The sequence below is a fragment of the Hirundo rustica genome, chromosome 7, assembly GCF_015227805.2.
Source record: "Hirundo rustica isolate bHirRus1 chromosome 7, bHirRus1.pri.v3, whole genome shotgun sequence".
NCBI classification, from domain to species: Eukaryota; Metazoa; Chordata; class Aves; order Passeriformes; family Hirundinidae; genus Hirundo; species Hirundo rustica.
This window is the reverse complement of record NC_053456.1, coordinates 13,904,653-14,038,670: the sequence shown is the minus strand read 5'-3', so window position 1 is coordinate 14,038,670 and position 134,018 is coordinate 13,904,653. Positions and strand designations below refer to the sequence as shown.

General features: G+C 44.1%; 1 protein-coding gene across 12 annotated transcripts; it reads left to right on the top strand.

Moving 5' to 3' along the window:
- The first annotated feature begins 15,454 nt into the window (after positions 1-15,454).
- On the top strand, positions 15,455-103,811 carry BIN1 (bridging integrator 1). Of its 12 annotated transcripts, none has more exons than XM_040068893.2 (20): positions 15,455-15,706; positions 54,271-54,351; positions 59,480-59,534; positions 59,965-60,059; positions 61,873-61,968; positions 64,815-64,922; positions 67,336-67,428; positions 72,493-72,578; positions 73,868-73,943; positions 76,019-76,101; positions 78,818-78,868; positions 83,474-83,624; positions 87,684-87,812; positions 90,621-90,728; positions 92,354-92,377; positions 96,349-96,441; positions 97,218-97,328; positions 98,159-98,260; positions 99,483-99,533; positions 101,257-103,811. In XM_040068893.2, exons 1-20 carry the CDS (start codon positions 15,623-15,625, stop codon positions 101,362-101,364), a joined length of 1,785 nt encoding a protein of 594 aa, XP_039924827.1. In that variant the 5' UTR covers positions 15,455-15,622; the 3' UTR covers positions 101,365-103,811. The 12 variants fall into 12 exon arrangements, with proteins under 12 accessions (XP_039924827.1, XP_039924828.1, XP_039924829.1 ...); XM_040068894.2 differs by having other exon boundaries at positions 15,457-15,706; positions 78,818-78,862; positions 101,257-103,810; XM_040068895.2 differs by lacking the exon at positions 78,818-78,868 and having other exon boundaries at positions 15,460-15,706; positions 101,257-103,810.
- Positions 103,812-134,018: the final 30,207 nt, after the last annotated feature.

The following is a 134,018-nucleotide window of genomic DNA, read 5'->3' as shown; positions in this document are numbered from 1 at the left end:
ATAAGTTTGTGTTTTCCTGTTTCTTGTCCTCCAGTGTTTTTTAAAAGCTTCCATGTAACAATGAGATTATGGGAACATTTTTTTAATATGTAAAAACATTTATTCTGCATGTATTAAAAAAAAAATCCAGTAATATGAAAAGTAAGGATATAAAAAATACAATTTATGTCACATTGTTTAGACTTGAAATACAGAACATATACAAAATTATCTAAACTTAATCCACACAAAATGTTTCTAAATAGTTTTTAAAATTAAAAATCTTAAAAATGAAAGTTTAAATGTCACATTGGAGAGTTTGAAGCCAGGCATTATTCTCATCACCAAAGCACAAGCCACTTTCATTGTTCTAGCTAATATGCCAAACCCAAAAATGTAAATATTAAAAAGAAGTAGTTGTTACATTTTTATCATTTAATTAAAATACTACTTTTAACTTTATTCACAGTTCTTCAACAGTAAGAACTGGAAACTTCCCATTTTAACTTGCTGAACCCATAAAAAAATACAGAGTTCTGTAGGATGGAAATGTGACTACTGAAGAATTCAGAGACCTTTTTTTACTATCTGGTGCCTAACAGAATGAGTGGACACCTAGAAGTTCGGGTTTGATCTTTTGGGAGTAGTTTTTTTTGTTTGTTTGGTGTTTTATTATTATTACTTTTCCTATGACAGTCAACAGAAGACTCTCTCTTGCAGGATACTTTGGATAACTTTAGTATCACTGCACCAACCTTACATTCTCATTTTTGAGAGAAACCTTGTACCCTGTATCCACCTCATACCTTGAACAATGTTCAAACTCACATATCCTAATATGATAAGTATGTAATTATATATTACTTAACTGTTTACATGTCAGGCTCTGACCGTTTTTTTGGGAGGTAGTTTACATACTGACAATAATAAATATTCCAGCTAAATAAACTTAGCAAAAGTTTTGCGACTTGGATTTTAAAATGACAAAATTTTTCTTTGATTGTCTAGCCTTTAGAAGTCAAAGACAGGTTAGAAATTAAATAACACTGTAGTTTTACTGATGTACATGAAATTTCACATTGCTAGCTAGCTATTACAGTCCCATTGTTAGAGTATTTTGATTCCTTTTTGTGGTGTCTTTTCAACATTTAGACAAATGAAAAGCAAAATCTCCTTTGTACGGATCTCATACACAAAATAATAATGCTAAACAAAATTGATCTGATCTATGAGAGGATTAAATGCTTACATAAGGACTTTCAAATATTGTTCTTGTATTGAGCATATATGTTTACTGTAAGAAAACTAGGTATTCTGTTGGGAGTATTTTCCTTGAACAAGATTGCCTTCTGATTTTTCCAGGGCTTCCAATTCCATCTTTCTTATTTTTTCTTTCTTTCCCATTGTTATTTCCAATTGTCTCCATCTTAAATCAAATTAAGAGATTTGTATTTGCCAGAACCAGCTGACATCCCAAAGGAGATATTTTGCAAAATCTGTTTAAAAGTCTATGGACTGAGTATTTGACTCCATAACTCTGCCTGGTTTTGTTGACTTGGAGACAAAGAACTCCTGCCTTGAATCCAAATTTGGACGCCATATGGTGCCTTCCTTTTGCTTTGTCACAGCATCATTAGAAACATCAGCCACTGCTATGTGGCAGTATATTTGCTGCTTGGTACGAGTCCCTAAGTAATACATCATTGCAGAAGATGGAAAAGACATTCTAAAATGCTTTTTATAGCATTTGAATCTTTTAATGAAAACAGCCAGTATATTTTGTTCTAATAGAGCACCTATCCATGTAAGTTGTCTTTTCTACATAATAAAATATTTATACAGAATTTACAAGTCTTGGTTCTTATTTTAATTACTATTTATATTTGCATTTCTCTTTAGCAGCTTAAAGTCTTTAACTTGTGGTATAGAACTGAAAGATTCACTATTCTACGGGAAATTAATAGTTCGGCTAGAAAAGATGGGGATTCTTACAAGAATTTAAGGTGTGTAATGACTTGGCAAAAGGGGAGATAACATTATATAAGAGGAGGAAAGGTACTGGAAAAGTTATCCAGGAAATACGTGAGGACTGACTCTAATGTTAATATTTTGGTTAATTGCTTAATACACAGAAGAGTATGAAAAATATAAAGAAAAAAGGCATAAAGTGTGAAAATCAAAGCAAAGCAACACAAACAAAACCCAGATTGTAATAGAAATGGGCTGGAATTTAACAAATTCCATAGCAAAAGATATGCATGTAGCAAATAAAAAGAATTTATTTGAGGAATTCACCACTTGAAAATGTAATATGTAGAGGAAGGCCTACATAATCACAGGTGACTAGAAAGTGCAAGTATGTGGGAATAATGAGAAATACAGTCTACGATGTATGAAATGCAATCTGACCTATTCTTCCAAATTCTATCAGAGATACTACTTTTTAAGTGCTATGTACAGTGTGCTTAAGTGTTCAAGAAAGGTGGAGTTTGATTTGGACAAATGAAGATACACCATGGTTATCTGGTTAATAGTTTCTGTGAGTGGAGAAAGGGTTATGCCACCATGGGTTTTGCTCTGATTCCCTGCTGGCAGATCAAGCCCTGGCACATCTGGAAGCTATGTAACCATGGGCTTGGGAGAACTTGGTTTGTTGCACACAAAACTGCTGAGTTGATTTTGCTCCTTCCAGTTGGATTAGATAACAGATAGTGGAAACATGGATATCTGCAAGAGACTAAATTTTTCCTCAAAAAGTTTATGTAATGAGTCTAGAAAAAATAATATTGCAAGAGGACATAAATCATCTCTTCAAATACTTTCAGGTTAAGCTCTTTACTCCTTAAAATAAAGCATAATGCCTGTTCAAAACAAGTATCACCAGTAACAATGAATAAATAAATTGGTGTGGAAAGTTTCAAACTATTAGGAGAATTAGAGTTTAGAATAAAGTCACTGTGAGACATAGTGAAGACTAGAAAGATTAGATATAGATATAGATATAGATATAGATATAGATATAGATATAGATATAGATATAGATATAGATATCCCCAACCATGAAATGATACTGCAGGGAAAAAGAATTCCATAAATTGTTTAACTAGAATTACTCTATTCAATCTGTCTGTTCTCTTGTTTTTTCCATACTCTTGTAGGCAAGGAAGGAATCTCTGAGCTCAGTGGTGAAATAGTCATAATGCCAGCGACATTGTATGCCAGTGGTGAATGAAACTTAGGAGCATCTTAAATACCCCAGCAGCAATGTGGCTGTGGAGATGGAGAGTGGGATGCCTGGCATCCGTGAGCACGAGAGAGTAAGGGACTGGGGGTGTGCTTGGAATTAGGAACAGAAGAGCTGTGCTGGTACTCAGGACTGGTAAGTGAGGAAAGGGAAAGCCACACTGAGTGGAGGCTTTGCGGCTGCACCAAATATCACACGGGGTGCAAGTTCAGGAAGTGGAGAGGTGAGCTGTGGTCTGCATGGAGGATGGGGCAGGCTGAGAGAAAAGGGGTCAGGCAGGAGTAGTTTGGGTGCCTGATGTGTACTATTTGCATTGTATTAAAGAAAAAAGGTCACTACTGGTTTTGATCACTGAGGTTTCTCCTTCCTATGTTATGTTGTCACATAATGTTTATAACTTTAAAACATGCTGTCATATAATTTCATGTAATTACTAGAGATTTATGTCTTTGGTAATGCCAAACTTTGCCAGTGCATGCCCAGAGAATGACTGGCAAGGGCTGTAACAAACCACTGATTCTCAATGTGCAGAACAATGTTAGCTTGCACTGGCAGGCTCCCAGATGCTTCGGAGGGTTTTTCACCTCCTGAAGTGTCACAGAAGTGTCAATAGAGGATTTACAGGGGCAAGTGAAAAGCGGATGGTAGGATGATTTAAAATGCTAGCAAGTGATGGTCTCATCACTGTGCAGCTACTGGGCACAGATCTAAGTACATGTGCCAGTACCATCACTGGGGAGGACAACTGCTCTTACACATTGGACCCTTCTGATTTTTGCAGTGAGCCCCTGTGTCATGGACTGTATTTATTGAAGCAACATAAATTACAATTCCCTGGAATGTGTGTTGGAAAGTATTTCAGAAATGGTCCAAAGCTGCTTGGTATTTCTTATTCCTGTGTAGGTTTTCAACTAAACCTTACACATGCAGTAGTAAATAATGAAGTTGGATGGAAAGGTGTGAGTGGTAATTATTTTGGTACCTGATCTTTTAAAAGTATTTTATATATATATGTACAATAAAAAAGAGAAATATTTTATCCACTGTGATTAATGCACACATTCACTTCTCTTTTTCCCTCTCAAAGGGTACTTACAATAGAAAGTAACTGTATGTGTATGTGTGTGTGTGTGTGTGTATATGTTCTTGATGGAGAAAAAGAAAACAAACAAAAAACAAAGCATGTAAATGTCATGTGCGTATTTCAAAAATAATTTCAGCTGAATTTCCCCTGTATTTCCAAGAGGATTTTCTCCAGGAAACCACTGAAAATACTACACTGTGGTTCTGGTACCACTAGGTGGTGCTGCCTTTATAGTATTCCTTAGTGAAAGTCTGATTATGTATCTATGGGAAAAAATATATATATAGAGAGAGAGCAATGTACTTATTATGGCTTCTTAAAGATAGAGGAGTTTGGTTACACTTGTTTGACAAGGACTCTTAGCCCCGCTACATGTAAACATTCTCAATTTCTGTTCAACTTTTGCATATCCTTGCTGAAAATGGGAATTTGCACATGGGAAAAAGTACAGTATGTTCAAAGTTTCATATGGGAAAAGTTTTGTTAGAGAAAATCCAGCATTTGTATGGCTCCTGCTGAGATTTGTCTTTAACAGTTTGTTAATCTTTGAGCTTTGACACTCTACCTGTTATCATGCAAAATTCAAAATAAAGACAGTTTTTACTCTGAAGAGATCACAGTCTAGGTGAGATAAGAGTAAAGGAGACAGGAAATAATTAAGGGGGATATTTATGTGTTTCAGACACTATTGCAGTAAACACTGCAGTAAACAGGAGATCATCTGACACCATTTAGAGGGTGTTGTACCAATCTTGGCAATGTTTGAAACACAGTGTTTGCCTTCAAATGTTTATCTAGTTGGGAAACAATTACACTGAAGTGTAAACTCACTGAAGCAGCCCACTTTACTCAGACAAAAGGAAGGCAGGAGTCAGGGATTTTGGACAGAAACTTCCAAGGGATAAACGACTGCAAGAGAATGTTTGCCACCACAGTTAAGAATGGAAAAGAAACATTTAGACAAGCCTTTCTTACTTTCAGCAGCTTAACTTGTGAAGCTCCTTGTCTCCCGTATGCAGACAGGGATCAACACTTGAATTTGCTTGAAGATTCCCATATAATGCAGAGACAGTCTCATCCCAGATGCAAAAAAGGAGCATTAAATCTAGTTGATTAGAGAATCAGAAAGGAATGCAGGGAATCAGTTACACATATCTATGACTTGGATAAAAACCTTCATCTAAGAAGATACCACTGATAAGGCAATCAGTATTTCACTATCACCTTTATAGATGCTTCTTTTATGGTCACAAATTCATAAATAATAAATGCATAGTAATCATGGTAACTCTATCAAACACCCCTTATTTTCAGACGAAGTTGCATGAAATAACATGCATTTCTTTTCACAAAGAATGAAGGCACCAAATTCATCCAAGAAATAATCATTCACTGGTTGCTAGTCAGCCTAGTTTAGCAATATAAATAGATATCAGCTCCAGGAAGTGTGGGCAGCCATTTGTCTCACCTCTATCCTATGTTGTATTTTAAAAAGGGTTACAAAACAACATTTGCAGACTTCTGAGACATAAATCTTAGCTGGCAAAGCTTTCTAACTCATCCTGTGATGCAGAGATCAATCATCACCTCTGCAGGAAATGGCTACACTTATCCATCCACTGGCTCTTTCAGATTAAATTGACGCAGGAAAGACCTAATACAGCCATGCTGCTCTATCAAAGCAGGTGTCTATAATGTTTGTATGTTTTCAAGGCTGTAAATTTTAGGCCCAAACTGAACAGTTTCATTGTGTCAAATTCCTCTTTCTGCATCTTCTGGGACTGGGTCATCTTGATCGACAAAGCTTCATTGGCAAATGCATAAGGAGAGATTAATGTTTTGATCTGTCACTATTCTGGGTCACATTGGAATGCAAGAGTACTACTTGTAATTACTGCAATTGTGCTGATGTATAATTTTGTATTAAGTACTTTCATCATTATTTTTTGCTGTTGGCATTTCACCACACAATACTATAAGCAAGACCAAATGAAATTTATGCTATTATTTGGCTAGCAAATAATTACAAATAGCACATTGTCCTTTTTCTACTGGAACAGAAAATAGTGGGCTACTGATGAGTTTCTGCCATGAGGAGTGATGAAATATCAATTGTGCGATTCATGTGAAATTAAAATTAATTAAATTACAGAAAAACATACAGTGGATTTGGAATAGCCTTACATTTACCAGATGCTGGGTTAGGTCTGGGTCCTCAGGCTTTTCCACTGAATTGCTACTTCTCAGAGGAGAAAATCTTCCTAGGCCTTCGCTTTGCTTCTATGACTATTATGTAAGAGAGGAGAAAAAAGTTCATTATTTTTAGATGCCTTGAGGCAACAACTCTATTGGTTATCATCATGTACTTGACATCTAAAGTTTGGAAATTTAATGTTGAACAATTTGACTGGAAAGAGAGATGTTTAGTGTTAGTACAAGGGAGCAATAAGAATGCAATATTTATTTCTCCATTATCTGTAAAGAAGGGCTAAAACAAGGAAGGCTTGTCATGATTTAAATTTTTTTTTAAGTATTCTTTAAGGGGATGGCAACTCATAAGAGGTTAAGAACTGCTAGCTAGAAGATACTTTCTTTGGTTGGTTTTTGTGATTGTGATTGGTGTTTTCAGTGACTACTGGTTGTAACCAAGGGGCCAAGAGAAATGCATCAAAGACAGCAGTGAGTCAATAAAGTCTTTGTGATCAGCTTGACATTCCTGTGAGATGAATAACGACCTCTAATTGCAAGACAATGTGGGACTAGTATCTAAAGAACTGCCTCTAATATTACATATACACAAACCATAAAATATCTGATTAGCTTAATCAAAATACATCTAGGACACTGTACCATCCTATACTGTATAAAACACAAATTGTGTGCATTTCCATTTATATATTCTCACATTTATATAAGAAGATGAAGACTTGTTTGCTGTGATAATGGATAGGATAGGATAGGACAGGACAGGATAGGACAGGATAATTAATTAAATATCTCCAGGAAATATTTCATTAATGGCAAGGTCAAACCTTCTTGTTCTCCCCCATAAAGAAAAGTTTCCTAAATAGAATGGAAATGTATAATTTCAGCAGGAAAGAATTGTGAGTTTTCTAGGACTACCACACCCTTATGAGGCTGTGAGTTGGTGTAGTGTTGGTAGGATTTGCAAGTAGATTGTACCTATTTGTTGCTCTGTCTAGCAAATGTAGGGTTTCTTGCCTTTCTAAATGTTTACTGTGTAAGTCTTGGTAAATCTGGATCATGCTGGCATGCTAGGAAGGGATATTTTTGCTTGGTTGGTTGTTTTAAATCTAGGATCTCAGAAGATCTGACAGCACACATACAGCCAGAGGATAATGCTGTGCAAGACTATTCTTATCCAGGCATTTGCTTTGTTTTGCTGTGTCGTAGCTCACTGCTGCTATGTAGACCAAAAATACTGTTCTCTTTCAATAGCTGCCTTTTGGGTTTGTATTTGCTACCAGTTTCTGGAAGTTTGTTTCACAAGTAGCACATTTCTGCAATATATATAATGAATTTATCTTTACCTCCATGTCCAAGAGAGAAGTGCCACATTTTGTTTTTCCTTAGTTTGTGACTAAAGGCTGTGAATTCCTTAAAATAAATGAAAATGTTGAAGTGATGGCTTAATTCTCCCTGCCCTTCTTTGGTCTTCAGTTTTTGTGATTCAGATTTTGACCTTTTTTCTTGTCTGGACACCTATTCACGTGATTCCAAAAGGCAGGGTTTTGAGGGAACATCTTGTATTGAAAAATTCCTAGTAAAGATGCTCAGATGCTGCAACATTTCCAGACTTGTGCTTTGGCTTTCAGAGTACTGTAGTAGGAATAAAATGTATTTCCATCACTCATGCAGTGACACGTTAAGAAAAATTTTCACAATTTATTACGTTTGGTTCATTTATCTGGTAGCGTTGACTTGTGTCAAAATATGGTTTGGAAACAGAGCAGAAATTTAGCTTGAAATTTATGTATATTCTTCTACCACGCTGATGACCATGACATTTGTATACACAAGGCTTTGATTCATTAAACTCTAGAGGATGCTTGCTTTAGGACTGTGAATGTTCTCTGCTAAATTTGGCAGGGAGACTTGAAGATGTCACAGCATTGAATGATTCATTAAAATGTCACATAATTTGGGAAAAGAAATATAGAAATTCGAACTAATTCTAACTATTTGAGGCCTTCACTGTTTTTTGCTGAATCTTTATGAAAGCCTTTTTACAGAGTTGATAGAGTTGTTATAGGTAAGAATAATTTTTCTGCAGTTTTCTGTGTTGTGTTTTCTTCAGTTTAGTCCTGATCCAGGTCTAGGAAAACATTATTTCAAATGTCAGTAATTATTAAATAGAATAGATTGTATGAATAAATTGTATCCAATCTTTTATTAGACATGTGCAGAAAAAGAAGATTTGCCCAGACTAGAAAGTTAGCATCCTTATTTTCTGAAAAATCAAATCCCAAACTTCAAAAGTAAAGAGTCAGATAATTTTGAAAACTGCAAATATTTGAATTGATAGTAAGCTTTCAGTAATTGGAGGAGAGATGGCTCTTGTAAGTAATGTGCAGTGAATAAGTCACTCTATTTTGTTGCCAAGGAAATAGAATGGGGCTCTTGGTAAAGGGAAGCAAGGAGGAAGACATTGCAACTGAGACAACTGTTACCATCACATAATCCACCTGGCATGGTTATCACAAGTGTGGAACCTTGTGGATGTGTGTTTGATAGAAAATGTCAAATACCTCCTGCATTTCAGTGACAGTTTGTGCTGTTGATATGGTATCCTTGTGATATGATATCCCTTGTGTGGCTCCACAAGTTGGGCTATGTGTTCTGCTGTAGATATAGGTGGGAATAAATGGCTTGTCCATTTGAATATATAATTATTTCTGATTCTTTAGATACTTTAATAGATAGTTGAAGGCTTCCAGAACTTTCAGAATATTTTCCAAAGAAGAACATGATTCACTTGCCTGTTCCTTGCTGATTGATGATAATGAAAAAGTAAAAACAAAATGATTTCATATTTGCCAAATCCCTTATTTTCCTGCATAATAAGGTACACAGAAATTTTGATAAGCTTATTGGAAATATATTTGTGCAAAGCTTACAGACCATCTCCATTCTTTACTCACTTCACTTAATAGCTAAGTATTGCTAATCTGTCACGAATTCAGGGCCAAAGATCACTTTGTGATGGCTAAATCCACACAGGCAGAGTTAAAAATAGTTACATGCGTGTGTAGCAAGCACACCAATCAGGCATGTGGATGGAAAAGAAATATGATCTGAATTTTGAAGTTGTGAAAAATCTGCCAAACTTTGGAGGGCTCAGTAAGACACATCATGAACAGCACATAATTCCTTCGAATTCAAGCAAGCTTGCAACCATGGGACAGTTTTCAGTGAGACATGTGACAAAGTTTTAATGCCTGTTTTCTGAACAGATGAGTCTAGACTAGACAGGCAAAGCTCTCAGTTTTGGAGCCTTCCCAGCCTATAATACTATAGTATTAGGGTTTTTTGGGTTGGTGTTGGTTTTTTTTGTTGTTGTTTTTTGCTTGTTTGTTTGTTTTGGGGGGGGTGTGTGTTTAGAGCATGAGAAGAGTAACTTGGGCATCATCTTCAGTTTCTCATAAAATGTAACGGAGAGATTCAAGAGGGACTGAGTGTTTGAGATGTGTGGGAGAGAACACCTTCGGACACTATTTTTAAATCAAGGCTCTTTCAAGTTTCTCTTGTTTTAAAGGACACAGCATGTAATTAGCAAGTTCTTATATATTATTTTTAAGGCAGAAACTTCCTGATTTCTTCCCTGCACCTTTCTGTGGGAGAACAAAGGGACAGTTTGCAAGAGAATATAGTCAGTAAGAAAGGAATTCTAAGGCAAACTAGATAATGATAACCAAATTATCCCTGACAATGTTATCAGGTTAAAAGAAAAGACAGAAGTCACCTTGCAAGCTCTTCTGGAATGCTGTCCTAGAAGAATGCATGATATGCAATGGAAAGAAAAAGGCAGACAAGGTTGGAGTTAGAGCTGGATTAGATTTTCCTACATAATATATTTAGTGGAACTTGTTGCTTTCAAGATGTTTGATTTACTGTCTTAAGTTAGTCCTTCCACTGATTTCACTAAAGCAAGGGAGTGGTGCTGGCAGAGAGATGACCTGAAGTGTTAGAGCCAGAGTTAGTCAGAACAGAACTACAGATCCAAACAACCAGGTTGTTTAATATCTGAACTTCAGCTTTGAATACTACGAGAAATTGTGATTGAAATACACCCAGTCTTGCATTATATGAGTACTTGGGGTGAAGGGCTTTAGAGTTCATCAAACAGCTTACTGCAAATATTATTTAGTAAATATAACCATTTAAAGAATTCAATAATGACATATTTATAGTTTCCATTAACATTTAATTAACTGAACTCTACTAAATATTTTCTAAAAACTGTAATTATACACTTAAAATCAGAACTCCTTGCTGAAAAGAAACAAAAATCAATTTAACTGTCTTTTAATCATCTTCATAACTGGAATAGAGAATATATACTTCTAGTTCCATGAATGGTAGAAACCAATACTAGTGTTATTTTAGAATTATTATTTTTTTAATTAATTGGATTATACATCAAAGATTTTGCCATCAGTAGCAGGGAAGATTTTTATTATCACAGCTTGCAGTTCTAAACATATGAACTACAATTAAAAGTTTCAAGTCAGGGAAAAAAAAAAAAGTTAATGGATACATTGCTGAACTCACTCTTTGAGAAATAATTTTTTATACAATTTAAATAACTAATCATGAAGAAAACATCCTGCTCCCAGATGGACAAAACAGGCAGAACAGGAGTACTAAAAATAATGAAAAAAAGAGCTGGAACAACAATTAGTGCAATGAAGGGAACAAATTGTACCTAAGCTACAAAATAATAGACTCCAAGCCAGTGAGCATTTAAGCATATGTTTAATTGTAAACAGGTGAACAGTTCATCTCCTTTTAATGAGACAGCTGAGAAGTGAAATGCACTTATGGGGCTGAGGCCTAACATAGCTATTATTGACTAGAGTATTAATCAATTAAGAAAGCCATAAAAAAGCAGTGGTGGGTATGTACATGTTAACTATGCCTGTTTGTGCTAGAGTCTTTGACAGATTTGCTTCTTCCCTCTGAACTGTGGAAATGAGTCATCCTGTCACCAAGGAGATGGACTACAGGTGGGTTTCATAACCCATCTGGCTTTCTTAACTTTAGCTATTTAAACTATTCAGCTAATCTCCTTCTGTAGCTGAGGGGGAAGGGAGACGTCTCTGCTTTATCATTTACCAGCTTTAGAGATATGGATTTCTCTCTTTTGACTATGAAAGGAGCCCAGGTGACTCAGCTTTCATTAAATATGTTTAGCTGGTTATAGTCAGGTGAAATGAAGTGTTCAGGGGTCCAGTGTTAGAACAGATTAGACAACTATGCACATATTGAATTTAAATGAATCTCATTGCAGGAGATACTCATAAGCATTAAGTTTGATTTCTTTTAACTCCAATTGTGCAGAATCTGTCACTAGTGGCTTCCAAAAGGTTTGACATCTCTGTCTCACGATGCCACAGAGCATAAACAAATATAAGCACTATGTTGCTAGCCTGCATGTTTATTACTACATCATTGCACTGCAGACCAGTTGAAATAATTTACACTTATAAGCTTGTAAAACACAGTAAATTTGAGGTAGAACAATGATGGATAGATATGAGACTGAAGCCACTCTTGTTCACAAAGCAACAACCTCCTGCATACATTACCTGGCTGAAAAGGCTTATATGGTCATTCAGATGCATGGCCACTCATAATACGTGGGTCATGCCAGGGGAGTCCCTTTTGCAATGCACCTGGAGCCCAGCAAATGCTTTGCAGCTTTGGTGCTGATCCAATCAAGCACAGAAATAACTGGGAAGTGACTCATGCTGAGAGGTGGATACTTGCTGTTAATCCCAGCTTTCAAAGCGTACACAGTTCATCATCATTTTTCATTGTTGTGAACATGTGTGTCTGGCTGCTTTTGTTTCATGATTGTCTGATGTTTGCTGTGGAGTCGCTTTTCAGCTCATGTGCTGCAATCATTTGCTTTTTACTTGAAGGGACGTAATCAGACAAAAATCCTTCAAAACCAGTTCCACTGAAGAAAAGACTTAAGCAGGAGAAGCAAATATATGAGGTAGGTTGGAGAGGAATGTGTTCTGACCCGAAACATCTGCTCTTTTAAACGTGATGTTACAAATGTTTAACCACATGTGCATCTTTCAACCCCACAAGCTCAGCTGAGGTGGGGGGTGAGAGAAAAATTATAGATTATACCCAAGAAGAAAGATAATATGAAAATAACTAGTAAGGCTGAAATTATGGAAAAAATCAGATGCACTTGGGACAAATACTACAGAAAATGTATACTAAACGAATAGTAAATACTAATCATACAGATGGGTGAACCCTAAATGTAAAACCAGGAAGGAATTGAATAAATTTGCAGTTTGCAGTACAGGTTGGCTTCATGGGAGCTCACACACTGAGTATGTCTTGTATCACCGTACTTTTCTCATACACCACTAAAACACATGCCCTAGTTTTTAATTAAATGGGCACAGTATGTCTGCTAGCATAATTGAAGTATACCATGGGTTTAAACTGGATTCTGAATGAAGGTTTTGTCATTTAACAAAAAAAAAAAAAAAAAAGCCATTGTCAAAACAGGCAAGAAATGCAGAGGCACTGTCTCATGAAGCCTTACAAAGAGGGGTTGTGAGGTTCTCTGCCCACAGTTTCTAAGGGCTCTGGCAAGAGGATTGTTTTTATATTAATTGTTTTTACTTTTATTTTCTGTTCAAAATGAACAGAAACAGTACTGAAGCACAAACGGGAAACAATAAATGACATAAATTGGAAGACCTGGCCTACCTCTCTTAAATTATCACCTTCATTATCTGTTGCTTTACATTGCAGTAGTGTGTGCTACACGATTCACACACATAAAGGGTGTGTGAAACTGGACACAACAGTCTTCACCTGGAAAAGTAATGACTGTGTGAAATGGTCCAGGGACACAGGGAGGTTTTAGTCCCATTGGTTAATTAAAATAGGTGTTTCCACATTAAACAAAGGTAAATGCGAGTTTGTTATATATCTCAGTTTTCGGCAGAGCAAGAAATATATTCTGCCATTTTCTGTTATATATCTCAGTTTCTGGATCGGTTGGTACTGCACTGGGTACTGAGTGCACGTAGTCCCAAGCTCCCACAAAGAGCTGGGATGAGTGTGCAGAAGCAGGATAGGAAGGAAGGAAGCTTCCCCACCGCCCTCCCAAGCCCTGGTGTGTGGCACTGACAGAAGCTTGGGGGCCGAGTATTAGGATGTGAATAACAACGCTGAGGTGGCTTCCTGTATTCCAGGAAGCAGAACTTCGTCCTGACGTGTAAAGGAATAAAGTTTCACAAAAGGTATTTTCCCAGTAGATCTAGCAGAGCAGAACCAAGGCCATGTGGCCAGGAAGGCCAATGGCATCGTGGCTAATGGCATCAGAAATGGAACCAGGGTGGCCAGCAGGACCAGGGCAGTGATCAGTTCTCTGTACCTGGCACTGTTGACACCACACCACCCCAAATCTTGTGTTCAGTTTTGTAGACACTCAATTCAGCAGAGACATTGAGGTGCTGGAGTGTGTCCACAGAAGGGTAACAAGGCTGGTGAAAGGTCTGGAGCACAAGTCCCATGGGGAACAGCTGAGGGAACTGGGAGGATTCAGCCTGGAGGAAAGGAGTCTCAGGGGAGACCTCATCGCTCTCTGTCTTCACCTGAAAGGAGATTGTATCAAGGTGGAGTTTGTTCTCTTTTTCCAGGTAACAATTGACAGAGGTAGAAGAAATGGCTTCAGGATGTGCTGTGGGAGGTTTAGATTGGATATTGGGAAAAAAATCACCACTGAAAGTGTTCTGGAAAAAAAAGAGAGAGAGTCAGAGACTTGCTCTTTTTGTATGTTGCTTTATTATCAAGCTTGGCCTTGGGGGAGAGCTTGCTTGCTCTCTTGGCAACGCGGAGGAGGAGGTACACACAGCTTTGCTTCACAGCAAAGCTGGGGACTCCCACCCCCCTCACGGGCTTTTTCCCTTGCCGGGGAGTCCGTTTCGCTTCTCTGATCAGGGGTCATCCAGCGATGGGGGACTCCTTCTCAGGTCACGAGCTGCTTCGGCGGACCCCCGTACCTTTTGCACTAGTCTAAAGTGCGACTTCAGTCCTGGATTTTACTTTGGTTCTCTGCTTTTTAGAGTCTCTTGTTGTTAAGTTGTTCCCAGAATTCCAGTGTTCTTTTTATTTGCATATTCAGACGCTATCCGGCGAATGGGAGCAGAGATACAGGTAATAAGGTGAATTCTTAATTAACAAACAAGTAAATAAGGTGATAAATCAATATTAAAACAGGAATAAGGCAAATTCTTTATACAGAACTAGCATTAACAATCTTAATGAAATTACTTAACAATTAAGTAACTAAAACATAGATTATTCAAATAGAACTTATTTATAACAAAAGGGTGGTCAGGCATGGGAACACGCTGCCCAGGGAAATGGTGAAATCACCATCCCTGGAATTGTTTGAAGGGTGCGGGGAACGTGGCCCTCGGGGATCTGGTTTAGTGGTGAACACCGTGATGCTGGGGTAACGGTTGGACTTAATTACCCCAGAGATCTTTCCCAACCTTAATAATTCTAGGATTAACGGATGGAATCCTCTGAAATTTCATGTCACCTTTTAAAATCAGGGATTTGATTCCCTTCCAGGTACCCTTCCTCAAGGAATTAAATTTCCCCTTTGTGCTTGTGAAGATCCAGGAGTAATTTGAGAAGCACCTTTCTCCTATGAATTTGGACCATCAGAGACGACAATTAGCGATGCGGATTTCTTAAACCCGGGGTGTCGCTTTGCTGCGGGACGAAAGACGACGGCCAACTCACTCCGCCGCCTAAGACGAACCCCTCGCGGTGCTTCCCAGACTTTCCCACCCCGTCGGCTTCCTCTGGGACAGGCGGCGGCGCGGGGCCCGGCGGAGGCAGGCAGGGCGTCGGAAACCCGTCCAAAACCTGCCCCCATCGCCGTCCCTTTACGGCAGCACTATCCCTTTAAAAGGCGGCCGGCGGGCGGCGGCGGCGGTGACGGCCGGGGCCATCGCCTGCCCGCCGGGTTTTCCCCCCCTTCCTGCCGGTCCGTCGCTCGCAGCCCGTTAAAAAGAGGAGGCAAGATGGCCGAGCTGGGCAGCAAGGGGGTCACGGCCGGGAAAATCGCCAGCAACGTCCAGAAGAAGCTGACCCGTGCGCAGGAGAAGGTAGGGAGAAGGGGGGCACGGCCGGGATGCGGGGCCGGGCGGGGGGGACGCGGGTACCGGGGATGACAGCCCGCCCCGGAGCGGGGATGCGTCTGCAGGGGGTGCTTGCGGCAGCCGCTTCCCTGCCGCCGGAATCGGGGCCCCTTCGCCCGCCGAGAGCGCACGCCGAGTGTCCCTGTTGGAGCGGTGAGGGCTCACCCTCCGCCTGCGGAAACATGGCATCGGCAGCGGCCGGGAGCGGCGGGGAGCGCGGAGCGCCGCACGCTCGCCTCGGATCCGCAGATGCTTATTGTTTCAACAGGAGGAGACCTTCCCCTCGTGGCATTTAAAAGGTTGTGCTTTATGCAGCGTTTTCGAGAGCAGTTCTGCGTTTTGCCGTAGCGCTAAATGCGTAGCCTCGCAGATGGTGAGGGAAAGGAGATGGACACTTGCCCCTCATCTTCCTACAGCATCGCGTGATAGTCGCCGCTTGCTGTACTGACCTTGAGCTCCTCATTTTGGAATGGTGGTTAAGCCGGAGACGTACGGCCTTTAAGGATTGTGCCGATCTGCTGAGAGAGGGGGGGATTTTTGAATCCCGGGAGCCCTTTCGCTGCTCTCCGCCCACCGCTGTGCCGGCAGAAGGTGCCAGGAATATGCAATGGATACTTTTCCTGTTCATCTCTCTGGCATGCTGCATCTGATGCCAGACGCCTGCTCTGTGTAGGGATTATCGGGCGTTTTACGCAGGGACATTGATCAGCTGCTTTTATTGGTCTTGGTTTTCAGTGGTTTGCTGTGAGATGACATTGACTGAATAAGGACTGGTGCATCTTTGAGGGAGGGCGGGCAAGCAGATCTGCCCACTGCTGCTCGTATTGCCTGAGAGTTATCTTTAGCAGCTAGATTTAATCTAGGAGGGTTGGGATTAAATGCAGTGCAATCTCTGACGCTGCTCAAAAGCGCTGCTGGGTCAGAATGGCAGCGCAGACCACTTGGATTTAATGTTGCACATGCTGCATCCACTACTTTTATCTCACTTACTGAGACTAGGAGCTTCCCTTGAACTTGTCTGACTGCTTGGACAAATCCCCAGTGACTACCAGATCCAGCGTGGAACAGCAGCAGCAAGGTCCTGGCTTCACTCTGTACACAAGAGTGAGCATGGCCACATCTGTGGTTTTCTCTACCCTACTGTTGTTCCACAGGGGACAGGACAGGGAATCTGGTCCACCTTGAACTCCTCACAGATGCTAACTTCATTCAGAGTTAGCCACCAGATGGCAACCATATTTGTAGTTAATATTGGGGTAGGTGGTAGAGGCTGGGCTCCTGGGCCTGCTGATGAAGTTATACTGTATTTAGTGTTTAGTGGTGCAGCCTGGAACCAAGTGTGTCCTGCCAAGCCCTGCCCTGTCTCTTATCAGACATACCCAGGTTCTTTTCCTAGGAGGGATTTTCCACCAATTTCTGTCAACTGTTGATCTAGCTCACTTCCTTGCTCACGCCCTGGTGGTGTTTGGGGATGTGGGAATGACAATAAGAATGGAGAGTTAGCTGTGTATTGCAGGCGATTTACACGGTCTGAAAACACTTGTTTGTCGCTTTGGGAAGAGAAAAGCACAGCTTGTTTTCCTCTAAGGAGAAAAGGAAAACAACCCCAAAGCACTTGATAACACAAATTCTAGACCCTTCAGCTGTTGTTATCCTGATACAAAGAGTACAACTTTAATCTCTGGGCTCTCAGAAAAGAAAAAATAAGGCATTGCTTGCTTTATCATCTGACTTGCCTCTACATACTGCTCCAGGGTTGTCTGTAACAATTCCTCTTTTGTGAAGCATTCAGTATATTACCCATAAGGGACAGACTTTCACTAAGGAATATACATCAGTGTTAACTTTCAGGTCGTGAGGAGAGATACAGCTGAATATGAGGTGATGTGGAAGCATCAATGGTTGTGTCACTGTACACTTGTGGTATTTAGTTATAAACTGAGATACTGTGTTTAGCAGGAAGGGTCAGCTGTGTGTCAGGAGAGAAGGACCAGGTGTTAAATAATTAAAAAAAAAAAGGTAAGCAGAAGTTTGCAGAGGTGGATCTGGTAACAACGTAAAAATGTGGTAGATTTTTGTGGATATATTTTAGCTAGGGTTGAACTTTTCCTTTTTGAGGCTTAAGCAAGCTGACTGTTCCTTTTCTATGTCGTATTTTGATTTGAATCAAGGATAAAAAAGTTCTTCCCTTGAGAATATCTCCCTCTCAACTTGAGCCCTGGGGCTTTGACCTCAGCAGTTTTCTTCATGGTGAATTTCAGCCTTGTGTTAAGCAAAGAATGATGTCTTTTTGTTCAGTGCAGAATTCATAGTGAGACACTGTGCACATCCTTTTTTCCCTTCTGAGATGCCTATTATGTAAACTATGTAAGATATTCCTTCAGAAGTGCTATTTGTTTTGAGCCTTTCAGCAAAACTGTCGGCTATTTTTGGAAGACACTTGAGCAATTCCAAGGAAATATACGATGGAATGATTGTGCTTTTTACGAATGTGATGGACCCTTTTAACCTCCATCTCTACTCAGAAGTAGCCTCAAGTACAGTACTTGGCAATAATTTGCCAATTGTCCATTGAAATGTATCAAATAAGCTGATGCTGCTATCCAGAGGAACACACCTTGCAGAAGGAGCTCATGCAGGTGTTTCTAACTCATATCACTTTTTTCAACTAATTAGGATAAATTAGGATATTTAGGCTGGAAATCGTGATCTATTCATCCTAAATTTAGCTGGAGGATTTTCAGACTGAGGTGTTGGGCTCTGGACTTTTCATAATTCTAAACTTCCTAAATATGAGTAAAAACGTAATGCCCCCAATATCATGGTGTCTTAGAGGGACCCTTAGTGTTTGCAGCTCTTTTAAACTTTTCCAGTGGGGCTATGAAGTTTTTTATCCTTTATGTCTGCAGTCCATCATCTTGGTTAAAGTTTGTGCTTGTGCTTTGTGACCAATTTTTATCTTCACGCTTTTGAAAATTTTAAAAATCTCCCCAGTTTCCACAATTCCCATTTTCCACTCATAATGTCCTGTTTCTGGATGTGTCTATCTGCACATGCACGTTTCTGCTTTGAACAAATTCAAACAGCATCTTGGTGACTCGATGCAATCCTGGTGTGAGGGGAACTCCTCTGTGAGCTTCCAGCAGGGAGCTGAGCTCGGGGAGCAAGTGAGTTGGGGTTTAGTAGCTTGGCTGGCAGTGAGGGTCCTTGTCACAGGATCAGACTCTTTGCTGTCCTTCAGCGTGTTAGGTAGAGGTTCAGTGTGGAAAGATGTTTTTGGTTGTATGGGCACCAACTGTTGATTTAAGTTCCATACAGGTAAAATAGCTTTGTCTGGGGAGATGAACTGTGAAGTTGACATCAAAAAGAAAGATTTTTTTTTTTTTTTTTTTCCATTGGGAGCTTTTGTGTGGAGAGGAGTAGAAAGGAATGAACTTATTTTTGCTTAGACAGAGTGTGAGAAGTTGTTATCCCTTAGTAGCGGTGGTCTCACTCTCATTTTCTTACAAAGCTGGGCAGAATGAGGAGTCTGTGTTTTGTGACATGAACAGACTTGTATTTTGTCATGGCTTTCTTCTGATGTACCAACAAACCAAGGCATCACCTTTTATCCTTCTCCATCCCTAACCAAAGGGGAAGACTTTGTTTTCCACGCAGGACCTGGCAAAGTTTGGTTTGGACATCCAAACTCCCTTGTGTTTGGGGGTAACATTTAGGTCATAGACTGCCGTTTGTAGTCATAGGCTCTGACTTGCTGTGTTGCCATGAGATGTCACTTGTGCTTTCTGTTCTTGGCTTTGTTCATTTCACTGATGTTTACCCACATCTCTTTGAAGTTTTCCTGGTTAAGCCATCTGTCAAAGCAAAGTTCTGCTCTCCTTTGGCTGCACAGCCCAAGGAGGCTGGGCTGTAGTGTTGGTCCCACAGATTGTGGTTTGGGTGGAACAGGGTTTGCAGAAGGCATGGTTTGCATTTTGAGTTTGCCCTGATAAGACGTTTTTCCTCCTTCTAAGTCAAGCTCCAGTAGGTGGAGCATCGCAGGAGCAAACACCTGGAATGAAATTTCAGCCCTATTGAAGCAAGGGAGAGTCCATACTAATGAGCAGTACCCAAGAACCTTAAAGCAAAATTAAATACAGCTGTTATCAGGATTCACCTGTCAGAGGCTCCCTGCTCTGCAGAAATTCTTCAGATGGGGAGGGAGCCTTTCTACAAAAATGGCAGATGCAGAAAGCTCTCTTACTGAGAAGTATTCTGTCTACTTACTTGAGAGAAGTTCCTTATTGATTTTCCTTTGGGATCCTTCTGTCTCTTCATAGCTTCTATGTTTTTTTCCTTGCCTTTGCTTAGGGTAGGATGGTTTGCTGGCAGTCTGCCTCGTTGTGCCACTGAAGAACAAATAGCCTGAAGACCTTTATGTATTGTTCGCTTACCGATCTGGAAGGAAAATTGACATTTTGTTTCTTTTTCTAGGGGTTCCCCAGATGACAAAGACAGGGCTTTTTACTTTATGTCTGTTAGTTTGCTTTCTCAAGAATGCAGGGCTTAGGGGATGGTCAGAGTCCTGAAGGTACTTTGTGCCTAAAGGTTGCTGGAAAACAGGCATGGGATACAAGAGCAAGATCTGAATTAATGCCCCTAACGTTCAGATGATTCCCGTATGAGCTCAGACTGTATTACTGGCATCAGATAATCTACATGGTACAGGGAGGAGGTGAAATAGGAAACCAGGCTCCACATGTCTCCTTGCCCATGGAATGGTTTGATTGGCAGGGTACTTACAGTGCCTTGTTGAAGGTGCCCTTCCGTCTGGCTATTGGCAGCAGAGTTCTTATATGAAGCAGAATCTCGTGGATGGATGGATGAATTTTCTGATTGGAAAAGGCCCAACCCTATTCCTTGTCAGTTTATCTTTCCTGTAAGTTCTAGTCTTGCAAACAGTCCTGTGCAGTTCTTGTGAGATCAGATGTGGATGAGGAAGAAAGCAGGATGTGGAGGATCTCTTTTCACTGCACACTTTTAAGGAGGCTCTGGGCCATACAGCGTTAGTGTTACAGCCCTCAGCTCTCAGGGGTTGACATCAAAGCTTGTCTGGCCTCTCCCTCCATCCTGCATGCTCTTAGGTGAGGTTTGTATTTCCAGGCACAGATGTTTGTATTCTTTCCACCATCATGATTGCTGTTTGCACGTGACTGGCAGATGACATGGCTCTAGCCAAGCCCGTGGGGAAAGCTGGGTGCAGCCTGAGATGTTCTGCATCTAACTGGACTAGGGTCTTTGGGAATAACCCAAGTTGTCCTTTGTTCATGACTCTTTAGACAGAGACACAAGACCCTATTGCTTAGGATCAAATGTCTCCTAAAGCTCTGGATCTAGAGACGTTTGGGATGACGAGAGGGTCCCTTAGGTTAACAGCTATCAGAGTGGCTGGTTTTTTCTGCTGTTGCGGTGCTGGCCAGACACCTGAGCTGCCTGTTGTGCGAGTTCTGCAGCTTTGGAAGGATCATCTTACAATCCTGGCTGTCTACCTGTACACAGAGGGATCAGCCTGTCTTCCCAGAAGTTCTGTGCTGGCAACCTGACATGATCACAAAGCCAGGCTCCGTTTGCCGAGCAGAACAGGCAGGACTGTCACCCTGAACTGGCCACAGCTCAGCCCCCGGAGTGAGCTGGCCCATGCGGGGTGTGCAGACCAGCAGCTTCTAATGGGGGATAAGACTGCATTAATGTTGACTGGGAGACTGCATTCTCTACCCCAGAGCAATGAGATGGGAATACTGTTAAAATGTGAATATTAAAATACAAATATTAAAATACGAATAAAGCCTCCTTGGAGCACTGCTGGCAGGTAGAATAGTGCAGCAAGGTCCATTCTGACTTCAGGCTGTGTTTTAGCCTTCTCTTGAGGGACTGTATATTTGGGTTTCTCCAGCAACAGCAATATTGAATGCATGAGTGCCAGCAAACCTGTGCCATTCTGCCATTCATACTGCTGAGCTAAAAGGAGACGTCTCTCACAGGAAGGGAGAGACAGAAGAAAGTAATTTCCATTGTCTCACTAGTCAAAATCAATTTTAAATATGGTATTAGTTGGGTACTTAATACTGTCAGAACAGGAGAGGGGAGAGGGGAACCTCTGCAGATTTGCCTGAACTGTTGGCAGTAGCACAAGGGATGCATAAATCTTGTCAGGTTTCGTTTCAGCAGGTGCATCCAAGTGGCTGGTGGATCTCAGTTCAGGTTTCCCTGGGCACTTTCCTAGCCTCTGAAGCTGTTTGATCGTCACAAAGCTGGCAAGTACTGCAGGGTGGGTCCTGTGCCTCATTCCTGGAGAAAAACTTGAAATTTATTAGAAGGTTTTTTTGTTTGTTTGTTTGTTTTGGGTTATATTTTCATCATGCCAACTTGCTTGCATAGCTTTGTTTTAGCTGCTACTCAGGAAGTACCTCTTTTTAGATTTGTAGATTAGTGATCTGAAGGAACAGAAGGGATAGAAATTCTTCAACCTGCTAAAGTTGTATCGTTGTTTATTTTTTCTCCCTTTTTCTCACCTTTTTTCCCCCCTGGGTTTCTCCTTTATTATGTTAAGAGCTTACATTCAGGAAGGGTTTGCCAGAGCAGGGAGTTGCATTTTGTGAAAAACTTGGAACCCAGAGCTTGGGGCATTCACAGTCCTAGGCAGGGGTCTCACAGAATCACTATGAAGTGGCTTTATGAAATGACAAATAGGTACTGTGTTTGGTCAGATCTCGGCTAGTACACATGCGAAACATGGAATTTTCTGCTGTTTAGGCTGGATTGGAGTGAACTTTATTCAGACCTGTGGCTGGGAGGTTGAAGTTTCTGAAAGCTGGCGTTTCCACAGAGGTGCTGTTGGGAGAGTCGTGAAAGCCAGACAGTGTTGCCTTTCTTTTTTGTCCAGTTCTTTACAAGAAAGGAGAAGTCTGGGTGGCAGTGTGTTCTTAATATAGGCTGCCAGGCAGGATGGAGAGTGCAAACTTCACCAATAAGGAGGAAAGCAGCACTTAACAGCAACTAATCCCTCTGTGAAAACCATGGACTGTATTTAATCTCTTGATATGCAGAAGTGCTGCCTTCTCTGCAAGGATTTGACAGGCAGTTTCAGAAACCTGGTAACCTGTTCTGAAATTCTTTATTTTGTTACAATTCTGCATCGATTGTGTTTGGTTTGTTTATTTTAAATAGGTTTAGAACTTTTTGTTAAACTTGTTTTAAGAGCCACGTTAGTTTCTCAGTTGTTTTCGAAGTTAGCCCTTCAGGAGGGAGATTAGAGGTTGATACGGCCGAAGAACAAACATCACTGGGCAATTGCTAATACTCTGCTTTGAACTGTATTAGACAGGGCTGAATGCTTGTTTGCCAGCAGGGATGGAAAGGGAACTTCAATGGTGCAGAAACTACAGTGTTTGAAAACACAGCTAACAAGTGTTTACGCTTTTTGGTGTGGTGGTGTGTGTGTTTTTTTTTTTTTTTTTTGGTGTTTTTTTTTTTTTTTTTTTTTTTTTTTTTTCCTCTCCTTTGTACTACTTGGCTTGATTGCACATTTTATCAGGCCAGAAACAGTAATGTGGAACTTAACCAAGTCAGAACTGAGTTGGGTGGTATTTGCAGAGTGAAATAGCAGTTTCTTCCCATTGGATTTCCTTGGAATGGTGCCAGCAACAGATGTAAACTTACACTGAGGAGGTATAAAGATTGACATTTGAAGAAAATGTAGATCTCTGCATCTTTTTATTTAACAGATATGCTGGTCTTGTAGCTCTCCAGTACCCTTGTAGGTGAGGTTAACCATTCCTGTAAATTGTTTTAACTTCTTAATTCTTGATCCGGCCAGCTCCCTGAGTCCTGAGTGTGGAAGGACCAACCTTACTTCCATTCCTGCTTCTTCAGTCATTGGGGAAAAAATGGGCAAAACCTTGAGGGGGAAAAAAATAATATGTTTTAAAAAATTCAGGAAATTCCTTTCCTGGAATTTGAACGTTCAGCTCATTAATTTTGAATTTTCAGGCAGTGAAGTGTTGTCTTGGAGAGCTACTCTCTTTCCCCACTGTGGGTGCAACATGACCCTTTGGTCCAAGTGTTGAGTCTGACACACGAGGCACAAATGGGGGTTTGAGTTGTTGTACTGAGGGACAGCTTATTTCAAAGGTTGCTTGAAAATGTTTTGGAAAAATTCTGTTGAGGGAGATGGCAGCTTCCATTAGAGGAACAGTGCTCAAGGAGAGTGTAAAATCATTCAGACAGAGAAATACACTTGGGTTCTGTACTGAAACACTCCTTAAGGTACAGTTTCTTCAGCAGAGGAGTGAAATGGCTGTTCTTCAGTGTATTGAACCGACCTCTGCAGTGGAATACTAGGGATTTTTCTTTTTTTGTCTGTTTAGACTGGACAGCTGTTGTGAAAGGCCAAGCTTAACTGTGTGTTAATAAACTTGAGCTATTACAGGGATGTACTCACTCCGATAATGTCTCCTACATCCTTTGTTCAGTCAGTGTGATTATTTGTTAGTATCTGCAGTGTGATTGCATTATGTATTGCCAAAAAAGGCCATTCCCGATTCTGAAACAATTCCAATATAAATATTGGGCAGTCTCAGTTAATAAAGATAATTCTGGTTTATTTCAGAAAAAGTGTATTCCAAAAGACATTAAAAGGTTTTCAGATATTTTTGCAGAAGTTCGATATGGATTGTTTTGTAGGCAAAGGTGCAGAAGTGTTTTTGAACAGTAAATTTTTTTGTAAAAATAGCTGAAGAAAATAGAAAAAGAGATTGTCTTTCTTTTGAGAGGAGGAACAGTTTATGTACGGGGCTGGGAGGGGAGGGTTTGGAGACCTGACTGTGGTGGGGGTCAGAAGGTCACAGAGGTGACGTGATCCATCAATCGTGGAGCTCTGGAATGATGTGCTGCACCCAATTGCTCATGGTCTGGGACTTCTCTGAATGGATTTTAGAGTCAGTTGCCAGACAAGAGCTTTTTGCCAAGCTGGAGGCTTTTGCTCTCCCTATTCCATGACCCTTGGTGGCCATAAATAATTCAGGGAGGAAGTGTGCATTTTCAGGGCTGGATGCCCTTACCGTGAGGCTGTGGATATAGTAGGTTAAAAGAGCTGCTTTGTCATGCTGGATGAAGGTGACTTAGACCTGGCATGTTTTAGCTGGAATGTCTTCTGAGCTGGCGGTCCCAAGTCTCCAGCTGGGGGATTTTTGAGGAGGCTCTTTGGGGAGCACTTTGTGGTGATTTTCCTCTCCAAAACCAGTGTGGCCCAGATTCTTAACAAGTGCTCTGGCAAAGGAGCTGATGGACTTAACACTCATTCACTGTCAGAGGACTCGCCTATCAAGCCTGGTTCTCTAATTTGCTGTTCCTCTCCCTTCAGCTCTGCTGAAGGAAAAGCATTCCTCTTGGGTGAAGAGGAGAAGAGCTGCTCAAAAGCTGCTAGGAAAGAGCCAAGAGCTGATCATCTGTTGATCCTTATGTTCACACTCTGGGACAAACCACGTTCTGTAACTCAACCTGGCCCTGGAGGGCACCGTTCCTGAATCCCCCGTGGCTGATCCCTTGCAGCCACTGCCTTCCAGCTCAGGGAATTCCAATAGCTGATCCAAATGCCTGTGTCTTTCCTTTGCCCCACTGCGCGTGCCACGTGTTCCAAATCTGTCCTGCGTTTGAGAAGCTCTCATCCTTGTTCAGCAAGGTGGTTGTGAACCTGTGAAGGAGCTTTACTGGCCTCTTAAGGGCTCTGCATCCAGCCTGTCCCTGCTGGAGTCCCCCTCTAGCATTGTTTTGCCTTGTAAGAGCTCTTTGGCCCCTCTCCCTCCCAGCACGCACCTGCTCCTTCATCTCTTTCTGCAGTTTGCTCATGGCCTCAAATGCCTTTTATGTTTTTTCCTGAATTGGTGGCTTCATTTTGCATCAGGGCCTGTGTAAAAATAAAACTACTTCTTGCAAAAGTATCAGCATTTAAGATGAGTGTTGCAGAGGAGGAGGCAGAGGAATTGAGAAGGGGAATTTGTGCAAACAACACTATTTATACTATCTATTCCTCTTGCTGCTGTTACTGTTGGCTATAGATAGGGTTTAATTAAGCTGTGTTAAATGCCTGCTCAAGTAATAGACATTGATGTTGCTGAAGTCCTGTTGCCTGGAATGTCACATTGATGCCAACTATTAAATGATGCCATTTGGCTTTATTAACAACAGAGCTATGATGCAGTGACTATCTAGCTTCTCAGTTGTGCCACTTTTTTGACCTCTGTGTGGTGCCTGCTAAAGGCTGGGGCAGACAGGAGGGAGGGTGGAAATTTACCTGCTTTATGGAGACTGAAATTTCCTCCTCCTTTATTTTCAGGGTATTGATATTCTCTCCAGTTTCTGCTTTTTTAAATAGCATGAACTTGGGAATGCAGTGTTTTTAGCCACCTGCTTTGAATAAGAGCAAACCAAGTAGGAAAAAATTGCCCCCAAAGTTATGAATTAGGCATACAACTGGATATGGTTAAGGTGGCCAGGTGTCACCAGCACACCTGAGAGCTGGGAGGTCACTGGTCTGTCCCTGGGGCATTTTTGTGGCGGAGTGATGGTAGAGTGGTACCTGTGTGCAGTTTGTGCAGCCCAGAGCTCCCCCTAACAGAGCCTGTGTCTCCTGGTGAAGCTGTGTTTTCAGCACCTCAGGAATTGGGCCATCTGCTTAAGGTGTCAAGATTAAAGCATTCAAAGTCTGAAAACTCTGGCTTAAGCTCTTAAGATTCTTAATCTCCCACAATTCTTGAGGCAGGTGCCTGCTTCTGGCATCGGGTTAGTTCTGGTGGGAGAAGTCACCACTTCTGAATGGTTATCTTGCTGCCCTGTCTTCTGCTCTATGCAGCTGCTGCTGGAGCACTTTCTTTGTGTCTCCATTGGCTTGTTTTAGACAAAGTCTTGTCTTTACAGACTGGTGATTAAACTGACCCAGCTACTCCTGCTGGGGCAGCTGTTTCACACTTAAACCACCACCACTACCACTGAGGTGTGTCATCTCTAGCTGCACCCTTTTCCTCCTCTGTTCTGCATTCTGCTGCTCCATTATCAGCCCTCTGGTTGTGCTGCTTTACCTGCTTTTCTTTCAAGTCTCTCCTCTCTTAGGTAGATTTGATGGTGAATTCTGGATGGGGGACTAGAGGGCAGCAAGAAGTATGGGAACAGGGAAAAGACTAGCGATCCACAGGAACACAGGGAAGTGGGGTGGTGCTTGAGCTGCCACACTGGCCTCTGTCCCAGCTCAGCTCAACTAGACTCGTACCTAGCACCCAGCTTCTTAATTTTATCTTCTCGTTAGCTTATATTTTGATTCTCTGAAACCGCTGACTGGAGGCTCTAAAATAGATGAGGAAAAAATTGCGAGTCAAGTTTAAATCACGTTTGCCAGGATTTGTTTTTATTCTCAAAAGCTTGGGTGGTAAAAAAGCAAGACATTTTCATGTCCTGAAAGATAAACAGGGGAGAGGGGGTGTGAAGAGTAAAGGAGAGGGAAACATCTGTGCTTTCTTTTTAACTGCTAAAATCTGTAAAGAAAAAAAAAAAAAAAGATAAATCAGACCCAGTATTTTTTCCTACTACGCTTTCTATTTAGCAAGGCAAGCTTGTGCATTTTTAGAAGGGAGAAAAAAAGTCCACTAAATAACACTGAGTTAGACCTGGAGGGAAGGTGGCATATTAGTCAAATATTTGGGGATGGGTGGGGGGGATGGGAACATAGATATATTTAAGAAAGAAAAGAAAGCAACAAAAAATCTTGTTTCAGTTTGTTTTATAATGTTGGTTATAACTGAGAACCAACCCTTGAATTCGTGCTAGGGTACAAGCACAGTGCTTGGGCTGTACCTACAGGGCAGGCATAATGCAGAATGACCTAAAGAAATGAGAGAGGAGGAGTAACGTTACAAGACAAATCAACTAACGTAGGAGGAGCCTTTCAAAGGAACCTGCTTTTGAGGGTGCTTGGGGGGCCTCGGGGTAGGCAGAGACTGAACTGCACTGCAAGTGTGTGAGTGTAGCACAGTGTGATGCGGACCAAGCATCCTGCCAGGGAGAAGGGAATTGCTTTTCCATGCTGTCTGACACAGCGCCACTCCTGCTGCAGCATCGCTTAATTTAGACTTGCCTGACGATAGGAGCTGAACTGCAAAAACTGTGGGTGAACAGGGAGGGAGAAACAACCTAAAGTGTTGAACATAGTGAAGGGACTAAATTCTTCATATAAAAGAATCCCGGAATGTCAGGATTTGTGTCGGTTCTAGATGCATGCCAGGGTCCCCAGCCAGTTCACCATCTCGAGGCTGGTCTTGTTTCTAAATGCCCTCCGTGGGAGACGAGATGCTTAACTCATCTTAACTCATTGGCCACGTGCTTGCAAAACATCCGGAGAACCGGGGATTTGTTTGTATCTTTCTGTAAACATGCTGTAAATTGCTTTGAGGGAAATAGCTCTTGGATCCTGGAGATCTGTTCTTGTGTTTTCCTAAGCTGCTGGAATGGCTGTTTTCTAGAGAAAAGTGATCCTTACAGAGGCTGATACATATAGAAGGTGCATTAATTTTCTCTTAAAACAGTGAATACAGACTTTTAAGATGGATCTTTGCTTCTACTCAGATTTCAGTTTAGGTCAAACAACTACTCTTCACCTGTTTCCAAGGCTGGCTTTTTGTTGCAGTGCTGTTGAGCCAGTCTCCCACTTGTACTGGCCTTTTTGTTGTTGCTAGAGCAGTTTCAGATGTTAGTGCTACATCTCAGTCATTTCTGAAAGCCGCTTGAGAGATTTTTAGGTAAGAAGCCACATCCTTAATGTTAGTGTTCTAACCTAATTCATTTTGGTTTGTTTTTAATGTTAAGTGGCAGCAAGAATCAATTTTTACTGTTGGATGAAAATCTTTGTCCTTGATTGTTGAATTCACTGAGCCTGAGCTCCTCAGGCTGGCAGGAATGGGTGAAAAACCTGCCCCCCTTGCTGCCTGTTCCTGCACGTGGTGAGCTGACTGTGACTTACTGCGCAGAAGGGGGAATGAGGGATGAAGGTACAGCTGCACCGATCAATGAAATCTGGCTCTTTTCCTGGGACAAAAGAGAGAATTAAATGATGTTACAGTTCCTTGCCGCCTTAATTCCGAGGTATTTGATAGGTGCTAACATCAGCTTTCCATTTCTGCTGGTTCATGGTGCACCAGTTTGGCTTCTCCTGCAATGGGTGCCAAAGCCTCCTTTTCAGTTCCTGCTCCAAGGTCAGTGCTACCAGGCAGTCAGAAAAGCAGATTGTTGTGGTGGTGAAGAGTCCCAGTGTCTTCTCTTTCGGTGTTCCAATGCACTGACTTTCTGACAGCTGCTGTGTTGCATGGATGCTAATGACCTGGACAGTTTACCAGGGAAGGAGGGGAAAATCGTGCTGCTAGCTCTTCTCAAGATGATTTTCTTTCACACAGTCAGATATGATTCATCCAATGTCACTGTTATATTAGTGAGATGTTGTCCAGGGTGGTTGGAGGAGGGGAGGGAGCTTTGATTTGGGACTGCAGTAGGTTGCTGTCTAGCCAGGTGTATTTGAGTATGCCAGGAGACTCAGCAAAAGTGCCTTTTTTGCAGTACTCATGTCCTGTTCTGGGGACTCCTCTCCATAAATGGATTATTTGGAGGCTCTGGAGCAGAATATTCCCAATCACATTACCTGCAGGGTCACCATGCCCTCTAACACGACTTGCAGACAGAGAGTGGCTTTGCCCTGTATTATGGGTTTAAAGAACATTACTCTGATTATCCAGGAGGGTGGATTAATGGGACTGAATGGATACTTGAGGGAGGAAGGAAGGGAGAGGTGCTTAGGAGGTGAATTTGAGCTGGCAGGCTTTATAGCAAAACAGTGCAGTCTGCTTGGGGAAAAAGTCAGCCAAAGAATCAGCTCTGGGGAACTGCTCTGCCCTGAAGAACTTGAAGAGACAGATAGTAAGGATCTTGAATGGGAAGCTGGGTCATTAAAACTGTCACTAGTGAGCTGTGGTTTGAGGCACCCAGTAAAGTTTTCTGGAATAAAGCAGGAGAAAAATAAAAGATCCTTCTGTCCTGCCAAATCTTGGAAGCTAAACTGGAATTGTCCTTAAACTTCTGTGTTTTCCTAGCTCCAGCCCTCTCCCATGGAGTAAGGAGCAGAGTTCTGCCTGGTGGGACACTAGGCTCTCAGGTGGGAGGCAGCTGGATGCTGCACAGCAGCCAGATCTCTGCCATCCATGAGTGGACAGGCTTGGTGAGGAGCTGCCCGTGTCTGTGGGGGACAGAGGATGTCCTGTGGCAGAAGGGTGAGGAGTGACCTGGCCATCAGAAACCTTCTGATGTTCGTGTCCGAGAGCAGCACGCCGTGTTGGGAGCTGCACAGGCTCCTTCAGGAAGGGAATGGAATTGTTCTCCTTGTCACACAAGGTCTGATTGTGTAAAAGGAACAAATGTGTTTTGGGGAGCTGAATAGAAAAACAGGGTCCAACTGCACCAGGGGTAATGAAGAACAGGAGAGAGTGAGGGCTAGAGAGAGGCTTCCAGGGGAGGAAATGAGGCTTTTTCCTTTAGGAGAAATAGCACTAGTGCCAGCCCTTATCTAAAAAAGTGCTACTTTAGAAGGACAGGAAAGGAAGGGATTGCCAAAGAAATCCCTAGAGTGTGACGGTCTGCCTTGTGTTTCTGCAGCAGGTGTTGGTGGGGGCTGAGTCCTGCTCTGCACAGGTTGTTAGCACCACTGCTGCCCGTGGCAGAGGCTGGCTGGGCAGTGTCCCTGTGCCTGTCCTCGCAGCCCTGCAGACACAGGTGCTGGGCCCCGCAGTCAGCAAGGGACAGAAACACAGTTTGGTTGCCTGGGTGAGTTCAGGTTTCCCCATCATGAATGGAGCTATGAATGAAAACCAGGATGGGACAGTGGAGTGGCAGGCCTTGGAAACAGAGCCCTCCTTGGGAGCCTGCAGTGTCTGCCTGCCAGCCTGCAGTGATGGGCAGTGGGAAGGAAAGGGACAGCTGCCCTCTCTTGAGGGAGGATCCCTGCAGCACATTCTTCGAGCCCAGGCATGGTGTGGACCCAGAGCCAGTCATGCTGTAGGTATGGAGGGGTATCAAAAGCCTTGATGGATATTTTTAGCCAGAATGAGTAGGGGCAAGGGTTGAAGGGGCCAGAAAAAAATGACCTATTCCTGCATTTTCAGTCTCCTGATGCTGAGGAACCAGGTGTCCTTTTTAAGGGATGACTAATTCTTTGTTTCATGGATTGGAGAACAGAAAGAATTTTTTATTTTTTTTTTTTTCCTCATCAGATGAAACAAGTACTTGTTTCTGGAGGTGAATTTGTCATGTTTGGAAGCTGCTGCCTTCAGAGCTTCCTGCTCTGTTCTTCCTTGAGCTGTTGGTGGGTCTGTGGCACTAAGACTTGTTTTTATAATATAAACAGCTCCCTCCCACATGGAAAATCAAAAGACTTGAGTGATGTCTCTTTCTTTTCAAAAAAACCTAGTGTTGGAGTTGGGGGGAAGGCTGTTCAAGCAGAGAGCATTGTTCATTTGCTCTGGTCTGTTACTGTAGGGTTGGGCTGTGCATAAGTCCTAAGTCCTTCTTGTCCTGTCCCTGACCTGTCCCCTCCATTCCTTCCTCCCATAAGGTTTTTTTCTGTGGTGAAGCTGTTGGGGAAGATGCAAAAAAAAGACACCAAACTCTTTTTCTTCCTCCTGGTGCTGCCTCCCTTAGTTTTCTGACTATAGTAACCTTCTGATGATATTTTTATTCGCAGGATATTGTCTCCAGTCATCATGGTAGGCTTGCTACTCTAACCCCATGTGCATGTACAAACCCAGACGGATTTTTACTGTGTTGTCCTGAAACTGTGGCCAGGATAAGCAGGGATGTTAACAAGTGGTTGAAAACATGATGGAAATGTATGAAAACAGAATCTGTTTTCGTGGTGGCAGGCTGAGAGATGAAAATCCATGTATAGTGCTTTCTGCTGCCTTTGCTGTCTGGCTCTGTGGCTTCCTTACCAAAGTCCATTGATCTGCTTTCTGTTTGTTTCTTGTCGTTCTCTCTAGTGTTCATTCTAGTTGTCAGTCATGCTTGGATTGGTTTTACCATTTTTGTAAAGAAGAAAAAGGTACAAGTCAGGATATCCTCTGTTCAGTTGACTGTGACTGCCCTGGGAGGGTTTTGCCAGGGTGAGAAGAGGAGGAGGAGGAGATGATGTGAAGTCAGTCAATTCCCCCGTCCTTGTGCTTTGTCCGTGGGGCATGTTGCACTGGTGCAATTAATTTCTTTGGGCTTCAGAACTAGTTCTTGCTAGTAACATGTGGATGCAGGAAAAAAAGAGAAAGGTTGGAGTAGCTGTGTTTATTTACCTGTGTTATATATATATCTTGGGACCAATATCTATGCATCCTGGATGCTTCAATGCTGTCTTGCCCAAGCAGTGTATCTCACTTTGAGAATGACCATTTGGGAATGCTCTTTTGAACTCTTTAGACTGGTTATCACTTTTTTTTTTTTCCCCCCCTTGATGTCCTTGCTTTTTAGAAGTTAAAAACCCTGTGTGGCTGAGATGTAACCTATGCAAAGCTCACTCAAGGTTGCAGTAGTAAATAGTTTTTTGTCCTGTCCTCACCATTACCCAGTGTTTAAAACCCAGGAGGCTGAAAGAGAGCCAGGAACATAATCAACATCTTTATCTCCTTCAGCAGTAGCTGAAGAACCCAGCTGGACTTGCCTACCTGTCAGAAATCTTACCTTGCAAGAGCATAGTGCTACCACACAATGGCCCCAGCAGTGGTAAGGGAAAATGCTCAGAGTTGTTAAATTAAGCACCTGATTTTTTTATATTGTGCTTCCTCAGAGGCTATTGAGAATACTCACCCCACTGCGATAGAAAGGAAAGGTAATGATACAGAAGGACATCATGGTTTGTACAAAACTAAACTGTGCATCTGTGACAGAGGCAGTTTTTCAGTGCCGGTTTTGCTGGGTTTGAAGGGAACTGTGACAGTTTCTCCATTCCTTCTGTAATAAACATTACTGTTTATTATTGACCAACATGTAATTTAGAGTTGTTTTGTAACACTGGTGCATACTCCTTGTACAGCTATGGCCACGTTGCTTGTTCTCCAGAGGTCTCATTCTGACATCTTCAAATAATGAAGAGGAAGTGATTCTGTGTTGGGGTGGAAAAAGTCCTTGAACACACGTGTGTGCCAAGCCTTTGCACGTAGGCTGCTCTCCTTCTGGCAGTGCTGCTGTGCTGTGGGGGAGACTGCCGTGCTCTCTGTAGCAGACATGCCCTGGGTTTGTGCTGTCTGTGCTGCTGAAGATTGGCAGAGGCAGACTGCCTGCTTTCAGCGAGCGTCTTTGGTTTATTTGTGTCCCTGCTCTGAAGTCAGAGATGAGAAAGAAAGTATTTTGTGCTTGCACTGGGGCAGTACCAGTGCTGTTGTGTGATGTGCTTGTTTCTTTTGATACAGAAGAAGGTCCTGTGTTTGTTTCAGAGGAAGATGTCCAAGCATTTTATGCTGCCGGCAGGTGCATGTGGAAAAAATAGCTGCAGCTGGATCCTCCCCTTCACAAGAAACTGGTGATCAGCTCTGGTTCTGCATCTATTTCTTCCTTTCATGAGCTTAGCCAAGCACCTAAGGCCTAGATAGCATCAGCTGTGCATCGTGAAAGTTCCTGCTTCCAATGCCACCTTCCCTCCAATCCCTCATGGTAATCCCCAGCCATCTCCACACTTGGCAGATGGCCAGGTGCTTAAGGCCCGGATACCCTCCTCAGCTACTGAGAAGGGCTTTCCCCAGAGAGATCCAGGGGAAGCCCTGGGAGCCTGGTCCTGTCTGTGCTCCCAGCTCCTTTTCAGTGTCAGAAAGAGTGCCTCTGCTTTAACTAAGTTTTCCTGCTCTTGGAAAACCTGAAGTGGTCGCATCAAACAACTCTTCAGAGCTTTCTGTCCTCTAATCATAGACTGGCCAAAACACAGGCCACCCTTCCTCTTCCAAGTCAAGACTTCTTTCTCAGGGTCTGTGGTGTTCCACAGTAATATCTATTTAGGTGTTCTTCTAGATACTCCTTGTTCTATTTTTCTTTCTCTTCCCATCATCTTCAGTCTTTGCCTATGGCAACTGTGCAATCAGACCAGAATCCAGAGGAAGCTGCCTTTTTGATTCTAGCCTGCATTTAATAATATGGCTCTGGTTCTTACTGAGGAAATAACATTACAAGGTGCATTGGCTCTTCTTTCATTAAAAAGTTTAATTAGTGATTTGGGAAATACAAGGTGCTTTTAAGCTCTTAACTGCTTTCCGAAGTTCATCCTGAGAGTGGCTGCCCCAATTGCAGAATGGTCTCATCAGCCTGAGAAACTGTCTCAAAAGGCTACATAATTTTAAAGCCAGTTTAGATATAAAAATAATTTTGTAATAGTTTAGGTGGTATCTCTCTAAGAATCTGATAGCAATGAAGTCTCAGAAACCCACTGCTCAGTTTCTTGGAAGTTTTATCCTGAGTAGACAGCAAAACCTACCCAGAAGTTACATGGACTGTGAAGATATGTGGTAAAGTTGGTTTGGAGCTTTGCCATTGCAGTTTTATCTCCATAATACTAGGCCATACTCTGTGTGGCTTAGAACAGCAAATTCACACTTTTTTTTAAAAAACACTTGGATCTCGGTGAGAACTTCAAGTGTTATAGAAGGTGTGTAAATACTGAGGTTTGGAAATTACTCTTGGTGAGCAAAGCCAAAGTTTTCAGTCAATCAACTGGTTCCTAAACCACTGAATTTGAATGGGTTTGTCTCAAATCGTGGCTGACTTATCTGCATTTCTCTTGCATAATTAAGAGTTTGCAAAAATTTGAAATGCTGAGACTGGAATTCCACGTCTTATCTTGAAAAAGAAAAAGGCTCGGCAGTGATTCTCCTACTTTAGGAATGGGTGGGAAATGTTTAGTGTTGAAATACAAGTTTATACAAGTTTAGCAAGTCTAGAGCTTGGTGTTTTCCAGATTGATAGAAACAGGAGACATTCTGCTGAAATAGCCCAGCCTTTCTAGTCTTTTAACCCAAAATCTACCCTCACTGGTGTCACTTAGTGAAAACAATGGCCCAACAATTTACAAGAGGGCCTAAGTGCAGCAGTGCTACTTGGAAAATCAGTTCCACCCCTTGTGAGCCAGGCTGGGACGTCAGAAACCCTTGGTTACTTTCAACTCAACCCGTATTGCTGTTTTTAATTGAGGTTTGTTTCTCTATCCCGTTTCCGCGTTTAGCCCTTGCATTCTTGGGTTGGCACAAGGAGGGACGGTGATACAGAGGCAGGAGAGAAACTGGGAAATGAGTGGCATTCTTGGGAAAGCTTTTAAGTGTTCATGGAACTGTGGCCTCTTCAAAGACTCCTGTGCTTCTGGCAATTTCTCCAGTCCAAAGCAGATTTTCTCCCCATCCCCTGAGCAGGATAGTTCCATTCTGGAAATGAGGGTGGAGGGGATGCTGTATCCATCTGTGCTGGAGAATGTACTCCAAAGGAAGATCCTATTGTTTCTTGCAGGAGATGCATTGAAGCAAAACTTCTCTGGAAGCTGCTACCATCAGGTCTCCTGGAAGTCATTAGGTGGCAGTACTTTTGAATGATTTGTGTATTTAAGCTGTCTGCAGAAGATGGATCCCATGTCTCATATCCAGTGCCTGAAGGTTTCTAGGATGGTACTTTTCAAAGCCAGGCCCCTTTGATATGCAGCCCCCGCAGTGCAAGTCAGAGGTGCAGAAGGTAGGAATAGCCCAGCCTATTCTTTCCTGCCCCATCCTGTTTCCTAGCGCTGCTGGAATCAATCCCTGTTGATTCTGGCACAGTTGTGTGAAAGTCACCAGGGGACAAAGGCTCCTTTTGTTGGGAGCTGCAGCCTGGGGCATGGACGTGCTTCTCAGCACTTGCCTTTTGCTGGGGCATCACGAAGCAATTCCAGTGTGGTTTCAGAGCCTCCTGGGAGAGATTCCAGTGTGATTTCAGAGCCTCCTGGGATACGTGTGTGTCTTGGCTTACCGTCGCCACACTGACCAGAGAGTGTTTCCTATTGTTGTATTCTGGGAGAGGAAGAGGAGAAAAGGCATGAGTGAGGTCAAGGTTTGCACAGGAGGAAGCTAAATATTGGGTGAATGTGACCCTTTGTGGCCAGGTGCAAGTTAAGAGTGACTTGGCAGCGACCTACAGACATTGTTCCCTGTTCTCTTCTACTTTCACTCTTAAAGATACTCTGTGCAGCTAATCTCTGTTGTGTGTTTGTTTTGGGGTTTCGTTTTGTTTTTCCTAAACCCTGTCTTTGTTCGGTACTGGCATTTAACACCATTGAAACTCTGCAGGCTGCACATCACTGAAACTAAAGTATGGTGCTTGGTGGAGAGAGGTATTGGAGGAGCAGATTGGGACTCGTGAATGAGCTGGGGAACACCCACCTGTGAGAAGTACTCTTCCCTTCTCAGGTTTCTGTTCCCCTCCATGGGAGCATTCCAGTTCCTGTCCTTGCTTGGCTGTCATCACACAGAACTGTTTAAGGAGTGGGAAGTGAAACCTGTGGCAGGATAGGATCTGGAACGGAGGTTTTGTTCTGTGCCTATGGCTGATGAGGAAGAGAGTCAGCAGAGCACATCTCTTGGCAGTGAGACCTCAAAAGCTCATGTTTAATCTTTGAAACACTGTTTCAGGCCCGTGAGGTGTCTGCAGCATTGTCCAGTGTGGTGGGGAGTGGAGCAGCTGCTGACAACAGCCTCAATGCCTACCCTCAATCTTGCGGGTGATGGCAGAAGTATTTAGGGGGTGGCACTTGCCTCACGGGCGCGAAGGCGCAGAGATGTGCGCACATGCCGGTTTTGTTTTCCTGAGCTACCAGCGTGGAGAGCCGCAGCCACGGAACACTTGCTGGTTGCTGTCGTGGCTCATTTTTATTAAAACCATGCTGAGCCAAAATTAGTGTGCAGGAGCTGCTGAGGAGGCTGGTGTGACTGTGCTGGAAGGAGACGCGTGCGAGCCAGCACACGGCTCACGCTGACGCTGCGGCACCCAGGGCTGAGGTGCAGTGACCACAGCAACCATGACACTGCTGTAGCTGAACGTGGCTGAGGTAGGAGCCTTCCTGGAGATAGAACTTTGGACAGCTGTACTGGCAGGCCTGGCATGGCTCCGTGTTTAAAGACCAAGAAAGAGATATTACTTAGTTCCCCTTACTTCTGCTTGGGAATTACAGACAAAAGAGAAGCCTTTATAAGGTTTTTAGCAAGAAACCTTACCGCTATTGTTCTTTTGTTTCATACCCCACGGACTCCAGGTTTAAGTCTTTATTCACAATCGGAGTAGATTGTGAATAAAGTGTTGTGTTAGTTTTATCGAGGTGCTTGTTCTTTTGTCAGACACACCAGTTATTGGCCCCTGTTGGAGTGGTTAGACCTGGAAGACTGTGAGTTGTGTCTGAGGTGAAGGTGGTGTTTCATTCCCACAGCTGAGTTGTATGTGAATGTGTCAGTGGTATTGAAGGATGTTCCCTTTAAACCATGGAGAGGTATGTACCTCATGAAAAAAGTCTCATCCATGTTCTAGATGAACTAGAGCAGGGCTTTAAACCTTTTCTTGGGTCATGGGGCCTTAATTTTCTTTTCCAGGGATTTGGCCTTCTCTGTAAATGCCAGATATACAGCTCGCTTTCCATAGTTGCTCTTCATTGGCCTTGAAGTCTGCAGACCACATGCTGAAAATCACGCGACATTCTTTTGTGTTTATTGCCAGATCTGTAATTTCAACCCAGTATTGGCCTTGCTGTCTAACTCCCTGTGCTGTTTACAGTTGGGAAAAAAAAGTTGAACCACCATCCCACAATCTAGCATGACTGTTGCAGTGTGAGCTCAGACATTTATTTCTTTCCTAACGTGGTCTCCTGTATCTGGGATCCTGTGCTGATGTAACAGATTTGTATGTGGCAAAGGCCTGAATATTCAGTGGGGTTTTTTTCCCCATTCTGAAGAAGTTGAATGAATGAATGACAGTGTATCTTTCATGTGTCCTTTGTACTCTTGGGGTACTTTTTAAGTAAACCCTGGCAACCCCCCTTCGTGCTGTGTTGAACCACTAGAAGCACAGTGTGTTGGTGGGAGCTGGACAGTCCCCAAACTGCCTGCTCAGATCTGGCTCCTGGAGTGGTAAGATGGCTTTGCACTGAGTGCCTCCCTCGTTGATCCCTTGTCTCTTCTGAGGAGGATGATTTTTGGTAATTTATGGTGGAGGTTGTTTGGCTGATGCCTGTGTTTGCCTGGCTGTCACTGTTCATCTCACCTCCTGACTGACAATTGCTTTCATGGATAATCAGAGAAGTAGTAACTTCTATGGCAGCTTTTATTTCATATATTGAACCCTTGCCCTTCCTGTTCCCCTTGAGCATAGATCTAGACTCTCCTCTGCAGGGTTCGTTCTCTGGGAATTTAGTTTTCTGAGTAGGTGAATAAAAGCTTCAGTCACTCTAGTCACTAAAATCTTAGTTCCCTTCTTTTGCTGGTTCTTGCTCTTCCCTGACTTCAGCAGTAGCAAGAACAGAAGCAGGCTTGGCAACTACCTGGATAAGAGGGTCTATGTCAAAACAAAAGTTGGTCTTAGGTTACCTATGGAAAAAAATCCACTGCAAGGAACTGGGCAAATGGAAAAAGCCTCTGTTGTACTTCATGTGTGGGATTAAGAAGGGCAAAATTGCTTGCATGTAATTATCTGGAATAAAAATGCCTTAGATGTTGACTTTATAGTAAAGATCCAAACATGGCTCTGTTCCAGAGACAAGCTTTTCAAAAAGCTGTTTGAGAGACTGATCATTACACAAAATTGTACACGACTGTCTGGAGACAGTTAATGTTTAAATGAGGCAGGTTTTAGAACAGGTGACTTGCCCTGTTTGTTGTAACAAAGCATTTAAATGTATCCTGTGGGACTGAAGTACAAAAGCTTGTTTGGTCCCTTCTTTTTATTTGGCTTTCATGGTAAATTTTGTACAGCAGAATGAGTTGAGTGGAGTGCTGGCATTTAAGTGCTCCTACAGTGCTGAATCTACCTGAAGGTCAGAGCTTGGTGCTTTTGTCACTGTGGTGGTGACCTGTACTGGCAGTAGAACTCAGAACACAGCCTGACTGGTTACTGGACAGGGTTGTAATGCATCAAAGTGTGAGGTAGGAGGTATACTATGTTCGCTCTTATTCCAGTGTGTGCAGTCAGCTCTGTGTCTTTTTTACAGTGCTGTTGAGTCTTGCAGCAGCATTGCACAGCCAGCACTGAACAGAAAAGGAGTCTGGCCACTTGGCTCCGGGGGCAGAGTTGCTGCAAGGCTGGGACATACTTGTCCATACTGCTGCAGAGGGAGTCCAGGACTAGACATGTATTAGGAGGTTCTTCAATCCAACTTCTTGAGTAGATTGTGCACTTGAATCGTTGCTGGTCATCCAGAGTAGTGCAGGCGTGTCTGTTGCATGTCAGTTCAACATGTCGAATGTGCAATGTAATGTAGGAGGATGTCCATGCCCTTAGATACCGGCAGGGGCTTCTCTGGTCTGTGTGTGTGACTTAAAGTGTGTGATGTGGGGTTTCAAGGGACTGGCTCTTGGTGCTGCAAAGGGAATCCAGAAAAAGTTAGTGAAATACAGAAATCTTGGCATAGAAGATTTAGTGACTTTAGATATCAAGATGTGCTGATGGTGTTCTTGCAGCCCATGTTGAGTATTAGAGAGGACTTTACAAAGTTGGTGGTGGCGTAACCAAAGGTGGGCAGCAGTGAATGTGCATGAGGTCTGAACAGGAGTGGTGTGGTTAAAGAGGCTTGCTGTGTTCCAGAGACAGCTTGAGTTGTATCTGGACCTGCTGGCTCCTGGTAACCCTTTACAAATAAACTCTTGGGCAAGAGGAGATAAAAGCAATAGATGCATTTCCAGCCTTCCTTTTGTGAGTGCTGCTAGCAATGGGATAAGTGTGCTTTAACCACAGAAGGTCAGTGAGGCCTTCGGGCTGCAGACAGATATGATTTTATTGTTAGCCTGTATAACAAGATTAGCACCAAATGACTCGCAGAACAAGCCAGGTGGTCTTTAATCTTCTGTATCTGGGTTGGTATGAAGACATTTTCATTATCATGACAAATGTTGTGGCTGAAAACTTTGACAAAACCAGGTCTTCAATGACAAATGTTTTCTGTGGGAACTCTCAACTTTAATAAACACAAAACATTGAAAGAGTAGTGGATTTTTTTTTTTTTTTTTCTATTTGGTTGGTTGGGGTTTTGTTGTTGTGTGGTTTTTTTTTGGTTTTTTTTTTTCAAAAGATGAAAATTCCCACAGGGAACCCATGAGGTTTTTGAAATATTTGGTGGGAGAGAAATCTCTATGGTGAATCTAGAGGTGGTGCTGAACTTCCTGACTGAGGGGGCAGTGGATATCACAGCTGAAGGTACAAGTTATATGAGATTTCCTTCTGGAGTGCAGGTTCCTTTCTGATTCCTGGGATATTTTCACTTGTGTACCTACAGATTGCAAGCTCCTAGTGATTGCTCCAGCATGAAGATGTAAAGTTCATACTATTAAAAAGTAGGCGATTCTTCATACTAAATGAAGTCTATGATAAATAAAGTTTGTGGTTTTACAACCCAGATATTCCCGTTCCTGTGGTCGTGGCTGAGCTTTATGCTGCAAGACCACAGGGCACAGCAGTTTGCTCCCATGCAGGACTGAATATCTTTATTTTGTCTCCATTTTAAGCCTCCTGTCAAAGGAATAAATCAGAACCACCCTGAAAATAAGTTTCCATGTCATGTTGAAACTGTTCTGGAGTTTTCTTTACACTGAAGTAAAGCTAATCCTATCTTTTTAAAATGAGAAACATTAACCTATGTAAATACTGGGTGGCTTTTGCTTATCAACTACTGTGATGGGATGGGGAAAGGAATTGTATTATAAAAGCTGAGATCCTGGGTTGATAATGAAAATGCAATTTGAGTTAATAATTTCTGACAAGATGACTTGTCCTCCTTGTTACTTTACATCTTTCCCCTTTTGCTTATTATCTGGGCACGGTAACTTTATGGTTGTTCATTGTAACAGATCAAGAGGTTTGCAAAGGGATTTGATTTGCGCAAGTTTTGTGGGAGTGAACAGAGAAACCCAGACTCTGACCCCTGAATTTCCAAGAGGCCTCTTAAACACCTTTTGGAAGTGTGCTGAGAGCGAAGCCAGCTGTGCAGGGAGGGTGAGAACTGTGTGCTTGACTCTTCTTGCAGGAGCTGGTGCCATTTGTACCAGATGTACCCAAAAAGCGTGTGAAGATGGTGAGCAGAAGAACACAAGCAAGAGGAGGGCCAGGACAGAGTAGCAGGGGGGTATCACTGGGCACGTGGGTGTCTTAGCAGCCGTTATGATTCTGACTGATATTTGTATCCTTTTAGTTAGGACAGGGGGTTGAAGGAATGGTGATGATGTCTGTAGACATTTTTAGTGGATGAACAGGAAGATAAGTGATATGGGAGTGCTCAGGCACTGGTGGCTGTAGTTCCAGTGATACACATGCCTAGGGACCAAGGGGAGGGAGGTAACTCCCTTCCTTTAAGTACAGCCCAGCTTTGTTCCATGCAGAAAGCCGCAAATCATATCTTCTTTCTGCTTACTCTGCTTTTTCTATAGGTACTGTCTCTGCTTTAAAAAGTCTGTATTGGAAATCTAAAGTCTCTAGTGTGTAACAGACATCCCCTAAACAAAATGAGTGGGCCTGGTTCTGTGCACAAGCACTGCCACAAAGCTGGAATCAGATAAAAGCAAAGGGTTTTGTTCCTGGTTACTGAGTTTCCACCTGTTTCCCAGAGAACCTTACATTCTCAGTGAGCCCTTTTTGAGAGACTGCAGGTGCCAGGCTGCCTGTGTGTCACTCTGTAATAGGATGTGACTGGGTTGGTGCAAACAGATGCTGGTTCTTTGTGACACCCCCTGAGTGATGATGCAGGTGAACTGAGCCCGTGCTTGGCTCATTCTGCTCGTGTGCTGCTCTGCAAACTTGGGGTGGCTGCATTGATTCATATATAAAACATTCTTGTTTTTTCTATGAATCCACTTGAAATTTCAGCCTTTCCAAGTGAGGCTCTAACATCAAGTGGTGGCATGTGGAGCTGGGCTTTGGGAGAGCTGCAGGTTGTTGACAGTTCCCCTGGTAATTAATGGCCACAACAAGGGCTCGCAGATTCTGAGAATAGACCCTGTGTTTGCTTTGGGGGAGACAGCTGACAATGGTGTTTGATACAGCCATGTGTCTCTGCCTGGCTTTTGATTGACAGTAACACAAACTTGTTCTCCTCACAGCCATGGCTTAAACCTGGTGACATTTACAGCAGAGATCTAAGTTTAGATGGTGATTTTGTGTTTGTCTGCTTAATAAGATAGAAAAACAGGGGAGGCCTTCTGCAAATGAAAATGTAACAGGAATTTCAAACCATGGCTGAATGTGAAGGAGGGAGGTGTTAAACCTTCATGGATTTTCATGGACTAATTGCCGTAGATTCTCATTTAAGATACTGGAGTATTGAAAGGTTATTACCTATTTTGGTACTTTGGGTTTGCTCTCATTAGATGTGTGGTAAATATTCATAACTGTGGGACTGTCAGTATGACTGAGTGGTTTTGGGTTTTCTGGGCAAGCTGAACTTAGAATTGGCTGGTAGCCTTAGCCCCACCTGTGCACAGCTAATGACACGTTTCGTGGGTGTATGTCCGTAAGCCATCTGGAAATAGCATGTGGTCTTAGCTGACTGCTGAGATTTCATTTCTTGCCTTGCATCCCTGTTACTCTTTCAGAAGAGTCTCCTGTTAATGAACCTTGTTGCAAGACAGAAATTCTCCTGCCTCCCACAGCAGGCTAGACCAAAAGAACAGGGCTGGCCTTGAAGGATGAGGAAGCCTGTTCTGTTTGAATCTCCTAACAAATGGTGCTGAAGCACAGTGAGAGAAGAGCAGATCATTGTCCAGTGATGGCTGAGGCAGAAGTGTCCTGAGCTTATACATAACTTGACACTGTTAAATGTCACTATCACTTAGAAGGCTGTTTCAGATGGATGACTCAAAGAGGAATGGTTTTGCCTTCCTTTAGAGACCTTTGGTAAGCTTTCATTCTTTGAGGAATGACTTTCTTCTAATGCTGTCTTCTCCAAGGCCTGGTCTGGCAGCAAGTGTTTAACCCAAACAGAAATCTGTCTCTTTGACAAAGCCCTGATGCTCCATATCCTCCACTAGACGCATGAAGGAGTCGCACCAATGTTCCCCTGACGTTATGGTGAAAAATGTATTATAAAAGCTGGTGGAACTCCTCAACCCCTTGTGAGCATCATGAACAATTTACTGGCCTCATGTTTCTTGGGAGCTGACCTGTGACTTCAGGCAGTGCTAACAGTTACTTGGGCAGAAAGATGTGGTTTCCAGTGGTGTCCAGAGAAGCTATGTGCATAAACCACATATAAGGAAATATATGCCAGCTGCTTCATTTTCTGAACTGAGAACAACACCAACATTTAGAGAAGTGATTTCATCCATTCTTTATAAGACAGGAAAGCTCCTGGGTTTGGCTCCTTTTTTGTCTAAAATGAAGGTGCAAGTGTACAGTCAGGGTAGAGGGACTGGGTTGCATCAATCCCCTCAGAACTGCCCTGTCATGTTACAGCAGTCCACATGTCTTTGTATCCACCTTGCCTTGCTTCTGTCAGAAACAATTGAATGCTTATAACAGCTGGGAAAAAATTGCTGGAAAGGGTTTCTTATGATTCCTTTTCCCCTCTGTTTCCACTTCTTTCAGTCCTTGCTCTTCAAGTCTGCAAAACTACACTTATGTAAGCAGTGTTCTCCATTGTCACTTGATATTTATGGAGTGAACTGCATCTTTTGTCTGTAGGAGACTTGAGGATTTTCAGCTACGTGTGCTTTGCAGCCCTTCTGCCCTTTGCTAAGCTGGACACATGGTCCAGTTTCATTCTTGTTAGTGTGATAGTGCATTAGTACTGCAGCAATTCTGAAGGGTGAAACTCCAGCGTCGGGGATCCCACTGTAAACAAGTCTGGAACAGGAAAGACCTTTTGCCTTGAGGTCACATATGATGAACAATGATAGAAACAGACCAAGATTTTGCAGCTGCACTGATGCTGTAATCAGCAATCCTGTTTGCCTGGATTTGGCATTTTCTGGGGCATGGAGTACCAGGATGAGAGAGAAGAGTTGGTCCATCAGCATTCCTGTGAGTGAAAAGTACTGAGTTCTGCTGATTGATGAATCTTGTTACTTTAGTAACTATCTATGGGATAGTGTCAAAATTCCTAGGCATTCCATATGATATCTCTAAAGATATGAGTGAAAAGGTATCTATATCTGTAGATATATCTATCTGTCTATCTATCTATATCTGTCTGTCTGTCTGTAAAGATGTCTACAATTGGTACTGCCTTTCTTGGACAAAAAAAGAAGAGGAAATACCTTTTCTTTCCACCACACTTCATCAAATAAAGAGATGTTTTGAGCCATATCTAGCTGTATAATGCTCTCCTTGAAATACTTTGCAACAATTTTAACTTGTCGTTCCTGTGTTGTTTCATGGAGCTCTTTTAATGTTGATGAATGTATGGTGCACAGCAAGAATAGAAACAATCTGAGGATCTTTTAACAGACCCCCCTCCAATTGATTTATAGTGACCAAATTTCCTCCATGTGCCTTTTTCTTCTTCTTAGGGAGTGCCAGCTCATGTCCACTTGTTTGTAATATATTCAGCATCTGTCGACACCCTTCCAGCATGAAGCTGAGCAGAGCCATTTTGTCCAAGGCTGGTAACTGAGCTCTGAGACTGCTGTCAAAAATAAAAGTTGCTGAGCTTGAACCAGGTCTGGATATCTGAGAACTGGAAACTGTGAAGAACAGCAGTGACTGAGTTGATAACTCGGAGCACTGCATGCTTTGCCATGTACCATGTTTAAGGATTTAGCAGACAATTGCTGCTGCTTTAGCATATGAAGGAGCCTCCCGCTTTAAAAAACAGCAAAACAAAAAAGCAAAAGCACCCTGAGGTGCCTCTCCCACTCTGGCTTCATCTGCCAAACTCCTAAGATGCAGATGCTCAGCAGTCCCTGGTGTCTGGTGCAGGTGTGACAGAACCTCAGCACAGCACTCTTGCTGCCCTGTTCTAATGTCAGTTGAGCTGGGCTCTCTCAGCAGCTCTTGGCATCTTCTTCCACGAAGGAGAAAGACACTTGAGAAGTCTGTGCAGCTCTGTGTTGAGGACATAGTTGTGATCCTTTGGGAAGAGGGGGCTGCTGAGCTCCTCATGTCATTGCCTGCTCTGGGAACATACGTGACTGGTAGCATGGAGACAGCATCTCCTTTCACATTGCTGGGAAATCCATACCTGATATAGGCCATGAAATGTGGAAGGGCCCTCTTCGCCCCAAATGGTGCAGTCAAGAAATGTCATTTGTACTGTGCCTGATACCGGTGTGGTGAGTGTCCTTCACCTTGATTTGTGCTTTTAGGAGAGTGAAACGTTCTGGATCTGACCTTTGCAGAGATGAAAGCATTTGCCGCCAAGCCAGCCAGGTGGTCTTGACTTAGTCTCTTCATTCTGTCTTCCTTCTAAAGATCTCCAAGTTCAGGATCCGTCCTGCTGGTATCTAACAGAGCAAATCTGCTTGATGCAGATGTGTTCACTGGAGTTGTTGTTGGAAGGAGAGACCTTGTGCTTGGCAACCTGTCCTTAGATGGAAGAAAATCTGGGGACTGGTGATATGACTTCAAAAACTGCTGATTTGTTCAGAAATATCTTTTCACTCTTGATCACTGAGATGGTGTTACTTTAGGGTCTTGAATAAAAGAATTACGCTACGCTGCCAGTTTTAAAATACTTGCTTTTCCTAGCACATCTTAAGCTTTTCCTAGGACAGCTAATAAAAAATACTGGAGGTACTTTTAAGGAGGCAATTATATTTGTGACTTTTTTTTTTTTTTTTTTTTTTTTTAAATTACTTTGAGTAGCATTTTAGATGGAACAATGAGCTTGGTGTTTAGCTTTTAAATATATCCCAGTAATATTGGGGAGTTCTTGAGTCTGAGGTTTTGATTTTAAGTTTGTACTTTTTTTTTTTTTTCCCCCCTCCCTTTTTTTTTCTTTAGAACTCAACTGGAGCCATTCAAGAGTAATATGAACAATTTTTTTTCCGACTGAAAATTATTATCTGAAGTAAAAGCAAGGGAGTGCATATGGAGCTTTCCCATTTCTTCAAAGAGCTTGTTATTTATAGGCTTTTTGCCAAAGCTGATGCCACAAAAAAATTGACTGAGCCCCTGAGCTTTGTGTACGCTTGAATATCATCTTTATCTTTGTCCTTAATGAGTCTGTATGAGACCGGAATCAGCACAGATTAGCTCCACAGTACTTACTGTGCCTTTTGGTTTAGAGTTCTGACCTGCACAACAAGTCCCACTGCTGTGTTCTGGGAAGCCAAGAATTAACTCATCCCACTTAGATACTGTAGCCCGGTTCTGTGGGAAGTAACAGTGAGCCTTGCTGTAATGAAAGGACTGAACATTTTTTTAAAGCATTACTTGGTGACAGTATACTACAGTTAAAGACAGTATTACACATACTGAAGACTTCCCAGAGTGGGAGTGGCATTAAGGCATGGAAATGTCAAAGCCCATTTTAGATAAGTGATTTGATCACAGCATGGAAGTTGAAGGCAAAGTGTTCGGTACCTTCTTTGGGAAGAATTGAGTATTGTCAGTAGGGTGGGAATGGCCTGGGGATAAACTGTCATAGGTTCTACTCCAAAAACAAAGATGCTTTTAGTGTGGATCTTCAGGAACGTTGGTCTTGCTGAGACAGAGAGCATGGTCAGCAGGTGACACTGCAGATTCTGAGAGCAATAGAAAGAGGAGAGATAAGCAGGGAAATTAAAATCATCCTCACCTTTTTCCTAGTGCAAAAGATGCACTGGGCTTCTGGCCTGATGTCCAAGAGGGCTTTTTATCTTGGGCACAGGGTTCTACCTATGGGTATAGCAATTTTCACCAGCCAGGCAGGACAGGAGTTCTCCAACAATAGCATTGAGGACAATGTCTTGAGCTGCAGGTGCAGGAACAGCCTGGGATTCACTAAACCCATGGAGGTAGTTGTGGGAGAAATGTCCAGAAACTGGGGATAGACCTTCTGAATTGTGGTCACCTATGGTCTTGGAACATTCAATGTCCTGTGTATTTTACGATGCTGACTTCAGCCTGGTGAAACTTGTTGCCATGAACTCTCTGTTGAGCCCATTATGGGGAAGCAGGTTTTCCAGGAAATAATTCTGAGTGAGAAAACTGGAACTTTGTTTTTTTCTATATTGACTACAGAATGAGAGAGAAGGATGAAGCATGAAAGGCATCACAATATGACCACAGTGAATCATGTTAAACTTGAGAGGTCTGTCCTGAAGCTGCAGGTCATGGTGAGACTGCTGTTTAACATCTGTCAGAGGCAAATTCTTGAAATGAGCCTTCAAGGCAGTGCAGCATGACTGGCTCCTACAGAAACTTTTTAATATAGTGCTATTTAGGGAAGTTGATGGTTCTTTGATGCATGCATGCTGTTTCTTTGGCTGTGCATGCTGTTAATATCTAGTCACACTTGGGTTTATGTTACACTTCGTGTTGTATGGAGAAAGGAATGAGATCTTTTTGAGCAGGATATTTGTCTGGAGATGAAGTGATTGACCTTCATTGAAGCTGTCACCTTCTGGATTTCAGAAAAAATAGCTTTGGAAGGGCCTTTATGAGGTCTGACACTTTTTATAGAGTGGGATCAATCTGGTTTAAGTCACATTTTAGTTGCTTGTCTTAAAGTCTTTTATTAGCAAAGGACTTCCATGCAATCTCTCCTAATTATTTAAATTCCTCCCTGTTGATATGTTTCTGGGGGATGTGTACAGCAAGTTGTCTTTTTAGTTGCTTGTATTTTAGAATATGGCTTCTAAGCATGCAAATTCTCACATAGTTTAACTATAGGGACACTTGTGAAAATCAAACTCAGTGTGCCTTTAGCTGAGCACTGAAAACTGGTCATCTCATCTCTCTGCTCCTCTCTTTACCATTTGCCAGCTGGAAATGCCAGGGATAAATTTGGTGACTCTGTGACCAAACACACCTCCTTCCAGCTGGATGGATGTGACATTAGATGTGGCTTTTCCAGGTCATTCAGGAAGTCTCTAACAAGATGCAGTATTGGACCCTCATTTCCCAACACTTAGTTCTGTAGCAGGGGCAATGTCCTGTCTTTGTGGGATCTGTTGAACCTTGTTAGCAAGTAAGAAGCAAACAAGAACTGCTCTGTCTGTGCCAAGTTTGACATTGCCCTTTCCCATCTTCCGGTGATCCAGGGGTCTTGGTGATTGCTCAGCTATGGGAATAATTTCCTCAATTTAAAATGAAGCTTTCATATGTTTGGAGTTTCTTCCTTTCCACCCCCATTTTCCTTTGTCCGGTTGTTTGAAAGAAAGGCTTAATTGTGTCAGGCTTGCATGAGGAAAGCCAGGCTGTCCCCAAAACCAGTCTGAAGTCAGGCATGGAGGGCAGGAGGACGTGCCCTTCTCCTGGGGAGGGCTTGAGGGGGAACAGATTCCCACTGCTGCTCATGCTTTTCTCCCCGAATCTGAACGCAATAACCAAAGTATTCCATGAGCATAAACCTACTTAATTGGACAAGTCACATTGCATCTGGGCACAGAAGAAATGAGGTTTAAAAAAGCTTATGAAACTTCCTTTGTTTGTACCTTATTACGTTACGTGGCTTTGTGCTTTCCGTCTGACTTGGACTCTATTTTCTTCTCCTCCTCTTCCGGGTAGAATGTCTTCCCTGGAATAACAGGCAGCAGCCTGAGATCAAAGGCCTATTTGTTCTGTTGCTAGTTGACCCATTGACACATGCCAATTTATTGCAATTCAAAATTAGTCACTGTAGTTACTGGCTCAATGCCCATTTGGTGCTTGGAGATTATGTGCTGGAGTTGGCAGAGACGGCCAACAAGTCAGAGGTGTTGTTGATAAGGGGTGGAGAGGTCAGGAGATGGAGTGATTTAGGGGCAGTGGGCCCATGTCAGTGTGTAAGTGAGGTGTAAGTGAGGTGTAAGTGCAGCCCCTCTCTGATATTGTGAGGGGTAAGATGTAGACTTGAAATTCCCTGGCTGTGGACTTAATGACTTCCCCTTCATCAGGGCTGGACCACTCTAAATTCAGATGTTTCAGAGGCAGATTTAGCTTTGAGATCCATGAGATAAATGCATTTATTTTATTGCCTTCCTACTCATCACTTGAATTCCCTAAACTGGTCTTTGGCCTGGGTGACCCATATGCCATGGAAAGCAGAGTTTTACAAGGTTATTGGTTAACATAGTGAGTCTGCATGGGGTTTGTTGAGAATATTTGAGGTTTCAGGGCTTTTGTTATCTTGTGGTATTGATATTTTAAAAGGGAGCGAGGGAAGGTGCTGACTGAGAACTGTGGCTGCATTAAGCAGCTGGCATATATTTCCTTATTAGAAAGCATAAATGTGTTTGCAGTTGCTTTTTTGAGCAAAGCAGAACTGCATTTTAGTTGGTCTGATGGTACTTCTTGATGCTGACAGCTGCTGCACTGCCAGCAAGTGTTTGTTCTTCCTGGGGGTTGCTGCTCTAGATCAGAATTTGGTGGTCTGATGATCAGAATTTGGCAGGGCTGATGCCCAGATCTCCATTCACTTCCTGCCCAGTGCTTGAAGCAGAGCTCTGGAGACCCTGTGCTAATCAGTGTGGGGGGCTTGTCCTTCAGGAATGTTTCCACCTGTACAGACCTGGGAAAAAAAGGGTAAACTGCAACCAGATAAGATGTTTCCTTTTGAGTTGTACAAACTTGTGGTATTTAGGTAATGATAGGTAATTGTGTGAATCTAATGGTCTTTGAGGAGAACCTGCAACTTGGATAGCCCAAAGCAAATTTTCAAATTTGCTAGGAACAGCTGCTGTTTTTAAAGGCTATTTCGTGCCTTTATTTCTATGAGCACTGCTAGTAAGTGCCATATCTCTGGTATGAGGATTTTCATATCTGCCTTTCATTTCTTCTGTGTTACCTCACTTCTCGAAGTGTAGCAATTCCAAGTTTACTGCAAGGATTCTGCCCACAACAGCAGATTACAAACACATCCATGATATGAATGTGATTATTTACTGATTTGTTAATAGCATCTTGCCTTCTAGGTTCTTAAAGTGCTTCAGTCGAACTCTGTCTCCTTGTTTTGTTTGTTGCTTTTATTCAAATGCAGGGAAAACTGGGGCTCCATGGGTGGAATTTGGCTCTCTTTGGAGATGCTACAGTAGTTGGTCTGTTCCTGTTGGTCCTGGTGTATGCAGAGCATTTGCAGGTCTAGCTGTAATTATTAGAAGAGACCTGGTTCCTGAGAAACGTTGGAAAAGATATCTGGTGCCTGAGGCCAAAAACACTGGCAGCTGACAGCTCCATCCTGTCATAGTAAATCAAGACTGTAAATCAATAAATCATAGTAAATCAATTTACTACTGCCACAGTAATCAAGACTGAAACCCACAGTTTCAGAAACCTAGAGCCTCCTCTGAAATCCATTTCACTAGGTGTTTTGTGGGATTCCTACAAAGTATTCCCTCCTTCACCCTATCTTGCACCATCTTGAAATGGTCCCTATCCTAATGCAGGGCCAGGACTCCTGAGGTCAAGGGCAGACCAAGGAGCCTAGCCATGGTTGCTGCTTAATCTTTAAAATGCCAGATCCATGCCCGCTCCTGGTGTGCTTTGCTGCCAGACAGCAGCTGACGCATCACACCATCTCTGATCTGCCCCGAGAGCTGGGAGCTGCGGTGGAGCCCCGTCTCCTGCCCTGGTAAATCTGCTCCATTAATAGCTATCAAAGAGCCTGAAGTTTCCATCCGAACTTTATCTGGCTTTGCAGTGAGCTGGAGGATTAAAAACTGCAGGGGAGGGGAGGGAGCAGCCGTGGCTCACCCGGAATAGCCTGACCTATGACGGCAGTACCAGCCTGGGGAGGGGAGTTGTCCTCTGAGCTCACGGGTTATTAGCAGTGAGGACAGACATGTCTGCAGTCAGCAGCACACCCAGGGCCAGCTGCTCCATCCCTGCCTGGTTCAGGGAGTCCAGAGGGATTTGTTAGTACAACTTGCCAGCACAGCTCTTTGGTGGGGGAGCTGGGAGTAGGCTTGAGGGCCAGCATTGTGGCGCCGTCCTTCTGTGCTGCTCAGACGACTTGGGGTTTGACCTCTGGGCTGCTTCTGTGGGGCAGATCTGGTTATGAGGGGGAGCATTATGAGGAGATAACCACTGTCCTGCTGCAGCCCAGGGCTGTTGTCTCTCTGCTGCATCATAGCAGGTAAAAAAAGGGATCATTGTATGGCTGGGGCTTGCCTCTAGGGCCAGCAGACATGGGGCACAAGCCTTCATCTACCACATGGAGACTAGTGTAGGAAGCAAGAGCAGGGGTTTTTTGTATAGCCAGGGGTTCACTTCTCACAGCCTCTCTCTTGTACCTGGTTTTGTTTTCCTTGCTTTATTTCATCTGTTTAAGTCATCTGTTTCACCCACCCCTTGTCACCACTCTGGAATCAATGCAGGGTTTCTTATAACTTCCTCCCTCCTCATTCAGAACTGTTTCTCACCTGAGTTTTCCTATTACAGCAGGAGCTTTTTCCTTAGAGATAGGCTGGGAGTTAGAGCCCAGTGTTTTGCAGGAATTGTGCAGAGCACCTCAGCACAGTGGAACAAGATTTTCCCAGCTGGCCAGATGACTCCAGACTAAATGTGCATGTTCCCCTAGGGGCAGTAGAACTGGAAATTACTCCTTGGATAGGATGGAAGCAGGCACGTGGCTCCATAATGAATAGTCTTTGAGTGCTGCTCAGTGTTTTACACCAGGAAGCACTGAGGCTGTTCTAAACCTTTGACCCTGGTGACATACTCCAGATTCCTCCCAGATAAATGCTCTCCTTCCTTCCCCTCCAGGCCTGAAAGCATCACATCTTTTGACTAGCCAGACGGATGCATGGCCCTGTAAAAATCTCCTTTGTATCCCCAGTAATTCTATTGATCTGCACATTGATAACATAATTCTGTTTTGGAATTTACAGCTTTCATACTTCATTGTTATCAGTGATGGGTGCTGTTGGTGTGCCTGCTCTTTGAACACCTAGAAAGTCACCCAGCAGATGGGAAACCCCTGCTCTGTAGATCTGACTGCCTAGGGGAGGGCAGCTGAACAGTATCTGGAGGAGGTTGCCCAGACCACTTGATGAGAAAGGTGAGGCCACACTGAATCCTTCTCTCCTGGTGTGGCAGAGGAATGTGTAACCACAGCAGCAGTGTTGCTAAGAGATGTGCTGCCCTTTGCTGGAGTGGGTGGGCACAGGGAGATACCAGTGTCTGGTGTACAGGACTCTGCCAGTACAAACAACATTGCCTCTTCTCTCTCCAGTGAGCTCTTATGTGCCAGGGGTTTGTGAGGAAGAAGGAAATATTCATGCTGTCTATGTCCTGCTGTGTAGGCAGATTTACCAAGCACTTTAGGCATTTGTAGCTGCAGAGTTTGTTGCTGGCATTCGAGCTGTAGAAAGTTGTACTTAAAATTCTGGAAGTTTTTGATTCAGCTCTTGGTGACAAGGAGGGCACTCGGTGTGTCCTTTTTCCTCCTTTTGGTGACACTGGAATACCTCTGCAATTTCTGGAGGTGAAGAGAAACTGTTGAACAGAGGGAGAATGAAAAACCGAGATTCCCTCCTAGACATTTAATCCCAGCTGAAATAAGGGGATTTAGGATCTGGATGCTGTGTGGCTGCACTGATTTATCACATCTTCCACTAGAGTCAGTCACTGTGATCAGGGATGAGATGGGAATATCCATTCATGTATGGGGGAGAGAGGAACTGAGATTAGCCAAGTAGGCATAACAGGTGTCCTCCACCTCAACAGTATTAAAAAAACCATGAGAGTGTCCAGTAGGTGCATGACCAATTGGACTAAATTATTGTAGGTCACTTCAAATTGAAAATATTTTATTCTAAATCCTGTTGCAAGATCCTTTTGAATTCCACTTTGGGGACTAATCATGAAAAACTGATCCCTGCCTTGCAGGGGAAAAATTCTCTGTATGTTCTCTGAGAAGATCCATGGGTAGCAAGAGCAGCTGGAGGAAGCTGCTTTGGGTGACTGTCATGGCTCTCTGGCAGTCCCTCAGAGTCTGGGAATGCTTACTAATGGGCTGCCTGATGACCTGATGTCAGTAACAGGGACCTGCGTTTTTCAGCTTAATCCCCTTCTCCCCAAAAGGGGCTGCGGTCTGTGGGTAAAGGGCTGTTCTGCTGTGCTCAGCAGAGCAAGGGAGACTCCAGTTTTCCAGAGCTTTCTGCCTCCTGGGCAGTCATGCCCTTTCCAGACATGGCTCATGGCTGCCTCACTTGTTGAGGTGCTCCCTCAGCTCCCTTTCTGGAGACTTTTTTTTTTTTTTTTTTATGGTTAGGCTTTAGTTTTGATTCAGAGAGATGATATAGTCAGCCTTAACCAGTTACAGGGAGTTGCTTGGGGCATAGCAAATAGCTGCTGCCCTCCTCCATGTGTTTCCCCAGACTTCTTGTGATGAATGTACCTGCCAGCCCAGAACATGAAATGCTCTTTTGTTCTAAGCCTGGGAGCAATCTACTTAGCTGCATGGAGAGGGAACTAAGAGAGAAGGGTGATAAGAGAAGTAGTCTGATAAGGATTTTTTTCACAGGCTGTGGGGAGCTGTGCTGTGCAGGGAGGTGGCTGCTGGCGCTCTCAGAAGTGACACTTGGAGTAAGTGTCACACAGATTAATGGTGAAAGGTCCCCAGTGGTTCTCAGCAGCCAGCTCTTGCCGAGCCATGTGCATTGTGAGAAAAGGTGGAAAGAAGGTGGGACTTCACTGTTCCAGCCACCCTCCCTCCCTGAGATCTCTGCACAGCTTTCTGTGATTGAGGACCATCTTGGTAGCAGAACCCCACCCTGTCTGGACTAGAGACTAGTGTTAAATCAGGGTAAGTGTAACTGCACAACACAAGGCTTATGAGGGGTATGGTTTGTGTCTTGCTGGTTCAGGAGACAACTGGATTGCTATTGCCTTGTCTGCAAAAAGCGTGAGATCAGTGAAAGACAAGCCTCAGTCATGCTCTTCAGTACAGCAGAATGTAACAGGTCCGAGTTCTTCCTGACTCCTCTGTAAATCTGTTTTCAAACTATGACTGTGTGGAAAAATATTCTGAAAATTTTGAGCACAATAATAAGGGTGACTTTCTAATTTTTCTTCTCTCAGCCTAAGGACTAAAAACATGCAACTGTTTCTTTGTCTCTGCTTTGTTGTCTCTGTGTTTGAAGTCTCCTTTCTTCTCTCTCTCTCTGCAGGTCCTTCAGAAGCTTGGTAAAGCAGATGAAACAAAAGATGAGCAGTTTGAACAGTGTGTGCAGAACTTCAACAAACAGCTGGTAAGATAATTTGTGATATGTAATTGCACCCTGGGTTTCAGTATTAGCTTCCAGTCATCTGCTGCAATATGTAATTAAAGGCCATTAAATTAAACAGTGACATAGGCCTATAGAAATGACCCATAATTAATAACTTTTCACTTACAAGAAATGACATTGTGACTTCCAGGGTCTCTTTCATGGAATCTGTGAGAGAATCACAGAGTATGCTGAGTTGGAAGGGGCCCGTCGGGATCATAAGTCCAACTCCTGACCCTTTGCAGGACACCCCAAGAGTCACACCATGTGCCCAAGAGCATTGTTCAAACACCTCCTGAGCTCTGTCAGGCTTGGTGCTGTGACCCCTTCCCTGGGGAGCCTGTCCCAGTGCCCAGCCACCCTCTGGAGTAAAAACCTTTTCTTGATACCCAACCTAAATCTCCCCTGCCTCAGCTTCATCCAGATTCCTCAGTCCTGTCACTGGTCACAAGAGTGAAGAGATCGGTAGAAATAATACTTGTTCTAGACCCAATTTTAGGGAAGGAAATAGCTCAACCAGAACACTTTCTTCAGTTAGCAGCTGCTTTGTAATGTAATTTTTGCGTCTCTGCTGGAAGCGGAGATACGAGAGCAACATTGTGTCCCTGAAAGATGGATAGGGTGGGAAACAGATTAGAAATAAAAAAATAAAATGGAATGAGGCAGTTTCAGTTTCCTAAGCACAATGAAGGGCAGAAGAGACAAAGAAAGCAAATGGTGAAAAGGGAACATCCTTCCATGGCTAAGACCTAAATCTGACTTTCTCCCCATACTTGCACAATCACTGTGTCTGGCCTGAGTCATTTTTCTTCTGCGTGTCTGCCTCTTCCCCAATATTTTAGTGCACAGAAATATTTTAACAGTGTGGCAATTTATCTCCACCCTCCTACTTCCACAGCAGTAGGTTTAGATCTTCAGCTGGGTGTGTTTTATTTTTTATCCAGAGCCTTCAGTCTCCCCAAAGGGAAAACACTAGTTACCTTGTGGGTTTTGCTGGTGCTTGTTGTTAGGGGAAGCATTGCTTCTGTTTCTGGCAGGAAATATGTGCCACAGCAGAGCTTAGGTGGTGCTGAGGAAATCTGTTACCCTTTTGTGGCCTGACACATTTAGGACCTTTTTCTAGAGCTGTTAGTGGCAGCTGCCTCATGCCTGTTGAGACTCAGCAGATGTGGTTATGTGTCACAAAACCAGCTGAGGAGGGATTTGCCACAGCTGATTGTAATGAAAATCCTTCAGTCTGGCTTTGACTTACGTGTAACCAGAGCTGATTGCAGATTCCTGGACACTAATGCTCGTTCTCTTGGCAGCAATAGTAGCTATTGCTCCAGAGGTTCATGCGGCATGTCCAGCAATGATATTCTCTTGTACACAGCAGAATACATTTTAACTGCTTTCTGACAACATGACATTACCAGATGTGACTTTTTTTGGTATCATGATTAAGCAATTAAGAAATAACCTTTTTAGAGGAGAAATACAAAAACCCTCAAATCCAAATTTCTAGATGTGGCTGTCTGGGATGGCTTTTTCAATTTCCAAAGCTACGAGTTCCAGTTGTGCAGTGAGGACCCTGTTAAAGAAGCACTGTGTCTTGTATCCTTTACATCTGATTTTTTTTTTTCCTGTTCTGTGGAGCACACCATGAGTTAAATTCCCCAAATTATTAATCAGAGAAGCTGGAGGCTGCTCTGCATTTGCTGCTTGGAGTCTGCTGTTTTGCTTAGGCCCTCAGTTTCCCTATTACTAAAATAAATGCAGACAATGTCTGTTTTACAGGGTAAACCATGAGTGTGAGTTAGCTGGGTTCTTAGGATATCCAGAGCTGCGGACTAGGGGAATAAAAAGTCAGCTCCATATACATAAATACACACTTGTTTATATTTTTATATGCATGAGGTGTGCGTAGTATAGTTATCTTTGAGATTTCTATGACCTTTCATTACAAGGTCTGCTCCAGTGGAAGTCTGGAGGAAAGCTGACCTTTTGCTGCAGGCTGGTGATCGAACAACTCTGCTCTCTTGTGGAGCTGGCTAGGGTGTGAGCGGGCAGTGACCCTGTTCACTGGCTGATTAGAGGCTCCTCTGACTCTAATGACTGTGTTGGACCACTTTGACACACATTTCTGTGTGTGGTCCATTGAGGAACGTAGAGCAGGTCTAAAATTCACTTAATCATTTTCAACCAAGGCATTTGTGGTTCTCTCAAAGGGTGGTTGAGGGGACATAAGGGAGGATGTTGCACTTCCTAACTCTCTGTCCATCAGGTTCATTTAAGAGCACCACTCTGAGGTCCCTGAATGGTATGAACTTTTTAGCTCAGATGGATTTGCTTTGTGAGAAGAGAGCTGGACACAGCCAAGCAGGTGCAGGGCTTGTGTGTGTCTCCTGAAGGCTTGACAATCAGCAGAACTGCCCCTCATTACTCCCTCATGGAGATTCTTTGGCTATTCACCTACCCAAACATCCATTTGAAAAACTCCCTCCCCCTTCCCTTTCCCCATGTCACTTGTGTTCAGTCACTGGCACAAGGATCTGTCTCAGATATTGTCCTTGCTGACCTGGGAGCAAGAGTCCTGCCGTAAAGGTGGAACTCAGCCCCCGCCTGAGGTGTGCCAGGCTTTGGCTACTCTTGCCCTGTGCTGAAGTACTCACTGGAGGGACAGTGTGAGGCTGGTGGCAGCTTTTACACCTGGCACCGTGTGTGTTTCCGCTTGGCAGAGCAGCTGGATTTTGATACCCTTCATGAGCTGCCACTTGTGTGGCAGTTCTGGTCTGTTTTACAGCCTTTCACACCAAGCACGAGAGGGAAGCTGCTGCTGGCACAGGCTGCATCCCCCTCTGCCTGCACCACGCTGTGTTGGGCACAGCCTCTGCTGCAAGGCAGGCAGTGGGGTCTGATCTTCCCTCTTGCAGAGCAGGTTCCCATTACAGTCAGTAGCTCAGAGAGAGAGTTGCTTCCCAGACAAGAACCTTTCATGCCCAGCAATTTCCATTTCAGCCCCATGTGGCAGAACAAGCTTAACAGCCTCCCTGTGGTACCCCAGGGTGGAGTTTCTCACCAGTTTTTCATGCTCTGTGTCTTAACAGTCCTAAAGTTCTGCTGAGTGGGGGCTTACCTGGAGCTGTTGTTTCAATGTTTCCCTTCCCTGTAATTACACAGTCTGCTCTCCAGCCCTACGTTAATCTAATCTGGAACAGGACATTACCTCCTGCCCCCTCAGATGTCGAACATCCCTGCTGATAATAAAATCCTTCCCACTAGAACTGAAAAACCAGGGAGGTTATGTAAAGGGCTTTCAGTCTAATATTAGGATGAAATAATTCCTTTTTAAGATTGGGGAAAAAGGGTTTTAGGAAACCTGTCTACTACCAAGAAGCAGCTCTACAGAAATCACATACTTAGCTAGGGCTTGGTTTCAAGATAAGAAAGCACAAGAAGATATCAAACCCCTTGCGTTTTTCTTTCACAGAGCTGTAAGTAATAGGTTGTTCATTTGCTCTTTGGGAAGAGAGAGAGATCTTCCAGCCTTCCAAGCATATCACTTTTATTTTTAAATGTCCATCTGTACACTGTCCTTCATGTTATACCTGGTTGTGTTATAGGCTCATGGGCTTGAATTACACTGTGATTGCAAGTATGGCAATATCTGTTCAAACAAGATGACACTTGTGTGTTTGAACATCTTCATACTGAGCCATACCTCTGTAACTTCCCTCTGCATACCCTTCAACTCCTTGATAACTGGGAAGTGGGTTTGTTTTTCTGATTCCAGCTTTACTCTTTTTCCCTACTTTTTTAACTGTTCGGTTTAAGAAGCATCTTTTAAATGTGCACTCAAGAATGTTGAAAGTTTCTGTTTTGTGTAGTATTTGACAGTGTCTGACTGCATGGTGAGAGGTGTTCTGGAGAGAGCACTGGAACAGGCTCCCCAGAGAAGCCGTCCCTGGAAGTGTTTGGAAAACACATAGATGTGGCACTGGTTTAGTGGGCGTGGTAATGTTCAGTCAAAGTTTAGACTTGGTGATCTTGGAGGTCTTTTCCAGCCTCAATGATTCTATAATTTATGCAGAATTATGGGAGTACTTGACAGCTCACTGTAGGCTGCTCTAAGAAAGCAGGTGCTGCGTGCATAGAGAGAAAGCAGTGGTCTTAAGGTTACCCCAAATTTTTATGGGAAAGCATTAATGCTTAAAATAATCCTTAAAAAGCCCTTGTGGCAAGAGGGGGCTGCTTTACTGGTGGACAAGAAAAAAATCAGCAGAAATGCCAGAGAGGGAACTGGATAGGCACCGCAGGTAACAATGATACAGCTGCAGGATAATAATGTATCTGTTGGTGGGACTCTGCATATCTTTTGCAGAACAAGAATGCAGAAAATAGATCACTGCACCTCACAGCTTGCTGTCATTCTTCCTCTCTCCCAGTTTGTGCCCCATTGAGGGAGCACACCAGCATAATCAATTATGACAGCTGAAGCCAACTCCAGAGACAGGGAGCTCACAGCACATCTTCAACAGCTGTCTCAGAGCTACTGACTTCAAAAGCAGATGTTTCCCATCAGCTCTCCCCACCACTCAGGCACCTCTTGTCTCAACTGAGATCATGCTGAGATCCTTTGTGCTCCCAGTGCAGCTGTGCTCTCTGAGCAGAGGCTAAATCTGCCCAGCTGTTGAAGTGGCAGTGATAGCATAGTTTTGTGAGAAATCCATCTGCTTCCAACAACATGGCCCAAATTGTTTTCCATGCCTCGAAAGTTCTGGATGAGTTCACATTTGTTCTTTTCCTACTGCCATCAGCAAAGGAAATGAGGGATCGGGAGGAGCTGGCCAGTTTTACAAACAAAGTCTCCTAATCTGGGGAAGCATTGGGAACTGACCCAAGGAGAGTACAAGATTAGAGGAGTTATGATTACATTTGCTGCAAAAGTCCTAGAAGTTCCTAGAAGACAGAGCAAAAAAATACAAAAGATGTGATAGCTTGAACTTTCATGTGATCACAGGACTGGTGTGTAGCCCATCTGCAAGACCAGTTTTCTTTAATTAGAAATGCTTGAGTGCTTCTTACACTCTCTTTAGCTGGGAGAATAATGATGATTTCCTTATGTTCACAGTCTGAAGGCACGAGGCTGCAGAAGGACCTCCGAACTTACTTGGCCTCTGTCAAAGGTAAGGTCTACACCAGCAGAGGTTTGTTCCCCTCTAATGCTTACCTACACAGTGAGGTTTCCCCAGGCATGAGTTGCAGGACAAAGTTGCAGATTTGTCAGGGGTGAATCTTTCAGAATCCTTTGGGACCAGCTGAGATGGAATGGGGTTGTGCTTTGATGCCACACTCTTGGTGCTGTCTTAGCAGATGGACCTTCACCTGTTCTTCTAGGGGAGGATGAACACAAAGAGCTTGGTGCAACTGCACCCTTGGTTCCTTTCTCCCTCTGGTTGCCATCCATCTCTGTATCATCAAGGGTCAGACATCTAGTAAGGAAGAGCTCAGCTTCTGCTGTGATGTTCCTGTGCCTCCATTCCTCAGGATAAGGGTTAAACTGTGAGGAGCACATTATTTTCTACTTTGTCTGAACAGTTCCCTCTTCTTTCCTAGCTATGCATGAGGCCTCCAAGAAGCTGACAGAGTGTTTGCAGGAAGTTTATGAGCCAGACTGGCCTGGGAGAGACGACACAAATAAAATAGCAGAGGTAAGACTGTCCGGGATGTGGGGATGTCCAGACTTGCTCTGTCAGCAGAGATGAGCTTTGGGAGCTATGTCTGTGCGCCACATTTCTTCAGGCACATGATTTTGCAGAAGAATTGGAGGCAAACTCAGCACTGTGAAGAAAGGAAGGCTGAAAGGATGTGGCCTGTGTTTTTGTAGGAGATTTTTGCCAGATGCTTGTACATTACACGGAACAATACACTTATGCCCAGAAGCTGTTTGTTGCTCCCAGAGTGGCTAAATGTGGACAGAGGATTCCAAGAGAAACTCAGTGGGGTCAGCTGGGTGTACTGCTTACATCCTGTGTGAGAGAAAGGGGCAGATAAAACTATGCCTAAAGCAGACAGAGCAGCCAGTGGTCAGCTGCAAGAACTCCTCCTGGCAGTACCACCAGCTGCCTTGTTTCAGTTGCTCCCTTGTTTGCCTGAGCCATGTGTCACCCCAAGCTGCTGCTCTTCTCATCCCTTGGTGAGGTGATGCCTGTCCAGCTTGCCCAGGTGTTTTCTGTGGAGCTTAGGGCACAGCCTGTCATTTGGCAGCGTGGATCCCCCTTGGGCTGTGCCTGTGGTGGGTCCAGCTGGAGGCAGCACCCTCTGCTCTCGTGCTCAGCTGTTCTGCTGAGCAACTGTGGTAGTTCAGCTCTCTGGATTCATTTGCCATGAGGTTGCAGGACTGGGCTTATCTGCAGCTGTCTGTGGCATTGGAGACGTGGTGTAGGAGTAGACAGGAGAGCAGGAGGAGGATTCTTTCCTTCCCCTTCTTTCCCCTGCAGAAAATCTCACCTGAAATAACATCTGTATCTTGCCCAGGAAATAATGACTTCAAAGCAGATGATTCAAACAAAACCTCAATCTTTCCAGGTCAATTTTTTCGTTAACATAAAACTTTGCATTAGGAAGTGCAACATAAAACTTTGCATTAGGAAGTGCTGTTGCAGTAAATAATGGAATTGTATTTCAGCTGGTTTGGCTTCACAGTCTCTGTTGGCCTTGTTTCTTCCTGAGCCATTGTGGTGCCTCCTGAGAGACTGACCATTCAGAAAATTGGAGTCAGAGAGGCCAAAGGGGACATGAATTCTGAGAATTAACTCTAGCTGCCCTTTGGTTCTGCAAGAATATTTCCAGCTTTCCACTTCCCCCTTTAATTGCTTGTTTATATTTTGCTTGTGAAAAGACAGGTGAGGGAGAAGAGTTATTCCTGCCAGATAAAAAGCATGAAGTGGGAATGTTTCCTGAATGTTTTAGCCAAAACCCTTTGTTCAAGTGGAAAAACAGGAGAGAGGGATAATTTTCACCTAATCCAAGGTGTTGATAGGAAATTACTGTGCCTGGGCTAAGGTCACGGATAAAGTGGGCACAGCCTTGGCTGTGGTCTCCATTGGGCTGTGGAGGCAGGTGGTGTGAGGGCTGAAGACTGCTAGTGTTGCTTTCTCTTCTTCATGATTCTCCAGAAAGCTGTATTGTAATGAAAAATACAAAATGGTGCCTTGTGGTGTCAGGTAGCTGATGGGAGAAGGAGGCAAAACCAGCCTGACAATTACCTTCCATTGTACAGACTTGAGTTAACATTGCAGGGGAAAGATAGGGCTTTAAAGGCATTTTATCCTTGGAGAGGTCACCTGAATTAGCAGCCTCAGGCTTATCTCATTTCTGCCAAGATCTCTGTTACCATTAGTTTTCCAAAGAAATTACTGTTTCTTAAGAGTTTTGAGGGCCCAAGATTGTTGGCTTGTAGCTCTCACAGAGAAAAACAGAAGTGTGGAGTCCTGTGTTCTTAATAGTTAACTTGTTTTTCAGAACAATGATCTCCTATGGACGGATTTCCATCAGAAGCTGGTGGATCAAGCACTTCTGACCATGGATACATACCTTGGCCAATTTCCAGATATAAAAGTAAGATTCTCTTTATTTATCTAGAGAGTCTCAGCAGATAAAAGCTCTGAAGATCAATTTCCTACATCCTCATCTTTAGGACAATGTGTGCTGCGCTTCTCCAAGGTCTTTGAAAGTAGCCAAGATCTCTGCAGCTCTGAGTTAACTGAAAATGTTTTGTTCTATTTTTGGGCTTAAAACAAGAGTGAGGAACCCAGGGGAAAGATGCTGAAGAGAAAATCTAAATGTGAAAGAGGAGGATCCATGAAATTCCCTATTGCATCAGAGTGCAGGGAGGGCAGTGTCAGCAATAGCTCAGAAGGTCTCAATCTCTCTTTTTGGTCCTTTTGTCTTTTAACCTCCTTGTAAGCAGAAAACATTGAGAAAGCAGTTAGTGGCACATGTACTTTATGAGTAGAGGCTGGTGTGGAAGGCACATTTCTGTGAGTCCTTGAAGTCCTGCTGTGTGTGTAACCAGCTTTTTTCAGGGAAGGGAGAATGCTGGCTAGGTGTCTTTTTGGGAGAGATCATATTCAGGGCCCTGGGTTTGAATGATGTCCTGTGACCTTCCCTTCCTCCACAGTTGTCTCCTGTATTCATTGTGAGGTTATGCAGGAAATCTCTTCATATGGAAGCACTAGTAATGATATCACCATATGGGAAGTATCAGCTTGGCTACTTCCCAGTGAAAGCAACCCTTTCCCCACCACATGTCTCTTAAAACATTTGTCAATATTTATTGCTTCAGGAGGATTGTGCTGTATTGACTGGGGGGCAGGTCACAGCCTTGTAAAATAATCTCTGAACAGCAGTGTCCTCGTCTCCTGGGACTCCCTGTTTTTGTTTCATTTTTCCAGCCTCTTCTGCCCCTGGAAGTCTGAAGTGGGGAAGGGCTGTGGCTTTCCACCAACTAAAGGCTGTAGGGCTGATCTCTCTGGGGTGTGATGCCATGTGCCTTGGTCAGAAGTGCAACCATCACACATGCCTGAAAATGCTGGCCTTTTCTCTTGGAATTTAACAGTCATGTTTGTTTATATTAGAAGTAAAAGTTAATGACCTTTGTACTGAAGTTGTAAGTATGTCTGCAGACTAAGATTCTTGCTACACCGTTTTCTGACACTGATGGTTTCGTTCAGTTGACATCACGACAGTTGGCCTCAGCAGCCTGAATTTCACCCATAGGTCTGAAAAGTATGGGAACAAATAGGTATGCAAAGATGAATAAATATGAGGAGGCTGTTTGCCATGTCAGAGGTGGGGAAAACTCCAGCTATCTCTACCAGGCTAACCTGGGGCAAAATGGTATCTCTTAAATCCCAGATGAGGCCATGTTTGCTCCAGTGTGTTTGTAAGAGGCATTAACTTGCATCTCAGATTGCTGTGCAGCTGGAAGCCCCCTCCAATACCTTGTGTCCTGGCTGGCAGTGTGATCTTTGGGAGGTGCCTTCTACTGATTTTGGCTGTGGGGTGGCTCAGCTTCTTCGTGACTCCTCTCTTGGAGTGAGCTGAGCATTTAGAAGGGAGTTTGGGGGTGTGTGTTAGCTGAGGTCCTGCAGATCTGCTGTGACTCACGCGGAGCTGCAGCAGCCTTTACTGGAAGCGCAGAGGAGCGCGTGTGGGAGATGTGTGAGCTGCTCCCAGCTGGTCCGGCCGAGAGATCAGCCCTGAGTGCGGTTTTGCAGTGTATCTGCAGGAGCCTGGGGAGGGGAAACCACAGCTCCCTGCCAAGCGCAGGGGAGAAGGGAATTCTGCTTTCGCGAGTAAATCCCAGCGCTGATTCCTCATTCTGCGCTTTCTGTGTCCCTGGGTTTTGTGGTTAATTAGAAATCCTCCTGGCTCCTTGCCATGCCTTTTCACTCTCTTATCTAGCCTGTCTCTGGACTGCTGATCACTGACGCTGGCCCAGGCTCTCTGATCCAGGGGGAAGTGTTACGGTCAGCCTAGGAAGATGTGTGCTCCAACCCAGATAGTCTGGGGTGTTTGCCGACAGTGTGGGAGGCAGGGGGCTGAGGGGATGGCTAGTTCCTAGAGCAGGGAAGCCCAGAGGGCTGAAGCCTCAGTAAAGTGCAACTCTGTTGGGAGAGAGAGCCTGAGGCTCCTCAGTTCAAGAAGGGTAACACAAGATCAGGCCGCAGGCCTGACTGTCCTGAATTCTCAGCCATGGATTTGTCAGGACTCCATTCCTGGTTCTAAGCCTGGTACACAGTCAGCTCCTTCTTTGTATTTGTTTTGGCTTCAGTGTTGTGTGTTGGTGACCCATGCTGCAGGTTTTCCCTTGCACTTCCCTTGCTTAAATGCTGGTGACAGCAGACCTCTGTCTGTGGCTGCAGTCACTGCTGTCTGCAGCTTCTGTCACAGGGTCCAAAAGACTGTCCACGGCATATCCTGAGCATGTGGATGGGTGCTTTTGCTGTGCTGGCAGCAGAAATGCCTTCTATTGTTGAACTTAATCTCGCAGGCTTCCACACAAACTAGTGAGCTGGTTAGTTAGGGACTGGTTGCTGCCCTCAGGAACCTCTGAAAATAACCTGTAGGATGCAGGCACATTGTGGGGCTTAGGAAGCAGTAGATCTAAAGTTCTGAAAATATGCATGTCACCCCGATGTGGGGCCTGTTGGCTGGATCCCTTCACCTTTGATGGATCCTCTCTCCTCCTGAGGCACTCCCTCTGAAGTGGCGCTGGCCGCAGGTGGCTCCCAGGGCCTCCTCTCTGGACAGCCTGTGTGGAGGACCCAGGGACAGGCCTTGCATGGGCAGAGTGTGGGGTGTTCTGGAAGTTGGGTGGAGACAAGGGTGTTTTTCCTGGGAGGTTTTGCGGTTTTGGCTGCTGGGAAAGGTTGGTGTGACTCTTTTCTCTGTCTTTCTAGTCTCGTATCGCAAAGCGAGGGAGGAAGCTTGTGGATTATGACAGTGCCAGACACCACTTTGAAGCCCTGCAAACCGCAAAGAAGAAGGATGAAACCAAAATTGCAAAGGTAAAGCCATCAGGAGAACACACAGCCTTCCTTTCTTTTTGGGAGGTCTGCATTTGCTGAGCAGCTTTTAAGTTCACCTATACCTCTTCGTTGTGTTTTCATAGAATTCATTCATATTGGAAAGGACCTATAAGATCATTGAGGTGTTGGGAGCTGGTGAGGTTTTGCTAGGTATTTCCCTCTCATTTGTTCAGTTTTCCTGGAAGATAGGATGGCCTCTGTTGGGTTGGTTCAGACACACCATCATCAGTCTGTGTGTCTTGGTGGCCAAATGCTTGGGTGTGGGTTTCATGACGTGCACAGGACCAGAAACCTCTGGCAGAAAAGCAAGTGTGCCCCTTGGGGAAGCAAAATCCTGCAATGCTCCAGAAAAATGTTACAGTTTGTCTGCTTCTTGGGACTCTATCTCCCCATCCTAGAGCAGTGGTAAGAATGTTTCAATGTTACTTGAGGTTGGTTGTGTTTGTGAAGTCCTCTGACATCCTAGGAGAGAGACCTTAGGAGTGACAAGTACATCGATGGAAATGCACTCTATGCATAGTTGATGAATGTATTCTGTTATCTGTTGGTTGCAATTACTGGGTAATAGATAGGGCTGAAAGCAGAAAAATCAATTTTCTCTTGTGAGGTTTCTTTCCTGCTTGTGAATAGCTTGATCCAGGCTTGCCCATTATTCAAGTAAAGGATTTTATTTTTAATGAGATTAATTTTAATTAAAAAGTTTACATTTTTTTAATGTAGCAGAAGAAAGATAATAGTGCTGATTTTGTTCTAGAGTTAGGCGCATGAATTGAATACTGCCCCTAAAATGAGCTATGGATTCCTCTTGTACCCTAAGTATATTTGAACCCATGTGCTTCCCTTCACAGGACACTTCTTGACATGAAAGAATAGTCCAGGGTGAGGGAGACATCTTTAATTCTCCTTCAGCGTGGGCCATGTTAAATTGTGACTCTTCAGGGTAGAAGCAGTAAAGGAAAGAAAGACCTTGGATCTATATCTTTTAACCAGGCTGACAAGAGTTGTCATCCTTTGCTTAGGGTTATTTCTGGTAGGGGGGAATATGAACTATGTAAGAGATGCTGGTGTTTTTTCTCCATAGAAGAAATTAGGATGCATCTCTGTCCTGTGTGAAAGATGTGTGTTTAGTGGCCACAGTACTTTCGTTGTTAAGCTGCAAGTCATCAGTCATCTCCACTCACTGCATGCACTGTGATTAACCTTGACAGACAAAAGGAGAGAGATTGATGGGCCAAGTGTCACTTGTGTGGCAAAGCAAGTCTTGATTCTGTATGCAAGGCATGAGGCCCAGCTGGTTGTGCCTTCAGTTCAAAGCAGTAATTCATTGTGTTTGGGGTAGGAGCAGAATTTCCGTGGGGCATGTTATTTTATGGGTGCATGGCAGTGGGATCTTTGCTGCAGTGGACAATGGTTTTTGTAGGAATTGATCTAGTCAGGTTGGTACCTGGTGCTCTGCAGCAGAGATTGGCTGCCTTTTATCACTGCTGCACTCACTGTTGCCCCAAATGCTCAGTGAAGATGATACAACAGGTATTGGAAAAAAGTGCAGTTTGAAGAGTGAAATACTGGGAGTTAGGAGCTGGTGCTCTATTCATGATTTAGCCTGTGAAAGGGTCTCTCAGTACCTGATTAAACTCTTCTTGTTAGCCAAAATGTGCTGTAGGTAGTTCACCTCTGTTTTCTGTGCCCAGAGTTTTGCTCCTGTGTCCTTTGAAGTAGGGTTGTTCCAGTGTAAGTTACTCTGGAATGGGATGACAGACCCCTAGGAAAGAGAAATCATGTTTCTGACACAGGATACAAGTGGGAACTGACTTGATTAACGTTTCATGGTATAGTAACAGAAACAGCAGTACAAATGCTTTTTGGCACTATGTGGTCTCTTTTATTCTTCTCTAATATATGGATGTTCTTTTCCCACCCAGGACCCCTGCTACTTACAGCTAAACTTACACTCTGCTATTAAAATAAATCACCGTGGACTTTCAGCTGTTGCATGCAAATAATTATGATGGTTAATTAATCCTGACCTCTCTTTAAGGAGCTCCAGCTTCACAGCCATGCCTTGGAGTGGGGTTGTCTGTGTGCTAGGTCACTAACAACTGTATCTGTTGCTCTTACAGCTGCCTGGCTGGTCTGCAGTATCCAGCCCACATGGGAACATTAATTACTGCTAAACTTGGCATGCTTCAAAGGATTCATAACTGATCAGTCCTGGGATGTTTGTTTTTTTTTCTCTCGCCTTGGTGATACTGGTTTGGCCCAGCCTCTAAATACACTCTCTGTTGTGATTTTAATTTTTTTGTCCTAAAAGATATATGTTTGTGTCTCTCTTGTTCTCTGTTTATTTTCTTTTTTTTTTTTTTTTTCCACTCAAACATGCTCCCTCCCCCAGCCTGTTTCGCTGCTTGAGAAAGCTGCGCCTCAGTGGTGTCAAGGGAAGCTACAAGCTCACCTCGTTGCACAAACTAATCTGCTCCGAAATCAGGTGACTGCTGATCTACCTGGCTCTAACCCTGCATGCGCTATTTTGGCCTCCAGATTGTACCGTGCAAGTAATCTCTAGGCAACGTTCACTCTAGTCCTCTCTGATAAGTGTGTCCTTGATGCTCCTTGGCCACAGTGGAAGCTGCTGACCAGTGAATGAATCTGTGCCTGCCCAATTGATTTCTGGTTAGGTGTGTTAACACTGGACTGTTTTATCCCCCAAAATGAAATGTGGATTAAGAAAGGCTGTGGAATAACTCCGAGGCGGAGGGTGATGCAGTACACAGTTCCTCCAATTACTGTTCCATTTTGCTCTAAGGGAAGTGGTCGATTTTTATTGTTGCTGCTTTGAAAAAAGAAAACAAGGAAATAATGAAAAAATTAGCCTATGGATTCATGCCATTGAGTCAAGCCACAAAAAAAATAACATTGCGATTTCTGTGGCTGCTGAGTTAGCTCGTAACATTCTCCTGTGGTAAAGTCCATGTTTCCCAAATGAGCACTGTCCTGGCTGTTGTGGTTTAAAAGAGCCATTTTTGGATACAATTTCGATCTGCTCAGGAGAAGAAATGGGCCCAGATCAGGCAATTTGCACCCTGTGTGACATATTTGGACAGTTCCAGGCTGATGTCAAGGTGGTGTCATCTGGCAGAACTTAGGTCATAAAATCTTGGGTGATGTGAGCAACTCAGAGGAACTGCAGGGAGTAAATTTGAATCCTACTTGCATAAAAGTGTGACTTTCTGATGAAATCTCGATCAGGGTTTCCATTGGAACACCTTAAGGGATATGAGAGAGTTGTCAGAAGACAGTCAGTGAGAAGAAAATGCTTTCAGTGAGCAAGGGGTTATAAATTCTTTCCCAGACTGGGAGAGCACCAGTTACCTTCTCACAAGTTCCTGGTGAGCTCATCTGTTCTCATTCAAATGCTCCTTGTCTTCACATTCCTTGTCCATGGAATGAATTGCAGTTTAGAAAACGCCTCTCAACTTAGGAAGCCCCTGGGTTTTTCACAGTCACTTTATGACTTTGCATCAGGGAAAAGACTCCATTACCACATCAGTAAAGCTTGGGGAAGGAACAGCTGTTAGCAGCCCTGCTTAAGATGCAGAACAAAGGGAGGAAATATATATTCATTCTTGATTGAAGGGAAAGGGACACATGGCAGGCTGCAGGGGGCTTTTCCTGTGCCTCTGCTGGCCCAGCTGGGAACTCCCTGTACAGTTGTGGTTCTTGACTGGTCTGTTTGACTGCTGGTATTTCTGGAGGACTACAAAACAGGTATGGGAAGTTTCTCAAGTCACAGATAAATACATAAATCTATCAGCTCTTGGTTATTTTTCCTCTTCTCAGACTTGGCCGTGGTGACTGCTATAATAGCATCATGCACAGACTGCCCAGAGAAGCAGTACCTATGAGTGCCCCTCATCCATTGCCTATGGATCTTAGGCTACCAAGAGTCTCACTCCATAATTTCACTGTACTGGGTGACTTTGCCCTACAGCATATGCAAGGGACTGTGTAATCTTTCCACCCACTGTGTGGGGGTGGTAATCTCCTAATACATGGCATTAATATTTTCAGTGACCACAGATATTTTCAAAACAGTCCTTTTTATTCCTTAGCTAAGTAATGCTATTGCCTACCCTAATTTTCTGTTTCTATTTGTGTAAGTATTTGGGCTTTTTCCTTTGCTTTTTTCTTCATTTCAATTTTACTTTTGGCTGGAAACTAACAACAACAAAAATAACGTAATAAAGAATGTTTTCCAGCTTGCCTTCACAAACATTAGTAGGCAGGCAAAAAAAGGTTTCAGTTTTTGCATTTGTGTGATTTCAAGACTGAAGGTGTTAATGACAGCCCTAAATCTCATTAACTTCTTGAGAAAACCAGGAGGGCTGATGATGCTGGATTTATTGAGAAGCTTCAGAATGTTAAGCCTAAAAAAAGTCTCCTTTTACTATCAGCTGTGTTGCTGTCTTTTCTTGCCTGAAAATTTTACAACCTCCATACAAAAATGGGGTCAGTGGGATCTGGTGTTTCTGCTGTAGAGCAAAGTCCCTCCCTCCAGTGCGCATACTTCTGGCTCTTTAGGCCTTTGGCAGATAATAACAAAAACAACACATTGGGGATTTTTTGTGAAGACTGCTGTGGGAGTTGCTATTGCACACTCCCAGTTAGAAATGTCAGTGACTGCTTTTTGAAACAAAGAGGAAAATGGCTTAGAACAGCAAATTCTTGCCTTTTGACTAAGCTCTGCTGACTTGTTTAAGGCAGACTAAAAAGCAACATCCTTGGTGCTGCAGTGATAACAGAACAATATCTCTATGTAGGAGAAAGCAAGCTGAGAGGCAGGTCTGGTTGGGCCTGGAGGGAGTCCTCCTGCTCTCTTCCTTATCCCTGCCTCTTGCATATCTAAACCATTTACTGAGCAGTGCCTAATTACCACAGTTCACAACATAGTCTTTGAAGTGAGATGGTCACCAAACTGCCTGAAAGCACCAGGTTGAACATAACCAGACACTAAGGAGGGCTGAGATGTGTGGCAGTAGCAGAAACAGTGTGGAACAATTGCCCCCTGCCACAACTGCGCTGTTTGTGCTTGGCACTCTGAGCTTTGGCTAGGTGGAAGGTCAGGAAAGCATTTGTCATCCATCTCCTGCTCAAACTTTCCCCCTTTTAGGCAGGGAGAGGAGGGAAAGATTTTCTGAGATCATATTTTATGGGTGTGGGCATTAAGTCCTGCCTTGGTTTCTTCTTGGAGTGGCAAGGATGGCAGCTGAAGCAGAAAGAGCAGAGATGTGGCAGTGGGCTCTGCCCTGGAACCTGTCTCTGCCTTTCCCCACCTCAATCCCTGAGCCGCCTTCTTCTCTGGAAGGGCTTGTGACCATGCTGATGTGTGGCTTTGGCTCTGGCTGGAAGCTGTCAGGGCTATCAAGTTCCAGAATTCCGGCTTCCAGGCAAAATGAATCCCACTGGTGAGAAGATCCCTGGGCTGACTAAGGACTGAAGAATTAATTCAATGCTCTTCCATGGGATGAGAGTACTAGCAGAGCCACAGGCCCTGGATTGCTCCCTGATTCCTACAACTACTGTAGAGTGAACGTTGCCTGTTGATGATTTTGCCTTTGCCTTGGGATGTCACAATATTCATGCATTGCTTTCTAGGTTCTTTGACCTTAAAAGCAGGTAAACGAGAGAGGGAAAGAATGTTAATGATATTCACCACATCTGAAAAACTAACAGCATTCAATGATGCCTCATCTCCCAGCTTTCACATCTCCCGGGTTGATTCTGGTTCCAGTATAGTTTGGAAGTTAGAATAAGATAAAGCCAAAGGGTGGACCTGTTGGGTATGGGGTTTTTTTACTCCCTTTAAAATGGTTGCATTAGGAACATTCATTCATAAAGGTGTTTTAAGGCAGAATGAGTCTTTGTGATCATTGTCTCTCATTTAGCATAAATTGTGTCTCTGTTCAAAAGACTTTTTGTTTGTTTTGTGCAAATCCTCTTGAAATGTTGAGTTTTTCAGTGAGTGTAGCAGCGAAACAGGGGTTTCTGGGTGGAAGCACCATGACCCCCTTCTCCCCTTGCCTGTTCCTCACCAGGTCTTCTTAATTTCTGAATACCTCCCAGATATGTCTTTTTATGGGGGAAGCTTTTCCCCCTGTCTTGAGTACAGAACCTTAGCCTTGCCTCTGGCAGCAATAAGCAACCCTTTGACAGGTGAAGCTAGCTGGAAAGTAGGAGCTCTTGAGTCAGGAAAGAAATGGAGAGTGAAAGGATCCTACCCTACATAATGGAGAGTGATTCTTGTGAGGAACAGGATTCTGAACTGCAAAATATTTTTAAGCCCTTTCTCCCATCATTCCTGATGCTGTGTATAACTGTCACTAAGGAGCAGCAAGCTGGATTTCTTTAATGAAGCTGACACAAAGAAGATAAAATTTGATTTCATAGAAGGTGTAGGAATCTGACTGCAGGCTGGTAGGGAGATCCAGCTTCCATTGCTTGTGGGCTCCTTGCAGGGGCCTGTGGTGTTGTAAAATTCCTGGTGTTGTCACGTATATAAGCATTTGTGCTGACCTTCCAAGTTGCTCATGCAGGGATTATTCCATTCTACATCCCACTGCATGGCAGAATGCTGTGTTGCTGTAGATTACAGGATAGAAACATTTTAATTAGAAAACTTTAAGTCAGGGCACTGAAAAGGGAAAGAGGTCACCTAGGACAGATGTAGAAAAGGGCATGTACTTGTTGTTGGTGTCTGCTGTCAGCAACAGAAACCAGGAGCATCCTTTTTGTCACTGAAACCTGGCAGAATTCATCCATCAGTGTTGGGATCTGTCAGTGTCTAGGTCCAATGAACAGATCAAATTTAAGCTCTCACCTGGGAGAAAGGAGATCTCTTTTGGTGTTGGGGCTGGCAGCCAGCCATGGACTGTGCTTGTGTGAGACCACTGGAACCAGGACGTTGCTGAAGCCCTGCAGCCTGGCCTCCCTGGCACGACTCAATGCTTTGCACACCCTCCCTTGCTTCTCCAGTCAGCTTTGTGGGAGAGCTGTATCAGCCAAGGATGCAGACCTCCTCTCTTCCTCATGAGGGACGGGGCTTTGGCATGACCTTACCTCAGACAGTCCCCATGAGGGAGGATTCTTCTCTAATGCCATTTGGGTTGGGTTTCAACTCCTGAGATCTGGCAAGGGACAGAGGCCCTTATTACCTTCATCTGTATCGAAGTTGGAGGCTGAACTGCCTGACCAGCTCCATTCAGTTTTTGAAGTCAGGGAAATTTAAAGAACTTGAAACACATTAGTGGTTGTTTGAATTACTTGCTGAGTGGGAAATGGGGAAATCCATTGGGAGAACCTGAGAGGAACACATTCAACCTGAAAGGTCACCTATGCTGCAACCCTGGTTCCTGGGAGACTCTTTGGGATGCTGGTTACCTCATGCCAGCATTTTGCCTGGTCTCCCAAAGAAGTCAAAAGAGTCACAGTTGTTCCAGCCCTGCAGGGTACTTGTCTGTGCTGGAGCTGACAGTCTCCTTTCTCTGTCACTAAGGCTGAAGAAGAGTTAGTAAAGGCTCAGAAGGTGTTTGAAGAGATGAATGTTGATCTGCAGGAGGAGCTGCCTTCACTGTGGAATAGGTGAGTGCTGGACGTTTGTTGGAAGGAAATGAATATCCAAGCTCTTGGATCACAATTCGTCTTACCCTGGACTGGATGTCTGCACTTTTTTTTTTCTGTATCATCTCCATCTGCCCTAGGATTCCACCCAGCCACAGGTTCTCTCTTGTGCTTTACTTCATGATTTTCCTGAAAAACATGATTTTACCACAAAGAGAAACTGTTTCTCTGCTTTGTCTGCTTAATCCCTTTGCCCTACCAACTCTGCTCAACTTTCAAGAAAGACTTGAGAGACCATGGGTTTGCCATACCAGTGATTGTGATTATGAAAAGGAAGGTGAAACTAAGACTAAAATTTAGCTTGGGGTGATGTACTCTAGCGCAGCAGAAGCTGATTTATGGGGATGACACAGTGGAAAAATCTTCCTAGCAGTGTCCCATTTTCATATTTTTAAATGCAGTGGTCATGTCCTGGTTGACAGTGCTGGTCTGTGAGGATTGAGAAAGTGGGCAGCAGCAGGGTGGGAAAGCAAAGTGCTGATGTCTGCCTTCACTCCCCTTTCCACCCAGCCCGAGTGCAGGCCTGGCTGGGGAGGGAGCTGGGAGGGACACAGGCATCTGGGTGGTTCCATGATGCTGCTGGCTGGGAACAGCCTCTCCCTCCTGCTGTTGCTGTTCAGCTGGGTGCTGGTAGAGCACTCTCTGTTGGCAGCTGGCAGGCTGGTGACAGGTAGCTGCTGGGATTTTAAGGTGCCACACATTTTTCACTGCTATCCAGCTGATCCTTCTGTTTCCCTGTTGCTCTCTGTGTTATCCTTTGCTTTCTTACTCTTTCTGCTCCTGAAGCAAACAGTTTGTGCTTTTTTGATCCCCTGGTGCTAAGGGACTTCTGGATGAATTAATATCTGTCCCCCTGCTAATTCCCCCAGCTCTCCCAGCATTGTCTGCATCACAGACTCTATCCTTTTTTCTTTCCATCTTCCTACTGCTGATGCATTTTATTTTTTTTTCACCTTCTTCTGTATTTTTTCTTTTTTCCTCTCCACCCTACACCTCCCTCTCCCTTTAGCCAGCATAAGTTCAGATCCTGTCCTACTTGGTCTCCTCTTCCCCCTGGACATGTTTGTCCTGTGCTTGGCCTTTTCTCCATCGTTCCATTTCCATTTCCTCTCTTCTCACATGTCCCATACCTGACAGAGCTGAGTTTGCATGGGAATGGTGGGTGGGAGATAGCAGAAGGGGCAGGATTGAAAGGTTTTGAGAGACCATTGTGCCCATTAAGTTCTTTTGTCTTGTTTTCTATTTGGCAGTCGTGTTGGTTTCTATGTCAACACATTCCAGAGTATAGCTGGCCTAGAAGAGAACTTCCATAAAGAAATGAGCAAGGTAAGGCAACTAACAGTTATCCTGCTTACTGTCTCTTCCCTGTTAATTAGGAGAAACAAACCCCAAGATCCAGGAAATAAACAAAACCCAAACAAAACAAAGAAAGAAGCCAACCAAACAAACAAAAACAAAGAAACCAACCAACCAAACGAAACTCCCCCAAAATCTCGAGCTAAAAAACAGCTGGAGAAAATGGCCCTATATTGGAGCATAATACAAACACTTTGTCCCAAGTGGCTCAGGAAAAAACTAAGGCGGTCTGACATAGTAATGGAAAGGGATGGAGCACAGGGAAGAGATTACAGGGTCACAGGCAGTAGTGGGGTGTTCGTGTCACTTGGCAACACTCGTTTGCAGACCCACAGAGGAAAGGGAAGCCACTCTCAGCCCTATCTCTTGCTGCCTTTTTTAGTTTATCTGTAGTATGGATCTGTAACCTTTAGCCTAGTCAGGATAAGCGTGGTATCCGTTTTCCTCCCCCTCTGCTGCCTGGCAGCCAGTTGCTGTGTACCCTCATTGTACCCAGGTGTGGGGTTAAAGCCAGCAGGGAGTCTGCAAGGTGGCTGAAGACAGACATGTCTCACTCCAGTCCCTCAAAAAGGCTCTTCCCCACAGTACCTCTCTGCTTTGGCCTCTTTCCTGCCTTGTGACCCAAAAGAAGGCATTTAAGTGCTTAGCGTGGGCCTTATATGGGCTAGCAGTGTGCCTTGAGCTGGGAATCACAACAGAAAGCAGTGTTGGCAAGCCAGATCCTGGTGCTGTGTGGCAGCAATCAGAGGAGAATTCAGGACCAGTCTGTGGGGAAGTCCCCCAGTGCCACTGTCATTTACAAATATGTTCTTGTTCTTTCAGTAAAGGGCTAGAGAACGCCCGAATTCCTTAGGTCTGTATGCTGCTTGAAAATGTAAATGTTGCACTAATCCTGAGGCGGGAGTGAGAGCCCAGCTGGAAAACCCTTATATTCCCTCTGCTCCCTAATATCATCCTGACAACAAAACAGCCACTAAGCAACAGGAAACATTATAGTCCTTCAATTCCCAGCAGTCGGGGGCCCTCTGCCTTGGAATAACGTGTCAATTTTGAGCCCTGCTGACATTTTATGGGGTCTTTCCCAGTTAATTGCCTGCTCTTCTCCACTGAGGGATGAACTAAGTGTTAAGAATAGGGAGGATTGTTATAATTACTAGTTTGTTGCTGTTAACATACATTCAACAAAACATGGGAAAGATGCTTGTTGGACAGGAATTCTTTTCTAGTATGATTTTTCTTGTCAGGATTTTTTTCTTTCTGGAGGAATTTTGTATGAGGGCAGGGCTTTTGCTTTGTTCCATAAGAACCATCTGTTTCTTGTTACTGCTACAGCATCCAATTAATTGCTGGTGTTGCCTGCACGATGCCTCCAACTTTGATTTCGTGGGATCTCTCCTCCTACTAGTGATAAATCTGGCTTCTTGTCTTGTTTATGGATTGGCTCTTTAAGAATAGGAGTGTCTGGAGTGACTGTTTCAGCCTTCGTTCCAGGAAGAGTTTAACCCCTAATATTGCAGTTCTGCAGACATCCAGGTTCTGCCCAAGCCTAGATGGCCCAGGCAGCTGGTGAAGTTAGGGGTTGTTCACCTGAAGGCCAGCTGCCTTTGGCTCCACAGCAGAAATGGCCAATATCCCAAGCTTTGGTAAGCAGGCTTGAGAGACAGCTTTTGGCTACAAATCCAGAGTGAAGTCTCAGCTATAGGACACAGATCTTAGGTAAACAATCAACCTGCTTCTGCAGTGGTACCTGGCAGCACACTGGTGGGCCCAGGTGACAGAGAAGCAAAGAGGATGATCTCTGAGGAAGACAGAACATTCCCAGAGAGGCCAGCAGCTCTTTGACAGCTCAAGTGCTGTAGCACTGCATACCCTACAGAGAAGTGGAAACAGATTTAGGGTTGTCCTCTGTTGGGATAGCTGAGGAACTGTGCATGTCCTCCCACAAGCCTGTGTTTGGTCAGTCTGTGCAGGCCAGCCCAGGCTCACTTCTGGCATCCGAGCTCTTTTCTCATTCCTTTTCTGTCTTTTGTTTTTGTATTTTGCAGTTGAACCAAAATCTTCATGATGTCCTGCTGGGTCTAGACAAGCAGTACTCAGGCAATGCCTTCCCTGTTAAAGCACAGCCCAGGTCAGTAACTGTGGGTTCTGTCTTTCCCTCAGCAGGGGAGGTGGGGCAGGGATATCTCTACCTTCCCAGGGGTATTGAAACCTCCGAGCTGTCAGTTGCAAATGATTTGCCCTCCTGCCAGTGCCCTCCTGAGACTTCCTAGAGCCATGCCTAAGATTGCACTTGGCACTGGGTGATGCAATGCAATACCTCTTACCTTTCTAGGATAGCATCTGGAGGCCTAAACTTTCAGTGGGTGCTGATATTTAGGCAACTGACTCTCAGCTCTGCTTTTAAAGTCTAATTCCATCTACTGAGCTGCCCTTCCTTCTGGGTCCAGTTGCCCGGCATCGGTCCTGTTCTTTCCCTCAAAAGCTCCCCCCATGTACCTGCAGCTTGTCACCTTGAGCACCAAGAGCCCATTTCCCCAGCCCCTTCTTTGGCCCTCCAAACTTGGAATCACACTTTGCCAAAGCCTTATGCCCATCCTGTGTACCCAGCTGAAGTGTGTTTCTCCTTCCTGTTTGTTGTGGAAGTAGTTGCAGCATCGCCAATACAAGGCCTCCTGAACTCAGAGCACTTTCAGTCTGTGTGTGTGCAAGGAGTGAGTGTCCTCTGGCCTTCAGTTTTCTTTCCTCAGCTGGGTCCTGTCCTGTATGTTTAAGTGCAAGTCTGCACATTCCCTAGCACTGAGAAGGGAGGGAGAGGTTGGGCTCTGGATTAGGCTGACTGGCTGCCATCCAAGTGCACGAGTGATGAAATAGTGTTGGGCTCTGTCTTCCAGCTGCTGCTAATCCCACGTGCTGGGTGAGCAGGAGCACGGCCCAGGTCCTCAGCTGCTGTGTTGATGGAGAGAGGTGGTGAAGTCAGCATGAAGTAAGGGCAGGCTGTGGTCTAAGTGCATTGGTTTAGAAGGGGTAGATCAGCTGTTGAGACCTCTCTCCTCTCTTGTGTCTCCTCCCAGTTTAACCTGTTGCAGTCGTGCATAGATGGCTTGCGTGTCTTCTCCCGGCAATTCTTCCGGTGTGGTGTTTGCCAGCTCTAAAGAAAGAGGAAGTTTGTGTTGAATTTGGCCCCTGAATTCTGGATTGTTGACAACAGATTTCAGTGATGCTAGTTGGAATGCTGCTTGTGAAAATAATGTCTTCTTCCCAAGTTAGCATGTGGTGTCTGTTGATCATCACAACCCAACCAGACTGAAACCTTGTGAGGAGGCTGTGGTGCCTCTCCTCTTGCTGCCGTGGCCTATGTTGCAGCATCCTCCAGGGTCCTTGAAGAAGGATGAGGTAACAGCACAGATGAAGGCTGTAGCTATTGCTTTGCTCAGCTCCTTTTTTCCTCCTTTCTCTATTCCTTGAAGGACTGATTGTAGGCAGTAGTGACAACCTGGCTCAGAGATGTTCATTGCTGTTGTGGCAGAAGGTTTCTGGTCTTAAAGAGCTTTCAATGAACAAATCACCTGTTTTTACAATTCCTGTCCCATCTCTGTCCAAACTGCTAGCTTCCTTTGGGGCTGTATCAGGTGTCTCAGCTGCAGTTCTGTGCCCTTTGGCTGGCTGGGAGACCACATGGCCCTAGAACCCAAAGCTGAGTGCACACACAGGGGTCCCTGTGGGCAGCAGTCTGAGTGCTGCTGCCTCATCCCACATTTGCTGCATCTCAGCTGAGATCCAGACCTGTCCCAGAGCGACTCTCTTCCTCCTGAGCACAGTGGAGCAGGGTGTTTGTTGTAAGAGGATACAGCGAAGATTTGCCAGGGTGGTTTTGCAGTGATCAGGAAATGCTGTGAGGCACTTGTGTGTCTGCTGTACATCTGGCCTCTCACCCCAGCCCTGGGGTGAGAGTGTGCAGGAGGAAATAGCCCTCACTCATCTGATGGCTTATTGTGGTCTGCAGTAGGAGCAGATGCTTCCCTAACCCTTTTTTACTGAGAAGGGGACTGGAGTTGATACAATGGCAGGAAATGAATGAGGAGGTGTGAGAAAAGAGGCGATTATCTGTGCACATCATTATGGCATTCATGTGAGGCCCTACAGAAATACTACTGTGGCTGATGTATCTGGTGCTGGCAGTGTAGCACAGTAGCACAGAGCAGCTGGTGCATTTCTGGGAACCTCAGACGTATGTTTGGGATTTGCTTCTGAAAGAGTTTGAACGTTCAGGGCTCAGATGCCTCGAAGACTGAGGAGATCTGTGGGATTATCCTAGTATGATTGGGCAAACTGGAAAAAGAAATGGTAGGAAAGCTGCTGATTTGGTTCCATGTATAAGACTGCACAGACTGCATAAGAAAAGAAGAATGGGGAGCTTGTTTCTTTTGCAGCAATATTCACAGGGGAGAGTGAGGAGCTCTGAGAGGACATTTACAGTACTCTGGTGGTCTATATCATTTCCTGTTTCTTTTTCTCCATTTGCACCCTGGCCCCTTATTCCAAAGTGCAGGAAAAGTCCTAGTTTGCTTTTATATCTATATCTATATCAATATATCTATATATATCTTTGACAAGCATAAAGAACAGTCTACTTTCTCCAAACCTTGCCATACCTTTCTAATAATGAAGGGAAGTATGCATGTGTGTGTTCGTGTGTGTGAGAGAGAGAGAGAGGAGATCTTGTCATCTTAATTACAGCAAGTTTTGTGGCACCAACTAAATGGGTGCTTGGAAGCTTAACTTTTCCTCCCTGGTTTGACTGTGCCATCCTGTAACTGAAATGATTTGCGTGCCATCCTCAACAGAAAGAAAACTAAACTGTTCGCCAGGCTGAGGAAAAAGATGAGCAGGTACCGGTATGGAGAGCAGCATTTCGATACATGTTTGATTTAGTTCCTAAGACTGGAGAGGCTGTTGCTGGACTCTAACAGCCTGGCACGTGTTAACCCTGTGGTGGGAGAGGGGTCCTTTGCATGATATGATGTGTTTGTGGCCTGCTGAGATCTCTCTGTGTCTGGATAATCCCATTAACTGCTTGTGTGCCTGGTTTGAATCCTTGCTTCTTTTCCTATCTAAGAAGGCAGTGTGAAAACTTGGGCATTGTCTGTCCAGTTGTTTTTGTGTGATGGAAAATGCAGTGCTGGGTTTTCCATGGGAAATATAATCAGTTTTGGTGTTTAACAGCTTCTAGTTTTACCTAGTGGGTTTGTCCTTTTGAACAGGACTGAAATGCTGCATTCTCATCTCCTGCCTGGCCAAGGAGGACCACTAGGCAGGTCTTTCACACTCAGAAGTCCTATCCTATCTACCTGTTGCAACAGGGAGGATGATGAAGTGGGAGAAGGATGCTTCCAGCTTTGCTCCTTACTTGCTCTGTTCTTGAGGATCCTCACTATCTTGCTCCACCCATTTAAAATATTGTGCAGGGCTGGAGGAAAAGAAAGCCTCTTGTCTTGTATAAAGAGTAGTGTCTGCATCTTGCCTTCAAAACAGTGATGGCATTGATTAACTGGATTGCTACAATGCCTGGAGTTACCGTATGTCAAGGACTCTGACAAGAACATGTTCTGGAGCAAAGTGGGAACTTCTGCATAATGGCATGGAAAATTGCTAATTTTTGTTTTTCTTACTTTTTGTGTCTGTACTCCCTCCATGGGATCCTTATAGGGAAAAAAAAAAAAAAAAAGATAAAATTATAATCATCAAGTTGGTGTCCTGCCAGCAATAAAAAAAAAGAAGGTGCTGGTGATTGGGATCCTTTTTTTTCCTGATCTAGTTTCCTGCTCACTAGGGGGAAACATCCAGCCCTTGTCTTTGTGTCTGCTATGCATACTTTGTAAAGTGGGAGGTTGGAGAGTGAAGAGTGGTAATTTCACAAGGAAGCTGATGGGCAAACTTAGATATTTATATCTTCAAATGCAAATGATAGGGCAATATATTGTGTTACTACTCTGAGGTTTTCTACTGAAGGAAAATCAGGATTCACTGGAGTACTTCTCTCGATGTCTGTCTCTGGTCTTGGTTGGACTGGTGTTGTATCTGTACCAGGTAGGAAGTCTAATATTTCCAGTTACTTAGAGTGGATGGATTATACAACAGAAGGAGAGCTAGTAAATATCCCCTTTGATGAGCTCTACTCACAATGCCTGCTCTGCCTTGATGAAGTCCAACTGCCCCAGCAGTTAAGGTGCCTGACCTGGGCTCTGCTGGGGGTTTCTGCTGTCAGAGCAGCTGCTGGGGTCACAGAGAAATGTGCAATCCCTCGTGCAGAGAAGGAGGATCTGGAACTCAGTCAGTCTTTGATCTGCAGCAAGAATGTACATTTGTGCCACCATATGTTTGGGTATGTAGGTTCCTTTTTCTTTCTTTTGCCCACCTGCTCCTTTTAAATTTTTTTTTTTTAATAAATAAATCTCCAGCATGCTGTGGTGGTAAAACATTTATTACCTTTGGCTAAAAGGCCCAGTATGAACCTTAAGTGAGACGCCAACCTTTTTTTGCTTCTTAACTTGAGAACTTGTCAGGACGTGACTGATCTGTTTTTTACATATTGGAAAGTAGATTTTATCCTCTGATGTGGGGTTGTTACAACTACAAGGGAAACCTGTGTGCAGATATTACTCTCCTCTTCCAGAACAAATGAGGCAGCACCATGGAGTGTCTGGGAGCTCAGCAGCACTAAAAGAGGCTGGGAGATTTTGACTTTCCCTTCAGCTGCATTAAACCCAGCTCTTTGCAGAGGAAAGTTGACACCCCTTTCCCTTCCTTGCCTGATAGTCCTGGAATTGGCATCACTTCCCATTTGCTCATGGGAAGAAAAAAGAGCAATGACCTTGTTGTTTTGGCTTGCTTTTACTGTGGTGCTCGTGTTTGGTCAGTAGGTAGAGACCCTGCACTCTTGCTTTTTCCTGTGTTTCCTGGAGCAAACAGTTACTGGAGACAAAACTGCTCTGTGTGGGCAGTGTGTGCTCCCTGGGGGCATGTGAAGGACAGAGGATCCTGGTGACCATCTCACTTGACGTTGGTTGTACTGGCTAAATTCAGCAAAGTTGCAGAGCAACAAGTGCAGGAATGAAGGTGCCGCTCAGGGGGCTGAAAAAGGCTTGGCCAAAATTAGCACTGGCATTTTCCTAGGGGGACTGGCCAACACATCAAACAAGCTGTAAATAGTAGTGACTTAATGAAGGCTTTAGTGTGGGGCCCTCACAGCCCAATTCTTCCCCTCATCCTACAGGGGCTGACTCACATGGGAGTCTTTTAGCAATATATCTCCAAATTAAGTCACTGCCAGGCACTGGAAACAAGTCACTACAAATCTGTTCCGTGGCCTTTAGAAAATCAGCCTGATTTCTCACTGGGAGAACTGGCCTTCTCAAGTCCCTAGAAGGAAAAGTCTACCCTTGTCTTGGTAGGCCAGCTGATTGCCAGTAGTCCCAGTATTCCCAGTGTAGTCTGGGCATTTGGGAAGTCCTGGCACTGTAGAGGTAGATCACTGTGTCCACTGTCTTCTCCAAAGTGCTTGCAACTCCAAAGGAGGTAACGTACTTTTTTCCCCCTCGACTCTAGCAGAGGATGTTTTGTGATGTTTCCTGGTCAGATCAGGACTTTACCTTCACCATCCAACCATTACTACTTTTAATCTGTAGCACAACTTTGTAAACTTTCCAGAATTTTTACAGAACCCATGTATTGAAGTGATTTCTGGGAACTTCTGAGGAAGGACGTTGTTCAGTCAGACTGAAGAGCTGCAGGGGTTGGCATACATGTTCTTTAGTGTCTCCTCTTTCCTTTTCCTTCTTCATGTCTCTCTTTCTCCCTCGGTGTGTATGTCCCTGGTTGAGAGCTGCTGGCAGAGAATGTCATTGGGTTTGTTGCATCATGTTGGTGTGCTGTTGGCATCAGTGTCATCAGAAATATCCAACCTGCATGTGGACCTGAGAAAAAGTGCTTTGTGGGAAATTGTGTGTGTGGGATATGGATATGGGGGAAGAAAGTTGGGGAAATGGGTGAGGGTGAAGTGAATGAAGAGGGATTGGGATGGGGAGCTTGAAAACTGGAATGCTGAGCAGGGTGAGATGCTTGCTTGTAAGAGGAGGTTTGTTGAAATGCCTTGCTATCCCTTCTTCCCCTTGCTATCCCCCACTTGCAAACAAATGTTTAGGATTGAGGCCATCATGCATGTTGGCCAGTGACCACCACAACTCAGGCATCCAAGTGTGAGTGGATGTATGTGTTTGTAGCTCTGGGCTCTCTTGGGACAGAGCAAAGTAGTAAATTACTTGATGTCCCTGCAGAATCAGATCTGCCTTGCTTTAGTGCTGGCTCTCTGCCAGGATTTAGTGTCTCAAGTTGTAGGAAAGGATCTGTTTCTTTCAGCTTTTCTCAAGGCCTTGTATTTTACAGAAACTGTGACTTTATATAACTGGAGTCAAATATCACTTGCTGTAGATGAGGTTGCACAGCCTTTTGCAATATACTGTGATATTATATTTTCATCTGTGTATGGTTTCTGCCAAACTGTAACCACTTCTGCTAAAATATCGCCCCACAGTGAATTTTTCCTGTTGAAATTCTCTGGTAACCAACTTTTTACTAAATCTCTCATGATTCTGTATTTTGAAGCAGAGATTTGACAACTAGCCAGAGCATGCCTGTAGGGAAGGGCATGTGTCTCTTGCTATTGCTTTGAAAAATCTGCCCAAATCTGTCCAAGCTGTGAACCAACAAATGCCATTGGCATATACTTCTGGCATCTTAATTCCCTGAAGAATCCCTCTTGTCTGTGTGTCAGAAAGTCTCCGAATAAAGACCAACTAGGGAAACCTTTCATAACAGAGAAACCTCCATTAGTAGCCAGAACCTCAGTATTCCTTTGCTGTCTGCAATGATCTGTGAAACCTCTGGCTGCTTTGCCTCTCTGCTAGCTTAGTCAGTTCATACCACATCGAGGAATAAGAAATTCTGTGATTACAGCCTTAGTTCAGATGTTGTGAATCTATTAGTCATAATCCATGCAGATGTCTATAGACCACCACACAGAAAAATTCTAATCTGTGGAATTTAAATGAGCAGCACTGAACTCCTCTCCCCATCTGCTTCCCCAGTATTAAAGAACGTCAGGCACTTACATTATAATCTAGCAAAATTATGGATGCCTGGTTGTTTTGTTTTTGTTTTTCTGTGTTTGAGGCAAGTATATCAATTCTGTAGGCATCTAGTGAGTAGCCTGCTGCAAAGTAATGCTGCTGCAGTGTGTTGGACTGTGAGTGACTCAGCAAAGATGCTTCTCAGAAGCTCCAAATGTCTTCATTGTGTATCTGGGTAGTGAAGCAAAGAGATAGTGGAGGCCACTGATCTGTGCTGGTTAGCACAACTCCTCCTAGGCCTGGCTCAGACTTCTCTCTCTTTTTCTTTCCCTCTCTCTCCCCCTCTCTCCTCCTTTCTCTCTCCACTTCCTTCAGTGACAGCACCCCAGCGAAAGCAAATAAAAGTCCCTCGCCTCCACCAGATGGATCTCCCATCACCAGCCCTGAGACCAAGACTGTCAACCATGAGCTGGAACCGTCCACTTTGGAAGCACCTGGGGCAAGCATCCCAAAGTCACCGTCTCAGGTAGTGTCCCCATGACATTGACCACGTGTCAGCCGATGGCACAAGCTCTGTGAGTCAAAGACATCCATCAGTTGCTTTTATAGACCTCATCCTGCTACTGAGCACACAGAATATGACATGATGGTTATTCTCTTCCACTGGTTCCTGAGAAAGTTCCTAAGAATGCAAGCTGCTTATTTCCTATGTTTATATTGTAAGAACTGAGTGTCTTTGAGTGGCTTCACGGGGGGAAAGCCAGTAAGACATTTTGCTGTCTGGTAGGATGGCCAAGAAGATCCAGGGAGGATGGAGTTGTAGCTAGGCGAGGAAGTTTCTTCTTTACATTTGAATTAACCTGTAGAATTCAGTGGTCCAGTTTCTTCTCAAGAACTTCAGTAATTGAGAAAGCTTAAAATAAAAAAAAGTTTAATATTATAAGGAGAACATGTACTTTGAACAATGTATCATTTTACTATCATGATACAGTATTATGCTTAAATAAAAAATAGGGATTGTATTTTAATGCTGTGAAGAAATTAGGTGGGTTCCAGGAAGAAGATAGTCCATTGTATGGAGTCTGATACCTTCCATATGGCCTTCATTAGGCCTTTGCTTACACAGGAAATATCCAGCAGCATGTTCAAAACAGTAGATACAGCTACTCAGCATATCATATGTGTTTTACTTTGGGAAGAGAAAACATTTACTTCATCTTCTTGTCCTTCTGTTGCTGAGTGGGGGAAAAGCTTAGTAGGGAAAAATAGTAACTAGGCCAAATTTACATTGGGTTCCATTCTTTGTAGCTCAGTAAGTGGGATGCTAGGAGTAGCCTTCCAGGAAGAATTAAAGCTAAGAGGGGTTCTGGCCAAACTGGTAAGAAAACCCACTGCCTGTGAAAAGAGATGGGTGCAACCCAGAACTTCCTTGGTGTTCCAATGCACAGCACTGTGGCTCCAAATCCTGCCTGTGGGGTAGTTTTTCCTCCTGTTTCTGGATAGCCTCTCACAATATTTTTCTCTCTACTGCATATTTGATTTTTAGGATTATTGAGGGACGGGAAGGGTACCTGTGGTAAAATTTCTTTTCCAGCCCTGTGAGATGTGTGGATGCTTGGCAGTGTCTTTCCAGGACTTCTCCAGGGTCTCTGAACACCTCGGCAGTGCAGAGCCTAACCGTGGCTTCACCACCAACCTGGTTGGGACTTTTGGAGTAGGATGTGTGTGAGGGAGAGAAGATAGGATATCCAGAACTGCTCTTCTGTTGCAGTGGGTTGTTTTGTTTTTTTTTTCCCCAGAGATTTCCAGAACTCAACTAAAATTTGGAACAAGAAATCTTAGAGATTTATTAAGCTGTCCACAATAGACTTCACTCACCCTGCCTGTGGACTCATCCTGATGAGTTTGGTTTCTTCCCTTCCCTTTGAATAGCTCACATAACCCACATAACCCCTGTTTTTGCCAGCCCGCTTTCTCCTTCACTTGCTGCCTGCCTGCCCGCAGGAATGGGGCTGGAGGAATCCCTTGAGGAGGCAGCAGGATATCCAGCACAGCCCTGGCTTGGATGGGCCACAGGCGAGACTGAAATGACATTTACAGCGAATGCTGCCACCGCCTGGCAGCTCTTTCTCGGTCTGTGTTTAATTCATCGCCCCAGGCGTCAGTGAAGAGCAGGAGCTCCACTCCTGTTCACAGCACCTGCTAAGAAATGGAGCTGGCTCCAGAGGCAGGGAAGACAAAGGCAAGAGTTTCACACTCAGAGCCGAGCCTGGTGTAAAATCTGTACGGGTAAAATCTAGAAACCAAGTGTGTGTCAGCTTGCCAGGTAGCTGGGAACACAAGTGTCTGCTTTCTCAACAGTGCCCGACTTTTAACACTGAAATTTTCACAGGTGTCATTACTTGTGGCCTAAGGGTAAGTGATTTGTTCAGTGGTCCTCCAAGGGAGGCTGAGGGGCCTCACTCTCTTTGGCAGGATGGAGCATAAAGCAACAAGCAAGAACAATTCTCTGGCTTCTTCCTGTCTGAAATACCAATGCAGAATGTAAGCAAAGGCTGTGGAGAGGAAGACAAGACCATGAGTGATCAAATAAATGCTAACTAAATTTTGAACTGTTCCCTATACAACCCAAAACAACCCCTAACTCTTTTACTATAGTTTAATTTTTGAAAACAGTTTATTTCTGTCTTTTGGAAGAAGTGAAAGCTCTCAGCTCTCCATAGAATAATTTGATGATGACATGAGACGTCAGGGGAGCTGTGAAATTTAAATGGTCAGACTTCTGCTCTCAGTTACACCACTGAAACTCTGCAATGAGACTTTTGAAATCAGTGCATCTCTGCTGAATTTGGGCAGATAAAGCTCTCTGAGATCCAAGTCAGCAGAAGAATTTTAGAGGATTTGTTTTATTCTAGGCAACAAAGTTGTTACTGCATGATGAATTTATGGGTATAACCCAACATCAGTATGCAATTATCTTGTCTTTGAAGTGTGGTTTTAGACTGCTGCTGGATAGTGTGGAAGTGGCGATTTCCAAGACACTATTGCGTTGGAATGAAGGAGGCTGACTATCCATATTAGAGGAATAAATAGTAGAAGGGCAGTGATATTTTTGACTTGAGAGCTAGTAATTGGAGCCTTCCATTTCTGCAGAGGGTGGTTCTGTTCTGAGAACAGCATTTCCCTGTAATTTCTGGATCCCATCTTGCAACTGGCAGGCAGGGAGTTTTCAGGAAGGGATTGTTCTCAGGGAATATGGACACACCACCTTCTGTAAACAGTGAAAAGTTGGAAGTGAACACGCTTGCTTTCATTATTTCTCCCAGCTAGCTATTCGGGGGGAAAAAAAAAAAGTTTTCATACACAATCACTCTCTCTAAAGTAGATTAATCCAGTGGAAAACTGGGCATGCCCTTAAAAACCTGAAGAAAAGCTTTGTAGAACTCAGTTACGTGCTGGAAGAGTGTGAACATGTGCCTAGGAGTAATGGATTTTTGTGTTTCAGATCTGGGCATGACATTGATAACACTGGGTGCACATTGTCAGGTCTCTGAGTCTTTCTGCCTTGGATGCAATAAGAAGATAAGTAGCTGGAGAACTTTATTTTAAAAGGAAGGCATAGTCATTGCTGAGCATTGCTGAGGTGCTGGGAACTTGTATGGCTGATTTATTCCAACACAGCATCAGGTCCTCAAAGTGTGATTTGATCTAGAAATCATCATTAAGCCTTGTGCACAGCAAAATATGAAAAGTATGTGGATGGGTTGATCTAGGCAGGATCTACCACAGCTTCCATGGGGTTGTGGATGCAGTGTCAGGCTGAATCTTTACCATGATGAGGGGGATTGGAATGGGTTAGAGTTACAGATTGAGGTGGTTTTATGTATTCACTGGGATCTCCATTTGGGAAACAACTTCATTACTGTCAATGCTCACTGGTGAAACTGAGAGCAGAGTTGGGCTAACAGCAGTTATGGCTTCTCAGGAGTTTGAATTGTTCTTGCCTAAAGCTGAGATGCCATCAAGAGCTCCTGCAGACCTTTCTTACAGCACACTGAAAGCCAGTGCACCAGGGAGCCAGTACTGGGCAGGTCAGTCTGTCCTCATGGCCACCTGCCCACTGTAGGACAAACGGAGTCTGTTCTCTCGTTCCCTTAGGTACGGTAAGTACAGCAAAGGGAGGCAGTGCTGGCCTGTTCTGTTGGATCATGTTCTCAGTAATTGATCTGCTCCCTTCCCAGTGGTTCTTTTGAAGGTTGCACATGCTTTAATTATGTATGCATGTCCTGTCAATGCATATTAATTGTGTTACGCTTCTCCTCTGCAGAGGGAAACTTGCCCACGGCTGAAGTGTAACTAATGATGCCGAACCTTCTCTGGAGGCGTGTGGTTATTGATTTTGTTTTGTTTCAGTTCAGCCCTTCACCCCTTCCCCTCTCTCTTCAGATGGAGTTGATTGGACCCTGCTCTGTGCCAGTGGTTGTGGTTTCCCTCACCTTCAGTTTTTGTGACTAACCTGGTTCCTGTCTTTGGTTTTTTTGGGTGTCGCCGTCTGTGCTGTGGCCATGTGCTCACTTGCATGCAGTTGAGGAAAGGGCCTCCGGTGCCTCCGCCTCCAAAAGTCACCCCCTCAAAGGAGATGAAGCAGGAGAACATCATCAGTCTGTTTGATGACAATTTTGTCCCCGAGATAAGTGTGACAACCCCTTCGCAGGTTAGCTGCTACGCCCTGCCTAATTATTCTCTGCATCTGAACTCTTCCTTCAGACCTTTCTTTTCTTTGGAGGTGTCAAGCCATGAAACCTGGTCAGGTGAAGGAGGAAAGCAAGCTCAGCATTGGACCTCAGGGGGCAAAGGATTACTTAGGAGCTGACTTAAAGGAGAGGGTACCTAAAAGGCAGTAACATGTTGCCCTTTGAGAGCTTTCATTCACAGAGGAAACAGGAGAAATGCACCTGGTCATGACACCAGAAAGTAATCACTGCATTTGTTCAGCAGCAGTGCACGTGGATTATGATTGTCTTCATATCCTGTGGTGTGGTATTCTCTCTCCAAACCCACTGATCCTGAGTGTGGATGAAACATGTTTATTTCTGCTCATATACATCCCTGACTTGGCATCTCTGCCAGTTCTGGGAGAAGACAGTTTTGTTCTCTCTATGCCTTGACCCATGGGCTTTGTGCTTTAAAGCCCGTGTCTGTCCAGGAAAGGCCAAAATGAATTACCAAAGTTCTCTTTGCAAAGAGCAGCTGATGCAGTTAAGACTGCTGACAGAGTCCGTCAGTATTGCCAAGTGGCACCTTCTGAAGCCCTGAAAAAGGAAAAACATTTTCAAATTATAGATTTTCTTCTTCACTTTCCCTTTGATTTGCGTCACTGCCAAAGAGGCTGTCCGTCTCTGTTGGATCTAGGAGAATGGCAGTCCTTAAGTATATAGTAGCCTGACCAGATTTCTGGCTGTATCATGACATACCTGCATCTACTTTATTTAAATATATATACACACATAGATATACATGTGGATATATATATTTTCCCTAAATGCTTGTTGAAGCACAAATCATACCTCTATCAGTGCTCATCTGTGACTCATTCCCTAATTTCTTCTTGTGTCATGCTGCTCCATTGCCTCTGGTTTGCCACCTTCCACCCAGCTGCTGAGGTGCAGAGATGGAGTGGGGAGGGAAGGAAGTCCATATTAGATTTGGCATTGCAGTAGATAAAACTAGCAGAGTGGAGAGATGATTTCACATCAGTGTTGGAAGGCAGGGACTACAGGCAGCTGAGCAACTCTTTATCATTTTCTGTGCTTCCTTCTCCTGTATTGTAATGGACAGCTCTGTCTGCCCCATGGTCTGTGACATGTATTTCTATGTGAATGCCAGCTCTTAGACATACTGTTCTGCACCTGATCAGTGCTCTGAGCCAGGAGGGATCTGCTGTGCCTTTTAACCAGATGGGAGTTCTGAGGGAGGACTCTGGTTTCCAGAACAATCTTGACTGAAGGGCCCAACAGCCCCTGGCATTCAGTGTGTTGCCCAGGGCTGTTCCTGTCAGATGTCTCAGTTCCAGTGAGCTGTCTTGTGGGAGATTTGGGTAAAGGCAAGGGGTGTTAGCCCTTGCATTCAAGTCTTGAATGACAGGTAAGACTATTCCATGGCTGCTGTCTTTGATGTCTCACTACCAAATAAAGCTAAAGATTGGGGTTGTAACTTCTCTGATGGGTGGCCTGGATGTGCTGGGAGAGCATACTAGAATTACTGGAATTCCAGTTGATTTTTGCATGCTGGTCAGGTCTCATTCCTGTGAGATGAGAGCTTGGTTTCTTGTCCTCATCCTTGTGGATCTCAAAAGGACATGTTCATAAGGCAGAGAAAAGTCTGTAAGAAATTGGGGTAAGAGAAAATTAGAGGAGGTGAAAATGATGGTGACATCAGTGGTATTCAGAAGACTTACCTTAAATGGTGTCTCTTGCTACTTTCTAGAAGCTTTTTCCATTGTGGTGTTTTGATATAACTGTGGAGACCAACTTGCCAAATTTTGTTACTGGAACAGTGGGTGAAGCAGTAGTCCCAGTGAGCTGGGAGGTCATAGAAAGCAGGAGAAATCTTCCTGATCTCCCAGAGACAGCAGCTTCCTCTGAAGCTGAGTAGAAAGCAGTATCTTCTTTTGGTTAGGTTAAATATAAACCATCAAAGTGATAGTCCTGTTTTAAACTCTAATAACTTGTGTCCTTTGTAGTGACTTCTTATTAATAGTAATCAGCAAATGTGGGATCACTGTCTTTAGGTAGAGCATCAGTCACTCAAAGGAAGTTATTCTGCTGACCTTGAAGAAAGTAGCAAAGCGTCTCAAATTTATGCTTTTTTAGAAGTCTTGTATGTGTAAGTTTATGGGATGCCCAGAAATGAAAACGATCGAAAACAGCATTTTTGAATTGAGGAGGGATTCAAATCCCTTAGCTAGGGTGAGCTGCTGTATTTTGTATTTCTGACTCAAAAGGCAGGACGAAATCAGAAGCTTTGCGAGTTAGCTCTGAGGTCTCTCAGACTTCCCTTCCAGCAGTTTGAGTGGTTTTCTGCCTGGATTTATGTTCCTGAGGTAGGATGTATGGATGGCAGCTCTTTTACATGTAGCTGAGGAAGTCAGTCTTGGTCTGTCAGTATAAAGGCAGCTGGCTGAGCTGTGGGGAATAGATGCACATAGAAGAGCAGCCCTTCTGACTCGTCAGTGGCAGTGATCCTTTTGACCACAGCAGATCAGGTGCTCACACCATGTCAGCTCATTTGGCCAGGTGGGAGGATGAATGAGTGCTGTGGAAAAGGCTCGGATTTGGTTTACAGGGCCTCCACGTGAACTGCCTGGGACTGTGGGCACCAGGAGTCACATCCAGTGTTTGCGCTGCCACCATTCCTTCTGCGCTTACAGCCTCAGCTCCGGGATATCACACACCCTCCCTCCACTGTGCACGCGCGCCTGTGTCTAATGCTCATGCTGCTTTTCTCCCTCACTGCTGCCAAGTTTGATGCCCCTGGGCCCTTCCAGGAGGGAGCCAGCCTGTTGGATCTGGATTTTGATCCCATTAAACCAGATGCCACTGTGGGCAAGACCCCCACGCCCGCCTCGCAGGTTGGTTCATATCGCCGTTCCTTCTCCCTTCGAAACTGACTTGTTGCCACGTGTGGCGTGACTTGCGCCCACCTGAACGATAACGTGGGCCTGAGCTGTGGGTGGCTGGGCCTTGGGTGTCAGTGCCCAGGGTGGAGCCTTGGTCTTCTCTGCTGGGTGTGCAAGTCCAGGAGGAATCAGATGGCTGCTGGCCTGGCTGCAGTCAGGCACTAGGTGTTTGTGGGGTGCTTGGGCTTTGCTCTGATGATCCACTTAATGTATGTCCCTCCCTAGAGCAGCATCCTCTGTATGCTGTATGTATTTAAGTTGTTACTCTGTGGATGGGAATTCAGCCTGAGCTCAGTGCTCCTGCTATAAATTGCTCTTAAATGGATTTTTAATTAACAGACACTTTGATAATCTGCAGTTCCTTAAGGTGAATAAAGCTGTTAATGGATATTCAAGTGATGTGAAGCCCTTCCTTTTCTGTGTATGACACAGCCTGCATCTGTAGTTGAGAAGGAGTTTTCCTGCCTGCCACAGTGTGGTATCAAAAAAGAAGATGCCTAGTTCTGTTCTGGCCTGTGCCTGGTCCTGTCCTCTGTCAGAGGCAGGTTGACTGTGCCTCATTTTATGTCTAAATGACTGGAGGCTTTGAAGTGCATCCTGAATATGTTCTCTTCACTGAGACTTTCTATTTTATATGTACAGGCTGGTTATTTTTTGCCTGTGGATGCCACTAAAACTTGTAATAAACATAATTGTGTTGTTTATAGTACATCTTTAGTATCATCACATTATGTAGATCTGTATGGCACAGATTTTTGTAGGAATAAGACTTCTTTTGTCAGAGAGATCAAACATTAGGTATTTGATTCTCCTAAATTAAAATACTGTATCTGCAAGATACTAGTTCTTATAATTTGATACACACCAATATGGCAAAGCTATTTTTTTTTTTTGGAACTTCATGTGGGTACATGAGCATTTTGTGTCTGTTTGCATTTCAGGACAACCTACATATCAAAAGAAGCTATTGAAAAAAAATCAAAACAAAACAAAAAACCCACAACTTTTTGTTTTCCTGAATCACCAGTTAGAACGCAGATAATTGGTTATACTGACATAGGATACAAGTATAAATTTGACTTTAAATTGAATTGTTATCCTTCCAGCAAGAAACAAATATTACACTAAGTGGGTTTTTCAAAAGTGCTCAGCAATAGCGTATTTAGTGTTCTAAACTAATTTTTGTTAGCTTCATAAGTCATTAAAAGAGAGTCAAAAATCAGTAATTTCTACTGGTAACCAAACACAAAACATAGTTAAAACCACCTAGTTATCAAAACATTCAGATTTATTTCCTATAGGGTGGGCAGTATGGCAAAGTGCTAAAGGTATTTTACTGCTGATCCAAAGACACCACAGAATCATAGAATGTTAAGGGTTTGGAAGGGTCCTTAAAGATCTTCTATTCCCAGAGATGTATAAAGTCATATACGAACAGATATTTTCAAAACATGCAGAGATAAGTGCTGTTGAATGTGTATGTCTGCTTCAGTCTGATCAGTGTCTGTAATGTTTGTACTCGCTGAAATAATCATGTATAAACATGTTTTATTTTTGTTGCTCTTTGACATGCTTAGTCTTTACCTTGGGATTTATGGGAGGTAAGAAATTCATACGGCTTTTGTCTCTCATCATGTGCTGTTCACATGCCAGTGCCATCTCTGTTCACATACCTTTCTCCTTTCCTTCACTGCTTCTCCTTCCTGCACACCCCAGACCAAAGTTGCTCTGTGTGTTGCTGGACTCACTTTTGCACCTTGTTTGAAGCCCCAGGGCCAACCACATGTTTGCACGTCAGTCTGGCACTCCTAAGACTTACAGTTCTACCAGTGCTCAAGCCCAATGCCTTTCCCTGCTAACCCACTCATCTTTCCCTTGGCATAATGCTGTGACCTTCACCTCATACCTAATACCATTGTGGCATCATCCTCACTCTCCACAACACAGTATTTCCTAAACTCTCTATGTCCTGTTGGTCTCGTGTGCCATGCATAAATGTCTCAGCTGCCCCTCATCATTACTGCCTGTACCATTATATATATATACATCTGGAATTATCTGTGGTGTTTGCTGTTCGTCAACCATCATTGTCAGAAAGGCTGATGTCAGTTAGCTCACCCTGTGTCTACACTGGAAATTAACTGCAGGCCCAAGACTTGCCTGGCATCTGCCTCAACCTCAGCTTTAGAGCTTGCTGACAGGGAGACCCTGCACATGCCCTGCATCTGAACAAAAACCTGACCCTCATTTATGCCCTCTCTACATATCTGGCCTGGACAGGTCTCAGGTTTACTGCAGATTAGCCCCTTGAGAGATGTTTCAAGCACAACTACTTTTGAGTTCCTCTGGACTGACAGCCAGCAGTGTGGACAGAGAATGCTTGATCTGGGTACTCAGGCCTGCTGCTGGAGCTGGCTGTATCCACTGAGTAAGCTCATGGCCTTGGCTCGTGCTGGGGAATTGAGTCCTGCCAACCTTTCTGTTCCCGAGGGCCAGCCCAGCCCCTACAGTGGCTGCTTGGGAGGACATGACTTAGCCCTGGCCTGAGGACTCGCTGTGGCCGCTCCTCTCCTTCACATGAGCTTAGGTGATGTCACGGAAGAAGGTTTCCCCTGTGTGTTTTATCAGCCATCAGTGTGTAACATCTGTTACTCCCCTGTATGTGCTTTGTCAATCTGTCTTCGTAGGGAAGAAGCGACTGATTTAGCTAGGAAAAATCTCATTCCTTTCAGGTGAACGGGCAGGGGTGAGGTATGACTGTATCTGGCTGAGCTGTGCCTACAATCTTGGCTGTAAAAAGTTTTTTGGACCACTTCTCTCATCCTGCAAACTGATTTTACCCAAAGGAGAATTTGCTCAACCAGGAAATGCTGCCAGTCAAGGTGTTCTCACTCTACCAGTTCTCACCTTGGCATACCAAACACAAAGAGCAGAGCTTCCTAAAACTGGAGAATCTTCCTCTTCAAGTCTTCTGAAGTGTTTTTGTTATAAATGTTGATAAGAGGAGACTTTTTTTTGTGGTTACTTAGTTCCATAGACCATGAGGTTAAGAACTTCATAGAAACTTGAGTGCAGCAGAGCTGGCTTAGTTCTGCAGTCTGGGAAATGTGCATTTGGTGTGCATGATGTTGCTGTTAAAATAAGCAAAGCTTTTAAACCTGGTAACAGCAGTGAGCAATTCTTCCTTTCCCTGTACTATCTTTCCATGACTGAAAATGCTTTTATAGGCCTCAGGATGCCCCACAGGTATATAAAATAGAAAAATTAGTAGCTGACATAAAAATGCCCTTTGTTGAAATCCAGGGGGTTAATTTAGATCCAGTTTCTCTAACTATTCCCTACTATTTTTGCAAATTAGCTGATTAAAAAAACCCCAAACTACTCAAACCCTCACACTGTGCTCCTTTTCACTTGTCCATATAAAACTCATGCTTGGTCAGATAGAGCTGGCCTGGCATTTGTCCCAGTTCAAGTTTCACTGAACCCAAATGAAAACCTGGGAGTGAATCCAATTAAATATGAGAATCCTTTGTAGCATTTCTTGTGCATATATTTACCTTAGCTCTGGCAAAGCTGCTGAGGGAATCCTCTGTAGGATGGGACCAGCTCTATTCTTTATAATATCTTCTGGCAGTATGGGCCTGTGGACGTGGTGATGGGGACACATGAGGAAGGATGTGATAGGGGAGGAAAGCATGTGTTAGATGACACCACTGGAGCAGCTGAAGGTAAAGTAATGGATTTTTATTAAATTAAGGATTAATTTATTTATTGCTGCTGTTGTTAGAATGCTGCTAGGAGCATTGTGCATGGCTAGTAGCCAGATGGGTGTACATTTGAGGTTTACCATGGTGATTGCTTTACTCTGGGGTTTTTTAAGGTTGGGACTATGAGAACTGCAAAATTAAGGAATCTGGACAATGCCTTGTTTTGAATATGATTGTATTCAAGGGTACATGTGTCTTGATTTAACTCCAGCTGGCAGCTAAGCACCACGCAGCCTCTCGCTCATTCCCCTCCCATTGGTGGATGGAGGAGAAAGTTGGTAGGGTAAAAGTAAGAAAACTTGTGGATTGAGATGAGACCAACTTAATTAAAACAAAATAATAATAATTGTAATGAAAAGGAAAATAACAGAGATAAATGAAACCCCCAAAAAACCCAAGTGAGGCAAATGAAAAACAATTGCTCAACACCAGCTGACTGATGCCCAGCTCATTCCTAAGCAGTGGTGCCTGATCAGCTTTTCCCCTAGTTTATACACTGAGCATGGTGACATTTGGGATACCCCTGTGGTCATTTGGGGTTAGCTGCCCTGGCTGTGTCCCCTCCCAGCTCCTTGTGCCCCCCAGCCTCCTTGCTGGCAAAGTAGCATGAGAAGCTGAAAAGTCCTTGACTTGGTCTAAGCACTGCTCAACAACAATTACTTCATCAGTGTTGGCAGCATTATTTTCATCCTAAGTCCTAAACACAGCCCCATACCAGCTATTAGGAAGAAAATCAACTATCCCAGCTGAAGCAGGACAACACGTTTATCAAATGTATGAGGCCTGTAGGCATGATAAAGCTGGGTCTTCCCGTGTATTAAAAATGGCAAATCTTGGGAATCTTCCCAGATGCTGCCTGGCCAGTCTCCCAAGGGGCTGATTTGCAGCCTTAGTGCTACCAGATCCAGCATACTTCCTGCATTGTTGCAATTTCTGGGAGGGGCAGATGAGTATCTTTGTGTTAAAAAGAGTTAACCTAACTCCAGACAAGGGAGAATAAAAACTTTAACCATTGGAAGCCTGTCAGAGGTGTTTGGTTGGTCTTTTTTATGCACAGAAACCCCTGTTCCCAGGCTTTTTAGAACAGTCTGAATCTCTTTGGTGGTGTCAGCTTTTGTGCAGTAAAAATTTTCCATCGACACAAATGTGTTACACACCCCATCTGAAATATTTGTAGAAAATTCTTAATAATACAATATTCACAACAGAATCCAAATTCACAACTTTTGGGCCTGTCCGAAATTGAAAGGAGTGAAAGCACAGTGTCCTATTTGATTCAGTGTCAATGCTCATGCTGGGTCTGATCTAAATTCCATATCTGGACACATTATTACCATGCTCTTTTGTCTCTGGGAGTAGGTGAGTACTTAAATATTCTGTGGTTGTTGATCCTTGGAATTAGATTGTGGAGAGATCCTTGTTCTTTGGTGTGCAAGAGAACTTGTATTCTCTTACAAGTGGCAGATTTGGATCTAATAATAAGCAGTGTGTGTGTGTACCGTAGGTCTGCAGTTTAGATCATGAAGGGAAAGAGGCACACAGAATTTTTGGCGTTTCATTGATTGCCTCTGAATTATTGCCTACTGCTTGGCTGGAATTGAGGGATTCCAGCTTTGTTGGGATTTCCATGAATTGCAGAGAAAGGGGGAGACAAGTGTAGCCAGACCCTTCAGTGTCTCACCTGTTAGTCAGCAGATGGCTCAGACAGTGGCACAGAGCACTTGGGCAGGCTGGGCTCCACCTTGCTGCACACAGGTGCGGTGGAATGAGAGTAACTTCCCACCGGGATGACTTTTGTGTTGCAGCCTGCAGAAGCAGCCCATGCAGGAGCTGAAGCAGCTGGATCAGAAGCAGCAACTGGAGCTGAAGCATCTAAACCTGAAGCTGACTCAGGATCGGTAAACACCTCAAGGGACAGCAATCCCTTTTCTCCATCCCTTTGTCATTCAGCACATATGGGAGGCTGGGCTGGGAAAAGAGCAGTGTAGCTGCTTGGAAAAACACATCCCTACCACTGGGGGACTTAAAATGCTCTTATTTAGGGACCAGGCTTAGTTGTTGCATTTTATCTGTGTAATGGCTTAGGGAGAAGTCCTTCTGGAAAATTCAGTGAAAGAATTGTCCCTTCACACATGTTATAAAGTCAGCCCACAGCCCATGCTGTCCTAGGCTGTGTTGTCAGCTGGATTCCCCCTAACTTGCCTTTTACTTTACCTACCCTGTCCTCTGAGCTCTGGCTGTGTCTCCTGAGTATCAAGGGTTCCCCTCTTTTTGGTGACACTGCTGCTCTTTTAGGGGACAGGGGTAGATCCCATCTCATGGCAGCTTGGTTCCTACAAGCTGTCACATTTCAGTTGTCTGCTCTGGGAGGGCTCTATGAGATTGCATTGTGACCACAGCAGCTGGGAAATACCGGGTGTTAGGGTCTCAGGAAACCTGCAACTCATCCCTGCCTTTCTGCAGCCTTAGGCGGAGAAAGACAGCAGTCACCAGTCCTGCCCTCTCACTGCTGTCCCTTGGGGCGTTCTTGTTGCTGACTGGTGTGCTGGGAAAACCCACTGAAACCATGGGATGGTTGGGGTCTGGATCCTTCACGGTCGACTTGGAGCTTCAGTTTTGGATTCTCTTTTCTCAATGGCTTTTTTTCCCTTCCTTGGCTGCTACTGCCTCCCAGAGCTCTCTGCCTGCTGTTGTTGTGGAAACTTTCCCTGCAACCGTCAATGGCACTGTGGAAGGAGGTGCTTCATCTGAGAGAGCTGACATGCCCCCAGGATTTCTGTTCAAGGTGAGTTTGGGGTTGTGCAGCATCGAGTTCCTGATGAGGGTTTTTTCCTCCCCTGTAAGGCATTAACTCAGCATGGCTGTGGGCTAGGCCACCTTGAGAGGCAGAGTGGAAGTTGAAGGAGAGATAAACTTTATTTTCCAGCAATGCAGTTTCATGCAGTTTCAGATGTTTCAAAGGATTACGCAAGAGCATCAGCATCCAAAAGGTCTTGTACTGTGCAGCAAAACCTGTTCTCTCTGCTGCAGTGGTTTCTGTCTTGATGTTGTGGTGATGTTGGTCACAGACTCTGAACAGTGGATAAAATATTGTGCTCCTGACAGGAGAAGCTAAACTTTGGTGTGAGTGGCAGATTGAGAAGAGTTGGGAACACCAGCAGGAACAGAGGACTCTGTGTTTGGGGAAGTTAGAAAGCCAGGATAAACAGAAAAGTATAGGACTAGACCGGGAAGTTGGGTGGGTATTCTGAATATGCCAAGGATCTCTTGCAGCAAAAGTGTGGAGGAAGGAGTGATTTTGGGTGAGGATCAGCCACAAATTTAATGTGCATAAGGGAGTGTGGTAGCAAGAAAGCACAGATGTATCATGCCCTGAAAGTGAGAATTTACGGCATCTTCCTATAGGGACACTTCTGTGCTTTAGCCATTCCCTTTTTTTTTTTTTTTACTTTTTTTTTTTTTTATTTTTTTTTTTTATTTTTTTTTTTTGAGTTCTGTTGAAAGGGTAAGAATGGCAAAGCCCTGAAGAATGACAGGAGGTTTATAACATTTAGTCTGGTTTCAGCTGGCATTATAGGCTGTAGTGCTCAAAGTGCTCCTCTCGTGTCCCTGCAGGTCCAGGCCATGCACGATTACACAGCCACCGACACTGACGAGCTGCAGCTGAAGGCTGGGGACGTGGTGCTTGTGATTCCATTTGAGAACCCTGAGGAGCAGGTGAGTGGGTGTGAGGCTGGGCCAGGTGGAGCCAAGGGGGTTTCCTGAGCTGCTTCTTTCTTCACTAACAGTTGGCTGGCTGGATGCTGAGCCATTAGTTTGTGGCTGGGAGCTGGCAAGACAGCAGGTTGTGAGCTTGAGATTGGCTTCCTGCAACAGAGGGAAGGGCTCTGCTTGTTACTGGAAAGTGGAGACATTATCCTGCATAAAGCATGTGGAGTAGCCATGGGTTCTTGTCCCTGTCAGAGCATTTGAGCCAATACAGTGGCTCTCTTGATCAGGGAGCCCAACAGAGCCCATACTTTGCCTCCTCACTGCCCCTAAACTTGCTGCACGTTCCCTATGACCACTACAGCATAGTCTGTAGCATTGAAAGGACTGACTCATGCCTTATGATGTTCTCTTCTCTTTTGAGAAACGTTGGAGCTCTGAGAAAGCAGCTGGTGGTGGATGATGTCTTGCACTTCAGCAGAGCAGTGGCTGTTTCCAAATGACTGTGTTTGGTCAGGAGATGGCAGCAGAATCAAAGGCTAGAGCAGGTCTCAGCTCCAGAGAACAAGTCTTGCTGCCCATCTTCAACCTGAACTTACTTGATCATGTTTTTCATTAATTTGAGCTATTTCTTGAAGCCTTGAGTGTCTTCCTCATTTTCTGTGTTTGAGGGCACCCAGCTGACAATCTGCAGCAGTTTTACTACTTTGACTGAGAGAGGTGGTGAGTTTGTTTATAAAATTAATACTCACATCTCTAGGTTTCTGTTTGGAAAAAGAAAGAGAATTCTCCAAATCGACTGAGCAGTCATCAGCTCTTTGGGTTTGCCAGGTTCAGATAGGATCTGGATTCCACAAGGGGTAAAGGGAGGGTGATGTAGTTCACTAACTCCAAAGATGTGGATCCTCTTTGTGGCCCAGCTGTTGGTTTTGTGAATTATGGAGGGAGATCATGCTGATGCTTGTGAAATGGAGCTATAAAATGCCAACGGTTCCCATACAGCTAGGGGAGAAAAGGTTTTTGGGGAAGAAGCACAGATTCCTTCTGGAGACAAGACTCCCCGCTGGGTGGGACTGCCCTGCGCAAGCATTTGTGAGCATTTTTTTCTCAGAAAGCTTTCTGGATGGAAATGAGTGTCAGCTCCCCCAGTTTCTGTGGTAGGAGATGGCATTTGTGGAGCAGATGGCGTTTTTGGAACAAATTTTTTCAACGCCCTGTGTTTGCACTTTAGCTGGATGTGGGTGCAACAGCCATGAACTCAAGACTCTCCAAGCTGCAGAGGGTGAGCTCTGAGTGTTGCTAACATGACTCTGTAGCTGCACTGAAGCCCTCTAACCCTTCTACAGTGTATCCTGTGTTACAGCTCTTTTCCCTAACCTCAACCATACCCAGCCAGGAGTTGTTGGCTGTTAACATGTGCATGAACTGTGCACGTGGAGGGAGCTTAGGACACTAGATGGATTCACATCCCTACCTTGCAGCTTAGATGTCAGTTTGTGGGTACATCCAGGCCTGGAGTCATCTCTCTTGAGAGAAGAAAGGGTTGAGGGCAGCAACACTTCTAAGCTGGCACTTCAGATGATATGGTTTAAAATTGTCAAGGCCCCATCTGGGTCCTTGTGTCTAATCCCTACAGCTGAGGAGACCCTTTATAGCAGGATGTGGTGGGAGTGATGCATGCATGCTGTATGGCACAGCACTATGTGCAAATGGATGAGCTTTTGTGCCTGACATGCTGTGAGCTGGAAGCTGCCTTCTAGACACTTGGGCACAGTGTCTTCTGCCTCATTGTTTGTGTTCCTGATTTATGGCATGTCAGTCCTTCCACAGCCTCTGCAGCTGGCTGTTGTAGATGGGCTCCCATCTTCTGTCATTCCCATGACGTCTCCTGAGTGTTCCAATCTAAGGCAGCACTCAGGGCTAAGTGAGCCTGCAGGCTAAGTGAGCCTGGGAGCTGTGCAGCTCTCATGCCTCATGCCGCACTCTAAATCCATAGGCTGCCCCACTGCAAATGAGTTGGGTATGTGCATGCTGAAGGGGAGCTTCTGTGATTGCAGCTCCAAGGCATTCAGAAAATAGAGTGGTTGTACCCCTGAGCTGCAAGCTCAGTGCAGCCCTTCCACCTTGGATATCTCCTTTATGTGCCTAGGATGGAGCAGAAATCTCAATGCCAGACAAACCTGCAGGCAGAGGGTGGGAGGTCTGGTTCTGCTCAAGAGCATGTTCTACCAAGCAGGGTTCCTTTTGCCTGAGTGAAAATTCATCTTCATTTATAGATGTGTAGGTTGGAGACTAGGGAAGACCTTACTGAGAGACCTAAATCACATGTAGGCAAAATTTGGGAGTTTTGCTAACCTCACCTTGCATCAAACCTCACCTTGCTGAGTTTTGGGAAGATGGGTTGGGTTCCTCAGCTCCCAGTCCCCAGAGATCAGGATTTCAGCACTATAAGACTGATTTTGCCTGTGCCACCTCTGAAATGCCAGTCATCTGGGTGCTTTATCTGGAGCAGGGATGAGCACTTCCTGGGCTGATTCATCCTTTCCAAAGACTTGTGCCTGAGATGAATGGGGTGAATCACACGGCGGAGGTGCCTGTCTCTTTTATGGCTATGGAGAATGCTGGACCCCTCATGTTTGCATTGTGAAGGGTGAGATAGGTGATTCCCGTCCTGTAGCTCTGTAGTCTCTTTTGGCAGAATTTCTCCTGCTTCAGTGGGTGTAAATTATGACCTGTTTTTGTTACACTTGCTTATTTTTTACTGTCTGCACAGTCTGGGTCAGGTGGGAGCTTTGGTGTGAACTCTGGTGGGATGTAGCCTTTTCTCTGTTTAAAAGGAAACAAAAGCATTTTTTCCTTCTCCCCCATACTCCTCCTGGGTTGTCTCCAAGCCAAATAAGAGCATGGCTTTGGTAATGCCTTGACATCTCCTTGGCCTGCACTGTGTAAGAAAAATCCCTGCTCACGTCTGTCCCTTAGCGTCTGATCTCTGTCTTCTCCTCCAGGACGAAGGATGGCTGATGGGTGTGAAGGAGTCTGACTGGATCCAGCATAAGGCGCTTGACCAATGCCGAGGGGTTTTCCCAGAGAATTTCACAGAACGGGTGCAGTGAAAGTCCAAGCCCACCAGCTGCATTTCTGCTGGAAGAAAGCAAGTTTTCTGGTAGATAATTGCAAAAGAATAACGAAAGGAAAAGAAGAGAGAATTTTGAAGGACTAGAAGCTTGAAAAAAAGTCAACTTAAAGGGTGTGTTCTTCTCAAAGGGCAAGGTTTCAGAAGTTAATTGAAATTCAAAGTTGTTAAAAAATATACATATTAATAATAATAAGGCAATTCAGATACCCTCTTCCCCTTTGGTTTAAATGGCATTTGGAATCAAAGGACTGATGCAGAAGCAACTCAGTGAGGTTCTCCAAGTGCTGCATTGACTGAATTGTCAGATGTCAGTCTGATTCCTGGAAAGGCAGTATTTGTTGAACAGCTTGAGAGCAGAAGCTGCATTTGCTCTTGTGTGGGTTAATCTGTCTTGTCTTGAAGGTGGCTTGCATGGCAACCATAAAAATTCAGCCTTCCCTACATCTTCAACTTACAGTAGGCCAAACTTTCTGTTATGCTGTTGAAAAAGAAATTTAGTGTATAGTGTTCACCACTACAATGTGTGTGTGTGTGTATTTTATTTTCTTCCTTTAAAACAAAGTTACATAAACTGTGATTTTATACGTGTAAAGATAGAAGAAACTACATGGAAAGGGCATGAAGAAGGTGAAATCTGTGAAGCTGTGCTCAGTCCAAAGTTCTTTGAAATGCGGACCCCTAAATTCTCACAGAAATGTTGGCCTGTGAAATCCTAAGGGGAATGGACAAATTCAAGAGGAGAAACAAGACAAACAGATGCCGTTTGGATGTCTCTGAAATTTAGGAGAGGGAATCCTCTACCACATACATCCCCATCCTCTACACCCCTCCAAAAAACCAAACCTATTGGTGGTTTCAGAAAAGCTTAGGTTCATGTAGATGGAAAATAGCTCTAAAATCTACTGGTTAGAAAATTTGCTTTTAAAGACAGAGATAAGGGAATATTTTTTTTTCTGTAAGAGTATCAAAGAGAAGACACTGACAAAAAAGAAATTACTTCTTGTGCTTTTCACTGGCATTGTTTTTTGTGGAATTGTATTTCTTATTTTCCTTTGAAGAGTTCTGTAAGTGAAGTATTGTTAGATCAGCTTTCTCCAGTGCTGTGCTGATGATCAAGTTAACTTCTATGAAAACTGGACTCTTGAAATGCTCGTTTAAAATGGCTGTGTGACTCCATGCTATTGTAATGCATTCAAAAGGAAGGCAAGAATATCAAAGTGTCAATGTCAAGAAGACACTCTTCTGATGCTGAGTCCTTTCCTTTACCTTTCCTTTGCTTCTGTTTGTTTTCAGATTTTGGGTTTTTTTTGTTTTTGTTTTGTGGGGTTTTTTTGGTTTTTTTTTTTTTTTCATTTTAGACAAGCAGATGACAAGGCTGTTTCTAAGTGCTTATTACACTTGTTAATATAAGCCGGTCTGACTCTCCAAGACTCTAAAGTCCCACAAAGGTACTTTATAAACTTTACTTGAATACTGATGCAGCTGTCAAGCAAGTCAGGCTATTTTAATTTTTTACAGCTTCCCCTCCTCCCCCATGGCTGTTTTGCCCTGAAAGGATTTTTAACAGTGAGGTTACACTATGCTCAGGATCTCTCTGAAATAATCTTCCAAACTGGTAGGAGTTGGTTTTTGTCAAAGCTGCACAAAATGCTGGCAGAGTACTAATAATCTCACCTTTTCCAATCTGTTTGGATTATTTGTAGAACAACAGAAAAAACATTGTAGGTCAAAAATTGTGTTTTTTTTTTTTTAAAAAAACCCTTAGTTTGGAGGAACAGATCTGATTTTGATGAGAAAAGATATAGATGCAAGCATTGTTGGAGTTCCTCTCGCTTTCAGCTTGGGAGAGATGATCCAAGCTAGTTATTTACAGCAATGTAACAGACATTAAATCTGTCCTATATACCCAAATCCCTTCTCCTTTTTAAAAGAAAAAAATATGCAGGAATTTATTTTGCATCACTGTTAGAAACCCCAATAGTATTTAGGAGTAACTGCTCACAATACCGAAGGACTGGACTCCACAAATTATAGTATGGTGAGCTGTTGCTTTAGAATGCTGCCCTGTTTGACTATTTGTTCCTTTTTCATCAGGGTTGTCTTTATTATTACTCTTTTTTGTTTTTCAAAATATCTATTTTTATGCATTTGTGACTCCCATTACTCCTTTAAAGATTATTCATATAAAAATATACATTTAAATATACATAGAAATATATATATATTAAAAAGCGGGTTGATCCAATTAACATAATGCTGTCAGCTTAAAATGTTTATTTTTATGCAAAAACTGTGGATAATAGCTTTTTTTTTTTAAAAAAAAAAGAAGGACAAGATTCTAAGTTACCAGAGCTGTGATTTTTGTCTTGTAACTATTCTAGACCATTTAGAAAGCTGTGCTGATACCTAATTTATTGTGGTGTTTTTGTGGTGTTTTTTTTTTTTTTTTTTTTTTTTTTTTTTTTTTTTTTTTTTTCTGTCGTTGTCCTTTTCTGTGCTTGAACCAGATGACTGTCCCAACAAAGATCCTTGTAAGGCCTTTTCATTTTATTGAGCTTGCAGAGCAACTATCCAGTACTGTATTGTCCCTGCAGAAGTGGTAGCACTCTGCAAAGAAGGGATGTTGTTTTCAGGTCACCGGAGTGATGCTCCAGTGTTGCTGGTGGGGGAGAGTGTTGGGTCTCTCTCCATTTGCTTCCCCTGACCCCCAAACCCCCAAGCCCCCTTGCTTTAGAGCAGGTTAGGGTGGGTTACCTGGATCTTGCATTGCTCACAGATAAGTGGTGTCCAGCACATCTCAGTCAGGTTCTGAAAATGCAGGATCAGACCCACAGTTTTTAAATTGCCTTATGTGAAAGTAGGATGGCACAGCAGGAAACTTGGAGATGGCAGTGTTCTTTTTAGAGCCAGGAGATCTGTTTCCTGTGTTGTTCAGCCCCTTGTAAACAGCCATGGCTCCTCCCATTTTCAGTGTTTTTACATCTCCTAAATACCTTGATTCTGGTTGGTACTACCTGGTGAAATGAACTTCCCCTTTACTTTGGTTTAGATCTGATTCAAATAGAAAGAGGGACAGTAAACTCCCAAGTAGTCTGTGCCCACCTGGTTTTTCAGTTTGCAGGCTGAACTGAAAAATATGAGAAAAAACATGAGGGTGACCTGAGACAATTTTTTTTCCAATTTCTCAGTGGAATGAAAAAGGGAAAAATTGAAACAAACAAATCCTTTCATACCAAAATGAAACATTAATTTCTAGGATTGAATTTTAACTTTTTAACAAGCATTATGTCTTGGGCTGTAACAAGTTGCTTTGAAGCAAAAATGTGAAACCTGTTTTGAAAATGCTGAAAGAAAATGTTTTCATGTTAATAGTCTTTTTGCCTCTGCCTTTTTTCTTAATCTGATGACTGGTTTATTTTCTTGCAAATACATTATCCACTGAAGAGAACCCAAAGAAGCCCAGTTCTGCTCCACTGACAGATGCACTGGACACATTTCAGGGACTACTTGATATCTGGCCCATCAAAGCTGCTGTTTTCCCCATTTAATAATCTTCCACTTGATTGTTCTACTGGGTGAAAAATAAAAGCATCTCTCATCCCATGCCATTGACTGATTTTGTAGCTGGGCTTAGAAAGACATTCTTGCTCTGTTGGCTTCAGTTTGATTACAGATTTATGATACTACTCCAGTTTGAGCCTAATCCTAGTATGAAGTGGGAATTAGTATTTACCCAACTGATAAGAAAGAAGGCATTGCTTTCCCCACCTTTTTCTATCTTAGCAGTGTCAGTAATATATCTATTCGATAGAATTAAGGAAAGGTCCCAGGGTGAGGAAGAGTGTGGTGTTGTTCAGGTGAGATTCCCACATACTCTGTGCTGTTTTCCATGGGCATTGCTCAGCTGTCTGCTTTTATCACCCTTGTTTTGCTTGGCTTTTAAGGTGATACAGTAAATGGGGTTGTGCAGGTTCATTTCCAGCTGCTCAAAGCTGGTACTGCTTTGTGTGAATTGTGCCACAGTCCCTGAAGCTTTGTTCACTGTTGCAGAACCCTTTTCTATCCCACTATCCTAGGACTGTGGCCAAGGCAGACAGCCCTAAGTCAAAGGGGACCTGGAGCAGGAGTGAGGGCTCCATATTGTACCTGGAACTGGGATGTCAGCTCAGTTAGGCTTTGCAGTAGCCTCTTGGAGGGAAAAGGCCCAAGGCTAAGGAGATAGGGGAGGATGGAGGGATAATCCATTATCTTTTTCATTTTGGGTTGATTCAATGACTCCATCACCTCTTAGTTCCAGGGAGAAACTATACAGGGCTGAGAACAAAATATGAATGGCCAAGATGTGTATGTTCAATCTGATAGCAGGTGCTTGCCTGCCAGTGGCACTGAATTCAGAGCTTCCTGTTTCCTGCTCTCTGCCAGACAGATGCAGTGCTCTGCCACAGATATTTTGGATGCTGTGCAGTCCGTGCCCCAAAACAGTGAATGTCCTTGTCTGAAGGATGCAGAGGTGTCTCTCAGCCCTTTCTAGGAAGACCTGTGGATCTCCCGCAGGCAAGGCCTGTGTGCTTCTAACGCAGTCCCTCTGATTTCAGTAGCCTGTGTCTCTCAGCACTGGCCCCATTCTCCAGCTCCTCTCACTTTCCAGCCTCTTCCATGCTCTTTGAGGATGATGGCAGCATTGGGCATGTCCCACCAGCCAAAAAGTGCAAAGCTGGAGCATGCACAAACATCTCCATCTGCAAATCCTGCACAATGCAGCTTGATAGTGCTGATATCAGGAAAACAAGCAACAGCTTTTCTTCTCTGGGTCGCCAAAGGGAAGCTGCTCCTTGCCACACAGGCACCGTCACACCTGGTACTGGTGCAGACACCTCTCTCCTTGCTGTGGTTGACACCTTTTTACAAACTCGTGATGGAAAAGAGTCCTGGGTGGTGCCTGGAGCCAGATTCTGTCACCAGCCCTCACAAAGCATCAGGTCTAGTTGACACGTGGGGGCTGAGAATTAGAAGGCTCTTTTGGAGCCTTCTCTTTTTGCTTATGAAACTAAATGGAGAAACTACAGCTGTGAAGACTGGTCTGTATAAGCTTGTACTTTGATGTGTCCTGTTGTTATAATCCTTCACCTCCTTTTGCAGCTTATTCTGCTAATTGTGATCCTAGAGTCTGCATTTTATGTAGAAGGTCCCTACTTGAAACTTGCCAGATGAAGTCCTGGGCTTATTGCTTCTCTTTAGCTGAATTAAGTGGGAACGATTTTGGCAGTGTATTAGCAATCTCTTTTCCTTCTGTTAATTCAGTCTCTGAGTTTAATCACAATGACCTGAAACATGTTTGGGGGTTGAGTGTTTTTTTAGTTAATTTTTGTTTTGTTTAAACAAAGGTGAACAATTCCCATTGTATTTAGAGCTGTGATGCCCAGTTCCACAAGTACTAGATGAATTTGTCCCATCTTGTTTCTTGGTGATGTTCAGAAATATAAGTTGTGTCATCCTAAATCCTGTGTCCGTTTCTCTCTATTTTTTTCCTACCTTTATATTAAGAAGCTGAAACAATTCAGGACATTTTTCTCCCCACAGAAGTGAGTAACTTCATAGATGTTTGTTGTCCAGGTGCCTTTAACACTGGGAGTTCTTACAAGCACATGGGATGGAGAGGGTGATGCTGGTCCTTAAAACAGCAGAGGAAGCTCTTGTAACAACCATCTCTATTCCAGTTGAATGTGACACCAAATGAATGTAGCGTAAGGAAGGATTAGAGATCTTTCCTTTTTATTAGCTACTGACCCCAAAGTGATGTGACCTTCATCCTCAAGTCAAGTCTGCTGGTGGGACTATGACACTGCAAGGGCACTCTGCGCCACCTGGCCAAACTTTTCTCACTCCCTCTGGCCTGCCACCGCACCTGTGTGAGCTCAGTCCCCAGCCTGGCTTTGGGTTCTGCTCTTTAAATGGGACGTTTCCTTTGTAGGTCGGAAGGGGGTGTTTGTGCCCGTCAACCACAGGGACTGAGGGGCAGGATTAGAGGGGTTCACTGTTCATAGCTGACTCTTTTTGGGGCCACTCCTTTGGATGCCTGATTCCAGACAGGCTTGGCACAGCTGCAGTGGGACTCAGTGTGTGAATAGCAAGCGCTGGCCAAAGGCCAGGCTGGGGTCTGATGTAAATTGTGCTGGTTAGCACTTTGATGGATGGATTGCCAGAGTCCACCGCTTTAGGATGCAGCTCCACAAGCCCCGGAGCCAGCTCAGGGAGCTGACTAGGCTGTGCTTGCACTGTTCCTTTGCTTCCAGACAGCCTGGGGCATTTAATGCCTTTTAGGCTCTCACCTCTGTGGCATTGGGATGGACCTGAGTCACATCTTGTGGCAGAGGGAGAGCAAGAGGCAGGCTGTGTCCCTGGGACTGTCACTGCAGTTGGTGACTCAGGCTCTGCCATGGTGTGGTGGCTCCTGTGAAGCTGAGTCAGGCCAGCTCTGCTGCAGGTGGAAGCTCCCAGGGAAGGAGCAGAGCACCCCGTGCATGCCTTCTGCTTGTCCTGCCTCACACAGTTTCATTCCCACCACCTAGAAATACAAAGGAAATGGGAGAAGATGGACGAGTGGGAGCAGTGAATAGTTCATTGTCTGAGTCTCTGCTCAGCTGCATACTTCATTCCCAGCGATGTTTTTTTGGTGTCATTGGCAATCTGCAGGCTGTGGCCACATAAGCTCTGGCAACACATCTGGAGCAGGATCAGGCTCAAGGGACCGTGGTCCAGCCTCAGTGGACTTCATCACACTGAGGGAAGATGGTTTCCCTCTGGGAACGCATCTGGAGAAGGAGGCCTCTAAGATGAACGAGACACATCCAGCACCAGGTAAGGATGGAGTGCCTGGCAAAGTGAGAGCCAGGGCATTCTGTGCTGCAGTTAACTGGCAGTGACTGGTGTCAGTCACTCCATGGCATGCCCACAGGAAGGGACAAATTGGTACCAGGGCTGTCCTTCAGTAGGAGCCCATGCCATCTGGGAAGACCCCGAGACAGGAAGCTTGAGCCCCAGTGTGGAGCTAGGAGTCAGTCTGCAATGGTGAGGAGGAGAAGATGGGAGTTTGGGACAGCACTCAGCAATTTTTCCTGTTTGCTGGCTGGGTGAAGCTGGTGCCCTTTGCAGAGCAGAACTGCTGCTTCAGCAGGTGGAGGAGCCTCTGCTGCGTGGCCCAATCCACAGAGCCATTAATAACGGTGTGGGAACAGGAATTCAGCAAGTGCCCATGATTAATTAGCTCATCACGAGCAGTTAATGACCAGGCTCCTCTCCTTGGCTCTGTGGTGCAGGTAATGGAATGGGTATCACTTCTCACCGGATGAGGTGTAGCCCCCTGCCAGGAGCGATGGGCAGATTCTGCGAGTTGTTCTGATGGGCTGCTGAGAAGTTTTGGGTGAGATTGTTTTTTCGGATGCTGGGGGAATAGATCTGTAGGGGACCTTGTTAGTTATCAAAGTCAGGTAGGCAACTCTGGCACAGCCCCAGTCTAATATCAGCTTTCCTTTCCCTAGCACTGGTGTTATCATGTCTTGCTCGTGCTCCCTCTTACTGAGGCTGACTTCTTCACACGTACTCTGCTTGTCTCAGCACTTCCTCATGAATTAATATCTAGAAATTCAGGTGCCACCTGTGCTGCATCAGGCACTGGAGATGACAGAGCCGTGCAGTAACGAGGACATGAAAGCGAGGCTGCTTTTTGAAATACAAGTGATGAGGAAGCAATCCGCTCCACTAGTGACCCTGCCAGGGAGAGGGCTGAGCTCCACCAAGTGCAAGTGATTGCTTCTGTCCCAGCTGCTTAGCAATAAGATAGGAGAAAGAAAAGGTCTGGCAGGCGTGCAAGGATTAAAAATAAAATTGCGCATGTTTCCATCGTTTGGGCAACATGACACAGGTGTGAAATGAATGTGATGGGAGTGAGACTGCTGCTGTGCCAGTAAGGAGTGCAAACCCTTGTTCTGTGTCCCAAAGGGACGTGATCATGTGCCCCTTTAGGGCATGTTCTGTGATGGTCACGATGACAGCTATTACAGCAGAAGTGAAGCATGTTCAGAAACCTCTGTGCCACAGACTGTAATTTCTCCTATCTCCAATTCAGAGACCTGTGAAAGCCTCCTGGAGTGACTTCCCCTTTCTAATGTCCAGGTCTGCCTCTGCACATATCTATTAGAGGCCTCCAGGAGTGACCTGACTCTTGATTTTGCACAAAGTGCAGTATTTGCTGTTGAGGGCGGTGCTGCTTTAGGGGTGAGCTGGCCACTCGGAGGCACTCGTGACATCCAAGAGCTCCCTGTCACAGTACGAAACATCCTGAAGGTCTGAAAAACACCTTCTGTATGCCAGACTTCAAGCTGGCTCCTCTGGGGAAATCTGAGGAAAGCTCAAACTGAGAGCATCCATGCTGGGAGCAGTCACGGTGTTTTAGTGGCTGGGCCGTGGCGTTGCACTAGATGATCACATTAGCTAGAGATGCTTTCAGCCCTCTAGGAACTTCCCCCACAACGCACAGCAGCAGCTGGCTTTGCTCCTCCGTGACAAGTGGCCACCTTCCTAAATCCTCAGCAGGTTTCACTTGGAGCCATCTCTTGAAGTGTCACGACCATCTTCTGCCTCCTAAGTGTCCTTCCTGCGGGAGGCACCTCAGGGAAGGCTTGCCCCACAGAGGCAGTGATGTACCACCAGGAGGACAGGTATTTAACTTGCCTTGCTTTGCCCTGTCTGGCAACTCCCAGCATTGCTCACTGTGTCTCAGGCTTTCTGCTGTGGCTCTGACAAATTGTTGCTCCTTCCCATATGATACAGATGTTTTTGGAGGACTGTAAATTACTCCCATCCAATAACTGTTTTATGAAGCACTTTTTCTCCACACAGTAAAGAAAAATGCAACTGAAGAGGTAATTAAATGTTTACTGTTAAGTACTTTATATATTATATACTATAGATCATTCCATCCATTAAACAAGCCATTTAACTCCCTTTAACAGCATTATTGTCTATTATTACGTTAATCAGCATTCACATCCTGTAACTCTGCATTTCTATCTAATTAGCCCTTCTTTCTTACTTCATATTTCTATTTAATTAAGCTCAGCATCAGAGCTGAATTCCCTGTGCTCAGCACTAGCAGAGGATTCGATCCTTTCGATGCGTGAGGGGCCGAGGGGCACCAAGTTTTAAGCAGCTCCTTGGAAATCAGCTAAAGTTTTCCTCCCAGAGTCAGTCCCTGCTGAACTCCTGAGAAATTTGTGTCCACGTAAGAAGCTGTAGGTTTGTGACTTTCTCAGATTATCAAAGAGATTCTGTAGGTGTGGTGGTGGCAGCTGGTGTGTCTGCAACGATGCAGCAGCATCCAGGAGCTGCACGTGGCACGGCAATGCATAGGAATTTCCTTTACTTCCTGCCTGGAAAGGCAGGGAGTTTGTGTTGTGAGGGGCTCACGCTTCACTCCGGATGTCAGGGTGAGGATCAGCAGCTAGGAACAGCTCATTTTTTACCTGAGCAGGGCAAAAATGTAGATGCTGGTGTTCTTCCACGTGGCCCGGGCTCTGGGGGTGGTGGGGCAGGACGCAGCGCTTGCCTGCGAGCGGGGTTTGTCAGCGTGCACCAGTTTTAGATGTAGCTCTGCAGGCCCCATTTGACAAACCTCTGCAGAGCTGCTCAGACTTTGATCTGCAGATCCCTTGTAAGCGGTGTTAGTGGGCTGGAGGCCCCGGCCCACGAAGCGCGTGGGAGCGAGGAGGCCGCGGTGCTGCGCGGGCAGCTGAGGCCGCCGCGTTTTGGAGTGCTGCTGGGGCCTGAGCTCACGTCCTGCCTGCTGATAACACGCTCCTTTGGCACAAACGTGCGCTCTGCTCTCTCAGCCCCAAGCCTTGGAGTCTGCTACAGGAGGCTGTCAATTATAATCTCTCCCCCTCAGATGGTTTTGGGGATACCCAAGGCACGCAGCCCGACAGCATCACTGGAAAGGAGATTAAACACCAGACAGGGAGCACCTTGCTTGTCACCGCTTAGCATCCAAGCTGCAATGGCTTTGAGCAATTGTCTGGGCCCTTCCAGAGTCCCTGAGCAGCTCTTTTTGTTAGTACCAGTCCAGAACAATCAGCAAATTGAGTTCTTTTTATTAACTTTAAAAGAAGACATTAGCCTCAGCCAGGAGAATAAAACCAATTTATGAGGCAATTAGCTCTGCACAAACATTTCAGTCTCCCCAGAGCAGTCATCTGAGGAGCATCTTATTCCAGCTGCAGCTTCTTCCGGCCTTGGGTTTACAGCACACTTCATTTATCATAAATAATAATAACAACAAATAAACAAATGGCTTTCTGATGAGTGCGTGAGACAGCTAGGAAAGTCTTCTCTGCCTGAAATTAAACTTTTTTGACTTCCTCCTTCCAGGTGTCATTCTTGTGGCCTGTTGCTTGATTGTGACTCAATTTGATACTCAAGCTCTTTATAAGCAGTATTATCTTACGTGGGCTTCTTGTGGGATCTGCAACAGGGTTGGATACAATTCCAAGGACCTGGACTACGTGAAGGTGCCGTAGAAGCAGACTCAGAGAGCTCTGTGTGTATTTTCCAAGTCCCTTTGTAGAAATTGCAGCTCTCTCAAGAACTGCCCCTTAATGCTGGAAATTTGGGCAAAAGCCAAGAATGGGGTCTTCCTCTGCCATTATTGTTCTGATACAATAAATTCTGGATGATGAAGGTGTTGCAGGAATGAATGCAGGAAAACAAAAGGCTGATTTTCTATTTCTGGGCCAGCCTGAGACTCCCAAATTTGCCTTAAAAGAAAATTGAGACTAAAAGTTAAAATTCAGTTTCAGTGAGCTGATGCATAATACCAGTCTGCCAAGCACAGCACTTGTATTTTCCTGTTCCAACTTTTCCTTTTTTATTATAAACAACTATTTCCTGATTTAAATGACACAATGCTATTGTGGAAGTGAAAAGTAGAAAATCAAAACACTAGAATATAATATTTCTACTACAAATATTCTAAAAATTTTACAATTAAAATTTTAAAATTTTGTTAACTAAGCCTTTTTTTTTTTTTTTTTTTTTTTTTTTTTTAACTCGTAAAGTGATGCAGCTGTTGACCAGCTTGGTTTAGCTTATATATAAAGCACTCCCAAGCAGAGCCCTTGGCCTCCACCATTTTTATGTCCAGCAGCAGGAGGGAATCCTGTAGATCTTAGTGTGTGTTAAGAAACTCAAGGGGAAAGAAAGTGTAACTGCTGTGATCTTGTTAACATATCCAGAAAATAAAGAGCTAAATCCTAATGTTTTCAATAGGAAGCGAGATATCCAAAAGAAAATTTCCTATGAAGGCTTTGCAGGTGTTAAAGTTGGGTTGTCTGTACCTCTGTTTCTCTCTGAGCTCTGCTTCTGAATCTCAAGAAATATGTATCCAGACCTGAAATGCAACACTGTTTATAGTTATTAGGCTAAAGAGCCTGAAAAGCCAGGGGAAATTGATGAAAGCCAATGTTCAGAGTCACAATCAGCAGCAGTCCTCTTGCTGTGACTCCTGGATGCAGCTGTGGATACGGCACAGTGTATAGCATGAATACCTTTGGATTAAAGACCTTCCAGGACCTCTACCTCAGGCATTGTGGCTGAAGCCCTTGAGAGGTGAGCTGCTTGGAAGAAGGCAGTGTGAGGGATCCAGTGTGCTCAAGCCTTTTGCAGAAACTTCCTGTGCAGTTTCTAGTTGTGCATTTGCCTCATGCTCCACAATGAAAATGGGATTTACAGCCACTCAGCAGAGCTGCTATCAGTAGCTTGACCAGCTCAAGTCTATCGAGGCTTTAAAGGATATTTTTTTTAAAATTTATTTTATTTTTAAAAATCCTTTCCTGCTCCACTTCTTTCTCCATCATTGAGTTAAAGGTCTGTTAGCATCTCTTTGGAATAATTCTGCCTTTAAATTTTGATGAGTCAGTGAGTCCATGCAAAGCTTTTTAAAAGCTTTTAATTCTAAGCTTTGGGGATTTTACACAGCCAGTTTAATCTGTAATGGCTTTTTTTTTCGTTTCCACTTGAACTTTCTGCTGTTCTGATGCTGCTCTGGTGCTCTTTAACTCCTGCAAGGCCTCATTTATGTTCTGTTGAAACCCTTGCACTGGGAGATGAACGGTTCTTCCAACACCTCCGTTTTATTAACATGTAGGTTTATAAGTGATGCTGCCACTGAAGGGATTAAATGTAGCTTGAAGAAGACCTAACCTCCTAAGGTGTTGCTGTTGTGACTGCAGCATTCTTTGGGGAGTCTGTAGCAACTGAGCTGCAGCCTCTGTCTGTGTGTGTGTAACAGACCATGCATGCACAGCACTGAAGTCATTCTTGCATCTCCCCTCCCTGTGCACAGTAATGTTCACCCAAGGAGTTTTCGCATCTAGGGACATGGCTGCTTCAACAAACCATGTCAGCCTTCCAGGAAAGACCAGACCCAGCTTAGTTTTTAAATCTGAGGGGTTGGTTTTATACTAAGGGATGGTGCCAACCATCACACTTGTTCAGCAGAAAGATTTCAAGCTGCAGAAACCAAAATTGGGCTCTCCATGGCTAAAAGTGAAGAGACACATAGGCACAGCAGTAACAAAGAGAACAGTGTTTCAGCAGCCCTTCTCTGCAGGACAGGTAGCCAGACCAAGCCTTTGTGCCCCATGGAATGTCTCACAGCAGCAGCACTCCTAGAGCACCTCTGCTTCACCTGTCTCTTCAGGTGTGAGGTAGTCACTAGGAAGTTGCTTGAGTGGAAAAAAAAGGAAAAATAAACAAAGAAAATGAGGGTAAAAAGGGTGTTTTGTATTGTACTTTGAAACCATCCTCTATTGTCTGTATTGTTACATGTCTCAGCTTTGATGGCTGCTGAGTTATCGTCTGGCCAAATGTGACGATGTACAAAAGCTGTCCCCCTTTGATACTCACACAAATGTAGGCACTGCTGTAGTGGAAGCAGCTGTCAGCTGGGAAATCGCATGGAGGCTGCTGGGTTTTCATGTCAATTATGCAACTATTCAGACATCCTAGTGGGAGGCTACAGTGTGATGTTTGGGCCAGATTTTCTACGGTGTTTAGGTGCTGGAGGATTCAGAAAAATACTTGTGGGGACTGACTGAGAAGAGTCCATGCCTGCATCCTACTGAGGTCATGGGTGTTTTGCTGTCAGATATGCCAAGACACTTCTGAGAAGTCCCATTTTCAAGAAGGAATGTTGGCAACGTGTCACGGAGAGCTGGCAGCTACAGAAACACCCAATGCCAAGGTAGAGTAAGCAAGATAAGTTGTATAATTTGGTGTCCTTGCCATTGATAAAGGATTGCCTCTGGAACACTGAAGATCATCTCTAAATAAGGGTAGGTAAATAAGGAAAGGAAGCTCAGCTGCAACAGGCTTCAGGAGGGCTGGCTTCAGTCCTTGCCCTGCCCCAGACTTGCTGCATAATCACAGGAGGTCATGGAGTTCCAGGCTCTTTAGAACACAGCAGCTGAGGCTGGTTCATAGATCTCTTACCCCATGTCCTCTTTAGTCCCTGAACAGGTTTTGACGGCCACTGTGTCCAGTTTTTGTCAGAAATCACTAACATACTGGGCTTCCTGTGGAATGAGATGGACTTCTCATCTCCAGAAGTAATATTATTCTTGTTTTCTCAGCAGGAAACCTGTCACAAGAGTCCAGTATCACGGTGGGCTAGCATGAAATGTCTCCTAGGGGTTGATTTTCCTTTTGGGACAGCCTGGGAGGAACATGTCTCTCTTATAACAGCCATTGCAGAACTGGCATTACATCTCTTGTAGGACTTGCTGCTGGGGCATTTGGGGCTTTTACTATAATCCTGCCACCATGCAGCTGTTTCTGATGAAGAAAAGAACTGCTTTTTTTCAGCAGAAACAGCTCACAAAGACCTCAGCCCTGCTGTGTTGCAGCCTGGCTCTGAGTTTAGGGGGAAAAAATCAGAGTGGGATGGAGGCTGTGGAGCCCCAGCAAGAGGCACTCTCCTTGCATCGTGTCTCATGCTGTGGCTGGAAATTGTCTTGCAGGTGTCACTGGTTGATGGGATAGGATGGGAGAAAGCTAACAGGCCCTGTCTCAGCTGGGGAAGATTAATTAGGATAAAGCCCCACAGCTGCCAGAGTTGTTGTTTCTTTTCTGCTTGCTTACTATTGGGAGCAAGATGTATCATCCACTCTTCAGAGGATAAAATTCTGTTATCTGAGGATGGATCACAGCCAGGAGTGTGGTCCAGACATCGGATGGAGAAGGACAGAGCATAATGGCAGCTGGGCAGACCTTTCAGCAGCAAATAGAAGACAAGGCCAACTTCTCTGATGAGAGGCTGTTGTGTGTGTTATAGTCATTAACATGGACTTTAAAAGAACAAGAAACTCTCTGTGTTTTTTAAAAGTCCAGTCAATAGCACTTAATAGCCCTGGCGCTCTGCAGAACTCCCTCAGCCTGTTTGCAGTCACTCCCAGCAGTAAGACTGGTAGATTTATATAATTTTACAGGTGTACAGAAGAGTTCTTTTTCAACACAGCACCATTTCCCCTTAATGGACTCTGTGACAAAGCAAATTTTGGTGATGTAAAAGTGCCTGGGCTGCTGGACCAAAGTACTTCATTTGCAACAACCTGCGGTGAGTGAAAGGCACAAGGCTGGTTATAGCCATGCTGAAAGGTTGTGAAAGCACTGATCGCACCAGGCATTTACAAAAGCCAGATTTATAGCAATGACCTGTGCATTATAAAGAATAGCATACTTTTTGCTCCTAAATTCAACCTAATGTTAAAGAGTGAGTGTGCTGAGTGCTGCACAGAGCGTTGCAGATGGGGTATCTCCATGAACACTTCAGGAGACTGCTGTGTGTTACTGACATGCTTGTGCAAGGGCACATTTCTCCGTCAAGATGGCTCAGCTCCTGTGAGGAAGCAAGAGTCCTTGTGAGGTGGCCAGGTCCTCTAGGAGCAGCACAATCCATCAACCATTGGAAAGTTGCAGGAGGCAGATTGTGAGCTAGGAAGGAGGCTTGAATCAGGGTGGCCCTGGCAGAGGTCGAATAGTACACTGAGGAGAGAGAGGAGATCCTACAGTCAGGGTTGAAACACTGCCACAGTTTGCAGAGAAATGTCCAAGTATGGAACTTTATATCATGATGCCAAGCAAAGTCTGTTCTTCAAACACTTCATGCTGCTTTATTTATTTATTTATTTATTTATTTATTTATTTATTTATTTACAGCAGAATTTCTCCAAGTGAGGAAGGCTGGAGGCTCAGCAATGGCTCTGTCACAGGGAATCTAGACTGGCGGATTGGTGTCCCAGCTGACACCTGACAGGATTTTATCCAGACAGCACAGCCGTGAGTGCCATGCCTGGTTAACATATTACTAGGGCTTTAGGAATGAGATACTTCTATTCCACTTTGGTAACTTGTCTGGCTGAAGCCAAAAGCGGTTTGAGAGCTTTCTTCATGGCCATGGGAGCTTCTGCCTAAACCAGGCAATGCAAAGATCCTGTTGCCTTAACGCAGCTGATTTTCTTGCTGCCTTGCTGTTGTGCAGCTCCGCAGGAGCAGCTCAGGGTGGCAGTGTTGCCCTGCGATTTGCGCTGTTCCCTGTGCTCATCCCGTTTTCTTGCCGACACACCGGAGTTGTATCCCCGGAGGGAGCATCGGCGCCCTCATACAAAATAGTCCACAGATGCAAAGTGCAGAAATCTGTGTCCTGCCATGCTGGGTTTAATTAAGGGCACTCTGGAAAAGTCCTTGTCTGGTAACATCTCTCTTTCTCCAGTCACACTGTGTTGGAATTCAAATGACTTTCTTGCAAGACTGAGTTTGGGCTCACATCTGGTATTATTAAATCACTGCAATGTAGAAAGAGGAGGTTATTTCTATTTTCTCTATTTTTTTTTGCATTTCAAGTGACCACGTATGTCAAATACACATTTCTGCTGTAAGTGGCAGAAAGGAAAAGTGTGTAACCTCTGTAGGAAGTATCAGAAGGGAGCACTAGAAAATGCCACGCCATTGATCGTTAGCATCGCCTAGTCCCAAAGGAAAGTGTCACCTTTGAGTGACATCTCTTCATCCCAACATCATCTGGCTGAGAGGGAGCAGTGGCACATGGATCTGGAACAGACACATCTTCGTGGTGTGCTGGTTGCTGTTTCATTTGTGATCTCAGCACTGACCTGTCTCCTGGGGATGATTGACAGACTTTCATGGGTTTGAGGAACTTCAAGCACATGATATATGGATGTAAAATCTGCCTACTAAATATGCTCCATTTATTTTCATGTGCAATTCGTTATCTGTCAAATCTATTTATCCCATATAACCTATGCACCTACTTAATTAGACATACTTGTATAAATACATATGAAGGCAATGGGACATTACATTTTCTCCTAGGCATTTTATTCACAAAAATCATTGTTCAGTTTGATATTAAGAATTTTCCTTGTTTTTCCTTATGTCAGTGTAGTCTGATGTAAGCGCCTAAGCTGTACTGTTACCTTTTCCCTGACAACACATCTGCTGTGTGGATGCTCTGTGCTTTTTACGTGAAACCTGTGGCCCATGTGCTTAAAAGCATGTATATCTGTCCAGGGCCTCCCTAACAAAAATAGAGCAGCCCTCATGATGCATAAAGAGATAGAGAAATACATTTATGTGTCTCTATATGAATCATAAATCCACACACTCCTATTCACAGTGCCTTTCTGTCAGTTTTGCAGGGGAGAATTTCAGGATCCCTGGCAGGGAGGTGTCCTGTCACAGGCATCCTGCTGGGTGAGTACATGTGGATATCTCTGTGCTTCTTCTCTGTAATACATCACTCAGGGTTACCCCAGCCTCAAAGGTAACATCCCATCCTGGTGAAGTGGCAGATTGAAGGCCTGAAATATCCTTGAAGCTTTGGTTATTTGGGAAGCAAATCATCTCCACTTGTTCTAGACAGCATCAGGACTTCCCCTGAGCCTTGATATTGCCCAGGGTGGCTAGCTGGATTTTGAATCATTATTTTTTCTCCTCATCCGGCTGGAGGCTTCCCTCACCAGCTCCTTTCCACTTGCTGTGCTTTAGATCTGCTCCTTGTAGAGTGAGGAAGTAACTCTGGGCCATGTGTGAGCTGGTCGTGCTGGTACAGCAGTGTCAGCAGTGCTTGGGCAGAGCAGGTCACAGTGGTGGACAACGTCTCCACTTTTTTCCAGATATGGTTTCTATATCTCTGTGCCTATGTGGAATCAAATATTCAGTTGCCTAAGGGGAAACAGCTCCATCAGAGAGATTTGCTTTCTGTTCCCCTAAGCATAAGCAGCAGGGATATTTTACTGGGGTTATAGAGACTCTTTGGCTGGAACTAGGAAAAGGTAAAGCACAAAAAATAAAGAGAAGTAGCAATATGTAACATGGAGCCAAATACAGTTTTCCAGGATTTGAAAACCCCACAAAATCTAGGCAGAGCATATTTTCCCTAAGAACAGGGAAAGCAGTTGCATTTTTGGAGGATGAGATATTCTGTTGACTGTGTGCAGCACAGGTCTCTGCTGCTCTGTGTCTCCTGCTGCTGCTAGAAAGGGAGCACAAAGGCTCCTGCTTAGTAGATACGACCAAGAAATTCTCCAAAGCATCAGATGTCAAATCAAGGTTTTCAATCTCTTCTCCCTGCCTGAGTTACTTTCCCTTCATGCTCCTTTCACTGTTTTCTCCTTCTAAATCCTCCCCCTCCTTCTCACTGATCAAACCCTTTCTTTCATGGCAAACATCATTACTTTAGCAGGTGAGATGAAATACTCCTCAGTCTACCTCAATCCCAGTGCAGAGAGAAACCCAAGAGAAAAGGGCAAAGAACAGCAAATAAGGAGGTTTGCAGAATGCCAACACAGCAATGACAGTGAGAAATACAAGACAAAGCAGTTAACCACACAAAGAAATAAATGCTCCCGTGGGAAAAATCATACACTAATGCCTATTAGCTTAATAGCCCTGTGGTTTAGGCAGAGGGCTGAGAGACAGGGGGTCTGGGCTCTGTGTGCTGCTGTGCTGCAGCCTGGCTGTCGCTTGGGAGGCTGGATCTCCCTCTGCCCTTGGCCATCTTTGCTTTCAGCTTTGCCACTTCCCAGTGTGAAACGGAATCCAGTTTCTCATGGGGCTGTCAGACACCGGCTGAGGTCAGGAGCAGCTGGAGAACCTGTGCTGCTGGATGAAGGATTTCACCAGATGTTCTCACACCCTTGTGCAAGGGACAGGTCTGTCCCCAGGTGTGGTTACTCCTCTCCCATCTCCTTCTCTGTCCACAACCTGGAGGTGACTGGAGGTTTCCAGCACTTGTCTTCAGGGACATCACAGAGTGTACCCAGCCCAAACGCCAAGTGCTCTGGTGGTTTTTTTATTGGTTGTTGGGACTTTGGGGGCTGAACCTCAGAGCAAAAAAGTCAAAGAAAAAAAAAAAAAGATTAAATGGAAGTAAATGGCAGAGCCAGTCCAACAGAGAGCAGGAGATAATCAGCAGTACCAGTTTACCGGGAAAGTTTATGAGGGAAGGAGAGCCAAGATTCCCTTGGAGAAAAGATAAAGAGATATACTTTACTTCATAGTGTTTTCTGAAATGGAGCTGAGGGCATTGTTTTCTGCTTTAATATATTGTGTTAAACATTAAAGGAATGAAGGCAGGGAGCCTGAGTAGCAATGAGTTAATCTGAAAAGCAGACATTTTTTAGGCTGGGGAGTAGAGGAAAGAAGAGGAACTTTATTGGTTATTATTAGACTTTTCAGCTCACAATGGACAAGTCAATATTTTTTCTTTTGACTTATGCTGTTTCCTCCTTTGATTGTTAAATCCCCTCTCTGCCTAGAAATACCCTGCTTTGGACAGAGTCTGCTTGTGTTTAGCAAATGGCCTGAGAATGCTGAGCATTATGTCCTTGGGGCACATGACTCAGTCTGAGCACTGCAGAGACTAGACTGGGGGAGGTAATGGGTTAATAAGAGATAATATCCCTCCTCTAGCTCTTAGCATGAGGATTTGGGGCAGGAATGTATCAGCTCCCAGCATCTTTTTGTTGTGGGAAGAATAAGACCTTGGAGAGGATATATAAGGGAATGAAATTCTGTGTTACGTGTTATAAATGTCCTGGACAAGAAGTTTTAAAGTGGTTGAATGGAGGTCCTACTACTAGTAACTCAAGGTATAAGACCTTTCTCACTCTTTAGCCTTCTGAGACTACCAGGAGTTGACACAAAAATAATTGTTGGACAGTGAGTAGATGGTGATGCTTAAACACCCCAGGGGGAATAGAGGTCTCTAATGATGATGATGATGTTGCCGAACACTGCAAAAGGTTTCATCAAGATAAATATTACAAATAACTGTTGTTAACTACTGCTCCTTACATTGCTTAAGAAGGAATGACAAGGTTCCCTATATTCCCTATTCCCTATAGAAACTTCTACAGGCACAGGGATGAATTTTGAGTAGATATTTAAAAAGAGAGTGAAATATTATATGTTTCTTCTTATGACCATGCCACGTCAGATTTACTGCCTTGCAGTGGCTGGCAAGAAACTTATTAGGAAACAATGCTGCTATCTCAGAGCTGGGATATTAATTTTTTCATTGATTACTTCTTTGTGATGATGATGGAAGTGGAATATCAAAGATGAGTGAATAGTGTAGCACATGCTCTTGCTGTTCTGGAAGCACATCATAAGCCCCAAGCTGTTTTTAAGGCTTTCTTTTCGCAGCTGGCCAAAAAAAGATGTGCCAGCCTTCTCCTGCTAGCTTGTGAGCATCTCCCAGGCTCAAATGCATTCTTTATCACTGTGCCACCACAGGTGACAGATGGAAAAGCAAGGGCAGGAGAAGGGTTAAACCTCTTGGTTCCAGCAGGAATGAATCACTGAAAGATGGTTTATGATATTGATGAAAATGAATAGAAATCCCCTGGCAGAGGAAGGAAGCAGAATTTGCATCACTCCATGGTCTGGAGGGGACAACCAAAGCATGGCACAGGACACCCAGGTTTGTCTTGGAAGGGCACTGCTGTGTGCAGGTACCACCAGAGAGGCACAAGCAGGGAACCCTGGGTCCTGCCATGACTGCTCCACTGGAAGCCCAATGACACTCATTTGTGGGTGTCACCAAGATCCAGCTCTTCCATTTGACTCTTCAGGCTTTCCTGTGAGGTGGGTACCCAAGGCTTTAATCAGCTCCAAACAAATTCTCCCCAAAGACTCTGGTTGGAAAAGCAGCTGCTCCTTCCCCCAGGCTGTCTTCTCTACCTGCAAATCATGTTATTCACTGTAAAGCAAAGCATCTGTTGCCTACACACAATTGAAAAGCCAGCATCTGAGGATAAAATAGAAAGGAAAAAATACTTCTTCAGCTGCAGGTGCCAGTGGGAAGCAGCATGTAGTCAGGGAGGCTGAGAACCAGCCAGAGGAACACCAGCCCTGAGGCTCTCTCTGGGTAAGGTCCCTGGCAAACCATGCTTGCCACAAATGGTCAACTGCCTTGCTTTTCAATATTCCACCCAAGGAAATGGCCCCTCTATGCCCCAGCCCCTAAAGCTGCAATAATTTGGTCACTAATGTAAACCATGAATGCCATTTTCCCAGAGCAAGCTGTGTTTTTCCTTAGAAACTTCAGGAAAGAGTTATGAAGCAACAAACTTTGGCTTTCGAAGAGCAGGTACAAACAGAGCTTCTGGTGGTGGGAGGATGTCCGTGTGCATGCATATACACACAGATGTTATTTACAAACAAATTAGGTCTTGTTTTCCAATACGACATAGCTCCCGATTTTGGTTTGTTTGGCTTTGTAAACTTAACAAATCTTTCTAAGGCAGAAAATTCCCCCAAAAACCTTTCAATTGCCCTTAATCTGCCTCTATCATCTCAGCTGCATAACAGTTCACTTCAGCATCGGCCGAGGAACATGGTTTTCAGTCTTCCCTGAAAAACACAGGAAGAAAGAGCCCATTGCAGCTGACAGATAGAGATTGATATTTTTTGAGTGTGTGTGTACACCCATGTATATTTCAGCCTCAGAAAACATAGATCTGCCACCTTCTTGGAAGCCTGCTTTGAGGCCGCAACAGCGAAGCAAGCAACAATGGGAAATGTGAAACTATATTTCCGCTTTTTTCTCTTTTGGCCTTTCTGATTCATAAAGAAATTCTCCAGTGAATGCTCTTGAATTTGTAGAACCTTAGTTGGTAATGAAAGGACAAGTTAGAAGCAGTGCAGTGAGTTGCTGTTGGAAGCTTGTTTCTATTCTTGATGGTTCTTTGCAACACCCTGGATTGCATGAACACGTTGTGTTTCACTGCTGCAATCTTTCTCCCTCAAAGGCAAGTGCTGGAGCTCAAAGAAATCACGAATCTAGTTCTGCTCCTGTATTGCAGATGTGCCCTTAAGGGTCACAGATGGATTAGAAAGTTAAAGGTAAGCACGCTTTCAGCCCTTGTTTCCACTGGGCTCACAGCGAGCAGTAACCCAGGCTGTGGCTCCTTGCCTGTTATGCAAACAAATATTAGTGCATTTTAAATTCTGTGCAGTCACAGACTCCAGCTTTAAAGACTTCCAATGGGGCTTGTGAGTTAGCACAGGCAAAAAATCACAGCTGGGGGAACCAGGGGGACAGTCCTCTGGGAAGGGTCCACCAGATTTGGTTCCACCTGAAAAGGGACTCTCTAGGAAGAGGTAGCAACTTGTCGCTTTCTGTTTTCAAGAAACACAGAGACGGAAAAGGCTTCCCAGTTCTCATCAGCCTTACCTCTTCATCTAATTGCTGGGTGCTTGTTGGGGGACTTAAACCACAATGTGGAGCACCTGACTCCAGTGGGAGCTGGATTTGACTGCTCTGACTTAGTTGAGTTAGAATTTTTCTCCTAGAAACTGTCAGAGGGCATCATGCATTACTGTCATGTTTGGGTTTGGATTGATGAGCGTCATCTCTGCCCACAGGGACAAAGCTGTCACTGGTCAGCCTGGACCAGAAGAGAAAAGAAATCTTCTGTGATTTCAGAGAAAGGAATATGTACTCTCTGGAAACCAAGTCTGCTAGGCTCTTCAAAAAGTAGCTTTTTTTACTGATTCATCTCTAAAGGATAGAAACCAATTCAAGAGCAAGAAAGAGGGAAAATAGAACTGGGACTTATAAGCAAAAGGAGTCTATTGTACAGTAGGACTGAACCCATCCTCAGGTTTGCATTTCCCTGCTCATCTTGGGGCAAAATTCAATCCTGAGGTTTGCCTTCTCCTCTGCACTGAATACAGCGATTATGTTCATCCTATTCAGATTTCAGACTCAATTTTCCTTTTTCAAAGGCCTGTGCTGTTATTTTCCTTCCATCCATTCTTACAGTTAGAAAATGTACACTTTGGAGGCTGACTTGATTTGCTCTTTCCCTTGGGGAATAATAGATGTCATGCTGTTTAGAAATATGAAAAGGAAAAAAACCCCTTTCCATGCACCAAAGGGTGTGGGGAGAAAGCCCTATTAAAAACCTGCATTCTAAATACAGTTATCTAAAGCTGACAAAGAGGGTCGCAGACTTATTTTCTTCTTCAGGCTAAACCTTCCTTTAACCAATACAAAAATTTCTTATAGCTCCTGTCTCTCCAGGGAGTTTGACCAGCATTGTCTCAAGCTGTGCTTTCCTCGCTATTAATAGGTAACAATCATGTAAGCTCTGACTCTTTTCATTAATATTCTAACAAAACAGATTTTCCAAACAACCACAACTCTTTTGTCCCTTTCAGTCCTGTCTGATACCTCATTGTAGGTATCTGTGAAAGGCAAATAGACATCTGTGGAATCTAAAGAGGAGCTCTGGCAATTTTACACAGTCCCCTACTGCCTGCCTCCATAATCTGACAATAAAATTGGATTTTTTGGTATCTCTTTAACATTCCAAAAAGTAAACCCCTTTCATAACATGTATCATTTTCCAAGGTAATTTGAAGAGAATACCTTTCACTTTCAAATTGCCCTTTGGCAGCTTTGAAACCACCGTTGTTTTGTGAAAGCTCTTGGCATTTAAAAGTGCTTTGTAAGGAGGAGGAGGAGGAATAATAATAATAATAAAAAAGCTCCCAACCCTGGCTACTTCACGTTCCTTCTGATCTGTCCAGAGCTTTTCAAGTGAATGGGAACATGCCGACAAATGCATTCTGAAGAAAATCTCATTTCGACCCTAAATGGTTCTTCACAATTTCCAATTCACGCTGTTGCCATTTTTGCAGGAATTGATGGCTGCCATTGTTATCAGAGCTGACAGGCCCCGGGTAGGTTGCACAATCAGCACAACCTGCCCGAGCCTTTCATTATTCCCAAGTGGCTGGTTCTCATGATATCTCTCTTTTATAGGCATTGCTCATTTCTATTTTGCATTTGACAGGGCTCCCCCGCTCGCTCGCTGCTGGGGTGCCCAGATAAAATGGCTCCTCTGAAGTTAAAGGAACAAAGCTCCCACATGTGCCCAAAGTGGTTGGCAGCTCCCATCCTTCCAGCACATTCCACATCAGAGGCTGCTCTCTTTGTGGGAATTAGCTCTTGGGTAATTGCCCAGCACGTGGGTCCATTCTGCTCAGCTCTGCTGTTCCAGCAGCGCTTTGCGGACACACAAGCGTCCTCTAAAAGCAAATCCAAATCAAAGGTTTGGGGAACTTTTGTGTTTACAAAAATAAAGAGGATACTCTTTTTGCTGAGTTGGTTTTTTTTTTCCCCCTAAAAGTCTCTCTCTCTCTTTATCTTAGCTGGAAGAACCTGAAAGGGTTCTGAAACATCCCCCAAATGAGCAAACAGGCCATCAGACTGTGCAATAGGATGAGTGAGAAAAGGGTGACCAGCACCCCAGGAGCATGAAGGAGCTGAGTAGAAGATAGAGCTCCCAGCAGCCAAGAGCTGTCTCCCTGCACGAGCACAATTCAGGCAACCTTAAAGGGATATTCCCCTCCCTTACACATTTTCTAACCTGTAAAACTCCAGCTAGAGGTTCTACTCAAGCCTGTACAGGGCATATGATCACATGAGGTTCTTGTGTGACAGAGACATTACTAAATGTTAAAAAACAAAAAAACAAACAAACAACCTTTTGATTATACCTTGATAAACCTAATCTTTCAGGATTTTGCATATAAGATTTGCATAATGTCAAATAGGAGCTTCCTGGTAGATCTGATAGGACATCCTCCATTATTATCCCAAGGGCCTTGTGTTTGTCCTTACCAAATTCTCATAGAATTTTTATCTTGCCTTTGCTTTTAACCCAGCTGTGCTTTCAGCCTGATTTTTTTTTTTTTTTTTTTTTTTAATTATTTAGCCTGGAATTTAACTTTGAAGTTGTCTTTTATGAAGATAACTCTCTGTGAGGAGACCACTGTGGTTGCCAGCTGTGTCTGTCCTGCTCAGAAGTGCAGGATCTGATCTGCAGTGGGTTTCTCCCCACTACTGGACTCGGGGTCAGCTCTCTGAAGGTAAGAGCCACCAACTTGTGTACAGGACCAGCTGTATAAATATAGTTCTGCAGCTGTTATGTGTTTACCCTTACACAATTTAGAGGGAATGTGAGGAGGAGGGATCTCTGCCTCTGCACCAAACCTGGCTTCTTTAGATTTAGATAAGTTTAACCCAGCCTCTGGTAAGTGTTGTAAGTTGAAATCCCAAGGAAATAATTTCTCCATAGGAGAGTGCCCAGTTAGAGATGTGGGTGGTTGCAGCCACCAGTGAACACCACAGGGATGCAAAAGAAAGCAGGGCACAGACCCACAAAAACTACAGTACCAGAAGAAGCAAAAGAAACGTCTCCTCCATCTTCTGGCCTTCCATCATGAAGGCAGCTGCAAACCAAGGCTTTTATGGTGTGACCCTTCTTTCTTGTTTCTGGTGCTTGGAAACATTGTCAGAAAAGAAGATCTATTGCTAAACAGATCTAAAAAGAAGAAGGGAAAATCAGCCTTGCAGGTAAATTAAAAAAAATATTATGATCATATAAATTAGTGAGCATATATTGACAGATAAGTAACTCTACACCCCCATGTAACATAATCATCATAAATATGTGAGATAAAATTGGCAGACAGGGACAATATATTTTCTTATTGATCAAGAACCATATCTAAAAAAACCCTAAAAATTGAAGGAACTGGTGAGCACAACAGCCTTTCTTTGGGCCTAAAGCACAAGCAGCCAACTTCCAGGTAAATAAATGCTGGGGACAATTGTTGTACTCCGATTTAATTACAGCAATCAGTGAAACAATTAGAGTGAAAAGGATCGCTAAAATCTCAGAAACAGGTGGGAACATTCAGGTTTGATTTCCCAGGTCAAACTTTCATGATGACACGGAGTCAGGCATTCAAACCTTCCCTTCGTCTTGCTGTTCCTGGTCTTACCTTTGCTGCACAGACAGCACTGTCCATGCAAAGGCACTGGAACAGGACCAGAGAACCGAGTGAATGAAAAAACAATTAATGAAAAAAGAATTAAGCTTTTTTTTTTTCCCCTTTAGGTCACAGGACAGCTGTAGAGGTAGAAGGAAAGGACAGTCTTTGCTAAACATTTCAACCCCCACTGCTTCCAAAACTATTGCTATGAACAGGTGATGTCTATTTGGCTCAGCCAGACCTGGCATCACTAGAAATTAGCAGGTAGGGGGAAGGGGTTGTCTGGCCACTGCCAGTGTTCACAGTGTTGTGGCATGCTGTCCAAAGGCTGCTTGTCATGTGAGCTGGAACTTAAGCTGTGCCCTAGAAAGGGTCTGAAGACAGGAGGACTTTTAATGATGGATGGTAGAGAAATAGATATATTTGGTATGTGTGGGTAGGGTTTAGAATAGACTGTTATTATTTGCTTTCTCAGAGTTGAAGAATAATGCCTTCCCCCAAACAACTGTGAGATACTCAATTTTAATAAACGGTTTTAATATTGCTGGGGGCTAGATGTTCTATGAAGATAACAGGCTCTTACCATCTTGCAGCAGCTTTGATAAACCAGGTCTTGCTCTTCTGCTAAAACTCAGAAGAAAATGCATTCCTGATGAAGTAAGACATTGGATAAATTTCCTTCTTAAGAACTGGTGAAAGATCCAGCATTGGAGGGGTTCAGACTATTTCTCGCCTGACAGGAAGGCATGTGGGTAGTAGCAGCAAACACAGACTCAGAGCCTATAAACAAGCCAGGTGAGCAGAGAGCTCTACACCTGTATTCCTTGCCTGTTACTCATCTATGGAAATTCTTGCTTGTAAATTTGCAAGAAACATGCTGGAGTCTCATAACCTGACAGAAAACTGGTAGAGGATGCTAGTTGCAGACTTCAGCTACCCAGGGCACTCTACTCACATCCATGTTCCCTACAGTTCCTGCTGAGAAGCAGCATCAGTGATGAATTTCACACTGCTCACCATCACAGAACAAAGTGACAGCTCCTTACTTGGTGCATAAATTATCCCCTTTCATGACGTTGGATTCTTAAACATATTACTTACTGAAAGCTGCATTCTTCTTTGTTTTAAGAGGTTTCACTGTTTTAAATGTGACAGAGAAGATTATTCAGAGGATAAATCTCTTGTTTAGAGGATAAATCCCCTGCAGTGCACAGTTATCTGGAAATGAGAGAAAATATATTTTCATGGACATTCATCCAAAAGTCCCCAAAGGCTATGGACACACATCCAATGTGGTTGCAGTCCATGCACCATGAGTAAAACATATTGCCAGAAATCTGTTGTTTTCATGGACATCTCACAGCAGCCACAGCTGTTATACACCCTTTAAGTTTTGTGGAAAGGAACACCTCTGTGCTTTGTGCTTTTGACCTGCCCCAAAGTAAAGCCCTGGCCCAATTTTTATCTTTAATTAATTTGTTGTTCTGCTGCGATGAAGAAAGTCTTCCATGTCAGAGATTAGTTCTTCTTGTTCCACTGAAGTCTTCTGCTCTGTGGGAAGATTTATTCAGGTGAGTGACCAAAAGGTGATTCAATGGCAGGCATTTATCAGCTGTTAGGGGTAAGGATCTGAACAAGCTGGTGCCATGTATCCTTCCTCCTGCACTGCTGGTCCTTACCTCATTCCTGGGGATTTTCTGTCATTACTACTCGTCTTTTCTGCTTCCTCTCACTGTTAATGTGACTGATGGGCCATATATGGAGCCTGTTATCTCTTCCTGTGGTTTGAGCAGCATAAGATCTAGGCTGAAATCACCATTAAGTGATTTTTGAAGGAGTGTAATTTATATTGTGTTAGAGGCAAAGTGTACCGTGCCCTGCTGTCTGCCCTCTCCCTCATCCTGATCCGAAGTAATTCCTGGTTTGCCAGCAAATGCCAGAGTTTTAATGGCACTTGTTGAAAAGAGAAATTTTATTGGATGAAGTAGTTAGAGCTTCAAAGTAATTAGAGCTACAAAATGTCATTCTTAACACTCAGGTTGCCCCTATGAGTCTGTTTGGTTTTTTCCCGAAGCAGACTGGAATAATTTAGACAATTTCCAGCGTGATTCTGTGATGTCCCTTATAGCTCTCTGGGATTTTACTTTTTCTTTAATCTTCCAATACTGAAAGCTCCTAATACTGGTCGTGGCTACACAAGAAATCCTGCCTTTTATGTGCAGATCCAAGTTTGGACAAGGTACATTTGAAATATTTTGGCCTTGAACAGAGCTCTTAAAAACATATACCCCTAAGCTTGCAGTCAGTCATGCTGAAAAAGGGGCTGTACTTCGTGTGAAATCCAAGAGCTGGAATGTTAACTCATGTGAGTCTATCCCATATCCTGCCTGATTTGATATTTTGGGGAATGTCTGAAAGAGTAGTGACTTCTAAGCTTCCTCCAGATTATTTTAGACAAACCCAGGAGGTGTTTTTGGAAGATGCTAAATAGCACACTTTAGCAGTACAACTGTGTCAGTAGATTACAAATATTAGCCCTTTGTAGTTACTGTCTTCAAAGTGACAATAAATGAGCCAGGTTGCCACATCTATAAGTCACTTGCATTTTATGTTATTTTTGTACAATTATGTGTTTGAAGAGAGTATTATTTTTTTTCTTTTATTTTTTTACCCTCCCCTTCCAAAACTCCCTTAATTACTTTCAGTTCAGGTTGATTTACCATCTTATCCTAGGTAATGAAAGTCAGATGGGAAATAGTGGAACTTAGTTTAAAGTCAATCAGTCTGTTAAGTTGAATACAAAATGCACTTGTGGTTCATTCACTTTTGGTAGGGAAAAGGAGATGCTGACAATTCCCACTGAACACCTGGAGAAGAAAAGAAAAAAAAGTCATTAAAGCAAATATCAACACTGCAGATAGGAGAGGAAACAGATGTAACGTGTGCTCTGTCTCTGAAGTGCTGCTGCATTACAAAAGTATGGGAAATAGTTCACATGAATTTCAGAAGTTTCTATCTTTTCTTTTTTTCCTTGCCTCCTGCCCCAGAATCTCCATCAGCCCAGATTAGGTGTGACACAAAGAAACAGTACTGTCATTGCAATTTGCATGTTCCTGTGCGTGAGACTGAAGTCCCCATGACCAAATCTATCTAGAGATGTGGAGCACCCTTGGAAGGGAAAAGATTTTGTGGAGGGGACTCAGCTCTATCTTCTCTAGTGCAGTGGCAGAGCGGGGAGACGTTGCGATGTTTTGGGCTGTTCAAAGTAACATGTATGCAGTGCGCTTTCAAGACCTCTTCCCTAGCCAGAGAGCTGTAATTGATTGATAGAGGTTTTGGTCAGAGGCTGGCAGCTGCAGCTGGACCTCAGCAGCTTGTCAGGCTGTTCTCACCACCAGCATGTTCCTGTTTTTGGCAGACAGCTTTCTAGGATACTCCTGTCTCCCTGCTCCCTGACGAAGCAGCATGGGCTAGTGGAACTGCAGACTCTGCCTCTTCAACCCTGATCAGGTCAAAACCTGTGTGCGTGTTCTTCCTGGAGGTGGGACTCTGAAGAGACCAATTCTAGTTCCATTGTGCTTTCCCTTCTGTGCTTCACTTTCCTCAGCTGTAAGATGAGGGAAACATTTCCACGCTTGTGAAAGCAGGTAGTTCCAGAACAGCTGCATGCAGAGTGCCACAATGAGGTTAATTGTTCACTGGCTTCCCTAACCTTCTCAACTCCTTAGCAGGAAAGATCTGTCTAAGCAGAGAAATGCTCGTTTTCAATTCACAGCCTGCATATTAAAGTTCCAACAAAATTTCCAAGGTAGGGTGACATATGTGAAGTATTGTAACTGCTGATTTCTCTCTGGCTTGCAGGTGTTGGGTTTGTTTTCGGCTCATTGCCATTAATTGTAATGAATTTTAATGAGTTCTTGTGGCTTAGAATTGAGGCAGTTATAACTAATTCCATGTGTACATGCCAGATATACTTGTATTAGAAATCTCATGATGAAATAATTATTTCCTTGCAGGAACAAGAGCTGACAGTGCCAGCAGCTACCTGGTACCAGCCTGGATTATGCAGCCTGAATTAATCTGAGGCTTGAGAACCATCTCCATTTACTCCTAACCCCTGGGACCACAGGCAAGGTCCCTCACCATGATCCACTTGAATTTCCCTTCTCTGCAAGGATGTCAGTGCCAGGAGCCACCTTTCAAAAAGGTTTTTGAGATCATTTAACAAACAGTGCAATGTGACCAAATACAGCTATAGAACTGTTTAGGTTGGAAGTCCAGTCATTTGCCTAACGCTGCCAACAATGTCCCTAAGTGCCACATGTAGGCAAAGTAAGTGGAAATCACTCCAGGAAAGGGATGACAGCTTAGCTTTCCATGACTATCATTCAGTGGCATATGTGAGAGGCAGAGCATGAAGGGAAATTGCACATCTCAGCATCTCTCACAACTGGGGGCTCCATTTACAGTCCTGATAGAATATCCTTTCCTCATATGAAACAGCAGGGTGGGAAGGTAGCCCTGTGTTAATTTTTCAGGCTTCTCCTGCCCTTTCCTTGTGCTTGAGTTTTCCTTTTCAGAGGCAGGGCTTTGTGCTAATGAAGATTAAAATGTCTGTCCAACCTTGGTGCAGGCATAGAACAAGTCAGTCGTTGTCAGTATGGCTCTGGCTTTCCTCAGCCCCCTGTGCCAACAGCTCACTGTCTCGCAGGGAAGAAGATGGGTGGCTGCTTGAAATAATCCATTTGTCTCTGTAGGCAAGAAGGTATGAGAGACTCCTGGATGGCTGCAGCACATATGTATCCTTATAGGAGCTAGAAGTTAAACATCCCTTTTAATGAGGATGAGACACTTACATTTGCATAAGTGTCGGCCTTAATGGACTTTAAAATGTATAAAACAGCACAGGGATCACTCCTGTGCAATTGGAGAGGCTGGTGAGATGGGCTGAGAGGAGTGGTGCATGTCTCCCTGTCATGGAGGGTAATGCTTGTGATTTTCTCCAGCACCTGCACAGACTTAACAAACTGTGCCCTATAAGAGACCACAAAACAGCCCTAAGCTACACAGCTTAACATGACAAACAGCCTCCAGCATGCATATTAAAAGAAATACCATGAAATATGGGGCTTAGACAATTTTCCAAATTAAAGTGGCTCAGTATGTCACTGGGAGGCAGCTGGGCACTGCTGACTGCCCCTCTGCTCACATGGTTTTAAACTGAGACTGGAGCAGCATGATGTAACCTTTCTTTTTTCCTGGGGATAAGCCATGCTGTATTATCTGGGATGTTACCAAGGCTAAGGAGGAGTACAATTATTGTAGCCCAGCTGCTGTGTAATAATGTACTGATCATCAACATGATGTTCTGCTCCAGCCTGATTTTGAGCCTGAGCTTTGAGTGTGATTCAGTCTGAATGTCTCCTGGGTGGGTTCACAGCTTGCTATATTTTACTTAAGCTTGGGGAGGGCTTTCTAAGACATACCTGTTTTCTTGCTGCCTTGACTCTGTGCTGTCTTTTTCCAAACTGGAGGATGTGAGAGCCTGCAGGAGAGCTGTGCTGCCTTTGACATGATGGACCAAGACAAGTCTCAACAGGAATGACACAGCTGAACTCGAAATTGGTCCTATGGCAATCCTGTAGAGGGATTTCTGTGAGAAGATGAGAAAGTGAGTATCCACTGATGGCCAAGAGGAAAGGGTCTTAATGAGATGTTTACCTAATTTATCTTAGGAAAATGTTCCCACAGAGATGCCACATTCCCTGACTGGACACTGACAGAAATCTGCTTTTTCCTCCCCATGGCTACAGCTGCTCTGACCTACCACAACCCTTCTTTGGGGATCCCAGCAGGACTTGCTAATTCTGGCTCACCACTGAGCTAAAGCAGAAATGCAGTTACTGAAAGGCTCCAGTAAATCAGAGAGTGGCTGGGGGGGCTTGGATCCAATCCAGCTGTCAGTATAGACACAGCAAATAATATATTGACTGAACTTGTCTATATCCCTTTGCCAGATCAGATCCTGGTTCCTGCTTCACAACTACTAACACTGCTCTGACAGAAGTGACTGATGCCTTTAGATCCCAGAGTCACAGTTCAGCTCATGTGCATGACCTAGCCAATGGACTGCAGCATGGTTTTGCAGAAAACTATTTCATTGCAGTATAGATTTGGTTTCAGACTCTTTCATGGGAATGCTGGTGCCTCAGAAAGGTTACTTTGCAGCTGCCTTTATTTTTGTCAAAGGAGTTAGTTTTCTTCATTGGATCTGCTCTGTAACAGCTATGATTATAAATTATATTTGATATAATTTTCCAATGCCTTAAAATTCTGCTCATCTGGCCCTTGGTTTAGCAAGTTTTGATACCACAACACCCCTTATCCCTTTTCTTGATGTCAGCAGTAGCCCCATTAGAGATGGAGTCCAAGAGGTTAATTGACTAAATCATAATTATTGAGTTTATTCTCCCTGGTGTGAGCTGGGGACATCCCACACTAGTGATGAGTGAGTCCTCAGAAAAACAAGCTGGATAGCAGGGGGATGGCTTGCCCGTCGACCTGGTAGCCCTGTGTGAGGTGATAGATTCCCGGCTCTGTAAGTGTTTTCAGGTTCAGCAGTCTCAATACTGCCACAGTCAAGTCCAGCCATGTCCAGTTGGCCTGCACACAACTGCGTCTTGTAGACAACCTGATTCCTTCTGCAAACCTGTGAGAAACTTCACGTTGATACCCAGTGGGTCCCTGAGGCAGGACCTGCAGGACTGTCCAGCTTGGGAGTGCAAGTGGTCACTGCGCTCCCCTGACCCTGGGTGTTTGTCTGGAGCAGTTCTGAAGGAGTCATGGTGGGGTTTAGGATGTATGGATTAGGAGCCCAGGCACTGTGGTTTCCCAGAAAGGTTTCCAAAGAGTTGCCAAAAACTGGTGCTGGTTCATGGTGCACTGGACTTTGTTATCTTGAAATGAAAGTGTCACTGGAACATCTCTTCTTCAGTGGCAAGGAGCAACATGGTGGGATGCTACCTTGGGATTTGTCCCCAGCTACTGCAGAGGGAAACAAAGGTAATGCCTTAAGCTCTGCAGCTTTTCCATGTGGAAGGGAAAGGCTGCAGAGTGAGGCTTGGAGGCTGCTGGAGGTAGGACAGATGCTGTCTTCCTGCTGTGAAACCTTGGTCAGATGTAGAAACACATGTGCCTTTTAAAAGAGAG

Bases quoted from the DNA above. Each gene is read 5' to 3' on its own strand.
- BIN1 (XM_040068893.2), top strand. From the start codon at position 15,623: ATGGCCGAGCTGGGCAGCAAGGGGGTCACGGCCGGGAAAATCGCCAGC. The intron at 90,729-92,353 runs GTTGGTTCATAT...TGACATGCTTAG, and splicing joins CCCCCACGCCCGCCTCGCAG to TCTTTACCTTGGGATTTATG. The intron at 96,442-97,217 runs GTAAACACCTCA...ACTGCCTCCCAG, and splicing joins CTGAAGCTGACTCAGGATCG to AGCTCTCTGCCTGCTGTTGT.